The following is a 144,179-nucleotide window of genomic DNA, read 5'->3' as shown; positions in this document are numbered from 1 at the left end:
TCCACAGTGGAACTGTGCAAACAGTTATAACTGTAGAATTTGTACAACTGTTCTTTCTAATTCATAAGTAAAGATAAAGATACATTTTACTATAAGAAATTAAGTGAGATTGACCACCAAGAAAGTTGGTCCGAGAGTTAAGACAAGAGACAAGTGAACGCCGATGCGAAAAGTACCGCCAAGGCCAGGAGAGCCGCTTAGGAAAAAAAGCTAAGGCCACTGAATGTCCAGATTGTCATTATCCGCAACCTACGGATGGCAAATCTCATAAGAAATCTTACTAGTAAAACTGTACCTTCATCTTCCAAACTTAGAATTAAAAATAAAGAACAGATAATCATAAATGATATTGAGGAAAATATACAAAATTGGAATATCCCCAAGGTACCAATACATGATGTTTATAATAAAGGATCATTCAAACTTAAGATGGGTTATGCCATCAAGACTGTAGAAGAAAGTCTATCAGTCACACAAAATCAAGAAGACTTTCACCTACTCTCTAAAAAAGTAATAGAAAAACATAGAGAAAATAATTACAAATATTTACACATTGGCCTCATTCAAATAGCCGTAAAACCTTTGACCCGACCAGGGTTGAACACTTCTGTGCTTGTATTCCTAAGAGATACAAGACACAATATATTCACAGACTCTCTACTAGGCATGGTGGAATCCAGCCTCTGTAGCGGTCCAATTTATTTTAACTGTTTTCCTAATTTTTCTGTTTCGTTAAACGATCCCAATATCTTAGATATATTGACGATAAATCTTAAAACACATGGATTCAATATGGTCCATGGATCACAAAATCTTGCTATAGTCTATAGAATATACTATAAGGTTATGAATACATTAAGTCCCAATACCTTGAAACTTGATCAAAAAGATCAGACAATTTTGTTCCAAACAAATATAGAAAAATCTAATATGATAGTTCCAAAAACTATAAAATGGTCAGATATAATTCTACCTCAATCATGGGCATTGCAAAATGTCAATCAACCACGAGAAATTCCTCAACATCATATTCCCAATCATATAATAGAACATACCGATGGAAATGTAGAAATACAATTTCAAAATATAAATTCACGAATACAGGATGATATTGATATAAACAGGAAGAGAAATAATAAACAAAATATACCAAGTAGAAAATCAATTTCTCATAACCCAAATGTTATTATATTACCTCCTCATCCTAGTCACAGTCATCCATCTTCATCCAATAATCAAATAAGTTCATCTAATTCAGATATACAATTTCAAGGAACACATAGAACCAGAGATAATATTGTAATCCCAACATATACATCATCTCATCCGACAACTTCTAATACTGAACCCAGTATAGAAGAATTACATGATTTTCAAGTTCGTACATTACAACTTGAAGAAGATGATCCTACTCAATATTCAGAAGAATATATAGCATCCTATCTAGCCGCCAAGCTAGAAAAGAAACAAAGAAAAATAAATAAAGCTTTTATTAAAAAAGATTATTTATCAGAAGAAAATAAAAATATTCGAGAATGGTATCAACAAAGGTTTCAACCACCTAGATTAATGGAATTACTACATAAGAAATATAATAAATTCTTACGCAAAGAAAAATTAAATATAGGATTTTTTCATTGGCTAAGAGACCTATGCTTAGAGAAGAATATTACTATTCCCTCGTTTGATAAAATTCAAAAAATTCAAACAATAGAAGAAAAAACATATATAAGTACTGATGGTACTACAACTGCTAGTATCCATCCACCGGAGAAAAGCATTATACTTAAAGCAGGCATTCCAAAGAAAAATGAGCCTGTACACTCCTCATCCTTCTATGATATAGTGGCTACACCATATAAAGCCATACCTAAGGAGATCAATAAAAAACAAGAGTACATACCTCATATTGTAGAACAAAATAATTATACTAATCTATATCTACAATCCCTTGGAAAGCAAACTGAAAGAATAGAAAGAATAGTATCCAAGGAAATACCTACTGTATCTCCCATTCCTAAATCAGTATTATTTAAACCCCCTCCTGAGTTAAATAAGAATAAATTCCACATTGGAGAAAATAATAAATCCCTTATGGATCAATTAATTTCCAAACTATCCCAACTAGATCTGAAAGGAGTACCTTCACCTTAAATCAATATTCCTCCACCTACTATACCTGAGTCATCAGACAAAGGAAAAGCTGTCATACCTGAGCATGAAACAATGATGCTCACAGAGGAAGAACCCATAATAGAGGATACAATCCAAAATCAGGAAAAAGCATTTATGGATACTACACCTCTAATGGATACCATCAATAAAATAGCTTATGGGAAATATTGGAAACCCATAACAGCCTTACCCTATCATAAGAGACCTACTCCTGTTGACATTCAGATGGAAGAAGATTCAATACAACAGGCAGTATCTTATTCAGGAAGATCTATAGTCAATTGGCAAATAGATGGTTTATCTGAATTAAAAATATTAGATGTCATGAGACATATGACCATGTATGCCTCTGCAAATAAAATGGCAGGCAACCATGATCAAGAAGTTGCCAAAGCAATAGTAAATGGATTCACAGGATGGTTAAGAGGGTGGTGGGATTTTTATGTGGATGATGATACCAAACAAAGAATTTTAAACAATACTAGACAATGGACTGGAAGAAATGAACAAAATCAAGAAGTGATATATACAGAAAGTGATGCTGTTAATACCTTGATATACACAATCACCTTACATTTTGTAGGCAGTACTTCATTACTAGCAGCAAGATCAGAAGACTTGCTATCAAATTTACGCTGTCCTACTCTTTCTCATTATAAATGGTATATAGATGTATCAAATTTTGAAAATATACAAGCTTGAGCAACTCTGTCTAATAAATCTTTTTTATTAGGAATTGGATATCTGATCCATTTTAAAACTTTATTTAATGGTTTATAATTTATGACCAGTCTAGGACCTTCTCTTTCTTTTTCAGCATTTTTGTTGACATAAAAATTACTGACTGGCTTAATCCTTTAACCATAATAAATGGTGTATTAATACATTGGTGATTATTACATACAGAGGCGTTGGATAATTTATATTTGATAAATAACCTACTGCCATCTGCTGTATTTAATATTTGAGTAGTTTTATCAAAATATTTTGAAGGTACAAGTCCTTCGTTTATGCAATTGAGATCAGCTCCTGAATCTATAAGGGCTGATGTTTCAAAACTATAATTTCTAGCAACAATCATTTTGACTTGGACAAACCATTTTTGTACAACTATCTTATTTATCAAATTAACTGAAGGATTTGGTATTGTTGGTATTTCACTAGTCTCTATTGGACCAGTGGTTTCTATTGGGTTATCTGTTATCAAGTCATTGAATTCTATTTCATCTGTCTCAGAATCTTGTTGAGACATTTGTTGTAATTCTAATATTTGAATTCTTCCTTTCAATTGTACTATTTCAGATTTTATTTCTTTAATCTCTTTTTTGAGATCAGAGATTGTAGGTTCTTTTTGAGAAGTGTGTTGATCACTTACTCGTTTAATGATCGCAGAGAAATTATATTCATCTGGACTTTTGATAATAGGGATGCAGAGTAGGTAAAGGTTTTCGGTAACAGGGGTTACAGATAGTAGAGGTCTGAGGTTACAGGTAGCAGAGGTGTACTGCAGAGGTCAGGTGGTACAGAAGTTTTCTGGTCGAGGCTCAGAGGTTTTCTGGTAGAGGCTCAGAGGTAGAGGCTCAGAGGTTTCTGGTAGAGGCTCAGAGGTAGAGGCTCAGAAGTAAAGGCTCAGAGGTAGAAGCTCAGAGGTTTCTGGTAGAAGCTCAGAGGTAGAGGCTCAGAAGTAGAAGCTCAGAGGTAGAGGTTCAGAGGTAGAGGCTCAGAAGTAGAAGCTCAGAGGTAGAGGTTCAGAGGTAGAGGCTCAGAGAAGGCTTCGGCTTTTTGGAAGAGAGGAGAGGAGTTGGCTCTTAGTAGGAGAGAAGAGGAGTGAGGCCCTAATGAAGAAGAGGGAAGGGCTTCCTTCTTATAGAGGTCGAAGAGAATCTCTTCGTCCAGCTGGCGACCATTATTGGAAGAGGACAAAAGGGAAAAAGATGCCGTTGTCGGCAGATGAAGACAAGAGAGGGTGGAACAGCTCGCATGAGATGCCTTTGTCGGTGGATGAAGACAAAAGAGAGGTGTCCTCCATTATCAATAAAGGACAAAAGAAAGAAACAGTGTGGAGAGAGAAATATGTCGGTGGAAAACGACAAGGGAGAAACAGTGTGGAGAGAGAAATATGTCGGTGGAAAACGACAAGGGAGAGAGAGAAAAGTGCTAGTGTACACAAGCATAGGAAGATGCAAAAAATACAAAGTATCTATGTGCATTGGCTCTATTGGCCCTATTACAAAATGAGTGTTTGCCTTGGTGGTAGGAGCCATATAGGTATAATGGTGCAAGCTTGCTTGGATCCATGTAAACCTGATGGTCCTCAATGGAAATGTCTATTAAAAAGGCCCTTTCAATGTATTCAGATCTGGGAGTATTGGTAGGAAGAGTGGACTTGGATTGGGCAGGTGAAAAAGTAGGAGTTGAAGTACGAGCTTCTGGGTATGTAATTTGACGGACTGGTGATTGAGATAGTGAACGAATATTCAGGGGTGAGGGTTCCCCTTCATATGGAACTAAAGAGTTCATGGGTTGTTTTCCCCGGCGAGTATTGCCTCGGGAGCCCATATTTAAGGATGAAAGATCCTTATCAGAAAGATTATCTTGGAATAATTGAAGTGCAAGTGAAAGTGGTGATTCGTCGTTGGCGTCAGTGTTGCCCCCCCTGCAAAAATTCACGGGTCAGAAAATCGGGTAAAGAATTAGAAGACCCGGGAAGATGTTCAATGGAGAAATCAAAGCCAGAAAGAATAGCCTGCCATCGGGCAAATATTTGTTTAGAAATCAAATTTTTAACATCTTTTTGCAGAATATCTTTGGCTGCTTTGCAGTCTATTCGTATAAGAAAAGGTTGGTTTAAAACATCGCTTTGAAATTTTGTGACACAATGAACAATGGCTAATAATTCTTTTTTGACCATTGAGTAATTCAATTGGGTGGAATTCCAAGCCTTGGATGTATAACGTAATAATTGTTCTTTGGAATCTAGTTGTTGTTTTAATATTCCACCAAGTCCTTTATCCGATGCATCACATTCAATTATTTTGAAAGCAGTGGGATGAGGAAGAGAAAGGCATTCAAGGGTTTTGACCTTACTCTTTATTACCTTTATTGCTTGAGTATGGATGTCAGACCAAGGAGGAGGATTCTTCTTGAGTCTATCATATAATGGTTTGGAATCCAAAGCAAGGTTAGGATAGAAATCACTTACGTAATTGAGACATCCTAAAAACCTTTGTAATTCAGTTTTATCAAGAATCTTATCAGGAAATTTATCAGCAAAAGCTATAGATCTATCTATTGGGATAATAGTACCATGGTGTATCATATGTCCTAAAAACCTAATATTGGTTTTGAAAAGTGTAATCTTTTTGGCAGAAACCACTAAACCTGCTTGGCTTACAGCATGGATAAATGAATTGATATGTTTTATGTGTTGATCAATAGATTCAGAAAATATTAATACATCATCAATATAGACTATCATGAAATGGTAATAAGAGTTGAATACGTCATTCATTATTTTTTGAAATTCTGATGGTGCATTTTTTAAACCGAAAGGCATTACATTCCATTCGTATTGTCCAAAAGGAACGTTAAATGCGGTCTTGTATTTATCTTGTTCCTGGATCTGAATTTGCCAGTATCCTGATTTCATATCAAATTTTGAAAATATACAAGCTTGAGCAACTCTGTCTAATAAATCTTTTTTATTAAGAATTGGATATCTGATCCATTTTAAAACTTTATTTAATGGTTTATAATTTATGACCAGTCTAGGAACTCCTCTTTCTTTTTCAGCATTTTTGTTGACATAAAAAGCTGCACAGCTCCAAGGTGAAGAACTTGGTCTAATGAGCTTTCTCTGTAGGAGTTCTGCTATTTCTTTTCTACACATTTCCAATAAAACAGTATTCATTTGTATTGGTCTAGCTTTAGTAGGGATTTGGTTTTCAGTGAAAGTGGATTCATATGGTAAGCTGATACTATGTTTTTTCCTATCCCAAAAAGCATTGGGATGTTCGCTACATATTGACGTTTCTATTTCCTTTTGTATTGATTGAATTTTTTGTTGTATTGAAGGTATTTGTAATTGCTCTTCAAGTACTTTGTATTTAATTTCTTGTTTAAGGGTGCAAAGAAATTTTTCTTTGTCCTGTAATTGGCTTTTGACATTATTTAATTCTTTTAGTTTAGGTTTATGTATGAAATTGAAATGTATTGGAATATTTTGAATTGTTGATGAAATTCCTTTTTCATTAATAGTTAGAGGATAAAGCAATGTTAGGAATGGGACTCCCAAAATTACTGATTGGCTTAATCCTTTAACCATAATAAATGGTGTATTAATACATTGGTGATTATTACATACAGAGGCGTTGGATAATTTATATTTGATAAATAACCTACTGCCATCTGCTGTATTTAATATTTGAGTAGTTTTATCAAAATATTTTGAAGGTACAAGTCCTTCGTTTATGCAATTGAGATCAGCTCCTGAATCTATAAGGGCTGATGTTTCAAAACTATAATTTCTAGCAACAATCATTTTGACTTGGACAAACCATTTTTGTACAACTATCTTATTTATCAAATTAACTGAAGGATTTGGTATTGTTGGTATTTCACTAGTCTCTATTGGACCAGTGGTTTCTATTGGGTTATCTGTTATCAAGTCATTGAATTCTATTTCATCTGTCTCAGAATCTTGTTGAGACATTTGTTGTAATTCTAATATTTGAATTCTTCCTTTCAATTGTACTATTTCGGATTTTATTTCTTTAATCTCTTTTTTGAGATCAGAGATTGTAGGTTCTTTTTGAGAAGTGTGTTGATCACTTACTCGTTTAATGATCGCAGAGAAATTATATTCATCTGGATTTTTGATAATAGGTGATTTTGATTTATTTTTGGTAATATTGATAAATTGAGTGATGATAGCTTTTTTTTCCTCGGGATCATTTATTTTATCTATAATGTCCAGTATAAAATTATCTTCCTGAGTGAGTGTATGAACATTATGTTGAGGTAATGGACAACTACAGTCTTCTGATGATTCTGTAGTAGTCTCAGTATAAGAACTATCTGAGCCTATAAGATCAATATAATTACTGTCTATTTCTTCAGTATAAGAATCACTTGAAGAAGAGGGAGAAGAATCATATGATATTATATTTTTTAATTTTGCTTTGGTTGAGTCATCTAAATTTAATGAATCTATTTTCTTTTTTAATTTACATTGGTGTTTATAATGTCCTACTTTACCACACTTATAGCATACTGGGAGTTTTTTCTTTTTCTTTGTATTTGGAGAAAATTTATTGATTAGTTTTCTTTTTGACTTTTTATAATATTCTTTATCCTTATTCTTCTGTTTGGCTGTGCTATATTTTTCTTTTTTGTATTTTTTCTTTTTCTTTTTGACGTAGTCAGGCATATTTTTTCTAAGTAATAACCAAATTGCTCACAGAAGTCTCCAAGTTCTTTTTTCTTGGTGAGCTTTTGTTTATCTATTTGTCTTTTTAATTTCATATCAGTACAGAGGGCTAAGCCTTCTGCACAAATTTCTACGGAGAGTTCTCCGAGGGTATATGATGAATATACTATTATTCCATTATGTTTTTTGCGAAGTCTTTCCTTGACTTTTTCTGCAAATAGATATGGAAGACCAGCTATGAATTTTTCTTTCCAATGGTCTAGCTAGCAATCTTCACGTTTTAAAAGCCTTGAAAAGAATACATCTTTATACCATTTATAATGAGAAAGAGTAGGACAGCGTAAATTAGATAGCAAGCCTTCTGATCTTGCTGCTAGTAATGAAGTACTGCCTACAAAATGTAAGGTGATTGTGTATATCAAGGTATTAACAGCATCACTTTCTGTATATATCACTTCTTGATTTTGTTCATTTCTTCCAGTCCATTGTCTAGTATTGTTTAAAATCTTTGTTTGGTATCATCATCCACATAAAAATCCCACCACCCTCTTAACCATCCTGTGAATCCATTTACTATTGCTTTGGCAACTTCTTGATCATGGTTGCCTGCCATTTTATTTGCAGAGGCATACATGGTCATATGTCTCATGACATCTAATATTTTTAATTCAGATTAACCATCTATTTGCCAATTGACTATAGATCTTCCTGAATAAGATACTGCCTGTTGTATTGAATCTTCTTCCATCTGAATGTCAACAGGAGTAGGTCTCTTATGATAGGGTAAGGCTGTTATGGGTTTCCAATATTTCCCATAAGCTATTTTATTGATGGTATCCATTAGAGGTGTAGTATCCATAAATGCTTTTTCCTGATTTTGGATTGTATCCTCTATTATGGGTTCTTCCTCTGTGAGCATCATTGTTTCATGCTCAGATATGACAGCTTTTCCTTTGTCAGATGACTCAGGTATAGTAGGTGGAGGAATATTGATTTGAGGTGAAGGTACTCCTTTCAGATCTAGTTAGGATAGTTTGGAAATTAATTGATCCATAAGGGATTTATTATTTTCTCCAATGTGGAATTTATTCTTATTTAACTCAGGAGGGGGTTTAAATAATACTGATTTAGGAATGGGAGATACAGTAGGTATTTCCTTGGATACTATTCTTTCTATTCTTTCAGTTTGCTTTCCAAGGGATTGTAGATATAGATTTGTATAATTATTTTGTTCTACAATATGAGGTATGTACTCTTGTTTTTTATTGATCTCCTTAGGTATGGCTTTATATGGTGTAGCCACTATATCATAGAAGGATGAGGAGTGTACAGGCTCATTTTTCTTTGGAATGCCTGCTTTAAGTATAATGCTTTTCTCCGGTGGATGGATACTAGCAGTTGTAGTACCATCAGTACTTATATATGTTTTTTCTTCTATTGTTTGAATTTTTTGAATTTTATCAAACGAGGGAATAGTAATATTCTTCTCTAAGCATAGGTCTCTTAGCCAATGAAAAAATCCTATATTTAATCTTTCTTTGCGTAAGAATTTATTATATTTCTTATGTAGTAATTCCATTAATCTAGGTGGTTGAAACCTTTGTTGATACTATTCTCGAATATTTTTATTTTCTTCTGATAAATAATCTTTTTTAATAAAAGCTTTATTTATTTTTCTTTGTTTCTTTTCTAGCTTGGCGGCTAGATAGGATGCTATATATTCTTCTGAATATTGAGTAGGATCATCTTCTTCAAGTTGTAATGTACAAACTTGAAAATCATGTAATTCTTCTATACTGGGTTCAGTATTAGAAGTTGTCGGATGAGATGATGTATATGTTGGGATTACAATATTATCTCTGGTTCTATGTGTTCCTTGAAATTGTATATCTGAATTAGATGAACTTATTTGATTATTGGATGAAGATGGATGACTGTGACTAGGATGAGGAGGTAATATAATAACATTTGGGTTATGAGAAATTGATTTTCTACTTGGTATATTTTGTTTATTATTTCTCTTCCTGTTTATATCAATATCATCCTGTATTCGTGAATTTATATTTTGAAATTGTATTTCTACATTTCCATCAGTATGTTCTATTATATGATTGGGAATATGATGTTGAGGAATTTCTCGTGGTTGATTGACATTTTGCAATGCCCATGATTGAGGTAGAATTATATCTGACCATTTTATAGTTTTTGGAACTATCATATTAGATTTTTCTATATTTGTTTGGAACAAAATTGTCTGATCTTTTTGATCAAGTTTCAAGGTATTGGGACTTAATGTATTCATAACCTTATAGTATATTCTATAGACTATAGCAAGATTTTGTGATCCATGGACCATATTGAATCCATGTGTTTTAAGATTTATCGTCAATATATCTAAGATATTGGGATCGTTTAACGAAACAGAAAAATTAGGAAAACAGTTAAAATAAATTGGACCGCTACAGAGGCTGGATTCCACCATGCCTAATAGAGAGTCTGTGAATATATTGTGTCTTGTATCTCTTAGGCATACAAGCACAGAAGTTTTCAACCCTGGTCGGGTCAAAGGTTTTACGGCTATTTGAATGAGGCCAATGTGTAAATATTTGTAATTATTTTCTCTATGTTTTCTATTACTTTTTTAGAGAGTAGGTGAAAGTCTTCTTGATTTTGTGTGACTGATAGACTTTCTTCTACAGTCTTGATGGCATAACCCATCTTAAGTTTGAATGATCCTTTATTATAAACATCATGTATTGGTACCTTGGGGATATTCCAATTTTGTATATTTTCCTCAATATCATTTATGATTATCTGTTCTTTATTTTTAATTCTAAGTTTGGAAGATGAAGGTACAGTTTTACTAGTAAGATTTCTTATGAGATTTGCCATCCGTAGGTTGCGGATAATGACAATCTGGACATTCAGTGGCCTTAGCTTTTTTCCCTAAGCGGCTCTCCTAGCCTTGGCGGTACTTTTCGCATCGACGTTCACTTGTCTCTTGTCTTAACTCTCGGACCAACTTTCTTGGTGGTCAATCTCACTTAATTTCTTATAGTAAAATGTATCTTTATCTTTACTTATGAAGTAGAAAGAACAGTTGTACAAATTCTACAGTTATAACTGTTTGCACAGTTCCACTGTGGAATAGTTCTTACTGTTGTAATTTGTCAGACAGTGTATCACTGTATGGCTCTGATACCACTTTGCGCCAGGATCTACAGCACTGTCTTTTAATTAGTTTTTATCTTTATTTTTTGATTGATTGCTTTTCAGGTTCAAGTCTATTGTGGATAACAATGATCAGGATGATCAGTGTTATAACAAATATGTAAACAACAAGCTGTTATATTGGATTAATGATTGTAAAATTCTGTAATAATTCAAGCAGAATAATAAGATTCCTATGAATGGAATTATTGAGATATCAAGTACGATCCACTGAGCGTAACTGGTGTTTCCTATTTTAATATTAAACAAAATTTTAAACTGCATAACAGGCAGGTATAGAATCACACTCGCATCTTATTATCCACATTTGTTTACAGAAAATATTACAGGGTAATATTGCAGCGATACCACTTTGCGCCAGGATCTACAGCACTGTCTTTTAATTAGTTTTTATCTTTATTTTTTGATTGATTGCTTTTCAGGTTCACGTCTATTGTGGATAACAATGATCAGGATGATCAGTGTTATAACAAATATGTAAACAGCAAGCTGTTATATTGGATTAATGATTGTAAAATTCTGTAATAATTCAAGCAGAATAATAAGATTCCTATGAATGGAATTATTGAGATATCAAGTACGATCCACTAAGCGTAACTGGTGTTTCCTATTTTAATATTAAACAAAATTTTAAACTGCATAACAGGCAGGTATAGAATCACACTAGCATCTTAATATCCACATTTGTTTACAGAGAATATTACAGGGTAATATTGCAGCGAATTAATAAAGCAGAGAGAAGAGTAAAGAAAAACTTAGAAAGAAAGTAAGAGACTTACTGGGTGCATACACAGTAACTGGAAAAGAGTTTCCAGTGGTGAGGACAATAAGAGGGCAAGTTATTGATATTGCAATCACACATAATTAAAAGTAGGGTGAGAGAGAACCTGGTTCAGCTATGAGGGCAATGATAGCTGCAGATAGGACGGTGAGGAGGAACTGGTGCAGAGGTTCGGCTAGAACTGGGTTTCAGGGATGCAGAGTAGGTAAAGGTTTTCGGTAACAGGGGTTACAGATAGTAGAGGTCTGAGGTTACAGGTAGCAGAGGTGTACTGCAGAGGTCAGGTGGTACAGAAGTTTTCTGGTCGAGGCTCAGAGGTTTTCTGGTAGAGGCTCAGAGGTAGAGGCTCAAAGGTTTCTGGTAGAGGCTCAGAGGTAGAGGCTCAGAAGTAGAGGCTCAGAGGTAAAAGCTCAGAGGTTTCTGGTAGAAGCTCAGAGGTAGAGGCTCAGAGAAGGCTTCGGCTTTTTGGAAGAGAGGAGAGGAGTTGGCTCTTAGTAGGAGAGAAGAGGAGTGAGGCCCTGATGAAGAAGAGGGAAGGGCTTCCTTCTTATAGAGGTCGAAGAGAATCTCTTCGTCCAGCTGGCGACCATTATTGGAAGAGGACAAAAGGGAAAAAGATGCCGTTGTCGGCAGATGAAGACAAGAGAGGGTGGAACAGCTGGCATGAGATGCCTTTGTCGGTGGATGAAGACAAAAGAGAGGTGTCCTCCATTATCAATAAAGGACAAAAGAAAGAAACAGTGTGGAGAGAGAAATATGTTGGTGGAAAACGACAAGGGAGAAACAGAGTGGAGAGAGAAATATGTCGGTGGAAAACGACAAGGGAGAGAGAGAAAAGTGCTAGTGTACACAAGCATAGGAAGATGCAAAAAATACAAAGTATCTATGTGCATTGGCTCTATTGGCCCTATTACAATATGAGTGTTTGCCTTGGTGGTAGGACCCATATACTGTCTTTTCTCTTGAACAGTGATGATGATTAGTCATGGTCTCTGGCTGAATTCGTCTGGATCTTCTTCTTCTTCTGGATCTGTTTCGTCTGTTTCTTCTGGATCCTTCTGACTAAGCTGGAGATACCTATTGGTGTGTAATGGAGAGGACTGAACTGTTTCTTCTGAAGATGTGGGTTTTCTTCCCGCTTCAGCAAAGATCTCTTTCATTTGTTTTTCAAGTTCGTCCTTGGAGGCATGTGGGTTGGTTTGAAGCATATTTCTCAAGTAGGTAGGAAAATCGAATGAAGTGTTTGGAGTATTTGGGTTTTCCTGGTATATAGGTGCTTTGGGCGGTATTCTTTTTGGAGTGGCTTTGGTGAGATCCATTTGGAAGATATCCCACCATTTTACAGAGATGGTTTTTCCCAAACGAGGGATGTATGTATAATCGTTGGAAGTATTGGGTGAGATGGTATAATCCCATTTCATAATCCAAGGGATTTGGTATAAAGCCATAAAGTAAAGGTGAGTGTCAACTGTATTATTGGTATTATTGTATTGTATAAATTGCTCCTGCAACTCCTTAAAAACAGGAGGTAAAATCATAGCAGTTGATCCCCACACGAAAAACCAGTTTTGAAACCAAGTGGGGAACCTTTCAAAAATTGGTAGCCGGAACTGTAAATACCAGCTATGAGTATTGTTGGGGTTTTGATAATAGAAAAATTTATGCCAAGCTTCTATGTACTCAGCGTATTTAAAATATTTGTAAGAAAATTCAGAATTTTGTAATTTCTTCCCTTGTGCGGGATTAGAACCCCACTCAGTATAAGGAAGGAGCTTTTTTATCTGTACCTTTGAATAGGCTATGATTCTGGTATTTTGTTGGAAATAATGGACAACAGAGATGGATCCTGTTTCCATTAGAATTGCTTCATAGTATTCTCTGGTCTTAACCCCATTGATAGGATTAAGATGATTTAATAGGTATAATGGTGCAAGCTTGCTTGGATCCATGTGAACCTGATGGTCCTCAATGGAAATGTCTATTAAAAAGGCCCTTTCAATGTATTCAGATCTGGGAGTATTGGTAGGAAGAGTGGACTTGGATTGGGCAGGTGAAAAAGTAGGAGTTGAAGTACGAGCTTCTGGGTATGTAATTTGACGGACTGGTGATTGAGATGGTGAACGAATATTCAGGGGTGAGGGTTCCCCTTCATATGGAACTAAAGAGTTCATGGGTTGTTTTCCCCGGCGAGTATTGCCTCGGGAGCCCATATTTAAGGATGAAAGATCCTTATCAGAAAGATTATCTTGGAATAATTGAAGTGCAAGTGAAAGTGGTGATTCGTCGTTGGCGTCAGTGTTGCCCCCCCTGCAAAAATTCACGGGTCAGAAAATCGGGTAAAGAATTAGAAGACCCGGGAAGATGTTCAATGGAGAAATCAAAGCCAGAAAGAATAGCCTGCCATCGGGCAAATATTTGTTTAGAAATCAAATTTTTAACATCTTTTTGCAGAATATCTTTGGCTGCTTTGCAGTCTATTCGTATAAGAAAAGGTTGGTTTAAAACATCGCTTTGAAATTTTGTGACACAATGAACAATGGCTAATAATTCTTTTTTGACCATTGAGTAATTCAATTGGGTGGAATTCCAAGCCTTGGATGTATAACGTAATAATTGTTCTTTGGAATCTAGTTGTTGTTTTAATATTCCACCAAGTCCTTTATCCGATGCATCACATTCAATTATTTTGAAAGCAGTGGGATGAGGAAGAGAAAGGCATTCAAGGGTTTTGACCTTACTCTTTATTACCTTTATTGCTTGAGTATGGATGTCAGACCAAGGAGGAGGATTCTTCTTGAGTCTATCATATAATGGTTTGGAATCCAAAGCAAGGTTAGGATAGAAATCACTTACGTAATTGAGACATCCTAAAAACCTTTGTAATTCAGTTTTATCAAGAATCTTATCAGGAAATTTATCAGCAAAAGCTATAGATCTATCTATTGGGATAATAGTACCATGGTGTATCATATGTCCTAAAAACCTAATATTGGTTTTGAAAAGTGTAATCTTTTTGGCAGAAACCACTAAACCTGCTTGGCTTACAGCATGGATAAATGAATTGATATGTTTTATGTGTTGATCAATAGATTCAGAAAATATTAATACATCATCAATATAGACTATCATGAAATGGTAATAAGAGTTGAATACGTCATTCATTATTTTTTGAAATTCTGATGGTGCATTTTTTAAACCGAAAGGCATTACATTCCATTCGTATTGTCCAAAAGGAACATTAAATGCGGTCTTGTATTTATCTTGTTCCTGGATCTGAATTTGCCAGTATCCTGATTTCATATCAAATTTTGAAAATATACAAGCTTGAGCAACTCTGTCTAATAAATCTTTTTTATTAAGAATTGGATATCTGATCCATTTTAAAACTTTATTTAATGGTTTATAATTTATGACCAGTCTAGGAACTCCTCTTTCTTTTTCACATTTTTGTAGACATAAAAAGCTGCACAGCTCCAAGGTGAAGAACTTGGTCTAATGAGCTTTCTCTGTAGGAGTTCTGCTATTTCTTTTCTACACATTTCCAATAAAACAGTATTCATTTGTATTGGTCTAGCTTTAGTAGGGATTTGGTTTTCAGTGAAAGTGGATTCATATGGTAAGCTGATACTATGTTTTTTCCTATCCCAAAAAGCATTGGGATGTTCGCTACATATTGACGTTTCTATTTCCTTTTGTATTGATTGAATTTTTTGTTGTATTGAAGGTATTTGTAATTGCTCTTCAAGTACTTTGTATTTAATTTCTTGTTTAAGGGTGCAAAGAAATTTTTCTTTGTCCTGTAATTGGCTTTTGACATTATTTAATTCTTTTAGTTTAGGTTTATGTATGAAATTGAAATGTATTGGAATATTTTGAATTGTTGATGAAATTCCTTTTTCATCAATAGTTACAGGATAAAGCAATGTTAGGAATGGGACTCCCAAAATTACTGATTGGCTTAATCCTTTAACCATAATAAATGGTGTATTAATACATTGGTGATTATTACATACAGAGGCGTTGGATAATTTATATTTGATAAATAACCTACTGTCATCTGCTCTATTTAATATTTGAGTAGTTTTATCAAAATATTTTGAAGGTACAAGTCCTTCGTTTATGCAATTGAGATCAGCTCCTGAATCTATAAGGGCTGATGTTTCAAAACTATAATTTCTAGCAACAATCATTTTGACTTGGACAAACCATTTTTGTACAACTATCTTATTTATCAAATTAACTGAAGGATTTGGTATTGTTGGTATTTCACTAGTCTCTATTGGACCAGTGGTTTCTATTGGGTTATCTGTTATCAAGTCATTGAATTCTATTTCATCTGTCTCAGAATCTTGTTGAGACATTTGTTGTAATTCTAATATTTGAATTCTTCCTTTCAATTGTACTATTTCGGATTTTATTTCTTTAATCTCTTTTTTGAGATCAGAGATTGTAGGTTCTTTTTGAGAAGTGTGTTGATCACTTACTCGTTTAATGATCGCAGAGAAATTATATTCATCTGGATTTTTGATAATAGGTGATTTTGATTCATTTTTGGTAATATTGATAAATTGGGTGATGATAGCTTTTTTTTCCTCGGGATCATTTATTTTATCTATAATGTCCAGTATAAAATTATCTTCCTGAGTGAGTGTATGAACATTATGTTGAGGTAATGGACAACTACAGTCTTCTGATGATTCTGTAGTAGTCTCAGTATAAGAACTATCTGAGCCTATAAGATCAATATAATTACTGTCTATTTCTTCAGTATAAGAATCACTTGAAGAAGAGGGAGAAGAATCATATGATATTATATTTTTTAATTTTGCTTTGGTTGAGTCATCTAAATTTAATGAATCTATTTTCTTTTTTAATTTACATTGGTGTTTATAATGTCCTACTTTACCACACTTATAGCATACTGGGAGTTTTTTCTTTTTCTTTGTATTTGGAGAAAATTTATTGATTAGTTTTCTTTTTGACTTTTTATAATATTCTTTATCCTTATTCTTCTGTTTGGCTGTGCTATATTTTTCTTTTTTGTATTTTTTCTTTTTCTTTTTGACGTAGTCAGGCATATTTTTTCTATCTAAGTAATAACCAAATTGCTCACAGAAGTCTCCAAGTTCTTTTTTCTTGGTGAGCTTTTGTTTATCTATTTGTCTTTTCAATTTCATATCAGTACAGAGGGCTAAGCCTTCTGCACAAATTTCTGCGGAGAGTTCTCCGAGGGTATATGATGAATATACTATTATTCCATTATGTTTTTTGCGAAGTCTACTTTTTCTGCAAATAGATATGGAAGACCTGCTATGAATTTTTCTTTCCAATGGTCTAGCTAGCAATCTTCACGTATTAAAAGCCTTGAAAAGAATACATCTTTATACCATTTATAATGAGAAAGAGTAGGACAGCGTAAATTAGATAGCAAGCCTTCTGATCTTGCTGCTAGTAATGAAGTACTGCCTACAAAATGTAAGGTGATTGTGTATATCAAGGTATTAACAGCATCACTTTCTGTATATATCACTTCTTGATTTTGTTCATTTCTTCCAGTCCATTGTCTAGTATTGTTTAAAATTCTTTGTTTGGTATCATCATCCACATAAAAATCCCACCACCCTCTTAACCATCCTGTGAATCCATTTACTATTGCTTTGGCAACTTCTTGATCATGGTTGCCTGCCATTTTATTTGCAGAGGCATACATGGTCATATGTCTCATGACATCTAATATTTTTAATTCAGATTAACCATCTATTTGCCAATTGACTATAGATCTTCCTGAATAAGATACTGCCTGTTGTATTGAATCTTCTTCCATCTGAATGTCAACAGGAGTAGGTCTCTTATGATAGGGTAAGGCTGTTATGGGTTTCCAATATTTCCCATAAGCTATTTTATTGATGGTATCCATTAGAGGTGTAGTATCCATAAATGCTTTTTCCTGATTTTGGATTGTATCCTCTATTATGGGTTCTTCCTCTGTGAGCATCATTGTTTCATGCTCAGGTATGACAGCTTTTCCTTTGTCAGATGACTCAGGTATAGTAGGTGGAGGAATATTGATTTGAGGTGAAGATACTCCTTTCAGATCTAGTTGGGATAGTTGATTTATTATTTTCTCCAATGTGAAATTTATTCTTATTTAACTCAGGAGGGGGTTTAAATAATACTGATTTAGGAATGGGAGATACAGTAAGTATTTCCTTGGATACTATTCTTTCTATTCTTTCAGTTTGCTTTCCAAGGGATTGTAGATATAGATTTGTATAATTATTTTGTTCTACAATATGAGGTATGTACTCTTGTTTTTTATTGATCTCCTTAGGTATGGCTTTATATGGTGTAGCCACTATATCATAGAAGGATGAGGAGTGTACAGGCTCATTTTTCTTTGGAATGCCTGCTTTAAGTATAATGCTTTTCTCCGGTGGATGGATACTAGCAGTTGTAGTACCATCAGTACTTATATATGTTTTTTCTTCTATTGTTTGAATTTTTTGAATTTTATCAAACGAGGGAATAGTAATATTCTTCTCTAAGCATAGGTCTCTTAGCCAATGAAAAAATCCTATATTTAATCTTTCTTTGCGTAAGAATTTATTATATTTCTTATGTAGTAATTCCATTAATCTAGGTGGTTGAAACCTTTGTTGATACCATTCTCGAATATTTTTATTTTCTTCTGATAAATAATCTTTTTTAATAAAAGCTTTATTTATTTTTCTTTGTTTCTTTTCTAGCTTGGCGGCTAGATAGGATGCTATATATTCTTCTGAATATTGAGTAGGATCATCTTCTTCAAGTTGTAATGTACAAACTTGAAAATCATGTAATTCTTCTATACTGGGTTCAGTATTAGAAGTTGTCGGATGAGATGATGTATATGTTGGGATTACAATATTATCTCTGGTTCTATGTGTTCCTTGAAATTGTATATCTGAATTAGATGAACTTATTTGATTATTGGATGAAGATGGATGACTGTGACTAGGATGAGGAGGTAATATAATAACATTTGGGTTATGAGAAATTGATTTTCTACTTGGTATATTTTGTTTATTATTTCTCTTCCTGTTTATATCAATATCATCCTGTATTCGTGAATTTATATTTTGAAATTGTATTTCTACATTTCCATCGGTATGTTCTATTATATGATTGGGAATATGATGTTGAGGAATTTCTCGTGGTTGATTGACATTTTGCAATGCCCATGATTGAGGTAGAATTATATCTGACCATTTTATAGTTTTTGGAACTATCATATTAGATTTTTCTATATTTGTTTGGAACAAAATTGTCTGATCTTTTTGATCAAGTTTCAAGGTATTGGGACTTAATGTATTCATAACCTTATAGTATATTCTATAGACTATAGCAAGATTTTGTGATCCATGGACCATATTGAATCCATGTGTTTTAAGATTTATCGTTAATATATCTAAGATATTGGGATCGTTTAACGAAACAGAAAAATTAGGAAAAAAGTTAAAATAAATTGGACCGCTACAGAGGTTGGATTCCACCATGCCTAGTAGAGAGTCTGTGAATATATTGTGTCTTGTATCTCTTAGGCATACAAGCACAGAAGTGTTCAACCCTGGTCGGGTCAAAGGTTTTACAGCTATTTGAATGAGGCCAATGTGTAAATATTTGTAATTATTTTCTCTATGTTTTTCTATTACTTTTTTAGAGAGTAGGTGAAAGTCTTCTTGATTTTGTGTGACTGATAGACTTTCTTCTACAGTCTTGATGGCATAACCCATCTTAAGTTTGAATGATCCTTTATTATAAACATCATGTATTGGTACCTTGGGGATATTCCAATTTTGTATATTTTCCTCAATATCATTTATGATTATCTGTTCTTTATTTTTAATTCTAAGTTTGGAAGATGAAGGTACAGTTTTACTAGTAAGATTTCTTATGAGATTTGCCATCCGTAGGTTGCGGATAATGACAATCTGGACATTCAGTGGCCTTAGCTTTTTTCCCTAAGCGGCTCTCCTGGCCTTGGCGGTACTTTTCGCATCGGCGTTCACTTGTCTCTTGTCTTAACTCTCGGACCAACTTTCTTGGTGGTCAATCTCACTTAATTTCTTATAGTAAAATGTATCTTTATCTTTACTTATGAAGTAGAAAGAACAGTTGTACAAATTCTACAGTTATAACTGTTTGCACAGTTCCACTGTGGAATAGTTCTTACTGTTGTAATTTGTCAGACAGTGTATCACTGTATGGCTCTGATACCACTTTGCGCCAGGATCTACAGCACGGTCTTTTAATTAGTTTTTATCTTTATTTTTTGATTGATTGCTTTTCAGGTTCAAGTCTATTGTGGATAACAATGATCAGGATGATCAGTGTTAGAACAAATATGTAAACAGCAAGCTGTTATATTGGATTAATGATTGTAAAATTCTGTAATAATATATATATATATATATATATATATATATATATATGGTGCGGTTTGTATAGAGCCTAGGCTCTAAACAATCAAATTAGAGCCTACATTCAAATAGTGTCGAGAAATCTTTGTGATAGCCTTAAAATATATTTTTTCTTTATTATAAAATTTAAAGTTTCAAAAATAGTGTAGGTAGACATATCTATGAAAATTTGAAAATTTTATAAATTGACGGTCCAAAATGTGTTACAAAATATACTATTTCCGAAACGTGAAATCCAATTTTTTCTCATGTCCATGCACCTTGATGTCGAGATGGTCGATTTGAAGATATTTGGACTCCCAAAACAACCTCTTCTAGTAAAATTTTTGGGGTAGGCTCAAATTTGATTGTTTAGAGCCTTGGCTCTATATAAACTTTTCTCATATATATATATGGTGTGGTTTCTATAATTTTGCAACCTTAAACAATCCAATTAGGATGCACCTTCAAATTTTATCATAACATGTAATTTTAGTGAAAAAATTCTTAAGATTATCTAAAAATCTATTTTGATATCTAATTATAAAATTTTAAGCTCCAAAAATGGTTAAAATTAAGTAGATCTATAAATATATGAAAATATTGAAAATGAACTGTCTAGATAAAGTATTGCAAGATGCACTATTTATGGGACTATTTTTTTTTCTTTTCATATTCATATATCTCAATGTCGAGATGACCAATTATAGGTTTTGTCAAAATTAAAACAACCTTTTTCAATGGAGTTTTGAGGTACATATGTAATTCTACATTTTAAGGTTGCAACCTTATATAAATTTTTTCCATATATATATATATATATATATATATATATATATATATATATATATATATATATAATGGCAAGCTTTCTATGCTTCCCCTGCAACATAGAAGTTCTATCCTCGCCCTTATCCAACCGTCCATTCTGAATGGAGGGCTAAGATTGCCCTAATCACAATGTCACATCTCTACACTATTTTATTTTTAATTTTTTTCTATAAACTATTTTGATACCAAATTTTGGACATCCATTCCTCTATTAAACTCGCACTAGCGAAAAATTTATAAAAATAAATTTCAATAAAATAAAATGATAAAATACCCCTGAAAGATTCAAGGGGTATTTTGGTTATTATATTTTATCGAAAAATTATTTTTAATATTTATTATAGGTGAGCCCCAATGAGAAGATGGCACGTACCAAATTTCATATTAGTACAATTTGTATAAAAAAACTAAAAATAAAATATTTTGAGACATCAGATCTAAGATCAAACGGTGAGTGCCTCTCTTGATCAAAATTGAACAGTTGGATAGTAGGGGGAGGATAGAACTTCTATGTTGTAGGGGAAGCCTAAAAAGCTTTCACATATATATATATATATATATATATAGAAAGTATAGAATGAGATCATTTACCTTTTATACAAGGTGGTCACAATAATCTTGACCATTGGATGTAAAGTTGGGTGGCTGCAATTATTCCATTGACTAAGCTCAAACTTCAAAAGAAATTTTTTCGAATTTTGCGACACATCCAAGCTATAAAAATTTGCATTAACTGGTTATAAGGAATTGTGACAACCTTGTACAAAAAGCAAATGGTGTCATTGTATGCAATCCCATATGTATATATAGGAAGCTGTTACGCAACGCTTATGTGCGAAAATGAATAGTATTTTCACCCATAGGCTCATCACCATCCGAAAAAATCCGGTGTGGATAAAATGACTGCCACAGACCTAGCATGTCTGTGGTGGTCCGTAACAAACATAACACGTCTGGGACGGTCAAAAATTCATGCAGCAACCGCCACGGGCACACACCATCCATTGTTGCTCCGTTCAGACGAAAAAACATAAATCCAAATCAATAAGAAATTTCAATTTCTTCCTAGCCAAACAACCTTTTATGAATGCTGTTACCACAATATGGTCCATCCCCATGGAGATCTCATAGGAGTGTGCTACACACACCAAAAGAAAACTACAATGATGGGTAGCATCTTGGTTCCAATCCCACTAATTTCAAATTTGCTATTACGGACCTTTTATTTTTATTTTTTTGACAAAACCATAAACTTTTATTGATGATATAAATAAACATAACAATTACAATGGCAAGGAATCAGGAATTACAATATGCAAATCACTCACACCAAGTTTCGCAAAAAGATCAGCTACCTCGTTGGCTTCCCATGTTAAAATTCGACTTGCTATCTAACCATAAAGGTATTCAAATCCGTTTACACCCGATTAATAACATTTAGAGAGTCACCTTTCACTACATACCACAAACCTAGACATCTATACGTGTCCTTCATAAAAGGTCCCCTATTACATACCTTTTATGAAAGGCACGTATAGTATACTACTCTGGAAGCACATATTGTACACTTAACCCGATTAAAAGACCTACTTAGGTAGAAATTTTTTTGATATGACATTTTGGGATCAACTTTAGAATCATGAAATGAGTACTTTCAAGAAAATTTTGGACTTGAGCTCCTAAGTACATAGATTTAATTGTCTAAAATTAAACAATCTTTGTTCAACAATAGGACGTTAGCCCTTCTCTTTTCTTTTAATTTTTTGAGGTAATTCAGTGGGGAAGACGGACCCCTACCGGTTTTTGAAATAGGACGTTAGCTCTTGAGGCACTTGTAGCACGCAAATGAATCTTTATTTATTTAATTTTTTAGACTTTTTAAGTTAGTCATTGAGTCGAAGAATTTACATTATTAAAATTTAGAGTCCAAATAATACTCTTATATAGGATTTTACCCGAGAGATTAAATGTCCAACGTTCTCCCGCGAGACCATATAATCGTTTTGGCTACGTAACAAGTCATTATGCATTTTCACATTTATCATTGGCATTCATAGGTCTCAATTATGAATGGAAAAGTATAGAATGGAAAAATGAAAGGAAAAGAATAGGTCACATTTATGGAAAAAGTTCTTATATGGTCTCAACTTTATAATGTATGGTAAGGTGCACCTAAAAAAACAATTAGTGAAATTGTTCCTATCGGAAAACCCTCAAATCAATCATCTCGACCTCAAGATTTTTAGACATGAAAAAAAAAAGATTTCTTGTCTTATAAATAATTCATCTTCTAACACATTATCTGGACCATCTATTTTTCAAGATTTTTAAGTGTTTATAGATCTGCTTTATCGTCACAATTTCTGAAACTTTAAATTAGGCAACAATAGATTTTCTTATCATTGCGAGGCATTATGGCTACGAATCTGCGTTTTCGGCATAGTTTTGAGGCGCACTTAACACCTTATACAAACCTCACCCCACATTTATCATTGGCATTCATAGGTCTAATGGAAAAGTATAGAATGAGATCATTTACCTTTGGTACAAATTGGTCACAATTAATCTTGACCATTGGATGTGAAATTGCGTAGCTGCATATACTGCATTAACCAAGCTCAAACTTTAAAAGAATTTTTTTGAACTTTGTGACACACCCAAACTATCAAATTTCACATCGGATGGTTGTAAGTAATTGTAATCACCTTATGTCAAAAATAAATGGTCTAATTGTATACAATCCCTAAATGGTCTAATTGTCTGCCCTCCTTCCTTCTCTCTCTCGTATGCATAGAGACCCACACACCCAAACATAAAGGGTGTGGTTTGTATAGAGCCTAGGCTCTAAACAATCAAATTAGAGACTACCTTCAAATAGTGTAAAGAAATGTCGAGAAATACGGTTTCAATACTGGAAATCTTTGTGATAGCTTTAAAATACATTTTCATCTTTATTTATAAAGTTTAAAGTTTCAAAAATAGTGTAGAATGATAGATCTATGAAAACTTAAAAATCTTGAAAATTGACAATAAAAAAATGCGTCACAAAATACACTATTTCAAAAACTTAAAATCCATTTTTTTTCATGTCCATGCATCTTGATGTCGAGATGATCAATTTGAGGATATTTGAGCTTCAAAACAACCTCTTCTAGTGAAATTTTTTAGGTAGGCTCATATTTGATTGTTTAGCTTTATATAAACTTTTTCCAAATATAAAACAAGCTCTGCATGATGGAATCTTTGAACCCTCATCTCCCTCTAAACCTAGGGGCATACCACTAGACAAAGACTTCTCTCTCTGTCTTATATGCAGGCAGAGCCACACGCCCATACATAGAACAAGCTTTGCATGATGGAATATTTGAACCATCATCTACTCTTGAAACCTTGGGTCATCCCACTAGACCTAGGTTTGGTCTCTCTCTCTCTTACCAGTATACCAAGGTTTGGTCTCTCTCTCAAGACCTCTCTCTCTCTAAGACCCCTCTCTTTCTCTCTCTCCCAAGACACCTCCCTCTTTCTCTTTCTCTCTCTCTCTAAGACCCCTCTCTTTGTCTCTCTCAAGACACCTCTCCCTTTGTCTCTCTCAAGACACCTCTCTCTCTCTCTTGCCACTATTTCAAGGTTTGGTCTCTCTCTCTCTCTTGCCACTATTTCAAAGTTTGGTCTCTCTCTCAAGACCTCTCTCTCTCTAAGATCTCTCTCTAACTACCTACTTTTGAATGGTGGAATATTTCTTACCTATTGTTACACGACTTGACCAAAGTCCCCAAGACTCCAAGCCCTAACAGCCCCTCCATCTATTTCTTTCTAAATATTTGTATTTTACAAGTTACATGATGCACCGTGTTGCACAAAAACATCGAAAAATAAACACAATGAACGAAAAGAAAGAAGATTGGATGGACAATCAACCACCACATATGTAAAGAATATGGAGTCAAATTATGTTGCTGAAAACAAAGGAAAAGGAAAAGAATACTAGAAATACGACCAAATAAAACGTCAATTTTCGGCTCAATTTATTCGAATATTGTATAATTAAAAATATTTATTCGAATATTGCTTCTCATTTTTAAAGGGAAATCTTTTTGTGTGACCTCAATGACATATAAATTATACCTAACCCCACTTCTCAACTACTCGATCTGAATCGATGGCTAAAATCGCTCATGTCACTTCAAAACACTACTTGATTTTTAATTTTTTTTCTACATAATCTTGCGAAATTTGGGCATCCCATCTCCTTCTTAGGGTGCACCTAGCAAAAATAAAAGAAATATATATTTCTCATAAAAAAATATCCAAAATTTCCTAGAAAGCTATCCCTTTTTCAAAAAAAAAAAACAAAATTTTCTTATTCTTGAATGGGCCTATTCAATTCTTGTCTTTTTGGTTTATGCTCTACTCCGATAAAGATATGCTCGAATTCTATTTGCACGTATAGGACAAATGATCCAATTGCCACATCTTTTATTAGTAAGTATTAGATTAAACTTCTTCTTCTTTGTTTCAATTTGCTTTATGCCCTCCACCAAATATTCAATGTATTTATGCTATTACTCGATAAGTTGGGATTTGGGATCTCTGATCGATTTGGATAGTAATATTTTTTTATTATGATATTTAAGTAGTAGTCATACATATATTACTATTACCAATACTAATTTGATATTTTCTTAACGGAGCTTGGATAGGCTACTCTATTTTATTGGTCTAAGCCAACCATAGATTATTCTAATTGATAATATCTATCCCCAAACAAAAAGATTAATTGCACTTCATGCTCCGAATTATTGATGGTTTAGTCAATCTTTCTTGGGCAAAAGAGAAGATATCTCGATCGGGGGAGGGAAAGGGGGAATTCCATATGACCCAATATGTCAGACAAGTTGCACTATATGTCAACCCAAGTTGAGTCTTCCTCTCCAAGACCCCGAAAAAGTACTTTTGGAACACCAACGGGCATGAAAGAAAAAGGAGTTAACCACTCTAATTTCATTTTGATGCAGAAATATAAGAGTGGGTTTATTGTCTTCATGATATTGTCGTTTATCGTATTTTATCCATAAATTAAAAGGTTCGTAGAGGAATTCGGAATGAAGAAGATTCTTAATAGATCTTACAGATGAATCGTTCGAATGATGAACAAATATACGTGTATTTGCTTCCAATGGGACCAATCTCCCCATTACGTATTGATACTTATCGAGTACAGAATAGATCTGCATCTCTTTGTTCCTACGAGCAAAGTTGTTCAATTATCACCAAGGGCATGGAGTTCACTCTTGTCCGAGATAATCCATTGAAAAATGAAAATGGTCAGGTCCATAGTCAAGTCCATTGAAAAAGTCCAAAACCTAATTTTGACAAAACATCAACCTCACTAGAAATTTGAAACCCCAAGGAAGTCAATTTAGATAGAAACACTAAATCCCAAATTTGGAGACTCAAATTTGATATAAATTAGAAACCCCAATTTCTATCGTTAAAAAAATGAAAAAAGTTTATATAGAGCCAAGGCTCTAACCAAATAAATTAGAGCCCACCTCAAAAATTTTATTAGAAGAGGTATCATCTCGACATCAAGATGCGTGGACATGAGATAAAAATGGATTTCAAGTTTTGGAAATAGTGCAAACGCATTTTGGACCGTCAATTTTCAAGATTTTCAAAGTTTCATATATCTGCTCGATCTATATTATTTTTTTAACTTTAAATTGTGTAATTAAAGATGAAAATATATTTTAACGCTATCTCAATGATTTCCAATATAAAAATCACATTTCTCGACACAATTTGAAGGTGGGCTCTAATTTGATTGTTTAGATCCTCGGCTCTATACAAACCGCACCCTAAAAATATATCACTCCTCACACGTGTGTGACACAAGTTGTACACTAGACCAAAAATAGGATTGAAGCTTGTAATTCACACCTTGTGTGCAAAAAAAGAAAAGTGGCCTCTCTCATGATTTCAATTTGCATCATTTGCTAACAAGTTGTCACAAGGGACAGGCATAAGGCCCCCTTCAATTCTTGAAAAGGGAAAGAGGCCAACAATCCTGGTGAACAAGGCACCCCCAAAACCTCAATCTTGTTCCCACACTCATAAGTGGGAGTGCCCTAAAGGGCAAAACCCTAAAAAAAAGGTGGCATCTCCTGAACCCCTCCAAGACCTTCCCATAACGGATAAGCATCCCCTTCCTCCTTTCTCCACACGCTTTCATTTCATGCATATCATGGCTTTCGGCCCATGGTTTTGGCCTTTCTAGTACACCATGAGGTGGGTCCATGGTAGGGCACACCCTGCCTCATTTAGGGCAGTTGGGGCCCACTGTGAGGCTCACCCAAAAGGTTGTAACGACAATATGAGGAATAATGTTTCCCCAATTTAGAGTGGTAATTTAAGAGGCTTACACACAAGATTTGTAGTCTGTCATAATAGTGGATCATGCTCCCTCGTGTATACGCTCTCTATGCTAGAAAACTAACTTCAGTGTACTTTTAGGACCCCAAATTTTGAGTAGATAACCTCTTTGCACTACGGAACAACCTAAGCAAAAAACAAAGAAAAAACAAAGAACTCGATATGTGTCTTTCAAAATGGGTGGTTGTAAGAGTGTCATTGAATAAACACAAAATTCCAAAAAAAAATTCTTGGATTTCGTGACTTAACTCAAGCCATTCAATTTGACATCTAATTAGTGGAAATGATAATGACTTCCATGTACAAAAGATAAATAGTATTTTTATAGACAATCCCTAAAAATAACACCCTCAAATTGAATAAGTTGGATGGTTAAATCTAAGAGTTTAGAACTCAAATGCTTTTTTTTCTTTCTAAAAATACTTTCATATCATTTTGATGTGGATCCCAAAATTTTAGAATGAAAAAAAAAAAAACTCTCGGGTAGGTCTTTTACATGTGGGACTATCTGTGCAATATGCTCCTACAGAAGCACCATATATGCACTTGATCTTAGATCCATACGTATGTACCTTCCTGTACATGCATATATGAGGGTATAGCATCCATATTTATATATCGTATGGGTGTGTATAAAGTTATAAACACACGTATGAACACAAATAGTATGTTTAGGTTTATTTTATTAGTTAAGGTAGGTGGGTTAGGAAAAAATTATTTTCACATGGAGAGCTAAAAAAGAAATTGAAGAAAAAGCAATAGAAAATCGTTCTATAATTATTTAGATATCCACATCCACACGTATGCAAACATACATGAATGCATGCACACACAACCCACATGTGTATATGGGTAAGTTGAGGTATTTTTGAGTTAGATGGAAGCTTAAGGTAGTGTTTAGACTACATTGGGGAATTGATAGTGATATTTTTGTGCATGTGAAATTCACCTTTTGTTGATAATTTATATTTGAAACAAAAATAAAGTTGGTGGTTATATTAAGTCCTTCCAAAAATTGGACGCCTGGTCGATCTTCAGAAATTATTTTAGAGAGTGCGATTAGGGATATGGGTTTTTGTTTTTTTTTTTTGAGATTAGAAATATGGTTGAAGATGTTACATCCCTAAAGGTCTTAAATTATGGGTTTTACCTACTGGAATAAATGGGTAATATATGCTCTCAAAAAAGCACAAGATCTTTTAGTATATATTGTCCTGATTGCTAGGGTTGGCAATGGGCTGGCCTAGGGTGGGCCACCCCTGCGGCCCGGCCATGACCAAGCCAAAGACGCCCTGGCCCTATCAAGGCTTAGTCATGCCAAATAAAATTAAAAAATAAAATAAAATAAAAATATGAAGAAAAAAAGGTTGGGCTAGGCCAAACCGGAATAGTTTTGTCATGGCACAGCCTAAGCCCTACCCTCAAGCCAAGTGGTTTGGCCTTGGCTCGACCCTCGGGTCACATTTGTGGCCCAAACCCTAGTTTTCTATGGTCGGGCTAGGCTGGGGCACCTGACCCATTGGTGTTGGATATAATGATATCCAAAATCACCCATATAAAGAAAATCTCATTTTACGTGGGATTGAGACTAATATTAATGAAATTCTTAAAGAAAATGGAAATCCAAAAAGATTAGTACTCTTGGGTATATCTCTTCATTTTTTATATATATGTAATATCTATGAGAAATTTTTTATATCTTTTATTAAAATATGGTTCATCATTATATATATGAATGGGGCCATTTATATATCATCGTTATCCAAGTCTTATCCCAATTAATTGGGATATATATATATATATATATATATATATATATATATATATATATATATATATATATATATATATATATATATATATATATATATATATATATATATATATATATATATATATATATATATATATATATATATATATATATATATATATATAATGAACAAGGAAAGAATAGGTTTGCCTACTTTAAGTCACCATATGGGAAATGTGGCTTCCTCAAGAGATAGAGAGGCAGGGGCTTCCTGTGCTTAAGAAACAAAATCTCCCCTTAGAGGGAAGAACGCTTCCTATAGAATGACCTCTTAGAGAGCCCCTTAGAGAGAAAAGAGCTTCATATGGAGAGAAACGTTAGAATGATGCCTCCCATAGATTGAGAGGTTGGTTTCTTGTAGAGAAGTAGTTCTCATAAAGATTTTAGGTATTTTACTTTAGTGAGAGAAAGTCTTAGTTGCTATCAAAATTCTCTTCTTGAACAGTGGTTTAACTGCATAATAGAGATAAGTCTCCTCTTGCACGATAGTTTAACTGTGGAATAGAGTTATGAGATTGATGGGCAATGCTGGTAAGGAGAGTAGGTCTCAAATGGTTACTCGACGGGGTTTTGTCAAAGATTAAAAGCATAAACTCTATGTCCGAAAATCTGCTATTTTGACTTTTATTGTGGTCGTGTGGATATAGTGGATGTAGCACTTTTGAGGTAAACCACATATATCTTTGCATTATTATGGCATGAATAGTTTATGTTTTAGTTATATTCTCATATTACCTTGGATCCTCAATCTTGAGCCTCCTACTTTTATGTCAGTGTATGTGGCAAAGTGAATAACTTTGGTGCTCAATTCTTGGCAACCGGAAGTTTAAATTGAAGAATGTACCTTCTCTTCCAAAACTATGTATCATAAGTTGGCATAGTATAATATAATATGGTATTGGTAGATGAAAGCCACAATGGGAAAGGGCTTGGGTCGTGGTGGTACTGTGGTAGCATTTTTCATACTTTCATCACACATCCTACTCTCCAATCCCAACATCAACTTCGAAAAACTAATCATTTAAAAAATGAGTAGACGCATATATTCTCCACTGAATTACTTAAAAATAAAAAGCCACAATCACATACACGTGGGAGCACGCTCTACATGCTCACTTTTGTTACTTAAATGCATAAGTACTCCAAAGCAAGCCTTGCACACGAGGGAATAAATGAATAATATACATAGGAGCATGTCATATGCACTTATGTAAATTAAAATAAGGTCAATGAGATATTACACTTAATGGCTAAAAATAATTGTGACCTAATACTAAAAAAAGACCATCTCCCTTGAGTTTGATGAGCAAGTTGACAATTCAATTCCTAAGAACCAACAAAGAAAGCTAATGATTACGCCACTGATCCATCAAAATTCAAAAATGAAATACTCACATCCACTAAAAGCCACAAAATGATCATTTCACATGGCAATGGCCAACACAAGGAACAATCTTTAGACAATGACAATTGTCTTCCAATGTATTTGTCTCACTCTTATATGTCTCATGAGTTTTCCAGAGTATTACGAATGGAAATTTGAGTTTTGACAAAAGGAGGGGGCCCCATATTGGAGGAAATGCTCTGGGGTTTCAATTGTGGGACCCACCTTGAAGGAATAGGGGCTAGGGTTTAAGAAACTAGGTCTTGCCTAAGTTGGCTAGAGTCTAAAACTTTTGAGGGCCCTTTGTGGGACCTATTGGGCTCAAGCTGAAGTATGAGCTCAAGTGGGCCAAGACTCAAGGTTTGGTAGGGTTTGGGGATTTCCATTGGGTGATAATTGGTGGATAGGCTAGGGTTAAGAGTTTGTGAAATAATATTCTTGTCAAAACAGAGAGTTTGTCAAAGAACTCTAATCCTCATGACTGGGGCAAATCCATATTCAGGAATATCCATCACTCTTAAGTTGGTGAATTGGTGATGGGGAGATATTTGGACCACCAATTACAGCACATAACTCAAATGGTAGGCCCCGGTTCGATGGTGATGATACAATGGATTTTCGATATTAAATCAAAAATATTTTAAATAGGATGAAGTTTCTATAATGCCTACGATTTATGAAACCAAGATAAAGTCTCACCTCGAATCCTCATCCGAAAAGCACTTTCAGCAACATAAATCTCCATAATGGCTCTAAAATCAATTTTCTACACTAACAATAAAATTTGAAACTCAAAAAATAGTACAAATCCTGTGGATCTATGAACACTTACTTTTAGGGCCCGATGGACAGTCTGGAAAAATTGTTATAATATACACTATTTTTAGTGCATAAAATTCTTTCTTTTTTTTTTTAGAACCATAAGGTTCAAGCTGAGATGATCAATATAAAGGCATTTCAATTCTTGAAATGAAATTTTCGATGAGTTATAAGGTGATGCATTACTTATTTTGATAGGGTCGCAACCCCATCAAAGTATTTTCTATCAAACTATTTTCCTTTTAAAAATAGGTGAGCTGGCTCAAAACTGCTCAAGCCAGTTCAGAACCGGTCGATGACCAATCTAGGCGTAAGCCTTAAGGATTTTGCATGGCTCCCACTAGTTTTCTTTTTAAAAAAATAAAAATAAAATCATAGAAAAAAAAGGGGAAAAATAACCCAAAGAATGAGTGAGCCGGCTTAAGCAGTTCCAAACCGGCTCGAGACCAGTGGGTGGCCAGTTTGATACACTAGTTTGATTTTAGGAAGTTATTGGCATCGCACAATCCCCCCTAAAAACTTTTTTATTTTTTGAAATTTATCTAATGTTTTCTTACGACCTGCTCAAAAAAATATAAATAATAAAAATAAAAAACCCCACCCCCAAACGAAAAACCCTTATTTTATTTTTTATTTTTAATATATTTCTAGATCCACATTTTTTTACCAATTCATCTCCAAGATCTGACATGAATATGTGGCAGCGTAGGAAAAATCAGGCGGTTCAAATTCTAGCTGCCCGATTAATTGGAACTGGCCACTGGACGGTTTCGGTTTCGGTTTCAGCCGGTTTTGATGAACCAATCGGATATTTTTAAAAAAATTATATAAAACCCCAAAAAAAGGGATTTTATTTGTAATATATTTTTTAATGTTTTCATCATTTTGGCAAAGATTGAAAAAAAAAGTGGTCATTAATACTTATTTTTATACTTTTAAAAATTCAAAAATACACATGGGCACAAATCGATTCTTTAAAACCCATTTTTCCATTAATTTCAACTTTATTTGGGTGTGCTTTGTTTAATCATGCTTTAGATATAATTTTTATATTTTATTAAATTTTTTTGTATTATTTTAAACTATTTTGACTACCTGGGAATTGCTCGGTTAGGCAGGTTGAACCATTTTCAGCCCATATCCGATTAACTATTCCGGTTTAATTTTTCCTACACTGTTATGTGGGGTAGACGATGGACCCATCCGATCTAAATCTTAAAACACTAATTTTAACTCTGTTTAATTTAATTTCAGAAGGCCCATCGTTTTGAAATAGTTGAGAAAAGATAAGATTTCAAATAGTTAAAATTATAGCTCTAATTTGATAAAAATTTTAATTTTTTAAAACACTAGAATAAAGTTTTCTTGGCGTCTGGGCAAGACTGGGACCCACTAGTCTCTTACTTGAGGTTTTTGTGTTCATGTGGGCCCAAGATAATTGCGTTATGGGGGTGTTTTGTGGGCCCCAACAAAGCCCAAGAGAGAGTGGGGGCCACAGGTCCAGGGGTGGGTAGTGTGAGTAAAGTAAAAAGAGTGGGGGTAGTGATGGTATTAGGCGGCTGAAAAAGTAGAGCAAGGATATGGGAAGGGAGATTGGGTGGGGTCCACTTGGCCAACCAAAACGTATTTGATGATGCCAGATTCTCTCTCAATGGGAGAGGGCATGTGCCATGTTGGTCTTAGAGTAGGGCCATTTTTTTTTTCGGATAAAGGAACCACCTCTCATTATGTTTTTTACAATAATAATAATAATAATAATAAAATATTTGGTGGTGCTGGAGGGTCTCCCTCCTAATTATATTTTAAAGATGTATTTTTTATTCAAAATTTTAGGACACGATAATCTCAATCATTACAATAATTTGAATTTGAATTTTTTATTTTTTTTCGAAAATATAAATATAATTTTTTTAATTATTTTTTTCCACCAACCATTTTAACTTTTAGTAGATGTAGCATTATTTTGACATCTATTTTTAGAGATCATAAACAAGGGACTGCACAGTGATAGGTGAGTCTGGTGACTCACCAAAAGTGTATCCAAATAGTAAGATAGCAATAGTAATCCTAGTAAAGAGAATTTATATTTTATTCACATAATTTTAAAATAGTCATATATATTATATTTTCAAGGCCCACTTTTAAAAGTGTATATTGTATTTCAGTTTTCTTTTTTATACACTCGATTCAACCCAAATTTGGGGAGCTCAAAATTGTCACCATCTCCCATTTTAAAAAGTGCCAAAATTTTAAAATAAAAAAAATGACCAAGCTATGACTAAATTTATTTAAGTTAGTCATATTTTTTATATTTTTTTACAAGTGCACTAAGGTTGCCCCTCAAAAATCCATTGGAAAAGGTAGTTTTAAGGTTGAAAAACCCTTTGATTGATCGTCCGGACATCGAGATGTATGACTATAAAAAATAAAAAGATTTTAAATGTAAAAATAGTGCATTTTACAATATATTATCTGCACTGTCCATTTTCAAGATTTTCATATGTTTATAAATCTACTTGATTTTAATTATTTTTTAAATTTATAATTAAATATAAAAATAAATTTTAAAAAAATCTTAAAAAAAATTTACATCAAAATTATATACCATTATAAAATTTGAAAGTGCACGTTACCGCTACACCTACTTATGCATCCGTACGCCAGCTGGACCCTTTTAATCCTAGTTACTTTTCCTAAGACCAACGTTTTGTTTCCAAGTTCGATATGGGACAATTGATGATATTGCCCCTCTAGAAAAAAACGGCTTCCTTTTTTTAAAATAAGGTATCTTTGCGCAGGTTTTCTTGAAATACCCATGAATCTTGGGGTGTGTTAAGTAATCAAATAAGGCATTAAGTGCCCAAGTCTTATTATGTAAAGCACGTGAATTTTATGAGTGCCTTTTTATACCTAGTGAAATGAAGGTATTTCGAAATCCTTATGTTGGGGACCTACTTTTTTTTCTTGAATTTTAAAATAGAGTAATTTATCATAAATCATCTAAAAAGATTAAATATTTGACATCTTACCATACATTTTGATTTAAAATCAAAGACATATGATCATGAGTCGAATGGTTTAAAATGTGTGATCATCATCGCTATAGAGTTTTTCCAACTATTTGAGGTTGGCTACAAGAATCATAGTCCACCACTTTACTCTATCAATGGACAAATGATCATGAGTTGGAATGGTTTAAAATGGAGAAAATGTTAAATAATTAATATTTAAAACATTTTTTCTTATAAAAGTTTCCTTAAAAAAATATGGGTATAACACCCTAAGGTCACATGTACTATAACATGAGAAATTGAGACATCCACATTTCTCTTGAAATACATAAGTCCAAAATATTCATATAATTGAAACCCATATTTAGAAAGAGCGACCAATTTATAAAGGAAATGTGTATGACGACACCACTTACTTTTAATACAAAGAGGTCCCAATATTTAAAAATAGTGGCCAATTTACAAAAGAAATGTATATGACAAGACCACTTACTTTTGATACAAAGAGGTCCCAATCATCATTGCTCGTTAAATTTGAAATTGGGTGGTTGAGAATGTGTCATTGTTTGAGCACAAAGTCCAAAATAAAATTTTTCGAATATTGTGACGTATTTTCATCTATTGAATCTCACATCTAATGGCTAAAAATGATTGTGACTTCTTCGTACTAAAAAAAAATAAAAATAAATGTCATTTACAAAAGGTATTAACCTTAACTAATCAACTTACCTCTATATTGTGCTGGAAGATGCAATTCTATTGCCAAAAACCCTTATGGTAGTCCAAAAGTCAATTTCTACCCATAACTATGAAATTTAAAGCTTCGAAAATGTCCTTATGGATTTGATCTATAACACTCTAAAATCTTGTAAATAGACCATCTATATGATAGTTACAAGATGCATTATTTTTAAAACTTGAATGTTTTTTATTTTTGTATTCACACTTCTCAAGGTAATGATGACCAATTTGAGGATATATTTTTTTTCAGTGCCGAAACATCATTTTTCCTGTGGGTTTTTAAAGTGAACCTTATGTACATAGTTGATGCCTTATTTAAGCTTAGGGTGTGGTTTCTATAAATTTGTAACCTTAAACAATCCAATTAAGGCGCATATCCAAATTTTATCATAACATATAATTTTGGTGTAAAAAAATATTAGGATTGTCTTAAAATCTATTTTCACAACTAATTATAAAATTTTAAACTCAAGAAATAGTTACAATCAAGTAGATCTATAAATATATAAAAATCTTGAAAATGGACGGTCTAGATAATGTGCTGCAAGATGCACTATTTCTGGAACTCAATATATATATTTTTTTATATCCATACATCTCGTTGTCGAGATGATCAATTAGAAGGTTTTTTAACACCAAAACAACCTTTTCTGATGGATTTTTTATATGCATATATAATTCTACATTTTAAGGTTGCAACCTTATATAAACTTTTTCCTTAAAGCTTATTCCTTTGAAATAAACAACTTTAAAAAAAAAAATCAAAGGTTCATCGAAACACAAGGTGCATAACCATTGGCACCTTAATTGCAACAACAAGACTCATTGACTTCTATTTGCATTAATGTTTTTACTTTCTACAACCATATTTTTTCTACTGCCACTCAAAACATGGGTGGGAATAAAAATCTTGCAAGTTAATGATTACATTATTTTAAAGAGCAGGTATACTATGCCCCCTCAAGAGTATAGTTCACTTCTACTCTTCTACTCTTTTGGTCAGATTTTTCCAATCTAAACAATTGGTAACAATCTCTATATAATTATTATAAAAAAAAATTGAGTTTTCTAATGCTTATAGTCACCCACTAAATACTGTATGGTTTTTTTTTTGACGATGTTACTCATGCTTATTAATCAATCAAAAGTTACAACCAGTCAGAATGGAAAAACATCTGAAATAAATGCCTGATGTAAAGACACCCCTCATTTGCCAAACTGTCAGCAATGTCATTAGCTTCTCTATACACATGCTAAAAACAGATTGTAGACTATCACATATATCTATAGTATCTAGCCATTTCCTCCTCAACCTCCAAGGCGATCTGGACATCTTTTTATACCAATTAATCACATTCAATGAATCCTCCTCTACAAAATGTGGCATCATCAAAATGTGGCATCATGATGTTTTTCTGTTGTAAAAGTCGAATTGTACATTCTAATGCAATCTATTCCTCCTCATTAGCCGTTACCTCCCCACATGATCCAGCAAAACAAAATAACACCTCTCCATCAGCAATGCGAAAAATTCGTCCAACCCCAGAAGGGCCTGGATTTCCTAAAGAGCTCCCATCAAAATTAAGTTTGATATCCCAATACAAGAGGGGTCCATCTGCCTTTGGTCTAACGTTCGACACATTCTGAAGCATCAAGTTATGCAGATTAATCTCCACATCCACTTTGGTTACTCAAAACCTTTCTTTTGTCACATAGAACCAACTCTACACCACATAGAACCAACTCTACACCAATTGCATAATTTTTCTTTTGATCAAATCCACTTCCAAAACTTTGTTATCAAAAGTCCACCTATTACTAAATACTATACGGTTTCTATTCAACCTCGTGACATTGTTTTTTTCAAGTTCTTGGAGGGTGAAGTTAGGAAATTCTTTTTATTGAAGTTAATTTATATGTTAAAGATATTATATCCCCAAAATTTGGGTCCTAAACATTAATCCCAAGTAGGATTTTACCCGATGGAGTAAATAGACTGTATACTCTTGAAGGAGTATATTATCATTTGACTATTACAAACTTAATAACAAACAAACAACTGATAATAATAACCTTAAAAGGAGAACGATTCCGTTCCCCATAGGGTACGTTCCTTTAAGTCTATGAACAAAGTGACTAATCATTTAATGCAAATAACGGATCAATCATAATTAATGGTAACTATTAATCAAGGCTTGCTGCATTTAGTATATAACTAAGAGATCTTAAACCTATTTATATTCATTTTAAGTGTGAAACACATTGTACATTATTTACAAAATTGCCCTTATCACGTCCTGTTTCTTTTTTTAAGCTAAACCTAACTTGCTGGGCATTTTGAAATAAATTTCAAACGCATGAACCCTTACCTCTCTCACCCAAACTGATATATCTAGACAGATAAAAAAGTAAGTACTAGGTTAAGTTGTTTAGGCTTTTTTAGGGACAAATTTTAAGTGTTCGAACTCGCGACCTCCCTCACCCAAAAAAATATATCCACCCTTCAGCCTAAGATATATTCGCTTTTTTTTACAACAAATTTTAAAGGGTCGAACCTTGACCTCCCCACACCCAAACTAAAATATCTAAGACTAAGCCGAGGATTAGGGATTTTTTTTTCAGGATTAAAAAGTTTTATACATAATGAGACTACTTATATTTGGTATTTACAACTGTTGAAATCTGATAGCTTGGGTGTGTCACAAAGTTCAAAAAAATTTATTTTCAATTTTGAGTTTGGTCAATAAGAATAAATGCAGCCACCCAACTTCACATCCAACGATTGAAATTAATTATAACTACCTTGTACTAAAAGTAAAATAGTCTCATTGTATACTTTTCCTGAAACAAACATCATCAAAGTTATTTGAAAGCAAGAAAAATGTTTGCTAATTATGAGAAGAAAGCCATGGTTTTATGGATGTCAACATACCCTCAAAAAAGGCAAACTCTCTCTCTTCTTTATGGACTCTTTTATTTATAATCAATCATAGAAAATGCCACTTAAAATCGGTATTTCCCAAAAGTAGGAAACAAGTTTTATTGGAAATATTCTCACAAATATATTACAATTTTGCTAAATTTCCATCATCTTGAATGGAAATATTCTTCCAAAACATAGTATTTGGACTCTATATTCCTAATCAAAGGAAAATACAAAATTCACTAGCCTCCAAGGAATCCATCAAATAAAGCCATGCAAAATGTAAAGGTGGTCTAGGCATTTCCAATTTAAGGAGTACTCTATTAGGATTTATACCAATTATATTTATATGATTAAGATTAATAAAAAGTAGAGCAAAAAGATGGAAAAAGGAGAAGAGAAAAAAGGCTAAAAAGTAATATTAATATTGGATAGTAAGAAGGAAAAAAGTGGAGCGAATCCAAATGTTGGGGGTATCTCCATAACCTAGTAACTTTTTTAAAGAGGAAAAATCCTACTATCATCCCCCACTTTGATTTTTCCCATTATTTATCTCTCTTTATATATCAATTTTTGCTTCTTAAAAAAATTTATTGTTATTTTCACTTACCAGTGCTATTTCTCTTGTTATTAATGAGTTTAGTGATCTCTCTAGGGGGCATCACTTAGTGTGATGGTAAAACACTCGGGTAGCAAGCACAAAAGCAAGAGTGCAAGTTCACGTCCAGAAAGTGGCCAATGCATAAAAAATTAAAAATTAAGACTGTTTTCAGCCCTTCGGATCCTATGTAAGCGAGACCGGCACAAAAGCAAGAGCTCAGGTTTGAGTTGAGAGAGTGGCCATTTTACATATAAAACATTAAAAATTAAGACCGTTTCCAGCTCACCCCTCCGAACCTGCGGACCGGCACTAAGTTAATGCCCTTCTAATTCTAATTCAGGTCTCTCTCTATCCTCTCTCTCTCAACTTGTTTCTTTATCAACCTCTCTCTCTCCTTTTCTCCACACCAACCTCTCTTTCTCTCTCATCATAGAGTTTAATTGCTCCTTTTGTCACCCATTTTATTTCTCATCCTTATCAACTTCTCTCTAACCCTCTTTCTCTATGCTCATAGCTATCCTCTCTCTCCTTTTCTCCTTACAAATCTCTCTTTCTCTCTCCTCAGAGTTTAATTGCTCCTCTTGTCACCCATTTTATTTTCTCATCAAAGTTACTTCCCATCAAGTTTATTGCTTCTTTGACACTCATTTTTCCTCTCTGTTTTCTCGTCTCTATTTTTATCTCTCTTACATATCAAATCTCTCTCTTCTGAAATATCAAGTTTAAATGCTTTTTTCTGTCACCCATTTTTCATCTTCTACAGAAGAAAAAAAGAAAGAGATTTCATGTTTTCAGACCTTTTCACTCAGGTCAAAAGACTCGTACTTCCAACTCCTTGAGTCTCTCCTCCCTCTCAACACCTTGGGTCTTTCCTCTCTCTCTAACTCCTTAGGTATTACTTCTCTCTCTAACTCCTTGGATTTTTCCCCTCTCTCTCTCTCTTTAATTCTTGGGTCTTCTCCCTCCCCCTCTCTCTCTTTCTGCCGCGTTTTTCCAAATATTCTGTCTTCACTTTCGTACACTTCTCATTTGCCATTTTCATTTCTTCTGCGTTTTCTCTCTCTACCATGTCTCTCTCCTTTTTGATGGACGCATCTTTCTCGGCCTGCATTCCTTTGATCCGGTCTACCCGCTACCAATGACCAGATCTCCTCTACTTATTAATCAGATCTTTATCAAGTGCTGCTACCTTCTACTTCCACTACCACTTCATCTCTCTCCTTCCCCATCTCTCTCTTTCTCTCTCTCTCTTTCTTTCTCTCTCGCTATCTTCCGGGTAATCTCTCTCTGTCGCGAGCCACTTCTCAGTGATTTCGATGTAGTTCCCTTTGTTCATTAAATCATTTATAGGGTATCTCAACTGTGCTTTATTTGGTTTGGCATTCGTGTTTACATTAAGGCTCATAGCTTTGATATTTATGATGGGCGTGGGCTTTTACCAGATGGGGTTAAGCTGGATTTTTAGATTGTTTTTATATAAAAATTTGGGGTTTTGGGGAATTGGTTCTTATTATCATTAGATTGTGTTTATGCAAAAATTTTAGGGTTTTGGGGAATTGGGTCTTATTTTCTTTAGGCTGTGGTTATACAAAAAGTTAGGGTTTTGGGGAATAGGGTGGAGAATTTGAAAAAAATAGGTGAAAATTTGAGGAAAATGGGTTTGTGATCTATACATTTTTTGTGGGTTTTTCCACTGAAGATTTCCTTAAGAGTCCCGTTGGTTTACTGTGAGTCAGGTTGGTTTTTTTCATTTTGTTTTCTCTTTCCATTGCTTTTCGTGAACTTTGGTTTTCCTGTTGGTTTCCTTTGAGTCGGGTTGGTTTTTTTCATTTTGTTCCCCATTTCTGCCTTTCGTTAACTTTGGTTTGTAGAGAAATCCTTTGTTGATGAGTAATTGCGTATTGTAAGTTCTTGGGTTACTCTAAATCTATTCTGTTTGCTAGGATTGGATCCATTAAGACCTTCTTCTTCTCCTCCTTGAACCGGTGCTGTCTGTAGATTTTGTTTTGGCTCATTTTTTCTTTTAGGGTTTTGATTCTACTTCTTTTCCATATTCAGGGCTTGTAATGAGCTTGGTATGTGAGTATCTGCCATCGAATCAGTTAAGTTAAGACTCATCCATTGATTGGGTTTCAGTTAAGACTCATCCATTGATTGGGTTTCAGTTAAGACTCATCCATTGATTTGATAGTCTCTGGTTCTGGCTAGAGGGATTGAATTTTGAGAAAGGAATTTATTTTAGAGGGATTGAATTTTGGGAAAGGAATTTATTTTTTCGAGCTGAAGCTCCTAATTCAAGATACGGACCTGGGGAGCTATTTGTTGTTAACTATTTCCTTTGAATTATAATCTTTGTTATCCATAGATTATGTTCTTTGGTGACAGTTGGATCTGTGAGGGAGGTTAAGTATCAACCAGGGCTATGTTCAGGTTCAGTAATTAGGCTTTCATCACTTGGCTTTCCACTATCTGCTTCTTGAATCGGCCCTGGTTTCTTTTTCAAATATTGGTTCCTGCAATTATGTTTCTAATCGTCTAACTTGAGCTGGGTCTTGGTAGTTTGACCCTACTTGCCCAGGGATCTGCAACTAGGGTTTCGATTCTTTTTCAGATAGCAGCTTCTCTAGTTAGGATTCTGCAACTAGGGTTCAGACTAATGTTATGAAACCAGCTTCTCTAAATAGGGTTCCAGTTATTGATCTGCAAATAAGGTATTGGTAGTTTCGTGCTACTTAGCTGTGGAGGGAGATCTTTTCTTGGATTTCCATTTCAAGTATTGTACGTCTGGGTACAAAGTGTCGTACTGAGTATTGGGTCTCAGTATTTGGATTGGGGAAAATTAATCCTGCCATGAATGAGTGTGATGAAAACATGGGTTTGAAGGATCGAAGCAGTTCTCCATCGCTCGATGAAAGTGGTGGATGTGGGAGTGGAGGAGGTGGGGTTTTGAAGAAAGGGCCGTGGACTTCAGCCGAGGATGCCATATTGATAGAATATGTGAAGAAGCATGGAGAAGGGAACTGGAATGCAGTGCAAAAGCACTCAGGGCTTTCTCGTTGCGGAAAGAGTTGCAGGCTAAGGTGGGCAAATCATCTTAGACCCAATTTGAAGAAAGGGGCTTTCACTGCAGATGAGGAGCGCCTGATCATCGAGCTCCATGCTAAAATCGGGAACAAATGGGCTCGAATGGCTTCTCAGGTATGCACATCACCACCACCATCATCATCATGAATTGTGAATTAAGAATTTTTTCTGTTTGGCACTATTATGGATCCACACCCTCCCTCCCCTTTCTCCCATATTTATTTGTTTTTTTGTTTGAGGGTGTGTCTGTGGAAATCTGCCCAACTGTTTTGGCAGAAAGCTTAATTATTGGCGGGATGTATATTTTTTTTTGAAAAAAATTATTATTGGCAGATGTTTACTTTTTGTTTCTAGTTCGATCTTTGGATGATCATTGATTCTCACAAAGCATCCTCATTGGTAGTGAACTAAATAACAATTTTTCACTTGATACTGGGTATGTGTGCAATTGCTCATCAGTTTTGTATTAAATAACAATCTTTCTGTCTCTCTGTTATTTTCTCAAAATAAGATTTGTCTTCCTTTCATCTTTAGGGTGATCCTCAATTTGTACACATAATTACATCATCAATGATGTGCTAATCACAGTTCCAATTTGCTATTTGGTTATGGATTTCTAGTTTTCTTTGTGCTACTTGTTATGATTGCCACTCATTTGTTTTGAAAAAGTAATATTTATTGGTAGAGTTATATTATTTTTCTTCTTTTTTATTTTTTGAGGTGATCCTTAATTGTGACACATCATCACCTTCAACATGAATGTTGAACTGATAGCATTGGTTATTTGATTAGGGATATGGATCCTCATTTTCTTTTCTCAGTTTTTTCTTTTTTGGGTCTATGATTGTACATGCTCATCTATTTCCATTTGGAAGTGTATTTATTGACAGGTGTATGCCTTTTGCTTCCTTTTAATGATTCATGGCTGGTGGGGCTTTATGAGACAAAGCGTTGCTCTATTCTTTCTCTTATTTTTTTCTCAGAAAATAAGAAAGACGCTGTAAATTGTCCTATTACTTGTTGGGTTCTCTTCTTTTAATTTGTAGCTTTTCATTCTCCAGATTTTTATTTATCAAGTTTGAGACATGACTTTTTTCTTTCTTCAAGTGATCCTTAATTTGCCCAAACGTGTATTTTATATTTAAAGAAACTGTAGTTTATTCCATTAGTTCTCTTTTTTTTTTCTTCTTCTTCTAAATGTGTGACTTTTCATTTTGTGGCTGATGAATCGCATAATAGGTCCTTCTATAAAAGACCCCCTCTCTCTCTCTCTCTCTCTCTCTCCTTTTGATTATCTGAAAAAAAAGAACAAATGACCCCTTTTGACTATAAAAAAAAAAAAAAAAAAGATAGCCTGAAAAAGTAATTATTATCTTCTTAAAGAAACCTTTTGTGCATGCGTCCTCTCATTTTCTTTTGATTAGGTATTAGGTTCCTGTAGGAATCCCGTTTTGGTGGCTCTCTGATTTGAAAATTGTATTTTCCTCTCATCTTAGTATTTTTAAAAACAAATCATTCATCTTAAAATGATCCAGTAAGCCTTCCCATCTTAATGAGTCCCATTACCCTCTTTCCTCTCATTGGTGGTTCTCTGACTGTCATGTTGCTGATGAATTTGCATAATTTGAAACTTGAATTACTCACCGGTCTTATTTTCATCCCTCTTATTCTTAAAGAAAACCCATCCAAAAAGAAGCCCTATTGACATGTTTCCTCCGGTTCTATTCAAATTATTCATTTTTCTCCTCTTGTTCTTCTTCAGCTCTTCTTCACTTTGAAACATTAAGTTCTCCTTCATTTTAATAATAATGAAGCAAAGTCACACTTCATTTCATTGAGGTTTAGCATAAAAAATCTTTCTTTGGTGTGTTTCCTTAGTAATCTTTCCCATCTTCAAGCAAACCCTGCTCTCTCTCTCTCTCTCTCTCTTTCACACACATACACATGCACCCAAATTTTTGATGATACTCTCTCCCTTCCCTTCTCAGCTTCCAGGGCGCACTGACAATGAGATCAAGAACTATTGGAACACCCGCATCAAGCGTCGGCAACGTGCTGGTCTACCCCTCTATCCCCCCGATCTGCATTTGCAAGCAACAGGAGAAGGCCAACAAAGCGAAAATATTGGTGAATTCACACTTAATGAAAACCACCATTCTGACTTCCTCCAATCCAACAAGCTTGATTTCCCTCATGTCTCATTTGAGGCCCTTAAACCTAACCCTGAAACTCTAACCCTACCTTTTGTCCCACCTTTCTCTGAGGCTCCAAATGGTGGAATCCTAACACGGAGCCTGGGGCCCCACCAAGCGTACACCCCCTTCATACCCCCCTCGCTGGTCCACCCCCCCAAGAGGCTTAGAGGAGGTGAATCGTCCCTTCTTTCAACCTTCCCCAATGGGATCATCCCAATGAGCCCCCTAAATCAATTTCAAAGTGAAAACTATCGAAAAAATCAGTTTCATGTTGAAACCAATGAGAAATTCCATCGCCCATTTTCATTAGGTCATCATCCGTTTGATCCTGACCCCATCGAAAAGAACAATGCCCTGTTAGGGAGCGTTGTAACGGGTAGCCATGCCCTTTTAAATGGCACTTTCTCTACTTCTAAGCCCCTTTGTGGGGCTGTGAAGATGGAGCTCCCTTCACTCCAATATCAAGACCTCTCCGACCTTAAAGGTTGGGGTGTTTGCCCTTCAGGCCCCCCAAATATAGAGGCGGTCGAGTCTTATATCCAATCACCTCCTTCCATGGCACCACCTACTCAGAATGAGTGCTTCTCACCTCGAAGTAGCGGTCTATTAGATGCTTTGCTTCATGAGTCTCATGCGTTGGGTAGTAGTGCTAGTAAGAGCCCTGCTTCTTCTGAGGTGGTGGGCCCTCCTCCTAGGGCTTCTTCTGTTGGTCCCATTGCTGGCCTTTCAGAGCATAGGAGGGTGAACACATGTGAAGAGTGGGGGGGATTTAGAGATCCCATCTCTCCATTGGGGCAATCAGCAGCCATTTGCCTAAGCGAGTCAACGCCCCCTCTGAGCACGACGAGCCTTCTGGAAGAGATCGCACCTGCCAAAGCATCGCCATGTGAGCATATTTCCCCTCACTCTCTCATTTATGTAGTATCACATGCTTGTTTTATTTTGTTTATTTTGATAAATTGTGTTATTATTTTTACTTTGCTCGTGTTTTGGTCGTGTGCCTGTGCCTGTGCCTGTGCTTATGTGTATGCCATTCTATTCTCTAAAGAGCTTTTGAGGCTTTGTACTGCTTGATGTGTTACTTTGTGTTGCATTGTTATGCTTTGAGCTGAGATATATTGGATATGAACACTTGGCTTATTTGCAAGAAAGTTTCTAACATCCAAATTGTGTATAATTTCTGAATCTGAGAAGAGGTAAGGCAGCATAAAAATTAAATGCAAGAATAATGGACTTCTTTGGATTGTGTTATGGAACTCTAGTATCTCAACCATTTGGTTTCAAACTTGTGTCCCATTCTCGCCCAACCAAAAAATAGACGAGAAGTAAAATACAGTTCAAACAATAAAAACCATAAAGAAAGCACACTAGAAACGAAAAAAGAAAGAAAAAGTTGAAGCAGAGAAAACCCTAAAGAACTTAAACTAGAAGAAATTGGGGAAATTTCAAAAGAAGCAAAAGATATAGGAATAACATAACTATTTCAAGAATTAGACAGTTGTTGGGTGAAGTTGCCAACAAACTAGCAAGCATGAAATCTAACAAAAAAAGAAAAAGAAAAATGGGTTCCTAAAAGGGGATGAAACACATGAAAAAACGAAGAGAATGGAAAACTAAGAAAGAGAAGGCAAAGGAACTAAAACATTGAAAGCTGCAGTACTTGTAGGGGTTATGGAGAAAAAACACAAAAAAAAAATTTTAAGGAAAATTGCATTGTGTGAGCACGTTAGTGCGTGAGAGAGGGTGGGAAGGGGGAACCTAATGAGCACATTATCTATGATAGAGAATCCTTGGCTCGCTCTTCCAAAACCGTCATTAGGTTGGGTGTTAGTTTTATTTAGTGATATTGAGCCTGCATTCATTGGTTAGGGTGTGTCAATTCCAGCATTGGGGTTCCATAAACTGTAAAACATTGAACCCTATGTGTTATATTTGCATGTATGCATGTATTTGTATATGTGTATGTACGATAAAAAAAGTAGATGACATTTGTGTATGCATGTATGTATCTATTCTTGTTGGGACAATGCTCGGACGATGATGATGATGATGGTGATGATGAATGTATCTATGCTTAACTATAAAAAATTTTTGCTGTTTATGTTTGTATTAGTGTTTATGAATGACTGAATGTATGTTATATTATGCAGGTGCCCTTGTGAAGACAGAAGCAGTTGAGCACTTCTCGGATTCAGATGGGGAAGACAGATTCATGGATTTCGATAGGCGTGAGACCTCGCTTATTTCTGATTGGTATGAGCAAAGCTGGGAGAGTGGCAAAGAGCCATCAGGGGTCACAGATGCAATCACATCACTCCTTTCTGAAGACTTCTGCAATGAATACAAGCAGCTCTCAACTGAATCCTCTGCATCGAATCAAGCATGGACTCTTGGTTCATGCCTTTGGAACAACATGCCCCCAGTTTGCCAGAGTGATATCCTTGACAATGCTTAAAGCATATTGTCTTCTTAAAAGAATGGGTGGTCTTAAAATAGAGGTAACATGCTCAAATCTCTCTCTCTCTCTCTCTCTCTCATTGATGAATCTTTTCAGTCCAAGTTGATGTGTGCACTGGGTATTTGATGGATTTCGATTATTTGTTGTTATAGTTAGCTGCTTTCATATTGTGGTGAACTTCTGAAGAGAATTTTGGGGCATTTATTTGGATTGTACTGTGGATCAAACTCTACATCTTGATTGTTTAGTTTGAGTTGTATTTGCAGGTTAGTGGTTATATGAAACAGACACCATCTACCTGATTTTTTGTTTTCTTTGCAACAAACTTGTTCGAGTCCTTAGTTTTTAAGGAGACAAGGTCATCCATGTGTGTATCTGTGTGTGCATGTCTGTGTGTGCGAGAGAGAGAGAGAGAGAGAGAGAGAACCAATTGCGCAAAAGAAGATTAGCGGGTTCTTAGATCCATTTTGAACAATGCTGCAGTAACTTCAAAGTTTACTGTACACCAATGGTGTGTTAAATCATACACCTCAGGGAGATCTGCCGTTCATTCTCCATGACAATTGGTGGAGTTAACTGTACTGGGTGACTTTCCGACAGATGAGAGGTGGATCTCCCTATGGTGTATGATACAATTCCTCCATTAGCGTGTAGAATTTTTTTTTTTGGGGGTAAATAAAAATTGTGTTTTAAATGGAGATTTTTTTTTTTTTGGGGGTAATTCAGTGGGGATGACAGCTCGTACCTGATTTTGAATTCGTTAATGGTTTTTGAATTAAATGAAATTTGTTTTTTTGGGGGGGATATAAAGGTAAGTAAATGGGGATTTAAGCCCTACCCTTGGGAGACAATGGAGTTTGAGACACCATTGCTTTTACTGTACACTAATGCATGTTTATGAGGGATTTTTGTAGATCGGTTGCAAGTTCGTTTTTAGGGTTTTCGTATCTTCCCTTAACGGGGTATTTTTCATTGGTGCACATGAATATAGGTTTGATTGAGCTTTTTCCTGCTTTAAAAGCTTTAAGGGCTCCTTTGGATACAAGGATATTAGGAATCTTATATATTTGAAATCCAAGGAAATTTATGGATTTTTAATATCAAGGATTTGTTTCATGGATTTATCAAATCTCTTGTTTGGATAAACTATAGAAAATTCATGGATTCTCTCTTTAAAAATTTTGAGATAGTTTCTCTCTTTAAAAAAATTTAAGTACGCTTTTTCCAAATTTTCATACCTACCAAATGCTCTTTATATTTAGGTTGAGGGAGCCAATGAGTGAAATCCATGGGCTTTAGATATGCAAAAAGAAAACAGGTTTTGGTGTGGAAATGAAATCATGGAAAAGTAGGTCTTATTTTCATGATTTTGATTTTCCTGTTTTTAAGTATCCTAGTCATTAAACAATCCAAACGATAGATTTTGGCAAAATCCAAGATATAAGAAATCCATTTCTTAAAACCCATGTACCCAAATAGGCTCTAAAGGTTCATGGACGTAATGGCTTTATGTGCTCTCTTTTTTTCAATAAAAACAATTACTCATTTATGGGAAAGCACATATGAAGTATATGTGACCCTTGCTTTCTGCTGTAGATGTGAGTAGATGGCTGGCATGGCTTGAGTCATAATATCACAAGTTGGCTCTTGGCGTGGGATCTTGATCTAATGGCTCATAGTATTCTATTTTTAATCTTTATTTTATAAGTTATTTTGTAGCAAACTTTGGGTATGCAAATATGGCACACAAGATAAAAATAGTAACAATGTCACAACTTAGCTCTCGGGCGTCAAATCTTTATCCGATGGCTCACAATGTTTTTTTTTAATCTTAATTTTATATATTATTTTTCAACAAAATTTAGCGTATGCATACATCTGATAGGGGATCACAATATAAAAATAGTAAAAATAGTTATTTCCTTTGCTGCAAAATCACTAGAATACCCTTGAAACTTTTGGGGAAAAAAATTAAAAATCCTATAGTATGTTGGTGTAACATTGTGCCATGAGCAATTCTAGCCGTCTATTCAAATCAAACGATCAAGAAGTGGGATCACGTAATGTGAGTTGGATCATATAAAAAGCTTTCCCCTCATATGCTCTCTCTCTCTCTTGAAAATTAAAAATTTTATTTACTAACCAAGAGCATATAAAGTAAACTTTTGCATTGTTGAGGCCTATTTTATCATCCGGATCGGGATTCTTTACAAAGAAATCATTTATTTTTTATACATGGAGGTCTCAATCATCCCCACTCATTAGATATCAAATTGGATGACTTTGAGTGAGTTACAAAGTGCAAGATTTTAATTTTTTTTATGGAAGTTTATGTCTATTCAATGACACTCTTATAAAAACCTATTTTGAAATTTAAAGGACAAAGAATGATTGTGACTACTGTGTATAAAAGATAAGTAGTTCCATCCCGAATAAAAAACTATCTAAAAAAAGAGAAAAAAAGAAGAGAGAAAAAAAGGGCCACGTTGGTCCAAATAGATGTAGCCCTACCAAGGTCCTAGCCCAGGCCCAGACAAACTTGGGCCTCAAGTCTTGATAGCCCCACCCTTGGGCCATATCTTGTCACCCAAGTCAACTTTTTTAGGGCTGGGCCGACCAGACTGAGCTTAGCCCATTCCCTTGCCTACCCGAAAAGTTGGTAGGAATATTTTGCCATAAAAAGATCTCTCCTACCAACGCTTTATCTTCTCTTTTAATACAACTCCATTAGCCCAGCTAACCAGAAAATATGAAAGTGATCAATTGAATATGTGAGTATGAATACTAATCCGGCTTCCAAATGTTGAACAAATATTAATATGGCTTCCTAATGCTGAACAAATATGTTTAAAATGGTCATTTTGCTTAAGCTTCCCCCTCAAACTTTAGTATTAAGAATATGGGACATGAGAAATGTATTTTCAAAGAAAGAAACTCCACTATGTGTTTTTAAAACAAAATAAATTGGGTAAAAGTTTCAATAATTTCACTCAAGCCACATAATTACCCCTATTGCTCATGTTTAAGATCTCTGAAAATATGTTCCACCTTCCTAATGTTGAACTATTAGGGGTAATTTCATTACTTTGTACGAATGCCTTGCTCGTGCCAAATGATAAAAATACCCCAAAATGTCAGCATTTCCAATACAAAACAAGGACCATTTGGGGATTTTTCAACGGTGCGTTTTGTATAGAGCCTAGGCTCTAAACAATAAAATTAGAGCCTACCTTCAAATAGTGTCGAGAAATGTGGTTTCTAACACTGGAAATCTTTGTAATAGCCTTAAAATATATTTTTATCTTTTTTTATAAAGTTTAAAGCTTCAAAAATAGTGTAGATCGACATATCTATGAAAAATTGAAAATCTTGAAAATTGACGATCCAAAAATGTGTTACAAAATACACTATTTTGAAAATTTGAAATCCATTTTTTTCTCATGTCCATGCATCTTGATGTCGAAATGATCAATTTGAGGATATTTGAGCATCAAAACAACATCTTCTAAAAAAATTTTTGAGGTAGACTCAAATTTGATAGTTTAAAGCCTCGGCTCTATATAAACCTTTTCCCTTTTTTTTTTAACATTCTCCCATAGTGATGGAAGGAATAGGTGAAAGGGACATGAACGTGACAACTTAGGACATTTCTTCCTTGTTTGCGTGTTCACAACGTTCAGCCCTTCTTTGTACCTAAACTTCGGAAAAGGTTTCTCTGCTACAACATAAAAGATATAGGCTTTCCCTGGTTCAATTTTGATCGAAAGAATCACTTACTGTTTGATCTTAGATCCGACGTCTTAAAGTATTTTATTTTTAGTTTTTTTAATACAAATTATATGAATATGAAAGTTTGTATGTGTCATCTTCTCAATGGGGCGCACCTATAAAAATATTAAAAATAACTTTTTGGATAAAATATAATGACCAAAATACCCATTGAATTTTTCAAAGGTATTTTGGTCATTTTATTTTATCGAAAATATTTTTTTTATATTTTTTGCTAGCACAAGTTTAATAGAGGATTGGACGTCCAAAATTTGGTGTCAAAATAGTCTATAGAAAAAAAATTAAAAATAAAATAGTGTAGAGACGTCACATTGTGATTGGGGCAATCTTAACCCTCCATTCAGAATGGATGGATGGATAAGGGGAAGTATAGAAGTTTTATACTGTTGAAGAAGCATAAAAAGCTAGGCCTTTACTACAAGCCGACATATTTCAACCGAGGGAAATAGTTTTCTTTTTTTGAACAATTAAAAACTTTTTTTGAAGATTAACTTCCCCCCAAGGAAATAGTTTTCTTACCATATGGCACAGAGCTCAGTTTGGGAAATGGCTTTTCCATTTGTTAAAAAAACATAGATTTTAACTAAAAACTCCATTAACTTGCAGAAGAATCATTCAATTTTTGTCTTAACATCCTTCAAGCTGTGTATTCACCAGTTTTCACCATTTAAGTCAAGGATTTTAGAGTTTTCCACCATTAAAGCTACAAATTTTCACAAAATCTCTTTACTTCTTCTCACTGGGTAGTTAGAAAATCCAATGGTTTCTTTTGGATAGAGATATCCGCCACTTTTTCCCCCAAAGTTTTTGGCAAGATAATTGGAGAAAGGGCTAGAAAGAGAAAATCGTGCAAATAAGATAATTTTTGTATTTTTTAAAATAAAAAGGGATATTATTGTATGGGTATGGTTTGTATAAGGTTACAACCATTAACAATCAAATTAAGTTTCACCTCCAAAAATTTTCATTAGATGCAATTTTGGTATCAAAAATTCTTTGGATTGGTCCGAGAATATGTTTTTACATCCAATAATAAAATTTTAAACTCCAAAAATAGTTCAAATCAAGCAGATTTATAAACATATGAAATCTTGAAAATTGACGGTTCAGATAATGTGTTGTAAAATGTGTTATTTTTAAAACTTGAAATCTCTCTATTTCTCCATATCTATACATCTGGGTGTTGAGATGATTAATTAGATGCTTTTTCAACATCAAAACAACCTCTTTTTATAGATTTTAGATGTGCTCCTTAATTCTACATTTCAAAGTATCAATATATATATATATATATATATATATATATATATATATGCACAAAATGTGGTAGGGGAGTATTGGTCCTATGTTCTAAAAGTTGGGGAGGTTTACGGTATTTACATGGACCTAAGGGTCTATGTGGACCATAAATCATGGAAGGGGGGTTAAATTCTTCTCCCAAAATAAAAAACCTACCAGCAAAATAATTCATGGTCTCGATAGGGGTGAAGATGGGTCTCCAATTGAGTAATAGATGCTAATTGTGTAACTTTGTCTATAATATATGATAAACAATCTCATGAAGAATCTATGCATGTAAGATCTAGCCTCCCAATAGGCTTGGGAAATGTTTGTATTCGACCCCAACAACATTAAACTAATATAAGTTTAATGTGTTCCTACTTTTTAGTTGTTCTATGATTATTCATATCATAATGTTATTTTTCATTTTTTTCTACAAAACATTTTTGGATAAAATTTTGGGCTCATCATAAAATTAGGGCGAACCTAGAAAAATAATAAAAAAAAATATTTTTTTGTAAAAATAAATGACCAAAATTCCCCTCCAATTTTCAGGGTTATTATGGTAATTTTATCACTAGAAATATTGTTTTTATTGTTTCTATCATATGTGTCCCTATCAGATATATACATGTCCCAAATTTTTCTTCAAAATTATTTGTAGAATAAAAAATAAAAATAAAAATAAAAATAAAACAAGAGTTGTCTGATCAAGATCCGATGGTTAAGAGCTAGCATGTGACATTATGACTCAAGCTATCTCAACCATCTACTCACATCTGATGGTTGAGACCAAGGGTCACATATATATGGTTGGGGGCCCATAAAGCAGTGTTCGTAAAATCGAACCAGAACGGTTAACCGGAAATGGGACTAGGAGCAATTAGGACCATAACTTGATTAATCGGGTGGTTAACCGGACTAACTAGTCTGGTAGATTTTTTTATAAAAAAAGGGTAAAAAACCCAAAACAAAAGTTATAAAAATTAGATAAAGAAGAAGAAAAACATAGATTAAGTATATTAACTTATTCTCTACATTTATCTTACAAAAATAAAATTGGAATAATTTTTTATATAAATTAATGTGAATACTATGGAGATATGCAAGACAATTTAGAATTTGACATTAAAACTCATTGGAGTTACAAAGTCCAATTTAGAGTTTGTCTGAAGTAAATGAGCAATAAAACTAATGCTAAGATTGTCCTCAAGATAATAAGATTTTTTACATCAATTAAAACCCTGTATAGGAATAAAAATAAATTTTGGAAAAGAGATTGTCCGAACCCTATATTTAGAAATACAACAATCAATAGTTAAAATGATAATAGATGAATATAGCGAGACAAGAGGAAAAAACACTCCAAAATCCATAAATCAGACACATGTGATGGTACACAAGAAATGACTCCTAATCAATCTATCGAACAATCAGTAGTTCAGTACAATGATTTAGTACATTAGCTTAACTACATACAAAGTTTCTATTGATCATACTTTCTAGTTTTTTGGATAATTTCTATTAGAAACACATTAACAAGTATTTACCCCAAAAAAAAGAAAACATTAAGAAGTAAATTGAAGATAATTATTTCAAATATAAAAAAATTGTATAGTTATATTTTAACCAAAATAAAGTGGTAAACAATTACTCAAGCAACTAAAAATTCATATTAAAAAAATACTAAATAAATAGTCACATGAAATTCATCCATGCGATCTCAATTATAAAAATCGAGCCAGAAAATTTAATTTTTCAACCAATTTAGGACTGCGGTCTTCTAAGTACCTCAAACATCTACAAAATCCCTAAAATTTGGGTCCAAAATCTCGATTTTTGGCCTATGTTTTTCAATTAAATTCATAAAAACTGAGACGATGCCCTAATTTGTAGAAATTGAGCCTGAAATTTGGATCTTTTCATGAAACTAGGACTTGAAAAATATGAGTAACTCTGACATCTATAGAATCCCTAAAATTTGACTGAGAAAGGATAAAAAAGGGGCCCAAAAACTAGGGTTTGGAAATTTTTTTAACTCAATTCAGAAAAACTGAGACGATGCCCTAATATGTAGAAATCGAGCCTGAAATTTCGATATTTTGATGAAACTAGGACTTGAAAAATCTGAGTAACTCTAACATCTACAAAATCCCCAAAATTTGACTGAGAAAGGATAAAAAACGGGCCCAAAATCTCGAGTTTGGTGGATTTTTATCAACTCAGTTTAGAAAACTAAGACGATGCCCTAATATGTAGAATTCGAGATTAAAATTTTGGTTCTTTGATGAAATTAGGACTTGAATAAGCTGATTAACACTAACACATACAAGATACCTAAAAGTTTACTGATAGAAAACAAAAAAACAAGGCCAAAATTTCAACTTTGGTGGATTTTTGAGACACCGTGAATAACACCCAAAAAAGTTTCACAATTTCGAATCCAGGTACGTTTCCAGTTGGAAAGCCCTCTTTTATAGTGTGAAATCAATTATGTCAGTCAATAATTGACTGAAAAAATATGAAATTGCTAAAAAAAGGTAAAAAAATCGAATCAAAATGAATTCAACAAAAAATGACGGGTTGTTTCAGAAAAAAAGGGTCCACTGCTTAAAATAACGGGATTTGTTACATAATGGCCGTTATGTTACGTTATAACGCGTTTTAAAGAAAACCGGTCTAGTTAGGCTAGATATCGCCTGGTTATGATGATAAACGAGCAGTTTGAGCAGTTTCCAGCCTGTTTTGGCCCGGTAGTTTTTTGGGAAGGTTTGTCCTATAACTTGTACTCTAAAACCTGTGCTAATTGGCATCGGGAGGAGGCTCCTGGTTTCGACCTAATCGGCCGGTTCCGATCTAACCGGCCGATTCCGATTTGAACTGGCTGATTTTTCAAACACTACATAGAAGTTTACCAACAAGAATGCAAACAAGCTTTGACAATTTTCCCTCTTCATTTGGAACATTTGACAAGAAAGGAACCCGTGGAAGAATGAAGATCATAATTAATCTCTTCAATGGATACTAAAGGAGGTAACATGAAAGATTTGAAATTGCATTAAAAAACTAAGGTAGTCCCCTGCAAGAATAAAATTATTTATAGAAAAGGTGAAGTATAGAACTTCCTATCTCAACTTGAGTGGCTTGGCATTCATGTGGGGAGGATCTCATGTACACATATAGAGAGAAATGTAGTGAACCAATGTAATTCTTACCTCTATCACACAAGAGCGCACATACTAGTCCCTTTTTAGCTTAGCAAATAATAATAAAAAAAGTTCTCCTCTCATGTGTGTGCTCATTTTCGAATCTTTATAGAGTGATGCTTGCGACCATAGGTTGGTTCCTCGATTACAAGAATTGAGAGACTAGTACACATGATGCAAATCCTTGAGCTTTGATAGAGCTGCATGAGAGCATCTTGTACACAAGTCAAGAATATGGTTTCTAGATTTTTTTAAAAAATTTTTTTTTTTAGGAGAGAGATAATCAAGGAAAAAAGCATTAGATGTAATTTTTTGCGAGAGAAACAAGAAGAGGAGTTGGCACTTTTTAGGAGAGATAGTGAGGGACATGGATGAATGACCTCTACATAAATTATGTCAGCATTTATTTGCTCTTCTTCCTAGTTATAATAAGAGTTTTGTTGGGCTACTTCTACATATGGAATATATGTTAAATGTAGTCAACATTTTTAGACACTTCATACCCTTATTCTATAATGCAATAACTTTTTGTCTAAGGGTTTTTTTAATAACTAATCAAGGGTAAAGTAGAAATTCTTAATAGAAACAAAAGCATTTATTAATTATAGTGGACAATAACATCATTAATATGATGTGTGACATCACCTACATAGAGCATTAATTATTTTTTAACCACTAATAGAATATCACTAGTTTCTTATAGAAATATCCATTCTACTCCTAATGATAAAAAATGCTCTTGTTTGAACAATTTTGTATTACAAAATGCTACTCCTACACATGGAGTATATACTTAATGTGCTCAATAATTTTTGATACTTTATACCCTTATCCTATAATGTAATAACTTTTTGTTTAAGGGTATTTTAAGTAATTAATCAAGGCTAAAGTAGAAATATTTAATAGAAAAAAAATCATTTATAAATTATATTGGATAATAACATCAGCGACATGATGTGACATCATCCACATTGAACATTAATTATTTTTTTAATACTAATATAATGTCACTAGTTTCTTATAGAATTATCCATTCTACCTTCCTACTTACAAAAAATGCGCTATTGTTTGAACAATTCTATATTATAAATCAATTCTAAACGTCCAAAAATATTTAATGTATAAGATATACTCCATGTATTGGGGTAGCTTAACAAAACATAATAATGGTATAATGTCCTTTCATTGATAGGATTTAATCTCCTCCCAAACTTATTCTTTTTTCTAATTGAAATAGAATGGATCTATATTCCCTTATCCAAATCTTCTTAGTTTATTGAGATTTGATTTGTTTCTCATTCAAAATTTTCTCCTATGATGTATTCTTGAACGTCCTAATCCAAAATTACTATTAGATTAGAAATTTTTGAAATTCCATATCCAGCACTATAGTCTCCCTTATATCAATTCTAAGTAACTTCTGTTTCTGTAGCTATAGCCAATTTAATTGACATCTCATAATTTTATAAAGACGTGTTTGTTTTGGTAGAACTTTGTAGTGGGAGACCCATGTTCCACCAAAAATCTCCCACATATGTTGCGAGAGTATAGAAGAAGCAATACAAAAGCACGACAGTCCACACTCCTTTAAATCAATGTCATAGGATATTTTACGAAGTCACCCCTTCCATGCTAAAATATGGAAGTTTCGGCTTCCATGATTTTTGGAAATTCCACCACCTCAATAGGCCCTAATCGATTATTCCACCCATAAGGGTGGACATGTTTTATAAACCAACATCTCCCACTTTTCCTATTGTAGATGCATATAAATGAGACTATTTCTCATCGTTAGTTGGCATGTGTATCACAATGCGAAACCATTTTATACCCTATAAAGCAAATATGTCATAAAACCTTAAGTAACTAACACATCTCGTTAGATAGAATCACATTAAATTTTTATCAAATTAACATAGAATATCTTTTCTATCCATTTAGCATTTGCTCCAGCCTCCTCTTGACTCTCTTGGTCACACCGGATTGAGTCATCATCACCATTGTCAAAGCCTTTTCCCAACTTATTGGGTCGGCTACTCGAAGCATGGTCTGTTATTCTGCTATATTAAGGGAAGCAAATACTATAGGTTTATGATTCATGATAAGTTTTGACAAAGTTTTATACTGGCTATCTACCTAATACAACCTAATCCTTTTACCAGGGTATGAGACATGTTAAGGGATAGTTTAAGGTCTTCACCCTTCTTAGATTGCCACGGATTAAGTATCTTAGCTAATCCTTCATATGCTTTGTGCTTAGTAGAATCCCTTCATAGACATATATTTAGCTCATCCAATAATGCAAATGAAGAAATTGATTTGCAAATAAATAAGTCATAGAACATACATAATGGACTTTCTAAATTTTTTTTGGCTAAAAAATACTATTGGTAAAACTTTGATATTGACGTGTCATTGATGAGTACCATGATATGTATTGATCTCTTTGGGTACTAATTACTATATGCAACCCTGTTATTATTCATTTTTTTTATACATGCTTTCTTACCAATGCTTGCAACCTAGTTAAATCAAATAATGACTATAATGAGTGATGCTAAACTAGCGATATCAAGTCTCCATGTCCAAATGTAATCTCAAGGTCTGTAAAGGCACACATGCTCACTTTGACATGCATTTCATACATGATGTAATTGATGACATAGATCATCCCATGGACATTTATGTGTACAATAATAATAATGAGAGATACATGCTATGACTATAAATAAAATAAATAATAGGATTAATCTCATATATATACCATGCAAATCCTAGTTTACTGTTGCCTATGCACATAACTGCAACTTACGCATCTTAAGGTTACACCCATATAGCTAACATAACATCTTCATGCTCATAATTCATTTTTTTATAATCCATACGATCAAGTGAAACGCTATGTGGACCGTGATGATTCTTAATTTGTGATTCCATCTTGATTGCTCATTAAGGTAATTATCACACACACCAAGATTGTCAATATTGTGCAAGTAGCACCGAACATAACATGCCACCGAGTTAAATAACAATGACTATACATCCTATTGAACAAATGTGAATTTGTCCAGGCCAAATGTAAAATTGTTCAAAAATAATAATCAAGAACTCCAAACTTTCAATCCCTAGACATGAGCCTTTTATATCTAGTAAGCATAAGCTTTGCCAAGGGATTTGTTACCATTTTGCTCATGGAAAAAAGCGTATGTTTATACTGAAATATGTAAAAAAAAAAAGTGGTTTCTCCTCACAAATTTGTATGCAAATAAACATGAATCTTAGTATGAAGTTTTTTGAAAATCTAGGTCTATCAAATTACGATTTATATAAAAACAATCATATACTCTCCTCTATACGAATTGCCAACTTACTGTTCGATTGCACCTTAATACCTTTGAAACTTAATAAAATTTGAATTTACATTAGATTTAATGCAATTAATAATCAATTAAATGAAAATATAATATTATAATAAAATATTAAACAAATGGGAAATACTTACGAAAGAAGCTCCACATGCCCCAACACCTAGAGTTCGGGTCTGGATTTGACAAATGCAATTTTATTGATTCTGTCAAACTTGAGGGGAGCTTGAAATTGAATTTGAATTGAAGGTTTTTATTAATTTATGATAAAAAGGTTTAGAAGAATTGAGAGCTTTCGTTTGATCTAGGGTTAGGATTAAGTCTGAGGTAATTAAGATTTTGAAGTCCTAAATTAGGTTAAAGGCCTAGGGTGGGAATACAGTTGTCAAACAACATGTTTTTTTTGGGGGATTATGTTTTATTTGTATTTCTCATAGTGTAGCCTCTTATTTTGTTTTTCTTTCTCTAAATTGGAGATCAAATGAGTTTTTATAGTGAGAGTGGTTGATGTTCTTGAAATTAAATTTGCCAAGTGACTGCTCAAAAATATGTCAAGGAATATTTATGATACTATGACGCTATTCACATAGAAATGAACTAGAGAACTAACACATATGGGGCCAAATTAGCTCTTAAATTCCATATATTAGAAATACATGGGTTTTTACACATACTGGGCTCATGAGAAGTTCCATGAACTTTCAATTCATGTTAGACTCTATGTTAATCCTCTATACGGGATCAAACACCTTTGACTTGGGTCTTAGATTATATTACAGACTTTAAAAAAGAAAATATATAGAAATAATGAGAAAGATCAGCACCAAGATGTGTATTATGTATGTATACCTGGATATGTGCAGGGGTACTGCCCACGTCCTACTCCTTCTCAAGTTTTAGGCTTCAAGTGTGTGAAGGATTAACACCTTCTCTCCTTATATGTGCCTTCACATGTAGCAGAAGAGGACGTTATTATGGACTTAACTGCTATGCTAACTATGTAAGGAAAATGGTATGGTAAAGGGGTCTCTCTATTCTCTCTTTATCAAATGGAAGTATGGGAATGCATGGTACATGAGAATCAAAGAAATCAGTCATTTCCCTTCGCATATGAGGGGAGTTTAAATATATTTTTGAAAGGTGGTAAGTATGGGGAACGATGATGTTGATCCTGATTTCTTACTGAAACCACCTCTCTCTCACAAAATGGTTTGATGAGATAAATTTGCATTCAAAGTTGAACTCAAAACACCTCCTGGTGGTTTTGATGATAGGAATTAATCTTATTCAAACTCAAAATGTCATGATAGTTCAATTTAATTGAAGCCACCAAGATTTGACGTGATATTTAACGAAAGAATCAAGGAAAATGAGGTTATTTGAATCTCTTGTCGGTCAAATCTGCAGATGGTTCTGATCCATTCGAATAAAATCAATGTCATTCCCTGATGATTAGTTCGAAATTTTGGATGTGATAAATAACTCAACGATGAACACAATAGTCTAAACTCCACCTTGAATGGATCAATACCAAGAGAGATATAGCTCGTCAAAATTTACCCATTTATGCTATAAATTGCGACATCAAATTTGAGCATTGTGGATCAAATCACTTTCATCATTAGGGATTATAGACCTTGAGGACTTGATAGACTTGTAGAGGACCTTATGATGCATGTCTCTACAAAATTTGGGACCAACATACTCCATATCTTAGGAGATTTAAGGATTGGCAATCTAACATTTACATAGTTTCATGACTGTTATTGTAAAGCTAGCCACTCTTACATGGAAAACCCCATAAGGTGCCAACCTCACATGCTAATAGACCTTCAAGCTAGAAATCCAACAGTTTAATTCTCATGAAAAAACTCCCAGTAAATTGGGAGATTTCTTCCTTTTAGTAACCGGATGTCATCCTGGTTGTAGAATATATACTTGGCAGACGATATATATGACTGCCGACGCATGTAGATGATAGGCCAAATAATTTCCATATGATCTAAAATTTCAAGGAGAGGAATATTATGCCTCACATATGATTTCTCTAAAGTTTTGGATCAATTATCCAAATATCATGATGGCGGCTAGTTGTCAAGGCATATCCTGACTACTTAAGGATTTGGATGATGAACCAAATAATGTCTAATTTGTATTATTCTTGGACCAAAGACATATAAGGTTCATTAAGCATACTGTAAGGTTCCACCTTATTTTGATATAATTTGATGATGTTTGACAAGGCTCATCCGTCAAATCCCTCTTTTACATATGATATGTCAAAAGACATATCATGTTGTATCCAAGCTTCTCAAATATTATGTAGAGAGACATACAAGGGTAGGAATATAAGCACTAGAATTGGTCTCAAATTAAGATGGTTAGATTATTTTCTTCAAGCGGGCGACCTTCAAGATGTATGGTTGATCGACTACTAGGTCTTTCAAGTTTTGGCTTTGTTAGACCCCCTTATCACATTTGAAGTGTATTCTGCAAATAAATTATCTTCATTGGTTCTTGTAGCATAACCCGTCATTCGCTAAGTATATATGGGCTTGACATCCACCCAGCACTTTATCTTTTAATATATACCTTGGATTGTTAAAATGTGGTTGTTCTTCTTATATGATGAGTAAAACTACACCTTTAGGATGCCTCTAAATAATATACATGCAATTTAGGGACATTCGAACCCTCCAAATGGCTGAACCATGTAAATTGTTGCCAGAAATGCGTTCTAAGTTGTCCGCTCCACATTGCGCCGCTAGCACACGATGGAGCGAAATCACGCCAAAATATGAATTTAAGCAACTTAAATAGTTCTAATCACAATAAAACTCGAAATTGGTAGGTTTTAGATAAGAATCAATTGTAATCTGAATTGAAGTTTTTCATCATGAAATCTTATAACAATTTGGAAGTTTATTTGTCTATATAAATGTTTAAAAAATCATCGATCTGAATCAAAATAGCCCAATCCAGATCGAAAATGGTCCTGGGCAATCCAAATCCTGTAATATATCGGGATTTGACCGAGTCTCTCTAAAATCGGCTGGTTCGGATTAAAAAATAGACCTGCTACAGCCTACCAACCTTTTAGGTTTACATGGTAATCACATGTCTAGTGTCCACAACCTTTTAGTGAGCCTTTAATTCACATGACATCCCACATGACTCAGTAAATAGTTCATGTGTCACATGGCCAAGCCATCTTCAATTCTCTATGCCTTTTAAAATAAGGATAAAGCTTTTGAACATATGTTTACATCTTTGAAGTCTCGATGTGGGACTGTGTGAAATAACTATGTGAAATGATCAAAAATAACTATGTGAAATGACGAAAAACTTATGTAAACTACAAAAGTCTCTTGGTTGAAGTATGATTTCTTTATATTAAGCAAAAAACCTATGTAAAACCCATATGTAACATGTTAAAATATGTTTTTTTCTTAAAAGCCCAACAATTAATTATTCAAATAATTTTTTGAAAATAATTTTTTTACTAGAAATATTCCTTTTTGTACATTTTTTTTTTACTATAAAAGTTTGATCAAGGGATATTTATTTTAATGCAATGAGCTGTATTTAAATCTTATTTTCTCCATAAACTGAATATAATGGAAAACAAACACATACACATACATGATATAGGCTCTCAGTAATTATGTATTTTTAGTAAAATAATAAAAAATTATAATGCAATACTATTATTTTTTTGGTAACCTAAAAAAACTAGATTTTTAAGCATTTCTAGTGATTTTTTTAATTTTTTTTAATGCCGGCAATTGCTGATCTGGCCAATTCTTTGATCTAGATTGCCTCCACCAATCTGTCATGGTTTTTTGGGTGGCCGATCCATGTCACTGATCCATTTTTTTTAACCATGATCCATATGATCTCTAATCTTGAATTGATGTTTATTTGATTGTCTATATTTCAATTGAATTCAAATTGATGTAATTTGATAGGGATTGATCCAAAACTTTCTAAATTTGAATCATCATAACAATTTAGAATTCAAAAACTACCATTTTCGAAATCTAATGGTCTTGGAAGGGTTCTAAAGTTCCTACAAAGTTGTGGGACCCAAGATCTATCAAGAATTGCCTGCACCACATGACATAGGGCCCATACCACATATTATGGTGCTAAAACATGGAATGCTGAAATATGGTGATCTTTGGATCATTCAAAATATTTTGGATCATACCATGATTTTTAAGTGAAATGACCTAGTTTGGGTAATTTTGTTAGGAGCTAAGGGCAGAAGGATCATATTTTGAGTTTATGAGATGCTAAATCAATATTCAAAATAATATCATGACAAAAATAGCTTTAGATGACTAATGTAAGGTATTTCCTAGGTTCTTGGTCACATTTATAGTGCAGATTATCTCAGAATTCAATAGACTAAAATAGGTGTCGATAGTGTCGTGATTCCTCTCAATGTCGTCTCATACGTAATGATGCTTAATATCTATGCGCTTTTACTATTGTACTTAAGATCCTCCATGAAAGCTAGTGCTCTTTTGAGCTGTATGACTCCTAAGATATTGTACAATTAGCAATATACTCTGACTCCAATGCAAACAATGCCATGTCCGTCTGCTTCTTGCTACACTAGGAAATTGCTCATCCTTGATGGCTAAGATAAACATTAATATTAATATACCTTTATCCAAGTCACCTTCCTAGGTAGCCTTCCATTTATTGATCACCTCCTTAAAAGGTCAACGTGTAGTTTGAGGTTCCATGGGATATCTTAATATTCTTTCCATTGCCTAGACCTATACTTCTTTAGTAGGGACTAATAAGCTCTAAACCATTGTAAATTTATAATATATACTTAATGTGACATACATAAGATAATCATCTACTCTCTTGTAGGATACGCGAGACTTTTTTTTTTTATATACTTTCTTGGCCTACATATTTAGATTACACTCATTAGACTTCTTGACAAGAGCAAATAAGGGATTAAAATTATTAGTGTTACCAAATGCACAAGGTTGGCTCATTGGCTTTAGAGTCAGTTCTTTTAAGCCGGATTTTGGTGGTAGGAGTTTGGGTGGTCTTTAAGTTATCTAGGCTTCAAATAGAATCCAAACAATATTTGCCATAGTCAACAAATGACTATATTGTCCTAAGATGTGGTGAACATGAGAAATTCATTAAAATAGTCATGGTTGATTTGAAATTTTTGCTGAACGATTGAGAAATCATTCAAAAACCTATAAATTCAATTTTACAGGATTTGGAAAGTGATAAGGGGTTGAACTAAGGTTTACCACAATTACATTCTAGTCTACATAACTGATTGTGATGAATTTTGAAATATCATGATATCCAACTCTATCAAGCTGAAACTTTGGAACTAATTAATAAGAGACATGACAAGCTTGTTTTATGCAATTTAGACTTTGGTAAGTAGGTTTCGCAAAGTTTATATTGATCAATCTTCTATACGAACTATCTAAAAGCAGTGAATCATTGAATTGAGGCCTAGTGACATCCATTTGATTTGAGATTTAGTGGGAGTGATCAAGTAATGTGAAATAGTAAAAAATGATACTGCCATCGAGATTTCATATGATTTAGATAATGTTACATTGCTTTCTAGAAGCCATCGCAATCAAAATCTGGCTTATATGCCTTACAATGAATTTAGAATGCTAGACCAAGCGTGGCCAATGCAAGTCATTGCCAAGTCAAAAGGCTCGCTTGGTGGATTACACGAACCCTCTAATGTGGGCTTACAAATCATCAAATACATCAGACAAGGCCATGAACAAGCCCACCTAGTTGGTTGGCTAGCCTAATTAGCATGTGATGTAGGCTAGCAAGCTAGCAACCCACACAAGCAAGAAAGTTTTAGCTAATTGGGCCACTTTGCTGCAGTATGGGTGGGTCTGCAGTATGGGGAAGCCTTTTATATGAGTGTTGTCATCCTCTTGCTCTTCCTTTTATTTATAATAAAGTCATGCCAAAGCTTTATGCTTGGATTGGATCTTATCTTCACCATTTCTAATTGAGATGTATCGAATCTAGATTCCTTTATCCATATGCTACTGTCCAACTTCAGTATAATTTGATAGAGATTTCAGCATTCAAATTCATCTCCTAATTTCAATAGAAGCCATTTTGAATACTATTTATCCAATATTAGTACTAAAATATGATTTCAAAATTCCTTATCCAGTTATATCTCTCAAGTATTGATTCTAAACTCATTAGAATTCACTTTCATCTCTGTATCAATTGTCAGTCTAATTGGCACTCAAAAGAGATGAACAATCCGCATGAACCAACAATCTCGAGCCCCACTATTAATGTCTAAAGATGATTTGTAACTCTACCTAGTAGATAATTGAGGACTTCTGATAGAGTTAGAGTGATACTCTCCATTAGCGTTAGGTCAATCATAATGGAGATTGGGGTCCTATGTATTTCACATAGGGCCATGTCTCATAAAATTATTTTTGTTCTTTATCATATTTCTGAAAAGCTGTTGTTATAACTAAAAAGATAAAACAAAATGAGCATAATGGTTAACCTTTACAACTTATTTGGCTCATGCACTTGATTGTTACGGTTTCCATGTAAAATTCCATTTGAAAGCCTTACTTTTGAGTTACATTAAAAATCATACTCTTATATTTGGGATAAAAGCTAGTACTTTTCATTTTATATCAGTCATAACGCGGCCGCATTTTTTGAACATGCATGCAACTTAATGGGTGTGAAAAGTAGAACTCAAATAAGCTACAAAATATGTTACAGACTCACATAAAACTTCTCGAATAACTTTGAAATATATTTTGGGGTGCATTTGACATGCCAAAAAATATTTAATCTCTTAAACATGGCAATAATTAAGAGCTGAATCAGATTTTGATCGCGCAAACTTGATTCTGTAAACTAGTTGAATTTGGTTTACCTAACCAGATGCAACAAATGTTGGTAAAAAAAAAAAAAAAATTCATGAGGAAATTTTGGTTTAGCAAAAAGAATCTTATTACTTCATTAGATAACTTACAGTTATGAATTGACTCAATTGATAGTAACTGCTTTAATTCTTTATTTGACATATTCTTGCCTTTTTACTAAGGGTGTGGTTTATATAAGGCTGTGGCCCTAGCTGATCAAAGTAAGACACATCTTTATATTGTATCGAAAGATATCGTTTCAATATAAATAATCTATATGATGGCCTGAAAATTTATTTTCATATTGAACATTAAAATTTAAAGATAGTGTAGATCATGCAGATCTATGATCTCTTGAAAATCTTAAAAATTGTCGGTCTAAATAATGCATTACAAGATGCACGATTTTTAAGACTTGAAGTCTATATGTTTTTTATGTCCATGTATCTCAAGGTTGAATTTTTGAGGTACACCTTTGTTTGATTGTTTAGGGCCTCAACCTTTTATAAACGTTTTTCTTAGGATGTGGTTAGCATGCGGCCAACCCATAAATTATAGAAATGCGGGCTTGACAATAAATATATATTTTAAATATAATTTGATCCTAGGTTTTAGATAATATATAATCTTTAACATGGAGATCTTGAATGTAAAAAATAAATAAATATTGGAAACTAGAAATAATAATTATATTAAAATAAAATTGGACCATTAGTTACAATTTTTTTTAGATGGACCACCTACTTGCATCCATACTTAAGATGAATGCTTTATACCTCTGGACCTCATATTGTAGCAGAAAAAACTTCTCTAAACAATCAAATGAAAGCCCACCTTAAAGATTTTACTAAAAGAGATTGTTTTGATGCCCAAATATACTCAAATTGATCATTTCGACATCAAGATGCATGGATATGAGAAAAAAATAGATTTTAAGTTTTGAAAATAGTGCATCTTGTAACGCATATTTTGACTGTCAATTTTCAAGATTTTCAAGTTTTTATGAATCTGCTAGTTCTACACTATTTTAGAAGCTTTAAATTTTATTATTAAAGATAGAAATATATTTTAAGGCAGTACTAAAACCACATTTCTCAACACTTTTTGAAGGTGTGCTTTACTTTGATTGTTTAGAGCCTCGACTCTATACAAACTGCACCATTGTAGAAATGCTGTCCAACCTGTATGAAACAATTTTCTTTTTCCTTTTTATTAATTCAAAATTATAGTTTCAAATATGCATAATTTGAAACTTGAGTTTTCTAACACTGAGATATCACCCTATGAAATTTGGATGCTCTCTATTCAATCTTGAGACACTATTTTTTTCAAGTGCATAGAGGGTGTAATTAGAAGGATTTTTTTTATGGGAGAAGTTTATATAGAGCCGAGGCCCTAGACAATCAAATTAGAGCCTACCTCAAAAATTTCACTAGAATAGATTGTTTTGATGCCTAAATATCCTAAGTTGATCATCTCGACATCAAGATGAATGGACATGAGAAAAAAATGGATTTCAAATATTAGAAATTGTGTATTTTGTAACCAATTTTTTGACTGTCAATTTTTAATATTTTCAAGTTTTCATAGATCTGTCAATCTACAGTATTTTTGAAGCTTTAAATTTTATAAATAATGATGAAAATATATTTGAAGGCTATCACAAAGATTTCTAGTATTGAAACCAGATTTCTCGACACTATTTGAAGGTAAGCTCTTATTTGATTGTTTAGAGCCTAGGCTCTACAAACCACACCCTTTTTTTATGGATGCGGTTTGTATAGAGCCTAGGCTAATCAATCAAATCAGAGCCTACCTCAAAACAATGTCGAGAAATGTGGTATCAATATTGAAAATCTTTGTGAATGCCTTAAAATATATTTTCATATCTATTTATAAAGTTTAAGGCTTCAAAAATAGTGTAGATTTATAGATCTATGAAAACTTGAAAATGTTGAAAATGTTGAAAATTGATGGTAAAAAAATGTGTTACAAAATACATTATTTCCAAAACTTGAAATCCATTTTTTTTTTTTTTTTCATGTTCACACATCTTAATGTCAAGATGATCAATTTGACGATATTTGAGCATCAAATCAACCTATTTTAGTAAAATTTTGAGGTAGCCTTTGATTTGATTATTTAGAGCCCCCGCTCTATACAAACTTTTCCCTTTTTTTTATTTAGAGCCTCGGCTCGAGTTTAATAGTTTTTCCCCAAAAATTTGGAGTCCTGTCTTTTTTTTTATTTTTTGGTTTGGGTAGGTCCTAAAATTAATCCTTGGCAGGGTTTTACCTAAGATTAATCCTACGTAGGGTTTAATCAACTCTAGAGGGACCATTTAGATATTGCAGAAAATAACAGGGCACATTTGGGCATCATGGATTTAGCTGTGCATCAGGCATGAAACCTCTCGTTATCTTTCTCTCCCCAAATATAGGCATTTCTGCTTAGGATTTATTTTAGACGAAAGCTGGATCTTTCCTTACAATGTCGGCAAAGTTCATTGAATCTTGTTTCTTTCTCTCTCTATAAACGCTTTTACAACTCTCGATTCGCAGGTTTTCTAGGGTTTTTTCGAGGCATCAATCTAGCAATTTTTTCCAGAAACTTGCCTGTAAGTCGTTTTCTTTTTCTTTGTTTATCTTCATTGGTTTTCAGTTGATATGATTTTCCATATTGTTTTTTCAGTCATTTTTAGCTTCTGTATTTGGGCAGGATTCAGGGAAACAAAAATTCGTTGCAATTTGATGAATTCAAAGCTTGATGTTATGTTCTGGTTATGGGGCATATCTTTTTTTCCTTATTAATAATTGGCAGAGAAATGATAAATTTTGGATAAAGGGGTGAAATTGTATTGAAAGTGGTAGTTTCTTTGGCCTGATGCCCCTTTGATATGTTTCAGTGCTTTGTTTGGCATTTGTTTTTGTTTTCTTTTTTCTTTGATGATTTTAGTGGCTAGATGCTACTTGAACCAACATTTGAGGTTCTTCAATGGAAATGGAATGTCCTTATATGATAGAAAGCATTGTGGGAGCATACAAATTTCTATAGTATTATTTTAATATATAGCATGATAATTTCATCATCAGGTTGCTTCAATGTTGGATGGATGATGACATTGTTTTGATATTTCTATTTTTTTACTGGAATTCTGGAGTAATACAAGGTGTGGAGTAACTGATGTTTCCTTTGAATTGGAATGTGTAATATGTTACCATCTTGACTGCGTTGTTGTCAATGTCTATCGAAGAAGAAAAAGAAAAGGTTGCATTCTCCCCTGATTGGTATTAGCTAAAACATTCTTTTGCTATTAGAGCGCGTAACATGTTTAAAAAATTTGATTGCATTCTTGTTTGAATATCTATCAAACATTGAAACAAGAGATTGCTTTGTTTGTATGACTGAGCAATGCTCTGTGACCAGAAGGGTTGAAAAAGCGGTACTTGGCTCTGGGCTTGGCCATTTGGAAGAGTAGAACGATTATCTCTCTGTCTATTTAAAGATATAAATATTCATATTGTTTTTCTGAAATTCCAACAATGAGACTTAATATGAAGAAAAATATCCCAGCACTGAGAACAAATACAAAATCCAAAAACATGGCACAGACTTTAATATGCCATTGACCAGAATAATGTTCCACAATATGTGTGCACTTTCTTAATATAGCCTGACCAAGAGTTTCACTTTACATATGATCATAATCTCCAAACCAAACAAATATTAATATTTTATGAAGTCGTCTTTAGTCGCACGCATGTCAAAGTGCTGCTTCTGTGGGTGAGATTCAGTCTCAGTAAGTTTGCTGTTTTAAAGTTGTAAGACTTCTGCTAAGGAGTTTGGCAGTGAGATGGGATGCAAGGTAGGGTACACAGCCAGTAGATCTCTTTGGCCTCTCTTATGCATCAAGGAAGATATCCCAATTGGGGCAGCATTTTGTGACATTTCGGCCTACTAAACTCCCAATTTTACATAGCATTCAGGGAGGTTCAGAAATTCATGGGAGTTTGGATTGGCATAGGAGTCACAAATGTCAGCTCGTTAGATGAGAGGATGTTTGCAAACCTAGGAGACATGAGTATTGGGGATCAAATGCTTGAGGATGTTGAGCAAAGTTCTCTGCATCCCCAATCTTATAATACCATTTAGGGTGGTTGAGAAATTCGTGAGAGTTTAGTAGTGGGAATAAGGGTCACAATATCAGCTAGTTAGATGAGGGGATGTTTAAAAATCTAGGATACATGTGTATTGGAGGTCAAATGCTTGAGGATGTTGAACAACGTCCTTTGAAGCAAATGGTGTTGGCATAATGGTGAAGAGCCACTAGCCCGTGGGCAAATGTGATGGCTTTGAACTTTGTTTCTCACGGGTGATTTTGTTTATCATCTGGTAAGTGTTAACTTGTCTTGTTGAGGTTTTAATTTTGTGTTTTGCAATGATTTTCATTGAGTTATTGGAGCTTGTATTATATTTGTAACACTTCTTTCTAGTTTTCTGCTTGCTTGGGTAAACTTCTTGAGCTTCTGTTCAAGATGAAGTACCAGTTCTTGCTGCTTACATTGTTTCTTTTTTGGGGTTTCAGGAGTGATGTTGAGAAGTAACTTACACTCGGACCTTGGTGCTTCTTTCGTGCAACATTAATTGCATACATCTTGCCCCTTGTCATTGTGCTGGAGTTCTGAAATTATATTTTGAGCTTCTCATGACCATTGTTTAAAGATGGGATTCATTCAGAATGAAATACTGTATTGTACACTTATGTAATTTGCAACATTCCCGTGCTAGTACAATTCATATTTTATCTTCTCCACTTGGTTAGCACCATTGATATTTAAATTTGAACTAAGAAGGTGTTTTGGAATTCCTCTTTTTTTTGTTTTTTGTTTTTTTTTTCACTGCATGTTTGACAACATTTTATGGGAATATGTAGATGTGTATTCTGTATCGATGGGAAGGAGAAACAATAAACTTCTTTAATGGTGGATTCTGGGTCACCTAAATTTTGAATACTCTTCTTGTTCTTCAATCCATGGAGAGCTTAGCACAACTGGAAGCCTTGTGTGAAAGGCTTTACAATTCACAGGATGCAGCAGAACGAGCTCATGCTGAAAGCACGTTAAAGTGCTTCTCAGTGAACACTGACTTTATTTCTCAATGTCAATACATTTTGGACAATGCTTTTTCACCATATGCATTGATGCTGGCGAGTTCAAGCTTATTGAAACAAGTGACTGAGCACCGTCTTTCATTGCAGCTGCGGCTTGATATCCGTATTACTCTGACTCTGCAATCTCAGTGTTACTGCCTTTTGTTTTGGGAGATATAGTGGCTACGATATTGGATAGTATTGATGAGCTTCTGAAAGCTTTCATTTATCAGATTTCCACATTTGATGACTTCATGGCCTAATATTGATATCAACTTAGTTTGTCTTTGTGCTAGAATTCATATGATTTTCCTGAATTGGCGTCCTTCTAATACATTTGCAGGAAACTACATAATCAGCTATTTGGCTAGAAGAGGACCCGAATTGCCATCCTATGTAACTGGATCTCTGATCCAGTTACTATGCCGTGTTACAAAGCTAGGATGGTATGATGATGACAGATTCAGAGATGTCATTAAGGAGTGCATGAATTTCTTGAGCCAGGTGACACAAGTTCCTTTACTGTTAATATCATGGCTTGTTTTCTGTGAATCTAGAACCTCTTTAGTTCCTGTTATGAACCTTTTAATTATATTGTCCATTTTATTTTTCATATTTTAAGCTTTTAAATAGTTATCTAAAATGTCAATTTTCCTTCTGTTTGATGATGTTATTTTGTGAGAATCTCAAAGCTTTGAACCTTGGAATGTGTTATGGTTTCGTCAACAGCATGTTGTAATATAATTTTCCAATTGATTATCTTTGCTATCTGTGTCCTATAGGGCAATTTTTGCAGTTACGGATACAGGTCTGAGTGCCTAAGGCCAGTTGCCTGTCATGAATCACCCATTTTGTGAATTTTTAACAAAGAGGGTTTACAATACAATAAAGTAAGAAAATGAAAGATAAAGTATGTATATTGAACTTGTAATATGTCATTGGGAAGTAGTTAGCATATGAATTATTCGAGGTACTATTAACCTGTGCAAAATCTTTGTACAGTTGATATTCTCAAGATTTCATCCTTGAGGTTGATCTTGAAGCAAGATGTATTATTTTATCGTTGTTCCACACTGGGGTAACATACAACAAAAACTAAGGTGTGTGAGGGGAATGGTAAAAGGTCTATATTAGGAATACGGTGGGGAGAATCTTGTTGGTTATGGGCTAGTTTGACAGTTGGCTGTGAAATGAGGTAAGCATGCCTCAGTGGTGACCGTGATAACAAAGCTTGGAAGGATAAGGGGAGAGAGTTCTTGGGTAATGAAGTCTTAAGGCCAACAAAAAAAAGTATTTGCTAAGGCCAACAAGCTGGGGCTTTCCTTTTCTAGGGTGGAATGTAGAGAACTAGTTCTGGAGATAAAATTCTAAGTTTAACATAAGCGAGAGAAACCAGTGCTGTAGGGATGTGAGAGAGAAAATAGTCAACAACTGGTATAATTTGCAACTAAGAGTTGCAGACATGAGGGAAGTGGTTCAAGGTCTGAAATTGGGAGATATGGTAGAGAAATATTTGATGTTTATGAGCTACTAGGTTGACAGCTTGACTGTGAAACAGGGAAGGGATTCTTAGTAATAACCATGATAACAAAGCTCACAGTGGATAGGCATTTCCAGGCGGGGTGGTGGTGGTGGTGATGGTGATTGTGGGGAGTTGCGGAGTTGCTCTTTGTTTAGTGTGGTAGAACTAGTTTTTGGCCTATGGTACTAAAGATTTAAACATAAACAAGGAAGAGACGATGTGTGGAGGAGAGAGAGAGAAAATAAAGAAACTAAAATAAATAAATACAAAAGAATATATCATCTCCCTAGATCTGCAAGGGAGTCCACTCCAAAGAAAAACTCAATTCTTCTTTTTTTCTGTTCTTTTTGAAAGTGTACAAATTTATAAGGGAATAAAAACCTTAGAAACCTAACTTTACCCACAAGAATCCCTAATCACTATTAAATCCTAGCCCTTCATTTTCCAAAATTAAACTTCTTATTCTACCTCTTAATTCTCTGCAACAATAAAAGGATGTAAATACTCCTAAAATATCTACAGAATTAAATGACCAAATAACTATTAATTCATTCTCTTAAAATGTAAAATAAGGAACCCTAATCACATCAACAAACAATATACAGGGCATTCTCCAATTATAGAAAGTATTTTGCTTGTGGAAAGTAATCAATTGTGATCATAAGAAGCATTTACATAAACTGGTCATCGATTAAAACTGCCTTGGAGCTGAGTTTGTCTTATGTGATACTTAAGAAGAGTGATAGAGTTACTAAGCTCTTGAACCTTCACAATTGAACCTCTCAGTAATTAAGTTCTTGAACCTTCCCAGTACATCCCTCAAGCGGGAGTATGCATGACACATGTATTGTCTGAAGTCTGAACTTTTGATGAAGACTTGGTGAGAATACCTTCAAGTGGCTCCTTGAATCAATGGAATGTTTTGATGAATTCAGATTAGTACTCTTTCTTATCAAAATGAGTAGTAGGCCATAGGAATTGGGCTTGGGTCAAGACGGTAGAGGCTGGGTTTTCATAGCCTAACGTCACAAGTTCCATTCCTATGTAACCTTGTCAAAAAAAAAAAAAACAAGTAGTAGGCCACTTTTATGGAGCTTTGCTTGCTCATGGTAGCTTGGATTTCATAGGTACATATGTATATAAGTTTTTTTGTGCTGACACCTTTACGCTCAACACTTATGTAAGACATACTTCTGTACAAATGGGGCAGCCTTGACTCTTATGTTTGGCCTTTGGTTTTCCTAAGATATGAGGCTGAAAGCTGCAATATCTGTAGGTTGGCTTCTTGTCATCTATCTAATGTGTAATCAACATAAAATTTTCCATTTTGAAAAAAAAAAAAAAAATCATATATTTGAATGTATGTATATATATATATATATATATCGAGAGAGAGAGAGAGAGAGAGAGAGAGAGAGAGAGAGAGAGAGAGAGAGAGAGAGAGAGAGAGAGAGTACTGTTCTTAAATGTGGGACAATCTGCTTCCCTATAAGAGCGGTATGAGAGAGAGAGAGAGTACTGTTCTTAAATGTGAGACAATCTGCTTCCCTATAAGAGTGGTATATGTCCTTTAAATCCACAGAGCTAGGATGAAATTTCTGCCTGGGTAGCCAGGACAACAGAATGCATAATATAGGCCTACACGGGCACCCTGGGCGGACATTTCCTAGGCACCTGCCTAGGCACTCAAGGCGGTGCCTTGTGCCACCCCCTTACAAAACAAAAAAAATAGCACCCTTGAAAAAATAAAAGAATAGTTATGGCCTATGAACATGGTTAAGGCCCTTCTCTCTCTCTCTCTCTCTCTCTCTCTCTCTCTCTCTCTCTCTCTCTCTCTCGTGCGCACTTACAAGCCCATGTGCTCTCTCTATAAATAAGAAGAAGAAAAGGAAGATGGCTTCCAAGTGTTCGATGTGAGGTCTCTCTCTCTCTCTCACACACACAGACATTTACAAACAAATACATGGACCCATATGTTCTCTTTCTGCATAAAAGAAGAAGAAAAAGAAGAAGATGACATCCAAGTGTTTGATGCAAGGCCTATCTCTCTCTTTCTCGCACTGACTCATAGTCTCTGTTTCTCTCTCTCTCTCTCTTTACATATATGAAGAAAAATAAGTATGTCCTTCAAGGGTTGAATGTGATACCTCTCTCTAACACACACCCATATCTCTCTCTTTTTCACTTTACATATTAGATAAAAAAAGGAAGACGGCCATTTAGTGTTTGATGCGAGGCCTCGCACAGACACACACTATATATAAATACACACACACACAAAACACATACGTATATATAGAAACCCCCCCCCCACCACACACACACACATATACAAGAAAGAAAGGCATATTAGGGCCTCCCAGGTATTTGGGTGCCCGCCGCTGCCTTATTGATCATTGTTACAAAGTACATGGAAATTAGATTAGTAACCCCTTGAATAACATAGGTAACTCATTGATGCAGCTAACTGAACTTAGGTACCTTTGATAACAACGAAATGAATCTCTCTCTGTAAATTATGAGTAGTTACTACTACTTCCTTCTCAATTGAGATTTCATTCCTTGTGCGTTGCCAAAAAGGGGCTTTTTTGTACATCATTATGATACATAATTCGACAGTTGTCCTTTCTCTCGAAATAGTCTTACACTTGTAAAATGTCTTATTCACTTGTTGACTCCATTAGTTTATATCCATTTTATGTTAGAAGCATGATTGTGTACATCCTATGATCTGCCTTATCATCTCTTGCTTTGTGTTTCTGTTATCAGGCTACATCGGATCACTATTACATTGGTTTGAAAATTCTGAATCAGCTTGTTGCTGAGATGAACCAGGCAAGTTAGCTTTGTTCAATCAGTTCTGATATTTGGAAGGACCTTGAATTTCTGTTTTAGGAATGTTAGTGATTGGTTCTTGCCCAAGTTCTACATGGGTGCCATAAAATATGTGGGTTTTTGTTTTGGAGCTAAAATTTCGTGCACATTTTTGCCTTGTTGCAATGAACTTTAATTAATCCTATTATTACTAAGCCGAATGACAAGCAAATCATTGTGTTCTTTTATTTGAGGGCCATAGACTTACTGAGTAATTTGTTGCGTTTAACTGGTGGCATTGTATTAATTGGTGATGGTTAACAGTGTATCTCATCTCTAAACTGTTATCACTCACATTCAGTTTCAAGGCGTGCAACTTTGGAGCAGTGATGAGGATTTTGTTTTGGAGCATTCTATTGATATTACAAGCGACTCCTTATTTCCCCTTATGATGTACTCAAGCTTAATGAAATGCTATTCTTGAAATGTCGTAAGAGAAGGACGGAAAACTATTTTATTTTTATTGGTGATAAATTTATTTCGGGGAAAAACGATACTGAAGGTGATTTTTCCATAGGGAGAGAAAAAACTAAGGCAGCTGGAGATCTCACAGTCCCAACCCATTCCCATTTGTGCTCATCTTGTACATGTTTGCCATTATGTTTGCCTTGTTGGGACATTTATGCCACGCAAAAGTCAAATATTTGATAAAGAATCCGCATCTTTTTGCAAAAATTTCTCATAATCTCTGTGGATCTGTGGAATCCTTCTTTAAGCGACCTCATTATGATAACAATTAGAAAATGACTCTCAAAGTGTCTCAGCTCCTTGAAGTCCCTTGTCAACATCCTATTTCCAACAATGCTTCATTTGGTTTTGTCTGTGTGACATATCTGACAACTAGTGGTCTCGCATAACATTTAGGAAGGCTCTTGTCTCGATGACACCCTATCAGTAGTTCTAGTGGCCTTGCACAACACTTAGGAAGGTTGTGGTCTTGATGACACCCGATCAGTGCTTCATAGGTTTTTTATGATAAAAATGTCTTTTTGTTTTTTTTTGGGATACATAATCAAAACTCAATGTTGGTCATCAACATTTTGCTGAGAGCATGTGCTGCATGTGGTCATGGTCTAGGTTACTTTTTCTGGATGACCTGCATTGAAAGTTCCTGAGATGCTTTAACACAATCCATCCCTGGTCTTTGTGGAGCCTGTGACATGATGTCTTCCCTGAATGATTTAAGTCAAAGTTCTGTGCTTCATTACCTCATCTTGAATTGCAGATCGCAGTAGCGCTGCATGCTTCCAGTTTCATCATATCATCATCTATCCCTCTAACAAACATGAAAGAAGTTCATGTGTAACTATGGTATGAAAACTCGAACTCATGGGGACATAGTTGGGTCTATAGGGAGTCAAATTGGGACTCAGGACACAGACTTGGTGAGTCTTGAGAAATCCTCAATACCTCATAAAATTTGCAAAAATATCCTAAAATTCTGCAGCAATGGGGAAAGCTATAGATAACTTGATTTGTGCGTGTTGTGTGTGCGTTCTTGTATGAGTGCGTTATATAATTTTAAATCAGAAGAACAACTCTTATAGTGGGGTTATGGGCAAGTTTCACTTAAACTAGTTTGTTTTGTACTCAAGAAGCCTGTGTTTCTAAACCTTGATAAAAAAAGAAGGAAGAAGACAAACAAGCCTCTATTTTTAGTTTTTGAAGTAGAATTTTTACTAATTTCAATTTTGAATATTGAAGGATCACATTTCTGTGTTAACTAACTAAGGCTTTTCCATTTTCTATCCAATATATTTTCAATCCCAATAATCGTTTCTAATAAAAGGATTATCAACATACAGGTTTCAAACCATTCGCCCAGTTATATTTATAAGAAATAAAGAGAAATTACAGGATTCGTACTCAATTCAATCTTAAAATTATTTTAAGTTTTAGTGTCAAGTCTAATTTGAGAATATTTACTGCTAGTAATGGACCATTACTAGTGACATGGGTGTTGCAAGTATCCTTGTTGATTAGTTATGATAACAGAACAAGTGGAAATTGAACTGAACTAGATAATAAATATTATAAAGGACATTTAACAGCATAAAAGAAAAAAAGCTATAAAGGATTTTTTTTTTTGTTTAAAAAAAATTGCACTGATGTGTAAAAAGATTACATGTAATCTAAATTTATAAAATTTGATTAAAGCACTTAGGAAGCAAGGAGATATACCAGTGTTTAAAAAAGCAGATCAGTGACCCGAATCGGTCACACCCATACCTGTGTCGGATCAGTCGATCGTTTTGAAGAATTGGCAATTTTTGTCCAATTTTTTTTCGAAAAATCACTTTAAATCTCTAAAAATAGTGATCTTTTAGTTTCTAAAAGAAATTAGGAGTGGTGAATCATGTACTATCATTACTTTGTAAAAATAGGTGAATATTGAGACGTTGTTTTCTTGTCTGGATGTTTGTATAATTATTAATTATAATATAATATTATAATATTACATCAAAATAATTAAAAAAATATTAGAAAATACTTCCATATTATAAGATTAAAAAAATAATTTCCCATATAAAGTGAAATTAGTATCACATAAAACATTTATTAATTCTCTTTACTCCTCCAAAATTATTGCAACCTAACTAACTATAAATTTTTTTTTTGTTTTTTGTTTTTTTGTTTTATGTTTTTGTTTTTTTGTTGTTTTTTTGATAAAGTTAACTTTGTATTTCTGTAAGAGAGAGAGAGTACAAGTGAAGGGGGAAAGAGGGGACCTCAAGTACCCACAAGGCGGGTACCTCGGTCAAAAAAATAGGTCCGAAGACCCTATACAAAAATAACCGGCCCTATCTTGCCAGATTGCAAAAATTAGAGTTTAGCAAAAAGGGTTTATAACAGACACCCTAGTATAATAAAAAAGGAAAGGTAACTATAGTCCTGGGAAGCCTCAGTGGTCCAGAGCAAAAAAGGAGATGGACCGGTCGGGGTCTTCCACAATGCCCGTGCTCCGTCTTTAGCAAGAAGATTAGCGAGCTCGTTTGATGTCCGCCAAGTATGCCTCCATAAGACGTTTATATCCTTGCATATATGGTTGATTTCATCAAAAATCATGGAGAGGCACCAAGGAGAAAGGGAGGTGCTTGCTGCCCAAGAGATGATGCTTTGGGCGTCTCCTTCCACCACCAAGAGTTGGCCTCGAGAGGGGTTGAATCTTTTAAGACCCAGCAGGAGAGCCAATGTTTCAACAAACTGGGAATCTCCATGTCCCACATTTTCCGAGTAGGTGAGGAGAATATTGCTATTGTGATCACGAAATACCCCTCTTGCCCCTGATGGCCCTGGGCTTCCCAGTGAACAACCATCAAAGTTGAGTTTGATGGCGTTGACTGGAGGGGCCACCCAGTTGTGAGGTATTTATTTCTTGTGAGGTTGGAGGTTCATAATATTGTCCCATTGACCAAGAAAGGTGTTAGAAGGGATCCCTACAAAATCCTTGTGAGATGAAGCCCGAAAGGTTACTAATGACGTAACCTTCTAAAATAGGACTGGAACTTCTCTTTTGTAGCCTTGGAAAACCCTCTCATTCCTCTCTATCCAAATAACCCAAATGGTTGCAGCGATTGTTGACTCCCACAAAGTTCTGCCAGCCTTAGGCCAATGGTAGCTGGGATAGGAGGAAATGAGAGCCTTGACCGAGGGTGGAAGAAAATTTGAAACAGCTGAAGAATACAGCTCCAGAGTTCAAAAACCAGGCTGCAATGTAGGAAAAGGTGAGGGTTAGTCTCTTCCTCGTGTAGGCACAAACTGCATCTGTTTGGAAGTGAAAGTCCTCTTCTTTGAAGGTGATCGACTGTGAGAGCCCGTTGGCAGCAAGCTATCCAATTGAAGATTTGGACTTTTGGAGGAGCTATGGTTGACCAGACTTTGGATTGAACGAAAGTGGGGTTCAGTGGGTAAGTAGGGGGTTGAATGACTTTGTTGTAGAAGGAGGCTACTGAGAAGATACCTGAGGGAGAGAGAGTCCATATTAGTGAGTCGGTCCCTGAGGGAGATAAGAAGATGGGGTGTAAGGCAGCGGACAGAGAGATGAAGATTGTAGTCTCTTCTTTGGTTAAGTTCCTTCTGAAAGAGGGATTCCAAGACCTTCTGCCACCTAATAAGACCATCTCTTCAACGATGGTTGAATCTTTGTTGGCGGACAGGTGAAAGAGAGAGGGGAAAAGATCCTTAAGAGGGACATGTCCAATCCACAGGTCAGACCAAAAGTGCACTCTAGAACCTTCTTTAGGGTGGAAATGGATGGCTTGGTTGAAAGGAGCAAGAGAGGATGCAAAGGACTTCTAGGCACCAGAGGCCCTACTGCGGGAGGTTCTGTTAGGCACTCACTTATGAGCGGGGATCCTGCATTTGTTGCGAATGACCTATGCCTAGAGGGAGTTTGGTTGAGTAGCCAATCTCCACCACCATTTCCCTAGCAGAGCCAGGTTATGTTTTCTAAGATTCCTGATACCTAGCCCTCCTTGGGATTTGGGTAGTCGGACTGTGTCCCAAGAGATTAGGCGGTGTCTGGTTTTTCCCGCTTGGCCAAACCAAAGAAAGTTTCTCATGAGCTGGTCCAGCCTGTTAGCGACCGAGACTGACATATAGAAAATGGACATTAAGTAGATCAGGGCATTGGCCAGAGTGGCTTTGACCAGCGTAGAGCGGCCTACCAGGGAAAGAAACCTCCCTTTCCAGCAGGCCAAGCGCCTATCCACTTTGTCTATAATTTGAGCCCATTGTCTTTTTTTGAGCTTCCCCAAGCCCAAAGGTATACCCAAGTAGGTGGTGGGGAGGTCCTCGACTTTGCAGTCCCAAGAACGAATAAGGGCTCTGATTTCTTGACTCGTGAGACCCACCCCCATCATCTTTGATTTATCCATATTGACTTTAAATCCTGTGGCAATCTCAAAACAGATGAGAAACAGCCTCAGGTTGTCGATCTCCTGTGGGGAAGCGTCAAGGAATACTAGTGTATCATTTGCATATTGCAGATGAGACACCGAGGGGCCTTGTGTGCTACATTGGAAGGCTGAAAGAAGGCCTTCCTAATAAAGGCGGGAGAAGGACCTATTGAACACCTCTGCAACTAAGACGAAGAGATAGGGGGTCCCCTTGGCGAAGGCCCCTCGAGGATGGGAAGAAACCTTTCGGGCTCCCATTTATAAGAATAGAGAAATGGGGGTTGGTGATACAGCCTTGCATCCATTTTCTCCACCGGTTACCAAAACCCATCCTAGCTATCATTTCGTCTAGTTAGGACCAATCGACTTGGTCATAAGCCTTTTCCCAGTCGATTTTCAAAATTAGTCCTGGCTTCTTGGATAAGTGCCTTGAGTGGAGACACTCATGCGCAATCATTTCCCCATCCAGAATCTGCCTGTCTTGGATGAAGACGGAGAGATGATCAGAGGGAGGACGAGCTTAAGTCTTGAGGTTAAAGCCTTCGCCAGAATTTTGTATGAGGAATTTAGCAAGTTAATGGGGCGAAAGTCTTTGAGCTCCTCTGCCCCTTCAATTTTGGGAACAATAGTAATAAAGGTAGCGTTTATTGCTGAGTTGAGGATCCTTCTATGGTAGAATTCTTCGAAGAAGCTACTGAAATCAGGTAAAAAGACATGCTGGAAGGATTTGAAGGGGCCAACTGGGAAGTCGTCCGGCCCTGGAGCTTTGTGTTTGACAAGTTGGTCAATAACACAGGCGATTTCCTCTTGAGAGAAAGGTCGTTCCAACCACTGTGGCCACTGAGCAGGAAGAGTTAAGAAGTCTAAGGTAGTCATTCTAGGTCTGAGGTCCAGAGGGGCAGTGTAGAGGGACTTGAAGTAAACAAGGATGGCAGATTCTATTTCATCGGGCTGGGTCAAAAAACGATTGTCCACTTTGATGGTGGAAATCGTATTGTCTCTTCTACGGCAATTTGCTATTCGGTGAAAGAAAGCTATGTTTAGGTCCCCTGTTTTAAGCCACTTAATTCTAGATCGTTGGTACCAGAAGAGTTCTTCTTTCTTAAGAGTAGAAAACTAGTCCAGCTTGTATTGTGTTCTAAGGTTCGCTTCTGTACCAGTGAGGGGTCTGGACTCTTCTACCCCATCGAGCTCTTGGATAGAATTGAGCAGGGAGTTTTTTGATTGGGAGTAGTTACCTGGTACAGATTTGCAACAAATTTTGAGAGATTTTCACCAAATTTTGAGAGATTTTTTGAGTTGGAGTTTGGATTGAAGCTTAAAACCTGCTCTACCCATTACTTAGGATGAGAAAGAGGACCACCAACTAGGGAAAAGGTGGGAAAGGGAATGTTCACTAGCCAGGCCAGTTTGAAACGAAAAGGTTTCGGGCCCCTTCGAATGGCCTGGGTGTTCAGGAGGATGGGGCAATGGTCCGAGGTGGGTTTAGGTAGAGTGAGGGCATGGGAGCCAGTGAAGGCAGCCTCCCAATCCAGAGAAAGTAGAAAACGGTCCAGCTTAGCAAGGGAAGGTTGAGCTGAATGGTTCGACCAAGTAAAACCATTCCCTTGGAGAGGAATGTCTAAAAGTTCAAGGCGAGAGACGAAGTCAGAGAAGTCGAGCATTCCTTGTGAGATGTTTGGATTGAGATTCCTTTCAAAGGACCACATGGTGATATTGAAATCATCGCCCAAACACCACGCAGAGTGGGTTAAAGAGGTGACTTGTTCAAGTACAAACTAGAGACGTGGACGGAGGGAAACAGAGTTGGGCCCGTAAATAGCAGAGAATTTGAAAGGAAAGCCATCTGAGACCCTAGAGAGGAGGACTGTTATAGAGAAGGCTCCCATGTGGGAGGAATCAAGATGGTACTCAGTTGGGTTCCAGAGCACCCAAGTGCTTCCTGAAGCCCCGTCTACCAGTAAAGTAACCCATTGGCAGGGTCTTCTACCCCACACACTGCGGATGAACGGGAGGTTAGGCTCCGGTTGTTTGGTCTCTGTTAAGGCTAACTAACTATAATATTATACATTGAAATTGAAATTATTGGTTTATATTTTATAAGCATTTTACTATACAAATAAGAATATATTTGAAATTTGTCTTATAATATCATCTAATTTACAACTATAGCAAAGAATAATATATTATATAATTTATAACATAAATATATTGATAAATAATATATAAGATTTGGTTATCAATATAATAAGTATAATTATTAATTAGAATATTATACTTAACGTGATTCCAAAAAAAAGATGGCTCTTGCATGTATATGTTGAATTGCTTGTATATTTTTATAATAAACATAATTAGTTCAAAAATACTTTAGATTGCTAGTAGATTTTGTAAGCAATATTTGGGATGCTAGTATACTTCGATAAAATGTGAGAATTTAAAAAATAAAATAGAAACAAACAATTGAAAAATAATTCTTTATTTTTATTTTTTTATGTGGAATAGGTCAGATTAAAGTTCTCAATAGCTATGTTAAACTCGGTATAGATCCTACCAATGTAATAAATATTAATTTTTTATTCCATCTTTTTCGCGCTTTTTGTAATTTATGATTTACTTGTGATTAAAGACCAACATAAGCAAGCATTATTACTTACATGCCTATATTGCTAAATTGTTTAAATCACCAATGTAGAAACAAGAGAGAGAGAGAGAGAGAGAGAGAGTTAATGAAAACACTCACTTTGAAGTTGCATATATCCCACATCGATGGATTGTGGGAGAAAGAGTTACTATATAATGTGTGAAGTCCACCCCCAGAGTAAAACACGATGCCAATGAGGTAAGCCATGACCTTATGCATAGGGTGAGGAGAGCGTGACATCAGTGTAGTTGGTGAGCCCACCCTTACGTCTTTTATAACAAAATTGTTCAACAATTCTGGTTCTCTGTAGCGGCTTGCCTGCCATAATGTCACACTGTAGCGAATCGCCAAGTCATGATGTCATCAATCCGATTTTCAGTAGCAAATCGTCCGGATCGCATTTTATTAGTGGATTTGGGACGGTGCCATCGATACCCGATCCGAATCGCCCGAGTCTGGATCGGGTCGCCGATTTTTAAAACGCTGAGATATACAAAATTGAATTTGGGGACGGTTCCAGTACATAGTTATTTGGATGTTTCATCAAAGGTGCAGTATCGCTCCCGAAACACAGTCCTTAGTTTGGAAGTGGGAACCTGCTTCCAGCATGTTTCCATTCTCTTGGGAACAAGATCCTTGCCTTCTTGGGAACCCTTTTCACTAATGATCTTAAGGAAGAGCACTCTCCTTTGACGGTCCCCACTACCGGACTTAATGAAATGAACCAGCAGGTAAACTTTTGGTTTTAGATGGGGGCAACATTGTCATCTAACCCAAATTTGGTAGATAACTTGAGCAAAGAAAATCCTTTAGATGTTTTTATAGGTTCATCTTATATTTAAAAATTTATTAAATGGATATTCCTGTTATGCTCCCAATTTTAGGGCTTCTGGCAAGCAATGATCTGCTGCTCCCTCTCCCTCTCCCTCTCCATGCGAAGGGGAAGGGAAGACATGGAGGTTGGATCAAAGGATTCCTTCTCTTGCTGACAAATTAGTGAGTTAAATATATTCTTTCCTTACATATGCAAAAATTGACTCTTGAAATGGAGCTTCTCTCATGAGTCTTGCTGAAAATGCGTGCAAACCACCATGAAAACATGGACTCCTTTATAGCCTAACCCAAGAGATCACATTGGCTAAATCTCATAGAGAGAAATATATGCAAAGGCAAGGCAGTAGATTTGTGGTTTTTGACCTCGCTACCATCACAGTGCGGCATTCTTGAGAAGGTCATAATGGTGGCGCCACTCGTTTCCTAAACATACAACTTTGGGGTTTCGGCTTTGCTATAGCATCAGAATACCATCATGATTGTGGTGCATCTCCTTGTTCTAAACATGCAGCTGATCCTTTAATCTTTAGCATGGGAAATTGTGATCCACTGACCAAAAGAAAAAAGAGGAAACTGTGACCCACCTGTCAAAATGAGAAAAAAAGAGAATTATGACTGAAGACTATTACCACTTTTGGTACTTGAGCTTAAAAATTGCGAAAGTATATTAACATAGCAGGAAAAGATTTGATAAATGGCTCAAATGTAGAAGAGGAGCAATAATGGTCTACAGAGCAGTTAAGAAATGACCATTACACCCCCTCAGTTCCCTTTTAGTTGGGTTGAAATGCCTTGGAAACTGAGAACATGCTTTTCAGTTTCTGGTGGACAAACTCCAAGGAACAAGTACAAAAATATACATCGACCATCTCTAGCCAAAATATGATCCATGGTCTCTCCATCCCCCTGCATGAAGCATACATGTTTGATAGCATATACAACAATGTTGGAAGATGATTAGTATTTTCATTTCTCTTAATACTCTGCCTGACACTCAACTAAGCTTTGAATTCAGCATCCATTCTTAATCCTTGAATGTTTTTGATAATAGTTTTTGAATAGTAATTGAAACCTTGTGCCTTGGTGGTATTCTGTGACGATCTTTATCTCTTGCGACCAAATGAACCATCAATGGTGAGATTCGAACTGCCAACATGCCCCTTTGTATAGTACTTCCATAAGCACTGAGACTTCTATATGTTGATATGTTAAAGATCCTGTTTAACTTCCGGGAGGCATGTCTTCGTTTGTGATGAATGGTTGCGAATCCCAAGGCTTTGCAAGTTCAGACCCTTGGGCACCATGCCCTCTATTTTAGGAACAATTTTAGTTTTCATGTTGCAATGAGCACTTGGCTACTGATATCTAACCGAGCTATATTGCTTTTAATCATGGAATCATTGGAGTTGAAGTTTTGGTCATTTTCCATTGAAATTGTTTGAGTACTTCAGCAAGTCAAGGAAGAGGAGGTACCCAGAAGATTCTTGTTAGTAAGTAGGAGGGAAGCGAGCGAGAACACGACAGGGCGTGCTAGCTGCGAAGAAAACATAGTGCGTGCGCTTGCTGCGAAGAAAACCACGTGCGCGCTAGATATTACTTTTTCTCTTAGCTAGTGTTTCATGTTTCAGTTTTGGTTTGGAGAAAGGGCTTTTGTTTTTGCAGTCTGTTGATGCACTTCTTTTCCATCATGTAGTAAGAAACTAACTCGAATCTTTGCCTCTTTTTTCTTTTTTTTTAACAAGTTTTAAAATATATTTGATGATTTTGGTTTTATATTATTCCATACTCCATTTGAACTTCGACCCTTAATATCGGAAGTTTTTTCATTCTTCAAAAAAGAAAAATAAGAATCAGAATTTTCTTCATATTGAGCTTCCTCACCTGCTTCATTGTTCTTGAATTACAGCCTAATCCAGGTTTTCCTTTGACGCATCACCGAAGAGTTGCTTGTTCTTTCAGAGATCAGTCGCTATTTCAAATTTTCCAGATATCTTTGACTTCATTACGTCAGCTTAAAAATGACGGTACTGCTTTACTGAGAAGAATGTTTTGTTCTTGTGGAAAAAAATCCTGCATTGCTGCATTCTGGATTCTCCATTCTGATTATTTTAATTATTTACTTGCCTGGCTTTTATTCCATTCGTTCCACATAATATGCAGTTGAGAACAGGTTAAGAGAGTCAGCACTTTCTCTGGCATTAAAATGCTTGTCCTTTGATTTCGTTGGGTCGTCCTTAGATGAGAGTTCAGATGAGTTTGGTACTGTGCAGGTACCAGCTTCTTTTTGTGTAATTTTCCTTCCAATGACATCTTTTCTTTCCTAATATACAATTTCTGTTTCAATTGTGAGGAATTTGTTGGGTGATTGTAGAATGTTCTTACTTTTTGGCCATCTGACAGATTCCATCTTCTTGGAGGCCATTCTTAGAGGATCCCTCGACCTTGCAGATTTTCTTCGAGTACTATGCAATTACTAAGCCCCCTCTCTCAAAAGAGGTTAGGATGTTTAAATTTGTGTTTGCTTATATTGCTGTCTGGTAGTGCATTGAACTTGTTCTTTTGTACAAAATGCCTCTCTACTTATTATCTGGTTTATATGAGGAAGCTTATTTATAGGGAAAGTCGTAAACCCCACTCTCTAAAATTATAATCCAAAATACCCCCTGGTCCTGTGAACATCTCATGGAACTCGCCAAGTTAAATAAAAAAAGATGTTTAACCCCCTCCTTACTTTTTTCATTATCCAAATTACATAGTTTACCCTTCTTTTTTAACTATTCACCCTGTTATCTAAATCCTGGAAAAGTTCTCCTTCTCTTTCTTTTTCTTCCTTTTCCATGGACCTCTTCCTCCCTCTCTCTCTCTAGCAACCTTCCCTGAATACTTATCTCTCTCTCATCTCGTGAACCTCACAAGTAAATTAAAATAGGCATCTCAAACTTGATGTTTATGAGGTTATTAGAAAAAATATGAAGGGTAAATTCTGTAATTTAAACAGTGAAAAAGGTAAGAAGGGGTTAAACGCCTTTTTTTGTTTAACTTGGGGGTTTTCATGGGATATTTATGGTACTAGGGGGTATATTTGGGATTTTAAATTTAGAGAGGTTTTTTTTGTCTTTTTCCCTTATTTATATTGGTTGAATTTTCTTCCATGATGCTATAAAGAAGGACATCGTATAGATGAATTGTTTTTCCTTTATTTTTTGATAAGCTACGTTTTTGGGGTAAAAATTGATTTTCATGTTTTGGTCTCTTGGATATGCTTGTGGTGCCTCATTAGACACACCCTCTGGTTGCCTGATTTACAGTTTTATGGATACATCGACAAGAATGTACACCACTATGTTTTACCTTTTTTTTTGGTTACATGTATTAATTCACCGATGATTTATTTTTCATTTCTTAATTGATAATTTAGTTAAGGTGAGAGAAAGATACAACTAATGGGAGAGACCATGCGCTGATGGAGTCCTGCACTCCTACAAATCCAAAACCTCTTGTGTCCAGTCCAGTGCCAAATAAAAAAACTTCCACCCATAAATTGGCTTCCCTTAATATGTGGTTCATGCAGTGTCCTTTGCATCACTTGTCAAATCCTTGATTTCTTTTAAATTAATCTTCTGTTGCTTGATTCCCCTGCCTAAATTACCTAATGACATAAAGAGTCTTGCCCTTGATAATGAATCCCCAAGGGTCCATGCTTTTGGGTTGAGTCTTTTTGTTCATGGCCAATCAGCAAAAACCTTGACGATCTCCTCATTTTTGTTACACCGATGAAACTGGGGACCTAGAACTTTCTTTGGTGTTGCCATCAAAGTTGAGCTTCAATGCTTCTATTAGAGGGGTAAACCATGCGAATGTAGGTCCAGTCTTTCGGAATGGATCCTCTGTGACTATCTGTCATGAGTCATTAGATTCCTTCTTAGAGTTCCTTCTCTCAAAGAAAAAGGAAAAATTTTCTAACCTAACCTAATCCCCCCCTCTCCTCTCTTCTCTTCTCTTCTCTTCTCTTCTCTTCTCTTCTCTTCTCAATCGAGAGAGAGAGAGAGAGAGAGAGAGAGAGAGAGAGAGAGAGAGAGAGAGTTGCATCACTTGTCAAATCCTTGATTTCTTTTAAATTAATCTTTTGTTGCTTGATTCCCCTGCCTAAATTACTTAATAACATAAAGAGTCTTGCCCTTGATAATAAATCCCCAAGGGTCCATGTGTTTGGTTTGAGTCTTTTTGTTCATTACTCATCAGCAAAAATCTTGATGATCTCCTCATTTTTGTTACACCTATGAAACTGGGGACCAAGACTTTCTTTGGTATTGCCATCACAGTTGAGCTTCAAGGCTTCTATTAGAGGGGTAAACCATGTGAACATATGTCCAGTCTTTCGGCATGGATCCTCGGTGACTATCTGTCATGAGTCATCAGATTCCTTCTCTCGAAAAATAAAGGAAAAGTTTTCTAACCGAACCCAATCTCCCGCTTCTCTCTTCTCAAAAAAGAAAAAGAGAGAGAGACGAAAAAAAGAAAAAAAGGAGTTAAACAAATGAGGATATCCTGAGCTTTTGAATACTTCACCAAGCTGGCTCATGTATAGAGGCAATGGAGAACAAATGGTCCATGCTTCACTCATCCTCACTGCTCCAGATGATTTGATGGCAAAATAACTATGTAAGTGATTGATCATTGTTTTTATTAGACATGCCAAAATAAGACCGCTTTATGCAGTGATGGTGGTTTGGGGAGGCCTCTGAACGAGACAATCCTTGTTGTCCTCTTGAGTAGCTCCTCACTTTAGAGGTGACCCTATAATAGTGCTCAATTTTTTCATTTTTTTTTTTTGAAAATACATAAGTAGACGGTTTACACCTGATTCAATGCCAATGCTGAAGATTGCTCTTTGTCTATTAAGCACACAGATAATAATGCTCTACTTCATTGTTCTGAATCTTTGGCTTCCTGTGGTGACTTCCATGATCTTCTAATGAAACCGCCCTGCAGGAATTAAAATTTACTCCATTCTTCTCTTGAAAATAGGGAAATGTTTTCTGGAGGTTTTATTTAAGAAAGGTGTAGCATTCTTAAGCTGGTTGGTTCTCTGTTTGGGTGAGATTGTTGGTGTCGTCCTGGCGTTGAATGTATGCATGTTTGAGAAGATGGCGGTTTGGTCACCTAGGGATTGATGCATGGCAGCATAGCAATGGGCACAATAGTCATTAATATACTGTGTTTTATTTGTTTGATTTTAAGTTTCTTGTATAAAGTTTTGGGATCTCTTTGGTGTAAGTTTGCATAAGGGTCATTGTTTTATTTTATTTCATTTATGTTAGCGATTCTTTAATCCATATCACTGTGAGCTATCCAGGCAGTGGGATAATGACCATAGGATCTGATCTTAAGGTTTGGAATGGCCTCTAGGCTGGGGTGGTCAGGGTGGTAGGTGCCTCATTGTGACATCTGGAGTTCCATTCCTAGGTAGGTACAAATTAACATTAAAAAAATTAAAAAAATAAAAGGGATCTGATCTTATGATTTATATCCTTCAAACAATATGAATGGAAAGTTACTTAAGTGTCTTACAAGTGTTCCTTAAGGGAGGGTATAAGATTTAGCCGCAATTCAGTTTCTTCCTGGGTTCTGTTCTTCAATTCATCTGGGCCTGTGTTCCTCTTTGTCTCCTGTCACAATTTATTCTTATCTCTGGACTTCAATGACATCTGATATTCCATTCCTAATGTTCAACCCTATTATCTCATGTCTGGTTTCTTGCTTTGTGTAACTGTTCTAAATTTCTGCTCTTTTTTTTATCATGCCTTGTACAAACTCACATATTGAAGTAGATTAAGTATGTAATTGAATAAAGTTGTGTGGGAGTTAGAATCTCTTTCAAATTCAACATAGTTTTGGTCGTTGGAAGACTGTTGATGTTTTCTACTTGGCTTCTATGTCATTGGTCAATGCTGCCACTAGTTTGAGTAGACTTCATCACAATATTTAGTAACCCATTTGTGCTAGGTTCAGTCGGTCCATTATGCAACTAACTGCCATGCAATTAGCTCTTCATATTTTGTGGCATCAGTGATGTGGAATTATGTTTGAGAAGTCTGTGGGAATCAGTGAAGTGGAATATGTCTTAAGAGGCCTAATGAGGAATGTTTTAGCTAAGGGCGAGGACACTGGCGGCCTTTCTAAGGAAGTCACATCCTGAATTCTAATTTTTGGCTTGGATTTATCATTTACGTGCCAAATATTCTGTTATTTTAAGTTGTTATTTATATGTTAACATTTCTACTGTGTGTTACATGTTGGTCATCTTAAAAAATGGTTGTAGTTTTGAGAGAATCTAAATGCCTTATCCATAATTTAGTCATCATCCTATGTTTCTTCAAGACGACAGTGCATGGTTAATGATTCCTGCTTTTAGGATAATAAACAAATTTCTCGTAAATAGCTTCTGATTAGTGTCTCTTGGATGTCAACTTATTCTGATAGATATTTTACTTTGATTCTATTGTTATGTTTAATGAAGCCAATGATTATGTTTAATGAAGCCAATTAAGCATTACCAGTGCTCCATTTCTCCATTCACTGTTTTGTTTACTAAAGATATATTGATCTTTATTTGGAAAATTTTCTCGGGCTGTTTGCTTGTCACACTCCTTCATTGCACTCTAGTGGAAGCATTGATATGCTCATGTTGGATTGTCAGGCGTTGGAATGTTTAGTGCGCCTCGCCTCTGTACGACGGTCTTTGTTTACAAATGACACAGAAAGATCCAAGTTCCTCGCCCATTTGATGACTGGAACCAAGGATATACTGCAGTCTGGGCAAGGTTCACCTTTGTATTTTTTTTTTTTTGATAATGTAGGTTCTCCTTTGTATTTGATATAACTAGAGCCATATTATGAATTTTCTTCTCTTCTGCCATAATTTTTATTCCCCAACTGAAATTTTGTACCCTTATTCTTTTTGCTGGCATTGATGTGCTTTATCTTGAGAACAAAGAAACTGCTTTGTCAATGTATCTATGCTCAGGACTATGGCTGCTTGTAGTAGTTCCTTGTTCCATCATGTGTAGAACTGTATGGAAAAATTGAAGGTCTTCTCATGACACCCAAATTAGATCCCCTCACTTACATTATTAGCACACATTCCATTGTAAATAGTGCAATAGGAAATTAAAGGCATCACACGGTCTTTTCTCTCCTATTGAAAAAATTGCCTTGGGAGCTGGCTCCAGTGCAAATGGCGTTTCTGATAACCAATTAGTTAAATAATCCATTTTACACTTTTCCCAAACACGGTCTAAATATTGTACAACTCCTTTTAACACAGTTTTATATCTATGTAAAATTGCAAATGAGAAGAATCTGGTTACCAGAAAGCCTTTGCTTAGAAAGGGTCTGTACCAGATTTCATAGAGAACTTCCTTCAATCATCTGTACTGGGCCACTTCAAGTTTTTGAGGTTCGCCTTCTTTTACATGTGTAAATGTGCTGCAGCCCTTGTTGTTCCGGCAACATCAATTACTTATTGCGTAATTTTCTCTGGCTATAATCCTTCTTTATGTAGTGGCAGTAGATTAAGGTAGTCATTAGTACGGGGGCAAAGGACGAATTAAATGAATGGGTAAATGTGATAACAGGGTTTTAAGCAGGCATTGACGTATGAATAAGTACTTCTCATTTGTTATGGTGCTGGTAAAACAGAAGGATCCAATGAATGCTTAAAGGTGATACCAGGCTTTTAAGCGAGGAAAATTCTTTGGAACTTTATTTGCTCCTAATTTGAGGTCCCAAAATGTTCTTTTGTCCCATTTACATCTTGTTTGAGGTATTTAGCACTTAATTCAATAACTATAGAAACCTTTTTGGACTTTGGGTTCAAGTTGTGCTATTCTTATATCTGTTTTTGTGCAATGAGCATAGATTCCTATGTGTGAGGACCAGATTGTTATATCTCTCTGATCATGTTCATGGTTTCACACTGCATTTATTTCGGTATTTTCCCCTGGTTTCTGCGGAGTAAAAGTATTGTGTCAAAACCATGTTACTAGATCTCCTTGGAAGATATTTGATGCAGTTCCTAAGCCTGCCCATGGCCTAAGGCAAAATCTAAGAAGGAAACCTGGGGAAAATAGAATGTAGGACTCCTGCAGCATTCCAATTTTTTTAGGACTGATGTGGAATGTTTTGTGTTATATGCAAAATTCCCATATCTGTTGTTGGTTACAGAAATAGGTGTTATTATATAGTGGTTGGGGTAGCTTTAGTAGAGAACAACACTGTCAAATGAAATAAGGTGGATTTAGCCCAATTCCACTCAGGTTAGTAGGAAATGACAGTTACTTTTTTGTTTCTGGACTGTTCACGAGTTTCTGGGTGTGTTTCGTATTTCTCGTTAAGGGTAGTTTTGTAGATTTAGCAGTTGCTATTTTGATTAGTATTCACATGGAACTTTTATGGAAGTTCAATTAGGGTTAGAATTTGTGGTTATGGCTATAAACAAGAGGTTAGGAGGCTCTTTCTTTATAATTTAGAGATTTGTATAATGTGTCTATTGAAATTGGGATCATTACAAGGAAGACTTGCTTTGCTTTTTATATTATTTCTCTTGTGATTTCCTTCCATTGTACTTGATTTTTGCTATTTTGATCAGTATTCACGTGGAACTTTTATGGAAGTTCAATTAGGGTTAGAATTTGTGGCTATGGCTATGAACAAGGGGTTAGGAGGTTCTTTCTTTATAATCTAGAGATTTTGAGATTTGTATAATGTGTCTGTTGAAATTGAGATCATTGAGCCCTGGCAAGGAAGACTTGCTTTGCTTTTTATATTATTTCTCTTGTGATTACCTTCGATTGTGCTAGTTTGGTTCTCCTACATTAATGTTTTAAGTGGACAATGGAGATACTTGCTTATAACTAAAGGTCATGTATTGATACCATCTTCGGCACTGATATTGTGCATCTCCCAATCATTGCAGAAAGTTGCTTAGTGATTTAGATCAGTTGGCTCTTTAAAAGTACTGCCTGTGATTCAGTATCCCAACTATATACAACATTTTCTTGCTTGTTCACTGTTGTGTTTCATTTTGGATGTCATAGAGGCTTGATCATTTATTTGTGCTTCCTGGTGGTTTAGTGAGCATTGGCTTTTTTGAAGTGTTAAGATCACTATTTTTATTCTTGATCTGTCTTCAGAATTTTCTGTTCATGTGTCTTCTTTTCTCCAAGTTCCTTGGATATTAATGTAATTGGCTTTTCAACAGGTCTGGCTGATCATGATAACTATCATGAATATTGTCGCCTTCTTGGTCGCTTCAAGGTGAATTATCAGGTAGCGTGCAATTTGTTGTATTTATCAGTTATTGAGATTGGTTAGTATTGAAAAATTGACAATGCTGAATGCATAAAATTTTCACTCACTTGAAGTTTTCTCACAATGTGAGTGGACTGAAGAAATAATGCATCTGTAGTTTTTCTGTGTCTATTTTGATGTTCTGCAACATCAATTCTGTTTAGGGGTATTGATACATGAGTTTGATGTTTCATGCCATGCAACTGGAGAAGTTTGTGAATTTCTTGGACATATATTTCCCACGAGATTCTTTTTGGATCATTATAGATGAAATTTTAATTGAATTTGAATAATTTTATGGAAAGCAATAGCTGCATTAGTTCTTCAACTTTTTCCCTTTAGGGCATAGGACTGAAATATCTGAAGGCTTCATCTCAAAGAAAAAGTGGCAATAAACCTATGGTTTTGAAAGAATAGTCTGAATAGATGAAGGTCCATGTACAAAGTGGACGAAAAGATCTACTTTTACTCCAGTAGCTAGCAAAGTTGCTTCATTATTTAGCCTCTCTAAACTATAATCTAGTTCATTATTAACATTCATTGACAACATTGAAAGGAACAAATCCTTATAAGTCAAAAAATTTGCATGGTTTTATCGTTAGTTATCAAGACTGGACCGGTTTGGCTGGTCCGACGTTGGATTGCCAACCGGTGCCTTGGCCTGTCTAGTCCAAATAAGAAATCAAATTTGATTGAAAACTAATGTTTGACCGTTTTTTGCTAGTTAGATTAGCTTGTTTTAACCGGTTAGGCAGGCTTAATAAGGTTTGGGACTTTCTTATAATATATATCATAATTTTTTTATCTATTATACTTAATTTTTATTTATTTGTTAAAAATCTTGTCCGGTTTGTTCGACAAGTGGTCAAACTAGTTTTGATTGGACTACACCCTTTATTGTTTAGTTGGCCGGTCTGATTCTAGTAACACTACTTCTATCTGAAGTGAAGTGTCCAATTCGTAAGTGCCAGAGATGCAAATCTAATTTTGATAGGGCGGGAATAATAGGCATAGCAAATTAATGCCAATTACCTCAATTGTAGTCTCAATAGAACATTTTTTTTTACTATGTGGCATTGTCCATCGGCTTCCCCGTTGAGAATTCCTAAGGCAAACACAGAGAAACATTACAGGATAGCTTTGAACATTTGATCATCTGAAGTTTAAATAGTGAATAATGGCTTCATTCCATGTTTTGAAACTTAGACTTGCCGTGGAACTCACCAGGTGACCGAAGTGAGTTGACTAGGTGAGTTTTATGCTAGTTTTTAGTATTATGTTAAGTTCAAAAAACCATAGGAAAAATATGAGGAAAATGGGAAAATTAAGAAAACCATAGTAGAATTATAATTTCTTTAGTTTCTACTAATTTTGGGGGAAAATATTGGCTTCTTGTTCAAATAATAAAGAAACTGAAATTATTTCTCAGATTTAATTATATTCTTTTGAAATTTAAATTTTTGAATGATTGCTAAATATGCAAACACGAGTGGATCTTGATGATATTTCATAGATCTAACGATACTGTAAAACATCTTGAGCACAAAGTCCAGTTTCTTCAAAAAGTAACAAAATATTAAATCATTTTTTTTATGTTTGGTATTTTGTTTCTTTTTTATTCTAAATATGGGAAATTGCTAAAAGAGAAAGTAACTAGTAAATTCATGAAATAAATCCATAGACATTTCTAAAGATATGGTGTTTTTGGTAGAAAATAACACGAGATGGAAAATAAACTAAGGAAACGGATACCTTGTAACTGAAGGGTAGCAGATCTCCAAATCTGTTTCGATGGAAATGATCCTTTTTACAATCTCTGGGGCGAAAGATTCAAATACTGAAAATAAACTCCTCCTGAGCTTTTGGATTGATTTGTTTGTCCAATATTGTGTCTTAGTGATTGGATGCTCTTTGTCAATTGCTCATGAAGTTTCTTGTCAAGACGCAAACCCTTCTTAATAAATTTCCAAAATCTGTTGTCTATTACTATTTCGGGGCTTTCAATTTTTAATTTTTTTGATGAGAGGGGTATGTAAATTCAAAATAGGCATAGGATTCCCCTACTCTCTTAAATGTTAAAATATGCAACAAGAAATGGAAGATTTACTTGCGCTTTTTGAGAAGATTGTACAGCCTGTAAAACTCAACAGGTCTTAGGCAGCTCACTCAAAACTTGGGAGATCTCCTAAGTCTTATCACCAATGTGGCGAGTCCTGTAAAAACTTGGGCAATTCTTTCCAAAGCTGCCTGATGGTGAGTTGAACTCTTGTAAAAATCAGCACGCGCTCGAGCAAAGTTGATTTTGGCGAGTTCTGAGTTTTAAAATACTAAGTCTTACAACATCGATTTAATTCTAAGAGGCAGGTATAACCAAATAAAAGACTTTCAGGGTAAATTAAAAATTTGATTATGTTGTATAAAACACGTAGGTGCTGTATTTGTGGATTTGTACCACCTGTAATTTGATCTAACTTGACAGGAGATTTTCCAGCTAAAACCGCTCTTTAACCTTTTGTTGGTGCCCCAATAATTTGGAACAAAGTTGTCTCACAAATATTTAATTTTATTTGGTTTGATATAATTATTTGTTTTGGAAAATGTTTCAAGTATTTAAAGTATTTTGGGAAAAATGGAAAGTTTTGTGGAGTAGTACTGGATGTGTAGGTGGATAAGAAGTGGATATCATTGATCCTGACTTGAACCTTGAAGGTCTTTGAGGGGTTGTGGCTAGGGTTTATGATTTGTCTCATGCATGTCAAATTATAAAACAAAAGATTAGTGTGGACTTGCCCGGTCTTATTATAGAGGTCAAGTTAAATCTCCAAAAAGAAAAGAATTCTACAAATCAAGTCGTATGGTCACATGGCTCTATTTTTAATGTATCAAGTGGATGGATGTCAGTATCTGGTTTACCCGATGGCTTCTCTAACCATGCCTACGCTTGCTTAAGCAACTTGAGCATTAGATTGAGGGATAAGTGACATTGTTGAAATGGGATTGCACCTGAGGACAAGAAGGCAGATGCACCTATATCAAATTACACTGGATGACATGTGGAGCAAGATGTGGCTGCAGTTTTCTTGACTGACTTGATAGATTGTGGTTAATGAACTGAGAATCAACAATAGTCTATCGGGATTGGAAGTTTCACTATGTATACGAGTTTCAGCATATTTTTCTTGTAATATCGACTTATAAAAATCAGCTCATATCTGTTGATGATTATTATAAATTTTTGATTGATAACAATCTTTTTATTAATATTAAATGCAAATACAAAAAGAGCAAAAAGAATAAAAATGATACTAACGCGGCATCTTGATGACCTATGTGGCCTTTATCAGTAGAGGCATTTTTTATGACCTATGTGTATATAGCCTGAATTTCCGATATCTTAATTACATCATAGATCACAAATCCCTATTCTCAGTGAAGTGATTTGTTTTTGCTAGAAACTCCCACAAGAAACATTAGCAATTGGTAATGGTTTTATTCTATTGCTGGCTTGCTCCGAGGTGGTCCACATTTGGTTTGCTGAGTGTCCCTAGACCTTGTTGTGTCACAGCTCTTGCACTCTGGAATAACACAATCCCTTAGGATTTCTCTAGGCCTGACTTGTGGCCTCGGCTTTCTTGTAGCACTTTCTTCAAGAATGGTTCTGTAGATGTGCTTGGTTTAGCATCAAGATGGGAGTATTTCTTGTGCTTGTTCTTCATGCTTTCAACTGGGAACCTGTTGGAATGTGATGCATATGATACCTTAACAATTTGCATGCTTGTTTGTCTATTCTGATTATTGTAAACTTTTTATTATTATCCCTACTGTTGCAAAAAATGTTTAACTCATAAGTTTTTGAAAATCTAGAACTGTTATAGTGTTCTTTTCAGTTATCCGAGCTTGTAAATGTGGAAGGCTACAGTGACTGGATTAGATTAGTAGCGGAGTTCACGTCAAGGTCTTTGCAGTCATGGCAGGTTTGTGTTATTCACTATTTTATGTTTTGATATGTTACATCTTGTCTGAAATTGAGAGCTTTCATGTTTGCTATTTTTTTTCAGTGGGCCAGCAGCAGTGTGTATTACCTTTTAGGGCTTTGGTCCAGACTAGTTACATCAGTGCCATATCTGAAAAGCGACACTCCAAGCCTGCTAGATGAATTTGTGCCCAAAATAACTGAAGGTTTTATTGCGTCTAGATTCAGTTCAGTGCAGGTTCGTCACTTAAAATAAATAAATAAAGGGAAATTTATCTAAGACCCACAACAGATTAACAATTTAGCATTTTATGCATATCTTTTAACTTAATTTCAAAATACCTATAAAAAATACAGTCTTGAGTTGGAATAGTCTCAATTCGGCAAAATGTTATTACTTCATCTGGTCGATTTAGATAAATTTCCCATAAATAAATAAAGTGCAGGTTCATCACTTTATATTTGCTGCTTGACTTTAACCTGTGTTAACAACTTCTCAATTTGGTCATTTCTGCTTTCTCTTTCCTATACTGATTTTGTCGTCTCTTTGTGTTTGCTAATATGTTAATGACAGGCTGCATTACTTGATGATCTCTCGGAAGACCCTCTGGATAACGTTGAACTTCTTCAGGACCAACTTGATAGCTTTCCATACCTTTGCAGATTCCAGGTTGGGACATTTTCTGTTGTTTTTTTTGTTCTTTTAGAGCAATTGAAGCTTAACAAATGACTTCCATTATCTTGCCTAGTTATGTCTGGGCCTAGTATTAGCCAATTACAATAATTGCTTTATTGGTATCCTCTTAATTGTAATGCTGATTTCTGGATCCATGTGCTATCTTCCATGAATTGCAGTATGAAGGCAGTAGCTTATATATTATTAAGCTTTTGGAGCCCATTCTGCAGTCATACACGGTACAATTACATTGAATTATTTTCAGATCCTCTATTTTCTTGAGTACTTAAGAAAAATATATTTTTTTACTCGGTTATTTTCGGGATCTTTTGTATTGGATGATAATTTGATCAATGCACCGTCAGGAAAGAGCCAGATTGCCATCTACTGGAGATATAGATGATCTTTTTGTGGTGGAAGGACAACTGGCTTGGGTTGTTCATATTATAGCTGCCATTTTCAAGATCAAACAGACCACTGGTTGCAGGTAAACAATGCATTACTGTGGCTGGAGCTGTGAAATTTCGGATGCAATTTATGATGCCCCATTTTACTTTTCTTTGTACAGTGCAGAGCCACAAGAGCTAATTGATGCAGAACTTGCGGCACGAGTTTTTCAGTTGATAAATGTGACAGATACCGGGTTGCACACTAAGGTATAAAAACAACTAGTCGATGAAACACTATTGCTTTATATTGTATTTTGAAAAACTTTCACATTATTTTTTGTGGTTGTCAAGCTTTAGTTTTCCAAACATATTTCCCCTTTACATGCTTATTTCTAGTATTGCTTGATGATTTTGTAGCTCTATTGTGAACCCAAGTTTTCTCTCCTTCCTGATTGTGTTTCAGTTGCTTGACATGGTTCTCTTGAATCATGGCCTACCTTACCTAATCTTGCATTCTTCTGAATCTCTTTCGTTTTGACATTGTGTAATAGCTTTCCCAGTTCATTAGATTTCTAGTGCTGAGTAAGTGATTGAGCTTTAAATATGCTATTCTACCTCGTGTTATACCAAATTTATCTTCTGTTCTGTTGCATTTCATCTGTGGTTCCATAGAAAGATTATGTGCATGGACTTTCCTCTGAAGTGAATCTGCTTCTGTTGCTTTCCTGAATGATAATTGTTTCTGAAGTTTATGGAAGTTCAATCATGAATTTATTATGGTTCCGGTAGAGGTTAGAACTTGTTGTAAGGCATATTGTGCCCTCTTAGGATGAGTTGCAACATTTTTATGGGTGAATAGAGTAAGTGAATTCCCTCAGGGTAAATAGTCAAGATTTGTATGTATGTATAAGAAACCGAATCTCTTGCAATGCACTACAAAGTAGAAAAGAACTAGCCACTACAAATTTAAAATTTCTTCAATACACTTGAATTACAACTTCCAAAATGAAATTACAGCAAGGTCACTGTAACTACAGTGACTTAATGACTTCAAAATACACTAAAAAGAGAGGATACTATTCTGTTGAGGTCCCTTATAAATGTACATGACAAGCTATAAAGAGAGATCATCGAACTACACATGAATAGTGTGTTCTTGAAAATTCAGCACTGCACAAACTTACAAAACAAAATTATACATCAATCGACACTTGAAAACGTATCACAACATGATCTCCATTACGTTAATATAACAATTGCTCAAGTATAAAGTGTATGACCATGGGAAGCCAATCGGAGCTCTCGAGTGCCTGGTTTACAGCTTTGGGTCTTAGCTATGTGCCAGATGTTATGGCATATCACAAATTTGGGCCAATTCATCATCTACTAAAGTGGGAAACTCATCTTACTGATATACACTTCAAATATGGAAGGATTTGCAGAGATTCAAAGATCTAAACAAATGGAAAGTTCGTGGGAGAAATCTGGCTCTTTAAAAGCAAAACCGGTTCAAGTTTCTTCACAAAGTGGCTCATGAAAATTTGACATAGTTTATCTTTGTAAAATTAACAATTTAAGAAGACATGAAGGTGATCTAAGAGACTGATACGAACATAAAATACTCAGAGAAATATACTCTAAAACTCAAGGGAGAAATCTCATGGAAAACTATTTCAAATTGTGCATGGATGAAGCTTTAAACTACATGGATCAAGTGAGATTTGTGACGATTCAAAGAAGCAAAGATCTAATCATCAAAGGGGGAAGAAAAATTGTTGTAATTGAGAATTTACAGCAAAGGGAAAGTAACCAGATCAATGGAAATTGGAAGACCTTACTCACTTGTTGAAGGCTTGAAGACTAGATCATCCAATACTTGAGTTTTGATCACTATTAATGGAGTCGCATGAGACCTTCAAATGAGCTCTTCTCTCTCATAACATGAAGAAGCTTTTTAAAGAGAGAATGAAAGAAGATGAAGGATTTGGGTGTGCCAACCAAAGAGAGAGTGAAGAGTGAGGGGCGTGTCATTTTTGAGGGAAAACTTGTGAGGTGATCTCATGTGTGAGGAAATGTGACTCAAGGGGGTATTTATAACTTTTCAAGCCTCAAGTGTGGAGATGCTTCTAGATGATGAATCTTGGCCTTTCATGTTATCTACAAAAACTACAAAGAGAGGCACGATCCTAGCCCACCATCTACCATCATGCCATCAATATGTGTGGTATAGATTTAAACACTTTTATCCTCCTTTAATTCACTCCAATTTTCATTGTTATCAAAATGGCCATGCTCTTCTCATTTAATAAAGCTTAAAAGCGAGATGGAGGTATGCCCTTATGGTCATTTAATAAAATTTCTAGCAAAATAAATCTTTGAAAATTCCTTCCTTTTATGCCCTTACGGTTAGGCTTGTTATTACAAACCCTATACCCCTTCTAGAACTCTCCACATATGTGCACAACCACTTGCTTTAAGCATTTAAAATGTGCCTAAATTAATTTTCAAAAATTCAATATTTTTGGAAATTCTAAAATACAACACTTCATAACTTAAAAAATTAATAAATCAAATGACAAGGGGGTACCCTCATGGGGTTGACGTCAGCCCCACGTCATCTCCACATGGGGGGGGGGGATGTGGGACCCCATGAGGTTGGCATGTGGACGCCCTTTGGCCATTTGGGTGTCCTGTGTGGGGGGACTGACCTTGTTAGTTATTACCTTGGAATAGTTTCGAAAACCGGATTTTATTGCTCAGAATAAATCCCATAAATCCATAAAAATCAGTTAAATCATCAAAACAAATAAGCTAGAATCAGAATTCGAAGCCACCCTCCCAAAATGACCCAACCATAGTTGCCGTAATCTCTCCTCGGAGCCCTCGATTCTGGTTCCGAAACCTGTTTCCGTTAAGGAAACTCCATGAAAACCGTTTTTTTAAACTTCGAAAACTCGATTTCCTTTATTTCGGAATCTCGATTCCGTACCTAGGTGGGAACGTTTTTTTGCAACATAGGAAACTCGATTCCTTAATTTTGGAATCTCGATTCCTCACATATTTGAAAACCTATTTTCGGAACCAAGGAAACTTCTTACCTTAATTTCAGAATCTCGGTTCAACATTTCTTTTAAAACATTTTTCGGAACTAAGGAAACTTGATTCCTTAGTTTCGGAATGTCGATTCCTAAATTTCGGAATCTCGATCCAACAGATCTAGAGAAACTTGAACCCCCTAATTGTGGGTAGACGCTCCCAAATAGATTGAATCTGGCTTCCAGTGAGGTTTAAATCTTGATTCCATGTTAAATGATACATGATTCTACATGTAATGGAGCTCGTTTCGTTAGGGTTTTGAATCATCTACATCGTATAAAACATTGGTTTCTTGTAAATAATAACCACAAAAGTAATGCTTTATTTTCTAGTGGTTATCATGCTTTAAGGTCCAAGATGATACCATTAGGCGGCATGTGTACTAGAAGGGGGTATTATTATTTATAAAGCATGTATTTTAGAAGGAATTTAATGAGGTTGTGTTACTTTTTTAATTATCTTTATTATGTTTCTTATATTTACGTTGATGGAAACTGCTATAGTTTCTTTACCTTGCTCATAGTTATGTGAATTGCTGAAGTGAACTTGCACCACGTCTCGCCTTGCAACATTGCTTAGTGCTTTACAACCGATTGCAAAATGGTTATTAGTAATGTTTTTTTTACTCAGTTCCAAAAATCTATTCCAAAAAACCAAAACTTCAAATGCTCCGATAGTTATTAAGTTATAACCGCCTTTGTTACCTGCAAAAGACATCACCATCATATTTAGTAGTTAGTAGTAGTACTTTAAAACTCTAAATATTTAAATTTGATAGTTCATTCTCTTGAAGGGGCGCCACATTCCCCTCAGATGATACACTAACACCTGTCGATGCCACCATCTTTCCTTCATGCACAACATGCAGCATTGTAGCTGCGACATTGCCTATGGGCCCTATACCACACACTGTCATGGCTTGAGCTTGAGAAAACCCAAACTCCTCTGATGTCTAAACATTCTACGCAATGACACCAGACACTTCCTAAATAGTATTGCAGTACTCCTAATGTCTAAAAAGTCTACCCAGTGACACCTGACCAACTCACCCCTTCAATATTTCGGAAACTTGATTCCAAATATGTTAGAATCACGATTCTACACAGCAACATATCTATGTACCACATATGTTAGAAACTTGAATCAAGTGATGTCTGAAGCTCGATTCCACTATTGTAATTCTTGATCTCAAACTAGCATGAATCTCTGATCCATATAGTTCAGAAACTTGATTTCAAATATGCTTGAAACACGATTCCATAGATGATGAAAACTCGATTCCAAATATGTTAGAATCACAATTCCATAAATGATGGAAACTTGAATCCGCATATGTCGGAAACACGATTCCATATATGGTGGAAACTTGATTCCGCATATGTCGGAAACTCGATTCCATAAATGATGGAAACTCGATTCCGCATATTAATGAAACTTGATACTTGGAGTGTTGAACCCAAGGGGATGGGAACCTCGATTCCAAGGAGGCCGGAATCTCGATTCCATATGTGGATGAAACTTGGACCTATTCCGATCGATACTCGATTCTTGAAAATTAGGAATCTCGTTCCCAGCGATTCCTATTGTACGGACAAGGATTCTTACAAAGGGGAAACATCTAGCCAAGCGCGATTCCGGTTCCTGAAATGATTTGGGTTTTCAGGCGTTTCCAACAACTATGGACTTAACAGACTCATGACCCACAGTGTATAATCAGGGGCTCATGATCTTAGCCTATCAAAGTTAAACCGATGTGCGACTCTGAATCCCCAAGTTTAATCGGATTTCAGGCGCACCCCCTAGAGGACATGCCATAGGTTCCTCTCTTGGCATATGTGCATAGCTCTATCCAGTGGATCCTTGGAAGAGCGACTTCCCTTGCATCGCGACTATACATGCACATGCTACGAGAAGATTTGTAGCAATCAGGGATTTAGGCCAATGTCCTCTATTGGCGCTAAGCTTCCCATACAAGGCTTTTAGTCATCAAGCTCGTACATAAATCGTATTACCCCAGCCAATCACTCAGTCACAATGTTTTAAAAAATGCTCCGCCTGGCGCCTAGGTAGCTTGGACCAAAAATCTGCACGTCTAGACCCAAGCGGCCCTACGCCGGCGGATGTACCTGGGCAGGCACCCAAGCGAGCTAGGCAGGTGCCCAAGGCCGTAAGGCCTTTTTCGTTTTTTTAAATTGCTCAAAATGGCAATGGGGGTCATTTTGACCCCCAAGGCTATATAAAAATGTTATGCGGTTTATTTTTAAACACCAAAGTGAAAAAAAGAAGAAAAAACCCCTCAATATATGAAAACCCCCAAAGTGAAAAAAACTACAGGGTGCCGAAGGTTCTGGGCGCCCGCCTAAGTGTTGGGCACCAGGTAGGCCGCCTAGAGTTTTTTGAAACCTTGCTTAGTCATGAGGCACAAACATAAAAAACGACCCTGACTTAAAGGTAACCCTCAACCCTCTCGGTACCTCCCATATATAAAACCTCCTCATGACATAATTGGGGTCCATGACTCTTGGTCCCAGTGGTTCAAGATCCTAGCTTCATGTCACTCTAATACTCCAACTGAAGTCGAGAGCCAATTGAAAGGGCATAAATCCACAGTTTGGAAGGCAGTTGCTTAGTAGTTTTGTCCTTGTGTGCAGCCATGAAGGATTAGTTCTTTTTCAGTTGGGATTTGCTTCAAGCTCCTTTTAGGGAAATCTTTATGGGAGGTGGTTTTGAGGTTGGCTGAGGTCTCGACTTTGTAGTGATCTCTCAAAATTTTGTTTCTTTCACTTTCGGAGATCATTGATCAAGGCTATATCTGTACCTTGGTGCAAATCTATCCAACGCTGCACCCTCTGTGGAATGCTGACTGTCAAAGCTAGAACTCTTGAACCGCATAAAAATCATGTGTCACACAACCGAACTAATGGCCATGGGCTTCTTCTATCTCTATTAGTGACTTTTTTTTTTTTTTTTTTAATAATTAGTGACTTGTTCCATGTATCTTCTTTTACAAATTCTGTTTTATTCTGTTCTTTTTTGTGTCCTCCCTTGTGAATTCTATTTTAGACAAATGCATTTTCTTGATATGTTTCTTTTTTACAGAGGTGCGATAAAATAAGTAAGCAAAGGCTTGATCGGGCTATACTTACATTTTTTCAGCATTTCAGAAAATCATATGTTGGTGATCAGGCAATGCATTCATCAAAGGTAAATATATAAGTCCATTTAGCTTTTTGTGATAACATGATTTTTTTCTGTTGACATTCTTTTGATGCTTTTCTGTTATGTTACAGCAGTTGTATGCTCGGCTATCTGAGCTTCTAGGTCTCCACGATCATCTTGTGCTGCTTAATGTCATTGTTGGGAAAATCGCTACAAATCTTAAGTGCTACACAGAGGTACATGTCTTGCACAGCACTCTTGGTATTTTGATTATGTCTTCGACTTGCATCAATTAATTTATGATCCTTGTGCAGTGTGAGGAGGTTATTGAGCACACTTTAACTCTGTTCTTGGAGCTGGCTTCAGGGTCTGATTCTTGGCCATGGATCCATAATTTCCTGCTTAATGTGGAATTGAGTAGCTTACTTATGCCTTACATATAGTATGATTTCATTGCATCTTATTTTTCATGTATAAATAATATTATAAGCTGTGCAGATATATGACAGGAAAACTGCTTCTCAAGTTGGATACTATCAAGTACATTATTGGGCATCATACAGTAATTATAAATTCCCTTGCCCTTCTGTTTTTTGTGTTGCATACCCAACTTTGTTTAGTATTCGTAAAAGCAATGGGTTTAATCTCTCACTACATTCATTTACAGAGGGAGAATTTTCCATTTCTTGACGAGTACAAATGCTCACGTAGTAGAACAACTTTTTACTACACCATTGGCTGGTTGATATTCATGGAGGACAGTCCCGTGAAGTTCAAAACTTTCATGGATGCACTTTTGCAGGTCAATCAATTAATTGCATATTTTTCTTCCCTTTGCTTGTTTTGTTATTTGTGATGGTTCTTTCATTGGTAGAGCTCTTCATCTTTTCTCCCCATCGGCACTTTTTCATCTTTTTTATATATGTTTTTATGTGTGTGTATGGCTATTATAGCCCTATCTACATGTTGGAGAATCCATATTCAATAATATTTTAGTTGATAATCTCTAAAAGTTTATTATAAAACAGTATGGCTAACCATCCACCATTGAGGTAAATTATAATATCTAAACTTTTAAACCTAGAAATGCAATGGGTACATAGGTTAATAGAATAGTTTTTGACTGGCCATTTTTTCTTTAATAGGATTCTGTATACCATATATTATATGACAAATGTAGCTATTGGGAGGTTAGAAACAAAAGTAGAGGAGAGAAATAAGCACAATTTAGTATTGCTATTACTGGGAAAGAAGTCAGATTATGGAAATTCTGATCCAATCCTTAAAAAACGGGCAGGCCACCTCTATATAAGTCGGTCGAAAACTGATTTTTTTTTTTTGGGGGGGCTGGGGGGGTGGGGTTTGATTTGGTCTATGTTATGTTGCCTGGATATGGTTTTGGGTGTAATTGTTAGATGTAGCTGCAAAGGTGTTGGATTTGTGTGTGTGTGTGTGTGTGTGTGTGTGTGTGTGTGAGAGAGAGAGAGAGAGAGAGAGAGAGAGAGAGAGTGAGCTTTTGGTGTTAGGTGTATGTTTTTAGGGTCATTTTTTCTTTTGGGATGATCCCAAAAACACTAGATTGAACACTCCCCCCCTAAAAAAAAGATAAAAAAAAGTGAGAGAAAGAAAGAAAAGAAATCATGATCTAATTTTTTATCTAATATGCACCAAGACAAATGGCTGGCAATGCACTATATTCATTCTCTTGAGAAAAAAACCAAATTTTAGCCGTTTTCATTTTAAGTTTTTTTTATTGGGACATTCACTACGGTCAAGAGAATTTATATGAAAAAAATGGCCCTAAAAATAAACCCAACGCAAAAAATGGGGCTAGTTGAACTTGTGCAATGGTGGCCTATAGGCTAATATAATATGTTTTAGACACATATACAACGAGATCAAGAGCATGATTGATTGAAAAATTAAAATCCTAGTGCTTACAACGTGGGTGTATTGCTGAACAAAAATTGCAAGAGTCCAATAGATATGATATTCATTACAAGGGAACAAAGAATCCAAAGGTCCAGCAAAGTTGCGCTGCAAAAGTATTTGAATGTGTGGGAAGGAGATATTAGGGTTTTTGAACTTGAGATTTGAGATGCGTACCCCTTCTCATTGTTTAGGGTTGAAAAAAATTAAAATAAATAAAAGTTGAATATATACTATTATTGAAAGAAAGACCTATGTGATATTTTGTCAGGGAATACATTTTTTTTTTTTTATAATGATAATAATCACCCCTTTTTATTTTGGCAAAAAGATCAATTACAGATGGTTTTATTACAATCAATAAATATTTTAAAATAAAACAGCACAACAATAAAATAAAACTCAACTACTTGATGCCATTTATGCAACCTAATACTATGCTTGAGAATATAAAAATAAAAGAGAGCAAGTAAAAGAGAAGATGCCGGAGATTACTTCAATCAGGCTTATTATACCCTACACCGAGTCACCACATCCAATGGCGCGGGATCAGCGGTCTAGCTTCAAACTCGAACCGAGAAAGCTAATTTCGGTTAAACTAGATAACCACCTTTAAATCTCTACAAAACCGTAACCCCAAAACTAACTAAAGCTTTAACCTTGATGTCCCAAACCCTTAGAGAGAGAGAGAGTAGTAGACCTTGGGTTGGGGCATGCCCCCTATGGAACTTTTAGAGAAAGTTAGAGAGAGAAAATTTGAGAGGAGAGAGAGAGGGGCGTGGCCCTTAAGGAGGAGAGAGAGAGTTTGTGGGAGAGAGAGAGGTGTGTAGAGATGGGGGGAGAGCATCCTTATTTATAATGAAATTTAGGTCTAGGGTTTCTTTAGGGTTTCTCATAGTTTGCCTCTTTCTTGAGGTTGAATATGGACTGTTGATCAAGGTGATTTGTGGGTTGAGGATTTGAGCTATCAACATTATAGAAGGTGCATGAACCATTACCCCCTTGTCCTTAAACCATTTTCCCATCAATATATTTAAATAAATTAAATCCATTAAAGATATCATGCATTCCATAAAATTGCATTATCCATCTCATATATTCCATAAGAATATATCAAGAAATATCAAGTTAATATTTACTATCTTAAATAGAGAAGATATGATCAATATTTACTATATTACAAATTGACCATATGTCATAAGATACACTTTCCATATTTAAATAACTTAAGTACAAATCTATCAAAAGAAATCCAAAGAGGTGGGGCGTGCCACCCCTATGTGGCACATGTGGGCCCCACCCACATGGCACACGGTGGGTCCATGTGCACTATGGGCCCTCATGGAATTTTATAAATTAAATAAAACAATTTAATATATATTTGAATTTTTTTATAACTTTGTAAAATCAATAACTATATTTTTGTAAGTCCAAAAATCATAAATAAAATATTGAGAGATTCATAAGAATTCAAATAATAAAACTAAAATCATTTCAGTAATAAAATGAACACAATTAAATTAATATGATGGAAAAATGATCCATATAGTTTTAGGAATTCAATCTGTAATTATGAGGTACTCCACCTTCAACTGTGGACTACAGATAACACTTGCTTTATCGAACCGACCCAGTATTTCCAATGACCCACAGTTCAAGCGGGGGCTCACTAGCGGATCACCAAAGTCTGGCCGATGAGCCAAGGGGTCACAATCCCAGTCTGTGGATTACAGGTCCTCCCTTAAAGACGAGTCAAGGTCACCACGACTTGAGGCGACCATAGCTCTATGGTGCATAGGGATATCTCTCGCACATACATACGCTTCACCCAAAGGTGGATAACTGGCTTTCCGAACAATCTATCGATATGTATGCGGTGTGATGAATCATAGATGAGGTTTTGGTCCCGTCTCTGTAGGCCTACCATCACACACAAGGGTCACACAGTCCCTCGGCTCATTCATCTAGGCATAAGCTCCAACTTCATCAAGGGCTAACCTAAAAATGTTTCTCGGTTTATTCTTTATGCCCAGGTACCTTGGATTTTCCAACCGACTGGCCTAGATCGTCAAGCACAGTCCGGTATCAGCAAACATCATTTGCTTAGTATGGTCCTCGAGAGACCACACTCCCACTGAGTTTGTGTTCCACTATAATAAATGTTTTTCATTACATACTCATAAGGCTTTTAAAGGCCACATAAACCCAACATCTCCCACTTGGCCTTTGAAGGCCTTACATTCTCTCTTTCTTACTTTATCTCATTCCCATCTCTCTCACATGTCTTACAAAAATATTTGGGACAACTCCTATAGTCAGAGGGTCTGCAACCAGCAAATCTGTAGATATATAGCTGATCTCTATCTCTTTCAATCTTATCTCATTTCTCAAGTGATAGAAGTATGGTTTAATATGCTTGAAATTCTTATGAAACCGAGGTTGTTTAGAGACACAAATAGCCGCCGTGTTGTCGTAGAAAATTCGCACTGCCTTACAACGTATAGGATAAAAATTAAGTTGATTAAGAAACTTCTTAATTCACACGGCCTCTTTGGTTGCTATACAGCATGTCACATACTCGGATTCCATGTTGGACAAAGCCACGATATCTTGTTTCTTTGACTCCCAATAAATCGCACCCCCTTTAAGCATAAACACATACCCAGATGTAGACTTCGCATCATTTGGATCCGCGAGATAGCTTACATCTGAATATCCCTCTATTGCTATTTCAGTTCCGCCCTTATATGTGAGCACATAGTTCATAGTTCCCTTTAAATATCTACGAATTCTTTTTACTGCTTTTCAATACTCCTCTCCTGGATTGCTTTGGAAACGGCTCACCAGACTCATGACGAAGGACAAGTCAGGCTTTGTTCCCGTCATGGGGTACATAAGGGACCTAACTGCACTCCTGTATGACTCTCTCCATGGCTCTTATATCCATGTCTTCGGTAGGACACATTTTATTACTAAGCTTCGTCTTTTTGTCAATTGGGGTTGAAATGGGCTTACACATACTCATATCAAACTTTTCTAGTATCCTCTTGCAGTAGGTTGCTGGGAACAGTTGGATCGTCTTCTCTCTCCTGTTTCTTATTATCTTGATGCCCAACACATATGAAGTTTCTCCAAGATCCTTCATATCGAAGTGTTGTGCAAGGAAATTTTTCGTTTCTACTACTAGGGCAATTGAGCTATTAACAATTAGCATATCATCCACATATAACAATATAAAGACCACATCACTCCCACTGACCTTTTGATATATGCAATAATCTTCATTATTTATGGAGAACCCTGCAAGAGCAAGGGTGTCTTGGAATTTTATATACCACTATTGCGATGCTTGTTTTTGGCCATAAAGGGATTTATTTAATTTGCATACTAAGTTTTTTTTCCCTTTTTCTTCAAATCCCTCAATTTGGGTCATGTAAATTTCTTCTTCTAAGTCCCCATTTATAAATGACATCTATTTGATGAACCTCAAAGTCAAAATGGGCTGTTATAGCTATAAGGATTTGAATGGATGGAAATTTGGCAACAGGGGAAAAAGTTTCTTAATAATCTATCCTTTTTTTCTGGGTGAAACCCTTTGCAACCAACTTAGCTTTGTATTTTTCTATTTTCCCTTCAGAGTTCAACTTTTTCTTGAAAATCCACTTACAACCAATGGCTTTACGCTTTTGAGATAGAGGTACTAATTTTCATACATGGTTTTGGTTAATGGAAGCATACTCGTCCTTCATGGCTTCTACCCAGTATTCTCTTTTAGGACAGGTCAAGGCTTCACGGCGAGTTCTACGTTCTGAATCTGGATCTTCCCCAACCTTATCAAAATGTTCTCCAAGGTAGACAAAATGTTCTAGGTAAAGAAGTGGTCTACAGACTCGGTTACTTCGTCTTGGTTCAGGTAAAGGTTCATTTTCTTTAGGGAGTTCAAGATCAGGTTGGGTTGGTTTAGAAGTTTCAGGTTTAGGGTCTCGAACTACATTCTTGTTTTTGGCTTCCTCATAAAAATCGACTTGTTTTCTACTCACCCTTGCTTCAAGGAACTCTTCCTCGAAGAAGTGAGCATCGCGACTTTCAATAACCGCACCTGTTTCAAGGTTGTAGAATCGATACCCCTTACCATGATCTGGGTAACCAATGAAAATGGTTTTGACAGTTTTGGGTTGCAATTTGGTTCTATTTTGACGTGGGATAAGGACATGGGCTGAGCAGCCCTAAACTCTCAGGTGTTCAAGGGAGGGAGTACAATTGTGAAAATTTCGTGAGGAGTAAGTGGAGTAGCTTTTGTGGGAGTCCGGTTAAGCATGTAACATGCCGTTAATACGGCCTCTCCCCAAAACTCTCAGGAGAGATTTGCATGCCTCATCATACTCCTTACTATTTTCACTAAGGTCTTATTCCTTCTCTCAGCTACACCATTTTTTTCAGGAGTATAAGGCATGGTGTATTGATGGATGATTCCATTTTCAATGCACAATTCTTTGAAAAGTTCAGGTGAATATTTCCCCCTTTATCGGTTCTAAGGATTTTAATTTTCAGGTTGGTTTGATTCTTGACCTTGGCCTTATATTCTTTGAATTTTTCTAGGGCTTCTGATTTTGCATGAATAAGGTACACATGGCCATATCGCGAGTGATCATCTATAAAAGAGATAAAATATCTTTTTCTACTTTTGGTGGTCACATTCATAGGTCCACATATGTCACTATGAATGAATACGCTAGTAGCTCTTTTTGCCCTGGTGGTATTTTTCTTATTAATTTTTCTTGTACACAAGACTCGTACACTTTCGATAAATCTCCTTTATAATTTTGAATCCCATCCGTTTTCAATCTTTCCATTCGTTTGATATTAATGTGTCCTAACCTCATATGCCATAGGGTAGCATCCAATTCATTAGGGGACGAGACATAAGCAACATTCTCTTTTATTTCAATAGTAAATAGCCCATCTACAAGTCATCCAGTCATGATCACATCTTTACCCTTTTTTACTACCACTTTCTCCCCAATGAAAGTGATTATGAATCCAGCCATAGACATCTTAGGAATCGAAACCAAGCACTTCCTCATAACAGGAGCATAAAGTGCTTGCTTTAGGATCAAGCTGCTCCCACTTTTCAGTTTCAGCTCAAAATCTCCATCTCCAAGTACATCAGTCGTCTGATTTCCTCCCATGTAAATATGCTGTTGTCTTGGCCCCATGGGAGTGAAAGAACGAAAACCATCCTTGGTGTTTGTGACATAGGCCGTAGCCCCTGAGTGAAGACACCAAGAGGCTCCCTTGGGGTCGGCCAGCATAGACTCAAAATCCACACATGCCAATTCTTTGTTGGTCCATCCAGATTTGTTGAACCGAGAACTATTGGCTATGTGGCCCACCTTCTTACAAATAAAGCAAGTTTGAGTCTCTCCTTGCTCCGTTATTTCTCTCCTTTTGAAATCTCTTTTCTTCCCAAAATAATTTCTTCCCTTTCCTTTCGTAAATTTAAAAGAGGGTGGATTTTACCATATGTGCAGCATCCCTTGGAGTTTGCCTTGAATTTCTCTTCTTTTTTTCGGATTTGATTGTCGTAATGAGCTCCTCCACTTTTGGTGAATTTCTTCTAGCAAAGAGGGAAGATGTAAAAGTCTCCCTTGAATTAGGAAGTGAATTCATAAGATGAATCACTTGTATAGATTCATTGGGTTTCATGCCTGTCTTCTAGCTCTCTGACTAGCACGCGAAAGACGTGCACATGATCTGCAAACTTGGTACCTTTGACTATCTTTGACTCATTATACCTCCTCATAGCCATGGTTTGCTTTATAATAGAGGTTTCAACATACTCTCTCTCAAGTTTATCATAAATCTCACTTGCAGTATATATTGACTGATACTCAGAAGCATATGAGTCAGTCGTGGCAAATAAAAGAATGTGTTTGCATCTCAGATTCCTCCTCTTCCAATTGACGTACTCATCTTCGATTTCTTAAGATGAGTCGTCAATTGGACGACGAGGTCGGTCCTCAAAGAGGACCTCATGCAAGTTTTCCTCATAGAGCACAAATTTGATTTTTCTTTTCCATGAAGCAAAGTTGGTCCCATCAAACTTTTCGGCTTTCAGAATCTTTGAAATGAAAGTACGAGCAGCCATACCTTTCTATTCTCAAGCAAAGAAAAATAAGAAAAGGCTCATAATGGCAATCAAGTAAAACCAGCTCTGATACCAATGAAAGAAAGACCTATGTGATATTTTGCCAGGAAATACGATTTTTTTTTTTTTTAATGATAATAATAACCCCTTTTTAGTTTTGCAAAAAGATCACTTACAGATGGTATTGTTACAATCAATAAATATTTTAAAATAAAATAGCACAACAATAAAATAAAACTCAACCACTTGATGCCATTAATTCAACCTAATACTATGTTTGAGAATATAAAAATAAAAGAGAGCAAGTAAGTAAAAGAGAAGATGTCAGAGATTACCTCAACCGAGTTTATTACACCGCACACTGAGTCACCATATCCAATGGCGCGGGATCAGCGGTCTAGCTTCAATCTCGAATCGAGAAAGCTAATTTCGGCCAAACTAGATAACCACTCTTAAATCTCTACAAAACCCTAACCCCAAAATTAACTAAAGTTTTAACCTTGATTTCCCAAACGCTTAGTATCTTTAGGTCAAGAGAGAGAGTACTAGACCTAGGGTTGGGGCGTGCCCCTATGGAACTTTTATAGAGAGAGTTAGAGAGAGAAAATTTGAGAGGAGAGAGGAGCGTGGCCCCTAAGGAGGAGAGAGAGATGTGTGTAGAGATGGGGTGAGCACCTCTATTTATAGTGAAATTTAGGTCTACGGTTTCTTTAGGGCTTCCCATAGTTTGCCTCTTTCTTGAGATTGAATATGGACCGTTGATCAAGGTGACTTGTGGGGTGAGAGATCTGAGTCATCCATTCCATAAATGAGCTATCAACATTATGGAAGGTGCATGAACTATTATCCCCCTTTCTTTAAACCATTTTTCCATCAAGATATTTAAATAAATTAAATCCATTAAAGATATCATGCATTCCATAAAATTGCATTATCCATCTCATATATTCTATAAGAATATATCAAGTTAATATTTACTATCTTAAATAGATAAGATATGGTCAATATTTACTATATTACAAATTGACCATATGTCATAAGATACACTTTCCATATTTAAATAACTTGAACACAAAGCTATCAAAAGGAATGCGAAGGGGTGGGGTGTGCCACCCCTATGTGGCACATGTGGGCCCCACCCACATGCCACACGGTGGGCCCATGTGCACTAAGGGCTCCCATGAAATTTTATAAATTAAATAAAACAATTTAATATATATTTGAATTTTTTTATAACTTTGTAAAATCAATAACTGCATTTTTATAAGTTCAAAAATCATAAATAAAATATTGAGAGATTCATAAAAATTTAAATAATAAAACTAAAATCATTTCAATAATAAAATGAACACAATTACATTAATATGATGGGAAAAGGATCCTTAGGGTTTTAAGAATTCAATCTGTAATTATGGGGTACTCCACCTTCAACTGTGGACTACAGGAGACACTTGCTTTATCGAACCGACCCAGTGTTTTTCAAGACCCAGAGTTCAAGCAAGGGCTCACTAGCGGGTCTCCAAAGTCTGGCCGATGAGTCAAGGGGTCACAATCCTAGTCTGTGGTTTACAGAGCCTCCTCTAGAGACGAGTCAAGGTCATTACGATCTAATGCGACCATAGCTCTTTGGTGCATAAGGGTATCTCTCGCACATGCATACGCTTCACCCAAAAGGTGGATAACTGGCTTTTCTGAACGATCTATCGATATGCATGCAGTGTAATGAATCATGGATGAGGTTTTGGTCCCCGTCTTTGTAGGCCTACCATCACACACAAGGGTCACACAGTCCCTCGGCTCACTCATCTAGGCATACGCTCCGACCTCATCAAGGGCTAACCCAAAAACCCTTCTCAGTTTATATTTTATGCCCAGATACCTTGGGTTTTCCAACCGACTGGCCTAGATCGTCAAGCACAGTCCGGTATCTGCAAACATCATTTGCTTCGTATGGTCCTCGAGGGACCACACTCCCACTGAGTTTATGTTCCACTATAATAAATGTTTTTCATTACACACTCATAAGGCCTTTAAAGGCCACATAAACCCAACAATTATGTTACAGGATTCTTGTGGGAGAGGATTCAGGCACATCATGAGAGGAATCCAAATGAGTTAGATTCCACATGGCCATATGTCTCAAGAATCCTTTCTGCAGGATTCTTCAGAGTGGAGAATCCTCAAGAATCCTTTGTTTAGGATTCTTTAGAGCGGAGAATCCAGACATGTCCATGTGTTTCCCCTACCTCTGTCCAGTTGTGTTGGACAAGGGTATGGAGGCTAGAGTGAAGAATCTACATAAGATGATTTCTATGACTTCACTTCAAAAACCTTCATAATGCAAAGCTTCATGAAAGTTTATGGGAAGTTTACATCTTTTCTTTTTCAAGTAGTGTTGATCTGTAGATCTGCGAATGTGTTGTGTGCAGAATTTCATACATATGATGTTCAGTTAATCTTTGAGGCAAACTGTTGAGTGTGGACATCACAACCTCCTCTTTTAGCCTCCATTGATGTTCCATGAAAATTTGGGAGCTCTCCTCTTCGAATCAAATGGATTTCTTTATAATAGTTTCTTCTAAATCTTGTATAAGATTTATATTCTTTGGATTCGGGTTGGTTTTTGATGTAGGGAAATTTGAGGAAAACAATAAAATAAGCAAGGAACAAGCCAAACACAAGCACAATTCGAAGAAACCTAGGGTTTTTTCTCCATACCCCAAGCTAGGGTTCTAAAAGCCTAAGCGTTTCTCTTTTTCAATTTTTAAAAATCCTGTGTAGTTGACCCTCTCAAGTCCCCCCACACTCTATATATTACAATTCAATGTTCTAGGGCTATATATGTCCATACAATGATTGAAATGACCTATATATCATAACTTAAACTTAAATTTCATAATGACAAATTTACCTCTATGAATAATACTCATGAATAGTATTTGTGAATAGTTCCTATGAAATAAAAAAAAATTATAAAAATCCTTGAATCCCTTAAAAACTAAAAACCCTAGAAATATGCCCTAAAAGCAAACTATAATATACATCCTTTAAAGTTGAATAAAAAAATAAAATAACAATTTTTCCCCCATTCAGTTTTCTGTGAAAACTAGGCTAGGAGAATGCTTTCCCTTGTTTAAAAGTCGGGGGACATAACAATTTTGCCCCTTGAGTGCATGTCTGCCCTTGGGTAAGGGCAGCTCCCAGACAGACGCCTGGGCCCTTTTAACAGTTTATGGAAATATAATGCGTTGGAATTTGGATCCTCGGTGGACAATTAGGTGATTTGCGAGTATGGTTTGTTGCAGATTTCTGTAATTGTGCTGCAGGATCTGCGGTATTAGATGAATGGTCATGTGGGTCGCCTATGGGTATCAAGCTGTCGGCGACTTCTGGTTGTAGCATTCATTGTACCCTTTTCAACTTGAGCTTTGTTGGTCCTCTCTTAATTATCAATGTATCTTTCTGACAGAAAGTGTACATTGTGGACATGATCCTCCATTATTATACATGATATCAGTTTATTTTGTGAGATACATATAAAGTATAATTAACAAAACTGAAAAATGCAATTCAGTTCCATTATCTCAACTTAGAAAAAAGCCATTATATTTTTTATAATTTGTACAATATGTGTTTTCTAGAGTTTTGTTTAAATTTTAGAGAAATGTCATGACGTGTATAACAAGTGTTGTATTTTTCACATATAACAAATGATGGCATATGTGTATGATATCAATAGCTCTTGCCAAATAACATTTGCCTAATATTGTGGTGTTCATTGAAGTTCTCACACCAAAAATTTACACCTCGACAATATTCAAAACTTCTTTCTGGTGGGCTTCTAATCATAAGTGCCACCTGTCTGTATGCATGTTTGCAATTCTGAGTTTGTTATACTTTTTTCAATTTTCATTCTGGCGATCAGAAATATGTCTCTTATAGAGATTCAATTTGTATAGGGATTATAATTTGTAATCATTTAGTGCCATACGTGTGACTGTGATATTCTAGGTTTTAAGAGTGACAAGATGTGGCAATCGGTTTGTTTTATCATGTATTAATTTATGACCTTCTTGAACAGAATCTCTGTGAATTTAGCTTTCATTCGTGACATGGTTGATTGTGCTCTGACATATGAGATACCTCCAATGACTAAATGTGACTGCTCTGTGATATTGTCTCACTTGTCTAGGTTTTCTTGAATTTGGAGTCAACACCTGATACTGTGTTTCGCACGGATACTGTAAAGTACGCACTGATAGGTCTGATGCGGGATCTTAGGGGGATAGCTATGGCAACAAACAGGTTATTTATCCATATGATGTTGATCACGATGTTGATCATTTTTATTTGCTTCCAATGGATTCTAGTTATTATCTTTTGAGCTTAACAATAGCATATTTGATGGCTTGTGTTTTGTCTGAACCAGCCGTAGAACGTATGGTCTTCTCTTTGATTGGTTGTATCCCACACATATGCCGCTTCTCTTAAAGGGCATAACACTTTGGACAGACACACCAGAGGTTAGGCAAAATATTGACGAGTGTTATTGCTCCTTTTGGAAGTCACAGGGTTCTTTTATTTTGCCAGATCAGACAATTTTGTGTTGTTACCTGTTTTTTTATCCTTGTGTATATTGTTTGAGTGATAAACTGCCGTCGTTATTCTTCTGAAATGTTGGCATCTTGACATCCATTTTGCTCTGACCTTTCAATTTAATTTTCTTCCCCCCCCTCCCTTCTCTTAATTTAGTTCTTGTGGAGGACTATGCATTCCATTATTTAACATCTCGGAATTTTTATTTCTTGCAATTGGCAATGTTATCTGGCTTTCTGCTATGGTTTACCTATTTACGATGGGTTATAGGTATAAATTTTACGTTGATATGGATTGTTGATTTTAGAACCTCCGTGTGGTGTATCATGAGCATGAGGATCTCATTTGTATATACTTTGACCTTGTGCACGCAATTCCCACTTGGCTCTCTAGATATATCTTTCAGTGAGCCTCACATGTCTTCCTTATTTTTGTCATTTATATTCTCAGAATAATTGTTTGACTAGATGTAATTTAAGCTTTTTAATTATTGAATAAATTATTATTTAAATAATGGTCACAGCGAACTGTGATGCCATATGGTCTTTAAATTCTCAAGATGTGCCAGTAGTGTTCTTAAAATTTTTGCTGATGCAATGAACTTGTTATTTTTAATAGTTCCGCCAACTAGAAGCATATGTTTCTCTTTTTAGAAGTCAGCCTATGATTTTGTGGCTGAAAACTTAGTTCATTCAGTTCTGTGCAAGTTCACTCTTCAGACAGCTTGCTATCATCAGATTTGGACTCATGGACTCCTGTTTGTAACTTACCAAGTGTTGTCTGAAATCATGAAGTAAAAGAGGAAAGAAAAAAGAGATCCCTTTGTGTATGTAGGTGCAAAGTTGTATCATATTGGTGTTGCAAATTGTCATGAAAATAGTTGAGACTTGAAGTCAGGAATGTTTAAATTCTTTTTCTCTTTTTGTAAGAAATATTTATTAATGCTTTTTAGAAAGCATAAAAAAAGATGAACCAGAGATGTCACAATGGCATATCGGAAGCCCTGGACACTAGCAACTTGTCATGATCCAAACCTATATGGGCTAAAGGATCTAATCATCTTCCATAACAAGTTGGCGTTCCACCCTGTTAAGCAAGTCGTTAGGCTGGTAATAAGAGCTTTGGCTTCTGGAATTGCAGAAGTCCGTCGATTCTAAGTATGTCAAGGATATTGCTCCTCTCACAAGTTCTTTTGTTGACTTCCTATATGACAGACATTGATAGATATGGGATCTCCCAAGTTCCTCTTTTCCATGAACAAGGTGCAGCTCGAAATCTGAGTTAAATAAACCTCAATGGTTCATTCATGTTTATGCTGGGTGCCTTTAGGAATGCCTTTTTGAATAATTATGGAAAACATTTTTGTAGTTTCCTTCTCAAACGTGAAGAAGGCACAGTTACCTTGATATTCTATTTGGCTCACCATCTTGGCTTTTGAGTACTGTATGTTACTTGTCCCCTCAAGGCATTATTGTTTTATTACTTTAGTTATTAAGGGGCCGTTTGGGTACGTGGAAATCTATTATGCTACAATAGATTACAAGGAAATATGACATTTACATTGTTTGGGTACGCTTTAATAGTCAGAAAATGGAAAGAGATTACCCGAGATTACTTGAGATTTCTCCAAAAATAACGAAATCCATTACGTGCGGTGAGGGATGAAAAATCTATTACGAGTTTGACGGGTAATCTTTGGAAATCTTTTGCGTGCGTCTTTCTGCCTTATCCCCGATTAAAAAAACATTTCCCTCTCTCAAATATACGCTATATTGTATGATTATTACGGTATGTAGAAAGTGAAAGTAGGGAATATGAAAAGGGGAATCTAAATTGATTTGAACAGGTGTACGAGGACAATTTTCTACTGCAATCATAATAAAAAATTTCTACATCCCTCCCTCCCTCCCCAATTTGGTTGTAGCCCTCATCTGACTCTCATATAAAAACAAAAAAAATTAATAATTGGTAAGTGAAAGTAAGGGAAAATCTAAATTGATTTGAACAAAATTTTTTAATAAATGGTAAGTGAAAGTAAGAGGAAATCTAAATTGATTTGATCAGTTGTAGAACTTGATGAGGGACAATTTTCTACTGAAATCATAATAAAAAAATTTCTACATCCCTCTATCCCCAATTTGTAGCTCGCCATCAGGTATGGTATAAAAACAAAAATAATAAAAATAATAATTGGTAATCGATGAGAAATTACACAACACAATCATAATAAAAAATTTTACACAACATAATCCTCATAAGAGATTAGTAAAAGCTCAATTGAAATAAGATACCTCTTTAGTCTCCTCCAATGCTTCAAAATTTTCTACTGCAATTACCAAACCTTCTAGTTTACTAATCAAACTTTTTCCCATTTTTTAACTTGTACCATAAAGATTTTGATTTTGGTATCATAAATTTATTGCTTATTTGAAATTATATATAGAGAGACATTTGAAAGACTTTTATAAAAATTAAATAAAAATAACGCTTATCACAATAAAATCATGTTATTCCAATCATATTATTTCTATAACTTATCATGTTGAAACCAAAGTCTAATCATATTAGCCAAACATAGTCATATTTGTCATATTTGGATGGTAATGCATTTCTCATATTTTTTCCATACATAGCCAAACAATAGCAATGTATTTCCCTAGTTGCATCTAAATACTACCCAAGCAGTGACAATCCATTTGCAGGTAATGTATTACGCCCGTAATATATTTCACAGACAATATATTTTCAGGTATCCAAACGGCCCCTAAATGTATAATTTCGTTTAAGCATTTTAGTATTTATTTCATAGCATTCTATAGCACCTGTTAATATGTTACTAACAATAGATGTTTATTATATATCATAATAAATCATGTGTGTTTGTGTACATATATAATTTCTATATGGCATTGTATAGATTTATGAGAATTTATTAAAAGTAATAGTATTAGGATTGGTCATATTTCCTGAGAGACACCATAAGGCCTAATGAAGATGAAGCTGCATTTTTGCTGAAACACATGTTATGCATATCCGTCATTCAACATACTGACTTATTCCATGTGATGGACTTGTTTGGGCTCTTGTTTATTTTAACTTGGACATTGAATCATCCTAAGTTCTGTCCAACGGAACCACATATGCCGCATTCTGCATACTGACTTATTCCATATGATGGACTTGTTTGTGCTCTCGTTTATTTTAACTTGGACATTGAATCATCCTAGGTTCTGTCCATACAGAACCGGGGAGGAGCGATACTATTTCTTCAAAGATACTTCTTACTTTTTTTGAAGTTTTTTTAATAAAGGAGGATGGAATGTCATACAAAGGTTGAAAGATATATATTTTGACATGCCTTCGCTGACTAGAATGGAAGCTAATAAAAGATGATGCTTTAGAACAATACCTGTGCTTTTGTTTCAGAAACACTCATGGTGCTCTTAAAGTCATGTTGATATTTCTTTGGTACTCCCATCCCTTTATGTCAAAATGTCTTGGAATATTTTACGAGCGACCTCCAAGGTCTTCACATGCTTCTAAGGCTCACAAAATATGCAATGACTGCAATTAAGGTTTAACGAGTTATTGAACCAAGTTTTGCTTCTATACTTATTACATTTCTTGTTTGTTCTTTTCCTCCAGTGGCATTTTAAAGGGTTCATCATCCATAAATTTTATGTGACAGCTATGAGATACATGTTATATGGTTGACAGTCAGATTATCTTTATATCTTTATGTTAATATTGTAATGTTTCTTGTATAACTGCTGATATCCATACAGTTGTCTCTTTCTTCCTCTGGGAAAGAGAATTGTGCATCTTTCTTTCCTGATAAAGAGGGAGAATCCTGAATGCATGAGTTGGGAACTGAAAGTTGCTCCTCTTGGTTCTACAAGGTTTGATCCTGGTGCAATAATTTGTACAGGTTACAACTCCTCTGTTAAAGTTTATGTCGGAGTTTGTTTTAAATAAAGCTCAGCGTTTGACTTTTGACTCATCATCTCCAAATGGAATTCTATTGTTCCGGGAAGTTAGCAAATTAATTGTTGCGTACGGCTCAAGAATATTGTCCCTTCCAAATGGCAATGACATTTATGCATATAAATATAAGGGTATCTGGATCTCATTGACAATTCTTTCAAGAGGTATGCTTTGATGTCTCTAGAGTTTGTCATTCAAGTTTTATTCTTCACTAGTTGACTATAAGCATCACCATTGTTTTGTATGTTAATGTCCTTAAAATCAATGTCAGGATAATGGAAGTACTTTAATCAATGATTATTTATGGAAGTATTAACAATAGAATTATATATGGAAGTATTGTACTGAATAAGTATAGAATCTTTTATGTTTGCATTGCCTGTATCAAAAAGTAACTGCAAATATTAACCTCCTTTTAGTTTAGAGCTTGCTCAGATTAGTTTATTTGTTCATTCCTCAATTGATGCATCTTAATTTTTGTAGTAATGCAATCTTTTATTAATACCCACGCAAAGAAAAAGTTCTTTTAACTGTCTTTTGCTCCTGGTTGACTGTGAATCTATAGTTTGTTGTTGGAGACTGAAAATAGGCATTCATTTGCACAAGATCAAGGATTCTTATTAATTTGTCAGGTACTCGTTACGTATTTTCTGGGACACAAAATTGGGTGCTGAAACCTAATATCCCTCATCATCTGGAGTGATTGCATTTGCTCCCATATGCGCATCTTGCAAATTTGCTGATTGATTGACCGATACTTGCATATATTTTGTTTTCACTGTATTTTCATGCATCTGTTTGATTTTGATCTGGATTTTGTTACTATATTTGAACTTTATTATTGCTCCCTTGAATTGGGATTCCGGCGCCTGGCTTGTTGTTTATGGTGTTGATAACAACAACATTATGCAGCTGAAATCTGGCCATTGACCTACCAAAAAATAGAACAGTATGATATGCCTTCCTCAAAGTTGCATGAGTATTAGTATTCAGCTGTCTTAGGAACTTGAAGATAACAATTTTGCAGTTTGATAAATAAACCTACCATGGACTGCTTGGAATTTTGGCAAAATTAAATGTTGACATAAAAACATAGTCGTTATGGTTTTTTTTCTTGTTTTAAACAAGCATGAGACAGAACTTGCCCAATCTCAAATACAATACTAGCCAAACAGAAAATGAGAACATCACCTTGCACCCACCTAATCACAATAAGTACTCACAATAACTAGAAATCCACATAAAAGTTCCCAAGCACCCTCAGCCCTCGGAGAAGAGCCGTGGCGTCCATCTTTTGATCAGATCTGCATTCTCTAAGGGAATTGCATATCTGACTATCTATATCATTGTTAAGCACGCCTGCTGGGGTTGCCTGATCCTAATCCAAGTTGACTTTGGAGGTGCCATCAAAGTTGTCCTCATGTAAAAAGTTGCCAGTGTCAGCAAAACACCTAGCCTCTTAGATCCAATGTGAGTGAAGCACTTACCCAAACATGGTGGCAGGGTAGGGCCTACTTTTCCCCCTGGTAGGCTCTTTCCCAATTCCATTTGAAAAGAAAAGCCAGCACTACCTTTGTTTGTATTGTTAGATAATTCATGGCACCTACCTCCTCTTCTGACATTTGCCTTCCCTTCAAAGTTTGTGAATTTGTTTCAACAATTTTCTTTGATTTCATGGTCATGTTGAGTTTAATGGGACTTATGTTATTTCAATTGCAGCATTATCTGGGAACTATGTCAACTTTGGTGTTTTTGAGCTCTATGGTGATAGAGCACTTGCCGATGCCCTTGATATTGCTCTTAAGATGACATTATCCATTCCTCTAGTAGATATATTGGCATTTCGGAAGGTACTATCTGTTGCTCACTGGTCTGCGTGCAAAACTGATTACTCTTGTCATTTTTTATGATTCCAAAATTCACTGCATCACCAATTTATCGTTCTTGTCTTTTTCTTAATAAATTTGCTTTGGAGTTATGCATTTGGTTGTGTAGAATACTACTGACTTGTAGCTTTGTTGTTGGTGTGAGCTCATTTTATTGAATGAGAAGAATAGCATATTTTGCTTGATTGTGAGATGACGTACTTATTTCTTATTTTTTGGTAACCAAATTCATTACTTGGTAAATATATGCTTCAAATCATGCTCCGCATACAGATATGCAGAGATGTACAGCATAGACACACAAATATATAATAAAGGAGCAATGTGAGCACTAAGAGTATGAGTCCACTGTGAATCCAACAAACCAGACTCGACACCTAAAAATGTTTATTGTTAACCATATCTTCAGGGTGCTCCCCTGATTTTGTTAAAAGATTGCTTATATATTGGCCTCTCTTGAAACATGCCAAAAGAAAATTCTCATGTGTTGACCATGTTAATATACAGGACATTTTTTAATCATAGACTTGTTGAGTAGAGATAGGTTTATTTCTTCTAAATATTTTGTGTAGGTAAAGCAGTGTTCAGGGACTTAGCCGAGTCAACTCGGACATGGCTCATTGCTGACCTGAGAACTCGGGTAAAACTCTGGGTTGTATCAACTTTTTTTTATAAAAATTATATTAAATTATAAAATTGATGTATAAATATCTTTTATGTAATTTTACTGATTTTGATGATGATTTGTTAGTGTCTGTTGTCATATACCCTATTTTCATATCTTCCTCATTTTTTTTGGACTTTTCTGAAACACCTTCAACTGTAAATCAACTTTTTCCAAATTCATGTTTTGTGTATTTTTTCCCATCTTATTTGGACTTTTAATGTTGTTTTTAGTTTACTATCGTTTACTATTTTTATTTTATTTTGAGCAGTTTTTATTTTTATTTTTTTATTTTTTTGGGCTCTTTTGTTCTATACACTGCTCAGGCATGTCCAGCTCGTCTCATCCGAGTTACTCGGCTCCATCAGGGCCCGAGTCCCTAGTCTGAGCCAAGCTCTCGATCATTGAGTTAAAGTAATGAAAATTTGAACTTAAGAAATATTAAGCTAAAGCACTTAAAAGTAGAACTCGAACTTTAGTAAGTTTGGGAAGAACTTTGAATTAGTTATTATGTTTCGATGTATTTTATGGTGTGATAATGTTGTTTAAGTTTAACTAGTTAAAGTAAGTTTGTAATTTTTTTTTTTTTTATTGGTTCTTAAGAACGTCATAATTTGTTTGTAATTTTTTAGTTTTTTTTTTTATTGGTTCTTCAGAACCTCATAATTTCTTCTAATTATGCAATATGTGAATATCAATGCTTAGAAACTTGACTTTGGAGTCTTACCATTGAGCCATTCAAGTTAGATTGGTCAAAACACGGCTGAGACCGATTGAAACTTTCATCAAAACAATTTTATTTCAAAAAGTCTGTCAGAACATAATCAAAGGGAAGATTTGCGGCCCAAAGTGGCCATTTATGGCAGGAGGTGGTGCGACTTAAATACAGGTGCCTCCCAAACGCTTGGCTTCCTAGCGGGAGGGCCTCTAACAATGCACCTTCCCTCTCTCTTCCGTTTGGCTCGCAACCCCCAATCTTCAGTTGCTGAGAATTTCGAACCCTCGGCACTTGGGAGGGTATGGTCCCCGAACTTTAGGAGGCCCCCCCTTCGGGCCTGGATAAGGTTATTTGGAACCCCACCTCTTCAGGGGTATTCTCCGTCTCCTCTTTCTACAACACCCTTCTTATTGCCACCCAGGTAGCATCCACCTATCCAACCTCAGTGAGCAAACTGTGGTTCTCTCTTGTCCCTTTCGAGAATACATTTCTTCAATTGGCTTGCTATCCATGAGTGGGTCTTGACTGTAGACAAACTACAAAGGAGGGTATGCAAATTCCCAACTGGTGCATCATGTTCTCTAGCAAAGTCGAGTCCAACAACCACCTCTTCCTGCATTTTGAGCTTGCCTTCGAACTTTGTGGAGCTATCCTACATCGTTTTGGGTGGTATTGGACCATTCCACAGTCTGTCCCCCAATTGCTTTCCTCTTGCCTGTCCCCTCGTGGGCTAAATTAGTCATTCTCCTATGGAGCTACTGTTGCTGCTTTCCTTTGGGTCCTCTGGTTGGAATGGAACCAAAGGACCTTTAGGGGGGAGTATTCCCACACTGATACGCTATTGGAGAAGGTGCAATCACTGGTCATTTTTTGGGTGACCAACCACAAAATGTTTAAACGCTTCTCACTCACAGACTTCCCTCAAAATTGGGGGGCCTTTCGTTTCCTTAAACCCTTCCAGTCCCTCGGGCCTCGCTTTGGTCTCCCCCCGGCAGTGGACAAATTAAGTTAAACTTTGACAGATGCTCCATGGGCAATCTCTGCCCGTCAGGCATTGGGAGGATCTTCTAAGACAGTACCAGCCACACCATGTTCTCCTTTACGCACTTTTTGGGCTTGGATACTTTGATAGATCCTGGGGCAATTCTTTGATAATCAAAGTGGATGCTGTGAATGCCATTACTTGGGCCTCTAGATCGGCCCCTTGCCCTTGGAGGTCCTATCACATTTTTTAAGAGAGTGTTTACAGAAGTAGGGATTTACATTTTGTCTGGAGGCACACCTGGAGGGAGGCAAATTCCATTGCAGATGCCCTAGCTAAGGAGGGTGCGAGTTCCAGCCCCTAGGGGACCCTTTCGATAGCCTCTTGAACTGTCTCAACCAACCCACACCTGGTTTGATCGTTTAATTTACACCTTTTTGGCCTATGGTTTGTGTATAACACTTGTATAGATTTTTGCACCCTTAAGAGTTTTGGCATCGAGCATCTAACTTGTTGGTAGCCGATTTTTTTTATAATCTTCTTACTCAATACAACAGTTAGCATTCTCAAAAACATAATCAAAGGGAAAAATCGATTATGCTTGCTTGGGGGCATACTTTGGCGAAGGATCATGGAGAATGTCCGCCATCCAACCAATGTTGACAGTGGAGGTTAGATGGTGGATGCAAATGTTATACTATCCGTTTCCTTGCTACTGTTAGACTTTACATGGGAGCTCCTTCTCTATTCTAATTTTAATTCGGTAATGTTGATTGGATGGAGAATCCCCCTTAAGGCATGCTGCGCCATGCTCCATGCGGAGCATAAAAAATGCTTCCTAAAATAAATTTTAGTGAGATTATTGTGGATAAAAGATTTTTTATGAAGTCCTAATGTCCCAAACATGTTGCCAAATTGACCAACACAATTACTCCTCACCTACTTTGTGAGAGAGATATGTACGATGGAGCGATAACTAGTGTACGAACAACTAGTGGAGAGACGAGTGAGCTTTCAGTGACAATAGGTCTACATCAAGGGTTAGCATTGAGCTCGTACCTCTGTCTTAGTTTTGGACGACTTAACTAGGGACCTACATGATGAGGTATTGTGGTGCATGTTGTTCGCAGATGACATAGTTTTGATTGATGAAACCCGAAACAACGTCAGCACAAAGTTAGAACCTTGGAGGGATGGTCTAGAATCCAAAAGTTTTAAAATTAACCGGACTAAGACGGAGTATAAGGAGTGCAAGTTTAGTAATAATTGGAGTAGAGACGAGGAAGTAGTTAAGATTGATGGTTAGAAAGTACAAAAAAGACCACACTTTCTATATCTTGGGTCGATAATCCAAGAAAATAGAGAAATCGAGGACGATGCTCCACACAAAATTAGAGCTGGGTGGGCGAAGTGGAGATGTGCAACTGGAATTTTATGTGATCGACACATACCAATGAAGCTGAAGGGCAAGTTCTATAGGACAACGGTGAGACCAGCTTTGCTTTATAGGGCGAAATATTAGGCAGACACAGAACAATATACCCATAGAATGAGTGTAGCGATGAGGATGTTGAGATGGATGAGTGGCAAGACAAGAAGGGATAGAATACAAAATGAATCTATTCGAGAGAATTTAGGTGTGGCACCAATAGGCAATAAAATGAGAGAGAGTAGACATAGGTGGGCTGGCCATGTATGGCGCCGATCAAGTGCAGTACCTGTTAGGAGGTGCGAGTTAGTTCAAGTGGAAAGACTGAAAAGGGCAAGGGGCAGGCCCAAAAGGACGTGGTTGGAAATAGTCCGAAAAGATATGGGGACTTATGGCCTCACTGAGGATATGGCCTTTAATAGAGCAGAATGAAGAACCTGTATTCATGTAGCCGCCTCTAATTAATTGGGAAAAGGCTAAAATGCTGATGATGATGCTGAGTTACTCATCACCTACCATCCTTCTTACGGATTTGGATCCTTTTGTGGATGTCCTTTTTCTGCTTGACGTAGAAACCCTATATAATTTGGAAAAAGTTTATATAAGGATGCAACCTTATAATGTAGAACTACGAATGCACCTCAAAAATCCATTGGAAAAGGTAGTTTTAATATTGAAAAACCCTTTGATTGATCATCTCAACATCGAGATGTATGACCATGAAAAATAAAAAGATTTTAAGTCTCAGAAATAGTGCATTTTACAACATATTACCTACACCGTCTATTTTCAAGATTTTCATATGTTTATAGATCTACTTAATTTTAACCATTTTTTAAATTTAAAATTTTGTAATTAGATATAAAAATAGTTTTTGAGATAATCCTAAGAACATTTTACATGAAAATTATATACCATGATAAAATTTGAAGGTGCATCTTACCTCTACAACTATGGATGCATCCACATGCCAACTGCACCCATATAATTTTCGTTAATTTGTAAGTGGCCCTTACAGATCAAAGGGCTTTTTTATGTGATTCATAGAAACATATTTCCTGGCAATGAGCACAATAGAACATTATTCAGCCATTAAAGTGGTCCAATTTTTCTATGTACCTGCAATGACTCTTACATGTCTTCGGTCAAGTTTTCCCATGTTGTCACGGTTCCGCTTGTCGCTTAGATTGATATTAACTAGAATCTATACAAAAACATATTTGTGTTTTCCCCTTCTATTTTGTTATTGCATTTTTCCATTTAATTTTTGGAGTTTTTTAAAACATATCTCCTCTCCTCTAATCTCAATCGATTTTTACATCATGTTCATGGGCAATGATTCCTTGAACAATGTTTAATTATCACTTACAGAACCATAAATCAGAAAGTTGTAACTTAAATATTTTTAGCGAACTTGATGCTAATCTACTTATTTAATTTGATCTCTGTAAGTTTCCTGCCCTATATATGTTGGTTTCCTGCTCAGTATCATACAGCAGTGTCATTTGGTTTACGGACCTCATACTATGTCCTTTTTTGTGTTCTGATAAGTTCTTGTGTCTTCTTCTTACTTGCCTGTGTTTATTTTTTAACACATTGTGGCATCATATGTGGTTCTGTTTCCTGGACGTAGGTGATCTAGGACCAAAGTCGAGATGGTTTAGGGTTTTAAGGGACTACAATTGGATTTGATAGAAACTATAATTAGGATGATTAAGATGTCATTGGTTTGGCATATTCCCCAGTACCCGCTCCCATGCCTTTGTTGGTTCAAAGAGCAAACTTTTGTGAGTTCAGTTCTATCCTGGTGGTCTTGCTTCTCGACCCAGGGCTGAGCAAGATTCAGACTTGAGAAAACATTGTAGCTGCTCAAGGCAGCTTTAAGACAATGGAGCCACAACTTACCTAGAAACTTCACCGCAAAGAAGGAATCACTATGACATGAGATTGATAACCTAGTAACATCATGTATAAGAGCTGAAATAGCAGTTGGTCTCTCCATGGCATCACGTAGCCATACATGAAGGGGGAATTGTGCAGATTTAGCAGCTGCACCTAGGAATAATAAGGAGGCAAACCGTTTGAAATACATCGTCGGTTTTCAAACGCTGGTCTTCCACCTGGGTGGCCTTCTCTTCTTAATTTAATTCTTCACTGATCGAGTTTTCATAGGCATCTTGCACACAGCTATTTCCATAGCTGCTTTGGCTAACCTACTTGTGTTAGTTTGGGAACAGGTACCCTTTTTTGAACTACACAGAAACATCGGAAATCAGGGGATTCATGGACAGCTCCTCGCACCAAAAATCTCAACACACTTTCGTTACCTTTTGGGAGCCCTATATCCCATAGAAACAGTAAAAATATAGAGAACTTTCGAGAATAAATAACAAGGAACTTTCTAGAATAAACAACGAGGACAAGAGGGCAAATCTAGATACCTTGTCCTAAAACAAGAGGAAACCTTTCGGCACCAGCATTCAAGAATTAAATGGCTTAAAGTGGGAGATAGAAACACAATTTCTTCCACAAATTGCAATTTTTTTTTTGATGCTGTTAACTGTTGTATTAAGTGTGCAGAGCCTCTTGCCAAAAGAATAGACTACCTCAGAGGAGCAGCCCTATACAAAAAATGTGTTGACCGACGTACTAGCACTCTAAAGCACCAAGTGGGCTTATTCATACGCCCATTACAAGTATGAAATATATAAAAAAATAAAAAAGCTTGTCTTTCATAGACCCGAGGTACTGGCTGACGCTCCATCTTTAGCCAGTTGATCTGCCAAGGCGTTGGATGCCCACTAGGTATGCCTCCATAAGACGGCCATATCCCTGCAAAGGTGAGTAATCTTGTGATAAATTGAAGCCAAATACCAGGGGGAGTCGCAGAGCCTATTGCCCAAGTGATAATATTTTGTGCATCTCCCTCCATGATTAGTGGTTGACCCCAAGAGGGGTTGAAGAGCTTAAGTCCAATGAGGAGAGCTAGTGACTCAGCAAGTTGGGAGTTGGTGTGGCTGATATTCTTGGAGGAGAAGGCAAGTAGGTTGCTTTGGTGGTTTCGAAAAAATCCCACCCACTCCTTCCAGTCCGGGATTTCCAAGGGAGCACCCGTTGAAAGAGGACCACACCTGAGCAACGATGGATCTGGGAGAAAGAGGAAAAATGGGGAATAACAAGAGTTTCTTGTAGAAGGAGCCCACCGAGAAAGAAGCAGAAGGGGAAGGTGTCCACACCAACAGTCAGGCTCAAAACAGGCAAGGAAGTTTGATTGTAGCAAGGAGGACAAGGAAAGGAAGTCCGTGGTTTCGGTATTAGAAAAAGGGCGTCTGAAGGATTGGTTCCAGACTCTAATGTTGCCTGGGGCTGGCATCTTGTTCGCTATAGAAGAGGACTTGTTGGTCACAAGGGAGAAAAGAGAGGGGAAACGGTCCTTGATTGGGGTGTGACCCAGCCATAGATCGAACCAAAAGCAGATGCGATGGAAACAAATGTTTTTCTGGAAGAGAGTGAGAGAGGAGAGGAAAGACTTCCAAGCCCCCAATGCTTTGCTCAGGGTTCTCCCTTCCACAAATTGCAAATTGCAGTCATGGAATAACGCGTTACCCATATCAAAGTGGGTAACGAAACTTTGATGAATCCAGTTAAATCGCCACAACCATTGTCTCTTCTAAGATCCTTTTGCAGCAAACGCCACCCATCGCCCACATCTGACTGACTTCTCCGTTCTGGTGGCCCCAAGTGATAAGGCTCTCTGGTTTGTACGACCCTTCTTGAAAGATGAAATCATGCACGCCATCTCTGACCTGGATCAGGATAGAGCCCCAGGACCTGATGGTTTCCTAGTTGTTATTTTGAACAAATTCTAGGGCATCACGGTTCCTGATGTGCTACAACGTTCTTTAATTAATTCTACTGTTGGGGCAAGGTACACAAAGCTTGTCTATTGACCAAAGCATGGCCTATGGCGTGCGTTTATAATAGCTCGACTTCTAGTCCAATCTTGACTAAGCAATTGCAAAGATGAAACTCAACTAAGGAAATCTAATCAACTAAGGAAATAAAAAAGAGCAGGAAATACAACTAAGACTCAAAACCATTATAAGGAACTCTTAACTAAACTCAGAACAACTTGAACTAGGATTAGGGAATTCCTAATTAAATTTTAAGACCTAATTAAAGTTATGATTCATCTCTAATTCCTCTGCTAGTGTTTTGACCATGATTTGGAGCTGTCGATGCTCAAACTAGGAAAAATGCTTAGGGGTAAGGGTTATGGATCTCAAAGAGCTCATTGAATTGAGCTTTAGACCACCAAAAACCAGCTTCTAAGCACAACATGGTGGGTGTCTGAAGCCTAATCGCACCAATAATACTGAAATCTCATTGGCATATTCTATGATTCAAGTAACTTGACACATTGAGGAATGCCTGCAAACAATGCTACATATTATAGTTTGTAACTGTCAGTCTTAAAAGCGTCTACTCTAATCATTTTGAGATGGTAGTAATGTTGCTTTACATTACTATTATCTTTGCAAACAAGTGTCATGTAGCCTAATATGCATATCCTATGGTTATATGTGCTCAAATGGAGCCTACATGGTCCATATTGTTAAGCTTTTCCTGGAATTATAATTATTCTGCAGAATTCACCTGTGGAATTTGAATAATTACCCATGAAACTGTGTTTCATATAGGCAACACAGTTGGACATTCATGAGGTGCTCTGGCTCATTACTTATGTAGCACCTTTAGTTACTTAATGAACACATTTTCAGCAATTGGCTTTTTAAAAATCATTCAGCTATTAAGTTGTAGTTTCTTTACTATCAACAAAGTAGTCAAAGCATTAGTATGTTTTTTTCTGTCTAAACACTAAACCCGTAGTCATTTTGAATTGCATGTTTCTATCTGAAATCAAGGTAAATTTCAGTGTTCTCGTGTTGATTCATACTTCCTATCACTTTAAGTTGAGAAGGATGTTTTTGGTGGTATGCTTTTGACATTTGAGTTCCACCTTTAAAATGATATTCCTGTTTATGTGAGGTTAGAGAGACTCCATTCCTTTCTGATGATTGAGTCATATTATGGTTTTCCATGTTCCAGCTTACAAGAGCCTACTTTGGATTCCTGGAGACTCTTTTCCACAACCATATTTCTATTGTTGTCAATCTAGACACAAGCTCCTTCATGCACATTGTTGGTTCACTTGAATCCGGTTTGAAGGGTTTAGATTCCAATATTTCATCTCAGGTACTTATGAAATGCTTAACCATTTGGATCTGCTTATAGCTGTCATAATATGTTTCTTGACAAACATGTGCTGTGTGTAAATTAAACCTTACATTTTTTCTATCTAATTCACCTTTTGAATGTTGGTTGCTAGTGTGCCTCTGCTGTGGACAATTTGGCGGGTTTCTACTTCAACAATATTACAGCTGGGGAGGCAACCTCATCACCTACTACAATAAATCTTGCTAGACATATTGCAGACTGCCCTAATCTGTTCCCTGAAGTAAGCTTTGGTGAACTTGTTGATGGCTTTGCAGAAACTTCATCGAATTCTTCCCTTCCTGCAAAAAGTGTACATAGGATCATGCCTTTTGTATTATTGCCATGCCTGTAATCATCATTGTGTTTGAGTAATTGGTTGTGGGAGTTACACTTTACAATGAAAGCTTGTTATTTGATATTATGATTCTTATTGCTAATTGCATATTAATACAACACCGGTTAAGAGGGTGCGATTTGGTTCAAGTAAGGGTGCGATTTGGTTCAAGTAAGGCCCTAAAGGGCAAGGGGAAGGCCCAAAAGGACACGGATGGAAGTATTAAGAAGACATATGGTGACTTGTGGTCTGACAGACTGAGGGTATGGCTCTTGATAGAGCAGAATAGTGGAACTTCATGTAGCCTATCCCAAATAGTTAGGATAAGGCTCGGATGATGATGATGATGCTTAATCGGATCTCCATATAAACAGTTACTCATCTTTATACATGTGAATGGTCATGGTTCATTTCTTTAAGGAAAAAATTTATATAAGAATGCAACCTTATAATGTAGAATTACAGATGCCCCTCAAAATCCCATCAGAAAAGGTAGTTTTAATGTTGAAAAACCCTTTGATTGATCATCTCGACATCGAAATGTATGACTATGAAAAATAAAAAGATTTTAAGTCTCAGAAATAGTGCGTTTTACAACATATTATCTACACCGTCCATTTTCAAGATTTTCATATTTTTATAGATCTACTTGATTTTAACCATTTTTGAAATTTAAAATTTTATAATTAGATATAAAAATAGATTTTGAGATAATCATAAGAACATTTTACATCAAAATTATATACATGATAACATTTGAAGGTGCACCTTACCTCTACACCTACGGGTGCATCCGTATGCCAACTGCACCCTTTCTTTAAAGCATATTTTATGGATAATCAAATATTTTATAGATAATCAGATAAATATGTCGAGACTGTGTAAGTCTATATGAACAGCAGTATAAAACATTAAACATTTACGTGAAAGTGTTTTTGACCAACAAACTCACACCAGTAGCTTTCATTACCCATCAATTTTACCTCAACCATAACCCTTTGCTCATTTCCTTCCCCAGTGGTTAGATGCTTTAACTAGGAACATGCACTTTGTCTGAACTAAATTTGCATTGTCTCTATATGTGGTCCAATTATAAGAGAAAGTTACAAACATCGCAGCAGGAAATGATGAGGATAAGAGTGTCCTTCACATGGTCATTTAGAGGCAACATGTACAATTCTCTGGCATTTGAAATATGCTTTCACAGAGTCATGTTAAACATAGTGGTGGAGTTTTATTTGAAGCAATGGATATTGATTGCTGGCAGAGTTGCTTGTATTAGGACAATGATTAGGTCTAGTTAGGAGTTCTCTATTACTGTGGCAACTGGAATTTTAGATTTGTTTTTAACATGAAGTAGCAAGAGCAAAAATGCATAAAGACGTGAAAATGAGTGTCCATGACTGATACTTGAGATCATATGTAAAAAAACAAACCTTCAATGCCATATTGTCTTTATTGCTGTAACTAGGTATTGTGAAAGTTACCTCCTTTATTAAAAGTGAATTAACCATATTGAAATCTGTCCAAATTTTGAATCAATGGCTTTAGCTGCCTTGGAAAACGTAATTTATGCCATATGGTATTTAGTAGTGCTTATTATCAATTGTACGCTCCTGAATTTTGTAGTGTGTATGATTAATCAAAGACCTTATGAAAAGTCCATGCTTGATGGATCTTTCATATATTCTTCACCTTAAGTTTCTTTTCTGTGTTTGAAATGAATTTAATCCAACTTATATATTCAATTTGATGGCAACCTACGTTTTGCGCAGATACTGAAAACCTTATTTGAGATTGTTTTGTTTGAGGATTGTGCGAATCAATGGAGTCTTAGCAGACCAATGCTCAGCTTGATACTTATCAATGAACAGGTAATGTCATAGAGCCTTAATATCTAAACTGTCTTAACTTTATAAACATTTGAACTGACTTTGTATCTTGTTAGTCTTTGCTTGCTTCATAATAATATTTTGAATAAGCATGAATGTCATTCGAGGATACCCTTGTAGTATGGAAGATGCCTATCGGACCTATAGTTTTCTTTGTGATGGCAGATCACATGCTCCAAGATTATGCCCTTCCTTCTATAGAATTTTTTTATTTCTAATTTAATATCATTTAGAAGATTAATGAGGCATCAACATTAAGTTGATGGCGATGCAGCGTCTTCATTAGCTGTTAAAGTCCTCCTTGACTACACAGCATCTTGGTTAGCTGTTAAAGTCCTCCTTGATGAAGAGATTTTTATTTTTTCCTTTTTCCCCAAAGGTTTGATGATATTTTCCTATGACTGGTGAGTTCAATATAAAAGGTGCTCATCGAATGGTTGATTTTGTGATTCCTAATGAGCATCAGCCATTATTTTGTTTCGAGTGGAGAACCTCTAAATCTAATTACTACGTGCGACCTAAAGGAAATCATGGGGGTAGCACAGAATTAATCTTGAGCTGCTTCAAAGTTCATGGCAGAGTATTTTTAGATGCATTTGGCACTGAGTATGTTGTGCTTATGTATTACAAGTATGGCAGTTCCCAATGGGGCCAAAACATGGTTGATCCAATGTCTGTGGGGGTACAGTAACATGGCATGCCTTGATCTTATGTTTTGTTCAATGTGGGAGATATGGTGGTGATTAATCTTCGCGAAGATAGGCATCCAATAGGCAAATACATCAGGTTGAATGACAAGTAAATCAGACAATTTCGAGTGTTGAAGAAAATGGTGAGTAATTCCTATAAGATCCACCCTCCTGCTGCGATTGAGACATCGAATGTGTTCATTGTTGTTGATCTTTTTGAGCACCATGGACCCAAAATAGCAATAGAAGAAGAGCCGAACTCAACGTGGATTGCTTCCCAACCGGGGGAGAAGGATGCAACAGATAGTCCTTTGATTAGTCAAAATAGTTCTCATGGGCCTTTTGACTCAATCAATCCATCCTTTTGTGAACCCTTTTATGATAATCAACATCCTAAAGTTGCAAGGACATCCACGAGGGGAAGGCCGACAACTTCTAGAAGGAGTTTATTTTAGTTTGTTGATATTTTTATAGTCTCTTAGTGATTTCCAGTGTTTTAGACAAAGTTAGGAGTAGTTTAGGGACCTTTTATGTTTTAATTTGACTGAACGGACTATTGGGTTATTTTATAATGTTTAAACTCAAGTGAGAGTCATTTGGCCTTTTTCTTACAACCTATTGAAAGTGCTTGGGGTGTTAGGGTTTCTAACACATTTGGGGAATAAACAGTAAAAACAGGGTTTGAACAGTAACACCAGACCCTATCTAGGGTTTTGGGATCTCTATTTTGTGCAAGGAAAGCTAGGTCCACTCAAATCTGGCTTGTTTTGATGGTTTATTTAATTGTTTTTGCTTCTTTTCCTATTTTCCTGCATCAATTTTGTACCTATTTTTCATCCTCCAAAAGTGGGTGAGGAACCTAGTGTCACTACACGATGCACTGGTTTTGGGAAGACCTTGCAAGTGCACTACCGCTTTAGTGAAGAGATTCGCTACCATAGTGGCATATGCAGCTAGCCTACATGGTATAAAATATGCCTTCTTTGAAGGCCTATCTACCAACCATCATTATCAAATAATGGCCTCTTGTTGTCCTTGGCAATGCCATGATGAAATCCATCGATACATCAACCCATGGCCCAGTTGGAACAAGCAATGGGGTGTACAAACCTATATTTTGAGAATGCCCCTTCGCCATTTGATATTTCTTACACCTAAAGACAAACCTGTATGCAACTCTGCTCATAGAAAGCCAAAAATATTTTTCCTCCATAAAGAAAATATTTTATTCCTTCCAAAATATCCACAAAGACCTCCGAAAGTAAATCAACAATGTGATGCTCTCGTACGGAGGTATTCATAGATGAACTATAAAAACAAGTAACCATGGGAAAGAATGAATAGGTGGTAGGATTCACCTTTGCATGAGCGACATCCAGTGTTCCATGACTCAGCCGAGTTGACTTGGACCGGCTGAGTTACTGCCCTTGGCCATAGTAAGGGCGAGTTCATTGTACACCTCACTGGAAACAGGGAGGTGTACAATACTCGGGGAAGTGCGTTATACGCTCTTCTAAGTATTTTAGGGCTCTGCCTAGTAATTATATACATGGTCGAGTCTTCGCAAGTCAACGCCCTACTGTGCATACAATGCTGCAGAAACCTTGGCAGCCTTTGAGCTGCAATTCTTTTATTCAAGTAAGTGCATTTTTTCCCATGAGAAAGGGTTTTGATGTTAATAAAAACTCCCTAGATTGCCAAATCAATTAATAGCAGCTTAAATTTGGAATAAATGCAAGGATTTTCTCCAACAATATAGCTTATAATACATTGATCGGTGGGCTTTTGTAAAGGAGGAAAAATTGGGGAAGCTCTAAGCTTTCATGCCTGGAAGCAAGCTTGTAATATCCTCTAAGATCATCACAGTGCACTAGATCCAATGACCATTTAAAACCGTTCTTGTTCAAGAGAGAGTTGAGATGGGGGGGTGGGGGGTGGGGGTGAGAGAGAGAGAGAGGGGGGGGTAGGGAGGGATGGAGGGAGGGAGGTAGAGCACTATGGGGCAGAGAGAGGCACGTGGCAGCAACCACATCTTTTGTTTTGGCCTTGTGCCCTCTATCTTGGGCACATGGTCTATTAATACACCTTTCCTCTTTTCTTTTCTTTTCTTTCTTAACTTTTTTTCTATCACTATTTTACTTTTTATTTTTTCTCTTTTTCCTTTGTCATCACTCGGGCGAGTCAATCAAACTCCCTTGAGTAAACTTGCCTCGGGAGTACTTGGCCCAAGGCGATCTTCGATACACTGTTGACACCTTCCCAAAATACACTTCAGATAAAGGTCATTGATATAGGCCTCACTCATCACTTTTAGGCCCACTACTTCAATTGCTAATGTCCCCACCAAATGGACATGATGGCTAAGGGCATTGGTTACCAGTTTTGCTCTCTGGGTTGCTGCCTTATAGTGAATGTAAATTCTTGCAAATAGGTCACCCACTTTGCATGTTTCGCACTCAAGTTCTTTCGGTAGTTAATGTGCTTAAGTGTCATTTGAACGATGCGAAGGAGAAACTCTCTTTGAATTAGGTAGTGTCGAAAATGACGGTGTCACCACTTCTAGGCCCACTACTTCAATTGCTAATGTCCCCACCAAATGGACGTGATAACTAAAGGCATTGGTTACCAGTTTCGCTCTCCGGGTTAGTGCCTTATAGTGATTGTAAATTCTTGCAAATAGGTCACCCCACTTTGCATTTGCACTCAAGTTCTTTTGACAGTTAATGTGCTTAAGTGTCTTAAGAACGGTGTAAAGCAAACTCTCTTTGAATCAGGTAGATTTGAAAATGACGGAGTACTTGTATAATAACATCAAACTCAATGTCATGAGTCGATTATGCCTTTTTGCATCATTGAGTTTCTCACTGATAAATGCAATCAGCCTCTTTTGTTGACTCAACATAGCTCCAATTCCCACATAGAAAGTATTACACTGTACCTCGAATCATCGTCGTCAAAGCCTTTTCCCAACTAATTGGGGTTGGCTATACGACTCTTAGTCTATCATTTTGCTCTATTAAGGGTCATACCCTCAATGAGGCCGTAAGTTCCCATCTCTTTTATCACTACTTCCAACCATGTCCTTTTGGGCCAACGTCTTGCTCTTTTTTAACCTTCCACTTGAACTAACTCGCACCTCCTAACAGGTGTTGACTGGGTGTGTGCCACACATGCCAGCTCACCTAAGTCTACTCACTCTCATCTTATCGCTTATTGGTGCCACACCTAAATTTTCCTGAATGTATTCATTGCAAATTCTCTCCCTTCTTTTCTTGCTAGTCATCCATCTCAACATCCGCATCTCCGCTACACCCATTCTATAAATATATTGTTTTTGACAGCCCAACATTCCGTCCCATAGAGCAAAACTGGTCTCACAGTTGTCCTATAGAACTTGCCCTTGAGCTTCATTAATATGTGGCGATCACATAAAATTCCTGTTGCACATTTCCACTACGCCCACCCACTCTAATTCTATGTGCGACATCTTCCCCAATCTCACCATTTTCCTGGATTATCGACCCAAGATATCGGAAGTGCACTCTTTTTAGTATTTTCTGGCCGCCAATCTTAACTACTTTCTCGTCTCTACCCCAAGTATTACTAAACTTGCATTCTATGTACTTCGTCTTAGTTCGGCTAATTCTAAAACCTTTAGATTCTAGAGTATCCTTCCAAAGTTCTATTTGTGTTGACGCCGTTTCGGGTCTCATCAATCAAAACTATTATTATTAAACTTGCATTCCATACACTCTACCTCAAATGCCTTATTGAAATTAGGAAAAGCAATGACAAATGCATGCATTATCCTCTCCTTAATCTCCTTGAATGCCTTCGTAGCTGCAGGTGTCCACTGATAACCTTCACCTTTTAGGCGATTGGAACCATCATGGTGCTGAAATTTTGCATGGACTGCTTGTGGAAAGTGGCGAATCCATGGAAACTTTGCACTTAAGTGATGGTCTTAGGTATAGGCCATTGAACAATTGCCCTAATTTTCTCCTGATCCGCTTTAACACCACAAAACCCAAGAATAGTAAACTATTCATCATGAACTGCATTTCTTGAGGTTCATATGCAATTTCTCAGCCCTCAAAACAATAAGCTTTTAGCGAAATGATTAAGATGTGCCTCTGGGTCACTGCTAATATCAACATATTATCAAAATAAACTACAACAAACCTCCCAAGAAACTCATACAGTACTTGAAAAATAAACAAAAATAATAATAACACTAAAATTTTGAATTTTTCCTAATTTCTTTATGCATCATGACCCCAAAAAAACGAAAACACTAAATGCACCCCCGGCTAAAATTACCTATGCCTTGGTCTTTTAGGGAGCTCTTTGGTTATTTATTACCTTAGGTGGTCTTTGAGTATTTAGTCTATTGCCTATTGCCTTGAGAATCTTGAGAGAGAGTCTAGTGAGAGAAAGTGGGAGTTGTGAGAGTGCAAGGAATTGCCCTGGAGAGCATTTCACCCCTGGCTATAATTACCCATGCCTTGGCCATTTTTGGCTATTGATTACTTTGGGTAGGCTTTGAGTGTTTAAGTCTATTTCCTTGAGAGTCTTAGAGAGAGAGTCTAGTAAGAGAAAGAGGGAGTTGTGAGAGTACTAGGAATTGCCCTAGTGAGCTTTATTCTAAGATGGAGAGGTTACTTTTCCATACTTGGATGTGAGAATCTCAACCTAAGGGGGTGAGATCAAGTGACTAAGCAAGAAGTTAAAACTAAAGGAAGATCAAAGGCTAAGGGAACCAAGACCTAATTCAAGCAAGATTTCGTGACCAAAGCTCCCTCCAAGTTGCAAGAGCAAGTGAGTTGTGAAGGAGTGCAACCCCCTAGTCTCGTATCACAAGGTAAACAAGCTCATATTCCTTGCCAGGAATATTTTGTATTTTCTACCCCAATGCTTCTTCATTTTGTACTTTGGAGTGTCAGTAAGAGGAACTTGTCATGCCAAAGCTTAGAAGATTGTAAATTTATGGGTCACTCGCATAAAGGCCGGAGCTAGGTCCTGAACTCTTTTATATTTAAAAATTTGATCCTTTTCAAGTTGTGCTTTGTGGTTTCTCTGGTTACATCAATTGGAGTCAAATTAATTTCCTAAAGCATAATTTCCACCACATTCGCAGCCCAAAATCACTGATAAGCTCTCGACAGCCCTATATCCCCGATCTCATCAATGATAATTGGCCAAGCATCTGGGAGGCTGAGATACCCCTCTTATGCAGCTAATGACATTATGGTTTCTCCTTCAACAATAACAGGTTCCTAGTTCTGCCAAGGGCATCACTGCAAGTCTAAGTGAGGCTTTCTCCTTTGCAGAGTCCAGAAATATGCTGGGCTCAAAAAAGGAAATAGAATTCTCCTCTCAGCGTCCCTCAAAAGACTCCCTTTTCCTCCAGGACCATGATTAGCCAATGAATTTCCCTTGAAGTTATACTTCAGCGACCGCACTCATATGTCCTCATTCTCAACTACTGCATGGACAACAATGAAAGAGCCGGCATTGTTCAGTACTTCAGTGCCTACAAAGTCTGTCCCCAGGTGGCCTCTGAAATATGGTCTACCTAGGGGCCACACAATTACTTGGTATCAAGTCATTTTCCATAGGATCCAAGAACTAACCTGCGCACCTTCCCCATCCCCAACCTCAATATCCCCTGGGGGACCCTTTGTTTAAGTAATGCTATTTGAGTGAGCATACTACTGAAGAAGAGCCCTTGTTTCATTTTCAAAACCTACTAGTCCGAATATTGTGTAAAACATTTTAAATATTTGAGCACTAGAAATGATGAGACGCAAGATAAGGAAGCAACAGAAGACAAAAGACAAAAGAGTCGGCTGAAATTTCCTTTTCTTCATTGTAGTTATCAAGCAAACTTTCTTTCTCACAGCATTGGTATCTCCTGAGGCATGTGTAAATCAGCTGTTGGCATATTGTGGTAGAGTTCTTAATGATTTGATGGTCAATGTAGCTTTAGTTGAATTTCATTATAAAAGAACGTCTTAATGGACTGGGTTATCTTTTTACACTAATTTTCTCTTGTGCATGCGTGTTACATGGTAATAAATTATTTGTGTCTGTTCTCTTGCAGATATTCAGCGACTTACAAGCTCAAATTCTGGCGTCGCAGGTTAGTTTGGGTCCCAACTTTTGCTCTTGGAAAGATTTTTAGTTTTCATTTATTTTTACTGCTTTATCAGAAGAAACACATCATTGATGATCTTTAAGTCAGGAGGCTTATTTGCATTTAGAGCTTTGGCTAGGGTTTTACTTTTCTAGTTTTGCTTTAGCCATTTAGGGACAGTCAGGATCTAGGTCATAGTATTTTCAGCATCATGTCTTCTAAAGTTCCAAGATTCTCAAGTCCAAAGGGCTTTTAGGATCAGGGCAACAGATTTAAAAGGACCGTACTTTGGGTTTTTTAAGTTGAAATGTATTTTGGGCTTTAGAGAGGGATTCGAGCTCCCAGTTGTGTATTATGATGTTCAGGGTTCAACTAATGAGGATTTGTTGTTTCTTCATAGTTCCCAACCTTGAACAAGGGAAATTTGGGCATTTTTTATAATATTTTTTTGAAGAGGCACCTAAGTGAAATGAAAAATTAAAAAGTAAACCCTCGAATGTTAATTGGGATTTTTTTTGCCCTTAAATAATAATTTTCTCTTCTTTCTTTTTTAAGATCTTTTAAGTAGGGTTTAATCCATGGTTGTATCCATATGAGAAACAAAAGTTATATGGCTCTAAACTATCTGAAATAACTAAAGAAAAAAGATAAACAAAGTTATGCTGTTCTACTCTCTTTTTTTCGGCAATACAGTTATGCTGCTCTACTTATGACTCTCTCTCTCTCCTCACTGTTTGCAGCCAGCAGATCAGAGGCCACGGCTCGTAGTTTGTTTCACAAAATTGATGGCTGATGTGACCCGAAGCTTAGAACCAAAAAACAGGGACAAATTCACCCAAAATTTAACCATTTTCAGGCATGATTTTCGTGTGAAATAGAAAAGCCATACTCTTAACAGCAGCCCTTTGTTTTTTGTCGGAAGCTGCTATAGAGGAATTCTCTTTGATGGCTATGTGGAGCTTGTTCGTGTTCGGTTGATGAAGTTGCTGAGATGCCGAAACCATCACAGCTCTGCAAGTCATGTTGGTCACAGTTGAGGGTTTGTTCTTTTTCCATGAATTGGAAAGCAATGAATATAAAACCCAAGAATTGCAGTTCGGTTCATTGATGGATTTCACATACATCAGGAGAGGCTTGGAAGTTTGCAATCATGAGTTTCAAGGCTGGTATTTCACAGTTGTAGATGGTGGTTTTACCGGTGGGTTTATACAACAGTCTTTAAAAGTCAAATTCTTTTCTTCTGTCCTTTTTGATACTTGGGAGTACGAAGTATAAATGTAAATGGTTTGCCTTGTTTTGTAACAGAAGCAACTTTTATGTAAATTTCGTTCTTGTCGTCGATACAACAATTTTTTATCAAATGTTATTGATGCTCTGATCTGTTTTTTCTTTGAACTTCGTTGCTCTTGTTGGATAATTAGTGGTATTTGCTTAATTAAGGAATGGCACAGTAGAAGCATTTGTAGATTTTAAGTGTTTATGACGCAATTAGTGTTTTTTATATTTTTCTTTTATTATTTTTTGGGGTAAAAATTAGGATTTTGGGTTTTTATTTGTTCTGTCTTTTTTGTTGTTGTAGAGAATCAATGGATATAATTGAAAGTTAAATATTAAATAGGTAAAAGACTATTGATTTAATTGTGTTTAGGGTTTTGCAATGAGTAAGTTAGGTTTTTCTTCTTTATGTAACTGTAAACAAAAAAGAAGATGGGAATGAGAAGACGACTTTCGTATGGGGAAAGCTTCTTTTTTTTTTTGTCGGAGTGGACTCGTCAGTAGAACACAAGAGAGGTTATAATCTCCTGTCTCTTTAGTCTTATTTTTACTTTTTATTTTTTATTTTATTTTCTCTTTTCCCTGCATCAGTTTAACTTCATTTTTATTTACTCATAATATTTTTTTAAAAAAAATGATGCCTTCATATGCAAAAAATCCTGTGATATAGACCATGTATTTTAAGAATGGAAAAAGTTTGTATAAGGTTGCGGCCTTATAATATAGAGCAACAAATGCACCTCAAAAGTCTATTGAAAAAGGTACTTTTAATGTTGAAAAACCTTTTAATTGAACATCTCGATATCAAGATATTTGGCCATGAAAAATAAAAAGATTTTAAGTATAAAAAGCAGTGTATTGTACAACATATTATTTACACCGTTCATTTTTAATATTTTCATGATAGATTTACTTGATTTTAATCATTTTTAAAATTTAAAATTTTATAATTAGATATAAAAATAAATTTTGAGATAATCTTAAGAACATTTTACATCAATATTATATATCATGATAAAAGTTAAAGGTGTACCCTATCTCTACAGGATGCATTTATATACTGGACCCTTTAAGAATTATGATAAAAAAAGAAAAGAGAAATGAGTACTGTTGAAAAAATTCCTCTTGTCATGTCCGGAAGGAGAGAGTTGTCTGGGGTACGGATATTGTTGGCACGGAAAATATTTAAAAGGTAGCACATATAGTATGCTCCCTCGGGAACATACTATATATTTGTTCCCTTAGGCAAGTTGTTTTTTATATTTAACGTTTTGGGATCTATCTAATTATAATTAGATGATTATTTTTAAGAAAAAAAAAATAGAACTTGAGTTTATAAATATCTAGATTTGTCCCTCAAAAAATTAAACACTTCTCTTGGGACGATACCTTTTTTAGGCACGTTGAGAGATTTTATCTTTGAAGTCCTTGGCCAGGTTCTAGAGATGGCGTACTTAAAATTTGTGATCATAGTTATCCTTAGAATAAGTTTTGCCCGAGCGAGTAACTGGATAGTTTACTCCCGCACCTTTTGGCTTTAAAAGGATTCCTCATGAATTTATCTTGGGCGATTTTTTGGCTAAATTTTATCCCAATCTTGCCTCCAGATCAGCTCCATTTTTTTATCAAGTCAAAATATGTGGAATTTTTTACTTTTCATGGAAGATTAGATCCACTAACAAAGAATCTATGGCTCACCGGTGTTGCACACCATATCCCTTGGCTTTTGGCTTTAAAAGGAAAGATCGGTAGTCTGTCAAAGTACCATTTGGTTGGACCTGCACACATGCTAAGTGGGAATTGATGGACCTAGAAACTCTAAAAAGCATATTTTTCTAACATTAATTTAAAGGAAAAACAAGGAATGGTATGTATTAATGAATGATTTTTTTTTAACAATTTTATAATAAAATAAAGAAACAAACCTTCAAAAGCCATGTCAGAGGTTTTTTTTTTTCCCTAGTAGTCAAATATACACTCTTTTCCTTCGGATGAACAATCTAAAAAAAAATGAAAAATGAAAAAGCAATCTAAAATATAATTTTTTTAACCTAATGGATATAGGCCCTCTATTTTATGGGATGATTAAATCTAGGCCTTAGAGAGTTTTTATTTATCTGATTTTTGTAGATGAGTTTAACATCATTAGATGAACAATTTTGAAAAAATAAAAATTGATTTTGAATTCTTAAAAGTCCAAATTTCAATATCTTGAGTTGTCCAAATTTCAATATCCAACAAATGGATAGTATGGATTCTTTGTTAGAGAATGACTCGTTTTGGCCATTTTCTAGGGTGTAAATTTCAATTTGTTTTCTTTTTGGGAATTGATTATTTGGATGACAACAATGTTTATGCAAAATTCTAGGTCATACGATTCCCATGAACAAGAATTTTAAGAAGAGTTGTTTCAGTATATTAAATGAAATAGTGACATGAAATCACACACTCATATATAGTGAGACTATTTATCTTTAATATAAGATGGTCACAATAGTCATGACTATTGGATGTACAATTGATTGGCTGAAATTATTCCATTGACCAAACTCAAACTTCAAAAGAAATTTTCTCGAACTTGGTGACACATCCAAGCTATCAAAAAATGAGCCCAACAGCCCAGATTGAATCTGGGTCGATCTGATGATCACAGATGTCCTGTAGTGTTTGATTTTCTTTTTTTACAAATCCAAATCACTTGAAATTTTAAGCGTGTTTCCTTCTCATCAATTCGCACCTAATAAAAATATAAAAAAAATAATA

General features: G+C 35.7%; 2 protein-coding genes across 28 annotated transcripts; both read left to right on the top strand.

The window, feature by feature from the left end:
- The first annotated feature begins 39,450 nt into the window (after positions 1–39,450).
- On the top strand, positions 39,451–46,694 carry LOC18442852 (transcription factor GAMYB). 2 transcript variants are annotated; one of them, XM_006853062.4, is made up of 4 exons: positions 39,451–39,500; positions 40,667–41,806; positions 43,681–44,773; positions 46,038–46,694. In XM_006853062.4, exons 2-4 carry the CDS (start codon positions 41,459–41,461, stop codon positions 46,340–46,342), a joined length of 1,746 nt encoding a protein of 581 aa, XP_006853124.3. In that variant the 5' UTR covers positions 39,451–39,500; positions 40,667–41,458; the 3' UTR covers positions 46,343–46,694. The 2 variants fall into 2 exon arrangements, with proteins under 2 accessions (XP_006853124.3, XP_088716357.1); XM_088860231.1 differs by lacking the exon at positions 39,451–39,500 and having other exon boundaries at positions 40,231–41,806.
- Positions 46,695–67,206: 20,512 nt separating this feature from the next.
- On the top strand, positions 67,207–141,536 carry LOC18442853 (ARM repeat superfamily protein). 26 transcript variants are annotated; one of them, XM_088860167.1, is made up of 31 exons: positions 67,207–67,313; positions 67,474–67,529; positions 69,498–69,675; positions 69,846–70,185; positions 70,405–70,565; positions 74,353–74,418; positions 84,740–84,857; positions 84,994–85,121; positions 85,234–85,329; positions 89,534–89,657; positions 92,096–92,163; positions 96,060–96,158; positions 96,243–96,395; positions 96,732–96,827; positions 97,013–97,072; positions 97,199–97,320; positions 97,402–97,489; positions 103,418–103,522; positions 103,609–103,713; positions 103,792–103,844; positions 103,976–104,039; positions 104,145–104,279; positions 115,747–115,859; positions 115,984–116,077; positions 120,079–120,298; positions 121,854–121,984; positions 130,923–131,069; positions 131,203–131,331; positions 133,200–133,298; positions 140,109–140,147; positions 140,882–141,536. In XM_088860167.1, exons 4-31 carry the CDS (start codon positions 69,945–69,947, stop codon positions 141,017–141,019), a joined length of 3,192 nt encoding a protein of 1,063 aa, XP_088716293.1. In that variant the 5' UTR covers positions 67,207–67,313; positions 67,474–67,529; positions 69,498–69,675; positions 69,846–69,944; the 3' UTR covers positions 141,020–141,536. The 26 variants fall into 26 exon arrangements, with proteins under 26 accessions (XP_088716293.1, XP_088716319.1, XP_088716313.1 ...); XM_088860193.1 differs by having other exon boundaries at positions 67,208–67,313; positions 84,994–85,103; positions 96,072–96,158; XM_088860187.1 differs by having other exon boundaries at positions 67,208–67,313; positions 84,994–85,103.
- The last annotated feature ends 2,643 nt before the right edge of the window (positions 141,537–144,179 follow it).

This window comes from Amborella trichopoda, chromosome 1 (assembly GCF_054954075.1).
Source record: "Amborella trichopoda isolate Santa Cruz 75 chromosome 1, AtrichopodaSantaCruz75HAP2 v2.0, whole genome shotgun sequence".
Lineage (NCBI taxonomy): Eukaryota > Viridiplantae > Streptophyta > Magnoliopsida > Amborellales > Amborellaceae > Amborella > Amborella trichopoda.
The sequence above is the reverse complement of the archived record's forward strand: the minus strand, read 5'-3'. Positions and strand labels throughout refer to the sequence as shown.

Coding starts and splice junctions, on each gene's coding strand:
- LOC18442852 (XM_006853062.4), top strand. CDS start 41,459: ATGAATGAGTGTGATGAAAACATGGGTTTGAAGGATCGAAGCAGTTCT. Junction 41,807..43,680: donor GGGCTCGAATGGCTTCTCAG/GTATGCACATCA, acceptor TTCCCTTCTCAG/CTTCCAGGGCGCACTGACAA. Junction 44,774..46,037: donor ACCTGCCAAAGCATCGCCAT/GTGAGCATATTT, acceptor TATATTATGCAG/GTGCCCTTGTGAAGACAGAA.
- LOC18442853 (XM_088860167.1), top strand. CDS start 69,945: ATGGAGAGCTTAGCACAACTGGAAGCCTTGTGTGAAAGGCTTTACAAT. Junction 116,078..120,078: donor TTTGGACAGACACACCAGAG/GTTAGGCAAAAT, acceptor TAATTTGTACAG/GTTACAACTCCTCTGTTAAA. Junction 131,070..131,202: donor ATTCCAATATTTCATCTCAG/GTACTTATGAAA, acceptor GTTGGTTGCTAG/TGTGCCTCTGCTGTGGACAA.